Source organism: Apium graveolens, chromosome 1, assembly GCF_009905375.1.
Source record: "Apium graveolens cultivar Ventura chromosome 1, ASM990537v1, whole genome shotgun sequence".
Taxonomy (NCBI): domain Eukaryota; kingdom Viridiplantae; phylum Streptophyta; class Magnoliopsida; order Apiales; family Apiaceae; genus Apium; species Apium graveolens.
In genome coordinates, this window is record NC_133647.1 from 167,697,311 (window position 1) to 167,841,489 (window position 144,179).

The 144,179-nt window shown below is 36.4% G+C and overlaps 1 protein-coding gene across 1 annotated transcript; it reads right to left on the reverse strand.

The window, feature by feature from the left end:
* Window positions 1-31,949: 31,949 nt before the first annotated feature.
* LOC141711091 (uncharacterized) lies at window positions 31,950-98,592 on the reverse strand. The gene is made up of 7 exons (XM_074513532.1): window positions 98,246-98,592; window positions 97,745-98,129; window positions 87,429-87,593; window positions 87,174-87,380; window positions 86,255-86,261; window positions 84,820-86,014; window positions 31,950-32,286 (listed from the first exon to the last, which is right to left on the reverse strand). The coding sequence occupies exons 1-7, from the start codon at window positions 98,590-98,592 to the stop codon at window positions 31,950-31,952; spliced, it is 2,643 nt and encodes an 880-aa protein (XP_074369633.1).
* Between the last annotated feature and the right edge of the window lie 45,587 nt (window positions 98,593-144,179).

Genomic DNA, 144,179 nt, shown 5'->3' on the forward strand with positions numbered 1-144,179 from the left:
CCAAGCTTTTAAAGTGCCTTCTTGATCCTTACAAGGATTGAAACCCTTTCATTGTTAAACATTTATTGTTGTTAATGATTTCAGTTATTGTTTATTATTGCATATTCTGTTATTATGTTAGAATTGGATTGTTTTTATAAAATTGTGGACCAGATTCGTGGTCAGACCATATAATGGTGAAGTTAGGTCAATGTGTGCCTTTGATCCAGTAGTTAGAGCAATGTTGTGTGCCTTGCTCGGGGTTAGTGCGTGACTGATCAGCAGCCTAACCTTGGTTTTTAAATTAAAAGTATAATATCTAATTCTAAATCATAATCCAATGTTCACTTGATATCATAATCATATTCACCTGATGATCATTATTCTCAGTTTTGTCATTGTGACTTGCTGAGCTAGTTAGCTCATTTGTGCGATGTTGTTTATATTCTTTCCAGTTAAAAAGGAACCAGTTGGTAGCGAGGATCCCCAGTCCAGCGCGAGATCTAGGGGTTCAGGTTGAGAAAGCTGAGCTAGTAGGCTTCTTTTGGGATAATTTAAGTTTGTAAAAGTTTGTAATAATGTTTAATACTCAGTTTGAGTTTGAAACAGTTGGGATTTGAACGGTTTGTAATCTATTAGTGTGTTTGGCTTGTGTGCATACTTTAACCTGTTGCAGTCCGTGGTGGTTGGTAAGTAGGGTCACTACACATATTATTATTATCTTTATTATTGTTATAAGCAGGTTATAATTAAGGTGTGTGTGTGGACCCCAAACTTCTGACCCGGGTTTGGAGGGCGCCACACGAACCCCGCCAACAAAAAATATTTATATTATTATCTATACGTCATCTAAGTTTAATGTTCGAATCTCATCAATAACAAATATTATTATTTATTGATTTATTAATATACTAATAAGGTTAATGGTTTAAAGCGTATCAGTTATATTTTATATTAGCTAAAAGAAATTTATTATAATTATAAATAATATAAAAATATTAATAAAGATCTATGCCATGCAGAAGTATAGTAAAATATAATATTTGATCGAGGGAGTATAATCTTAATGCATGCTTGGCCAACCGTTTCACACAACTTATTCACCCCGAAAGACCATTTGAATGTGTACCTGCTATTTGGGTAATAAAATAAAACGATCATATCATCACATTTATGATCATAAATAGAAAGTAGATAGAATAGTATCCTTTCACTCGCTTATTTCTTCACTCCCCCGGAAGCAGCTGCCTAGTTTATTATTTTATATAGAGTTATATTCATTTTGCATTCCTTCGGTTTCAGCTTAATGCAAATTTGGTTAAAAACTTTAATTATATGTAATATGCATTCCTTAGGTTTTTATACTCTTACAATAACCACCCCTTAACCAATTTTCTGTCATTTTGACTGTTAATTTTTAGTTGACTAGAGGTAAAACGGAGATAACACATATAAAATATTTAAATAAAACATTAATAAATTTAAAATATTGGAAAAAAAGAGTAAAATATATAATGATTTAAAAAAATTGAATCAGGTGTTAAATCGATTTAAGCCTTTTTTAAAATTAATAATAATATTTTTTTTAGTTTTTCTATTTAATTATTTCATTTTTAAAATATTCAAGTTAAATAATATTTTTTGATATATTTAATATTTTTTGATATATTTATAATTATTACGCACATTATAAAATTTTTATATAGATACTCGCACTATAAAAAAATAACTATATTTTTTACATATTATTTTGTAGTTTTTTCGAATTTTTAACATATTTTTAAAATATTTTATACTTAATATCTCCATTTTACTCCTAGTCAAATGTTATTTAACGGTCAAAATTAATAAAAATCGGCCGAAGGGTTGTCATTATAAGGGTATTAAAATTTAAGGGATGCATATTGTATATAATTAAAGTTCTTGACCAAATCCGCCAAAGGATGGAAAGTGAAATTATCTCTTTTATATAATTTGGAAACATAATTGCTACATGTTATATGAATTTTGATAGATGGGATATATATAGGATATATATATATATAATATTGATAAATGATATGTATATATATAATTTTATCCCGAGTTTATTATTCTTATTTTTAAATTTTCTCTTTTTTATTTTATATTCACGTATTATTAATCATGTAATTTATAATTAATATTTTTAATTTTATTTCAAGAAGAATTATAAATTATCAGTTATAATTTATCAAATATATTATCGACTTATAAGTAACTTATACATAAAGTTATCAAAACACATAAATAACTTATAAGTTATGATATTCATATCTGATACTCCCTCTGTCCCAATTTATATGTCTTATTTGACTTTTGATGGTTAAATTGACTTAACTTTGACCGAAAATTTCACATACTATAATATCGAAAATAGTTATAAAATTTATATCATTAGAAAGTATGTTTAATCTACTTTTATATGTATATTTTAATTTTTGAAAATAAAGAAAAAATGAGTTTTTATTTAGGATCAAAGTTGAGTCAATTTGACTATCAAAAATCAAATAAGACAGATAAATTGGGATGAAAGGAGTATCATTTATATAACATTTTCTAAATTTAAGTAATAAGTTATAAATTATATTATTTAAGAAACCTCAAACGGTCCCTTAAACGCGTCACTAAATGTGCCAAAATATGCAATTGAGCGGCAATTGAGCTTGTTGAATCTGGTTAGCTGATGGCCCAACTCATAATAAAATACTTGTATTTAATTGAGATTTTAAACGATTTTTTTGGATTCTGAAAATTTCATTATATTTAATTTGAATTCTAAAAAATATTTCAAAATATGATAATATTCAATAGGGATTGAAAAATGTCCTTTAAATTGTGGGGATATATAATTTAGATTTTAAAAAGTACATTAAAATCTGGTAGTATTCAATTTGGATTCTAAAATATCCATTAAAATCTGGTGGTATTCAAAAATTCATGTTTTTTTTTGTATTTTATAAAATTATAGATTTTGATGGATTTACTAGTATATTTTATGTTTTTAGAGATCTTAGCAAAATTCAAGAGATTTTGATGAATTTGTAGAAATCACTGCTGGAATCAACAAAACTCCACGAAATTTATTCAACAACTCCGCTAAAATCCGCCTATAATTAAAATCAGTCAAAGTAAGTAACAATCATTCAAAACCATTGATTGTTATAAATCCTCTTAAGGCTCCATTGATTTTGAATGGTTGTTGTTGATTTTGCCTGATGTTAATTGTACGCGAATTTTAACGTAGTTGTTGAATAAATTTTCAAGACTCTTGCTGACTTAAGTAGTGATTTCTACAAATTCATCAATATCTCTTAGATTTTGTTAAAATTTCTCAAAACATAAAATATACTAATAAAATATAGCAAATCCATCAAAATCTACATTTTTATAAAATACAAAAAAAATCCATAGACTTTTGAATAACACCCGATTTTATAGGATTTCTTAAAATCCAAATTGAATACCACCGGCTTTTAATAAACTTTATAAAATCTAAATTGAATATCCTCAGATTTTAAAAGACTTTTCTCGATCCCTATTAAATATCATCCCGATTTTAAATAAATTTTTAAAATCCAAATTAAATATCTTGAAATTTTTAAAATCCAAAAAAATCTTTTAAAATCTGAGGCGAATATACCCTTCTAAAATCGAAATTCAATCCAAATTGAATACAGAGTGTTTTTGGGACAGAAATAAAAGACTTGTCAGACTGCTTACACATTTCAGAGCGAAGAACAAGATGTCAAACGTCGGTGTTTTACCAGAAGAGTGTATGACAGAAGCACTGGTTAGACTTCCCGTAAAAACATTACTGTTATGTAAGTCCGTTTCTAAACCATGGCTTTCACTTATTACAAACCCTAATTTCATAAATTCTCACCTCAACTATGTCATCAAAAACAACAGTAATAATCCCACACTACTCGACATTCTAGATCCTTCAAGTTCAACTGTTAATACAATTGATCTCACAAAAAAATGTTGCTGAATTAAAGCCGCCATTAATGCCGCCATTTAGCGAGGATGTAGCGGTATTCCCCAGTTGGTTGCACAATGCACAGTCTTTGTTTTATTCGTATCAACGAAAATTGTATGCAATCGATGCCTTTGTAAGCGGGACTAGGCATGCTTTGTCTAGCTCACCTGTTCGTGTTTCGATGCCAAGCGGTTTTGGAAATTCTCGAGTTGTTGGTACTAGTTGTTGTAATGGGATTATTTGTTTGAGGGATGCTAATAAGAATGTTGTTTATTAATGGAATCCGTCTATCAAGAAATACAAAGAAGTTCTGGTTCCTGAATTGGATGTGAATGTGAATAGAATGAATCGTGCAAAGATAGGGTTTGGTTATGATTCTACGTGTTGTGACTACAAGGTTTTTATGAATTTATGTGATGTGAATTTAGGTAGTGTGCCGTTAAAATTGAAGGTGTATTCCGTGAGTACTGATAGTTGGAGAGAATTTCAGGGTCCGGTTTGGAGTAATAAATTGGAAGAGGGGAAATTCCAGCGAAATGAGTATATTGTTGTTAACGGGATTCTTTATTTTACAAACGGGGATGAACACCAAGTGATCTCATTTGATTTGCGGAAGGAAGTTTTTAGAGTAGTTCCATTCCCTGGATTTGTTCAAAGAAGGTGGTCGGATGTTTTGGAATTCGAGGGTTCAGTTGCTATGGCTTTTCGATCCGCGTCAGGGGTTGATCTTTGGAGGTTGGATGATGATGTTTCTGGACAAGTGTCTTCTTGGACGAAAATGTTCAGTATTGAGACTGATCGCTAGTTAATTATGTGGCTATCTTGTTATTCGGGTGCGGGGCAGTTTTATGGAAAGAAGTTGATGAATGGAAATATGTTTGTGTACAATGTACTGTATGACTGGGAGAAGAAAGAGACCAAGTATCATGCACTTAGAGAAGACAACATTCTTGCAACTCTTAAATATAAGGAGACACTTGTTTCACTCGACGGGTTTCATCAAGTGGAGGAAAGTGCCAACTAAATTATCACTCAAGAAAAAAAATTCTAGAGGTAAATTCACAACACATTCATATCTTTCAATTTACAAGTAATTGGTTATGCAGTGGTTCCTAAAATTATGGTTTTATTGAACATTATGTGTTCCATTGTTCTTTATTGGTACATTTACCAGTCTTATACACACGCAGCTCTCACTTGATATATGTAAGGCAGGCGGACTATACGTTCATATTGTGTTGTGTATGCCAAATTTAAAGGTGTTTTAATATGTTAGACAAGTTTATTAGGTACTTGACTCAAATTAGTTCTCCAGTCACACAACTGTAGCTTCGGTTTTAGAATCTTTTGCCTGATATGAATGTACTTTTTGCAGGATATCTTGCATTGACCAGCATGGCAAGTGAAGTTTTATTACTGAAGGTGTTGTTGGCTTGCTGCAATCTTATTAAATTTTGCTTCTGCATCTTTAAAAGGAAGAAACTAGAGTCCGACATTTACTACTAGTGCCTACAGGGCTATACATTTTCTAAATGGGAAGTTAACTAAACTTGTATGTTTGCAGGACAAGTATGTTGCTTATTAAGATTTCTTAAATGTGTTGGCTTGTATGATGAGTATAAGCTCCATTAAGTGTTTACCGATTTTAATTATGAACCGGAGATTTAGTAACATGTTTATGTTTGATGCCATTGCTATTTTGTAACCAAGTACAAAATAGTATAACATTTGCATAGAAGTCTAAATGCAAAGACTGAAAGAAACACATATGCTGCCTGTTTTCATAAATGTTCCTAAATACTCATTTAGAAGTTTTGGTTTTTCCTATTCCATAAAAATACCTGCTGCAGTTGCCTTTTAAAACATTTGCATATTGATGCTGGGTGTGCAAAACAAGCAAGAGTGTTATATTCAAATTATGCTTTCTAACACACAAAGTTTGGGATTACAGTAATGATTTTGTATGGATTGCATCTGGTTTATTGATCTCTCCAGGAACTAACATATTTTATCTTGTTGCCCAATGCCCATTGCTGTTGCAGGATAGGAATTAAAGGAACAACTTCATTTTATTTGGTGTAATAATTCCTGAGAGAATGTTTCCAAAGTTTAGGAAATTGTCTCAACTTTACTCTCTTATGTTACATCAAGATATCTGAATTTATCCACTAGTATATTTATTTTTATAAAAAAAAACCTATCCACTAGTATTTTTTTTCTCTGTAGCTGAGTCTCAAGTCTGAAGTTTAAAATAAATAATTTATTGACAAAATTTTATAAATTATCGGTTTTTTCTATCATGTGCCCAAGAACATACATTGCGAAAATTTATAAATTTAACTCATTTTAATTGATTTTTTTTATTATGCACAAAAACTACGCCAATCAAAATAGTCCAAATTTATAAAAATTAAGCGATTATTACGTTCTCGTGCTCATGATGGGAAATAACAAAAAAGTTATTATTATATAGATTTTCTCTATGTACGTTTATACTTCGATTTTGATTCGGAAAGTAATTTGATCAGTAATGCTTTTGGGTCCAATTATCCTTTAATCGGAGAAGGATAATTAGGATTATGCAAGAGCTGCCGTATGCGTCACCTATATAAACGTAATGAAGCTAAACAGGGTCTCGTTATCTCATCTTCACATGTTACCGACATTACAGTTTCTACAATTGCACAAAGAGTTTACTACATAGTATCGAGATATCAGAGACACCATCCTATACTGACAGGGAAACATGTTTGGTGAACATCACCGTTTCTCAGGTAAAAGAACAACTTCCTTCGTATTCGTTTCCAATTTCGTTTTCTTTTAATGAGCTTCATCACTTTCCGCAGAGATGTAAAGATCAGTTTGAAGAACAACTCCTGAGATTGCAGCCTGTTATGGATCCTTCTACAAGAGAGTTTTTGGTAGAGGCAATAGTTAAACACGCTGTGCATCTGGCTTATCAACGATGCCAAGTGATTGTTAATATCGGTTACGTGGTTAACGCTAGATTACAAATAATGCGTCTCTGTTTGGCAGATGTAGAGAAAGGGATGTACAAGGGAGGAGACAGAGAACACCTGATTACGTGTCCTGTGTGTTTGGAGGATCTGGCACCAGGGATCGAGTTCTGTAAGTTGCCGTGTTCACATGTGTTCCATACCAGTTGTATTGATCGTTGGTGTGAAACAAGTAAAATTTGCCCTTATTGCAGATATGAACTAGAGTACGAAAACGAGGAGCTATTGGCAGATTTGTTGAGTTAAATGATACTGTTGGAAGAATACCGAGTTTACTTGACTAAGCACCGGATTGATATGTGTAGTAGTGACATCTAATATTGTAATTTTGAAGGATTGCAAAAGTTGTAAAAAAATCAAATTTATTTTGTTAAGTGGTGAGCATGTACAATTATTATGAAAGTGGAAATTATTCTAATATCAATTGTTAGCTGATTTGTCAATCTGTGCTATCCAAATTATTAAGGTATTTCCTTAACAGTTGCCTAGTATGGGCCTTCTCAGCTATTTAGAATGATCATGTATATCTTATAGTAGATTTTAGATATTGACCTATATTTTGATAGTTAGGTATTTCAGTTGAATCATATCAAGGTTTCTATTTCCCTATCCCCAGACTCCAGAAATGTGGCTATTCTAGAAATCTGCAGCAATGTTTATCCAGAGCTGAGAGCCTTTTATTAAATATTTACTAAAGTATATATACTACTACTCCTATTAGGCTAGTACTCACAAATGTCTCTGTAAACATAACCTTTAATAGCATTAGATTTGACTCTTCTACCGCAACTTCACCCGTTAAATGTTTTTGACTCTTGAATTTTTAATATCGAACATATATTTTCCCTCTAATTTTTATATTTGAGGAGCATACATTTCAAAGCATTTTGATCACTTAAAATAATAATTTTAATTCGTTTTTGTAAGTAAAAAATATGTAACTTATTCTATAATTTATAAAAAAGAAATTTTTTAACATAATTATTATCACTCCACTACAAAACTGCTCCCCCTCATTCTTAACTTTCCATAACGTAAATTCAGTGCACAATCTCAACTTCTAATTTTATTTTTTTAACTTGTTTAAAAAAATTGGTGGTAAATAAATATTTTTGAAAAAAATAAAGCAAAGCAATGATGTGTCAATCAACAAAGTATTAGGTCCTAATTAGTTCTCTTGATGAATTTTGTCATATAGAACATCATATATATTTCAAAAATAATAATAATTATAAAGATGTGTTTAACCAACCTGAATCTTCATTGCAGCTATCACTCGTATTAGTGCACTACACACACTCGCCCATATCCTGCCTTTTAAAATTTTAAGCATATATATGGAAGGATACTGGGGAAGTAAGGATTAGAGAAATAGAATCCAAGACTTCATCATGTTTTTTGGTGAGGGGGATAACATTTGTCAAGAGGTGTTCCTACATCCTTACAAATGTTTTCAGTAACAGACCAAAAAAACATTTGGACACAGTGATACTTCCACACATAATAACATTGTCATTTCCTACACAACCTGTTGTGCATAATGTAATCATATCATGCTTAGTTTACTGCACCCTCATCTAGGAATATCTTCTCTTTTGATTCAAAATGTAGGTTCATTCAATGTGTTTATTCAAATGGTTGTTCAACTAATGCTACAAAAAATTTCAAATTCAGAATATGTCACATACGATAATTTGGTATGTTGGCATCTCCAGGTAGCATTGAGACACATCGACAGAAAGCACAAGTAGAATCCGTTTCTTCCTTGCTAAGGAGGTTGGATTCAACTTTATGTTATGTACATGGTTGTAAGTTTAAGGGTCAAAAAGCAGCTCAGTAATCTTGCGTATGGTTTGTTGCTCAGTAGTCTATGCAACAGAGGTCGGGTTATAAGGCACTAGAATATTTTACCCCGTTAATAATGTTCGTCTAAGAGTAGATCAAATGATCCATACTATCAACATTCACGGTCTATGCAAGCAAGGTCAAGTTTGAAGGAGTATTAAACTGTACCAGGATATGTGCATGAAGGAATTTCTCTAAAAACCTTCTCAGAGAGAGCTACTCTCTCCGTCCTATGTGACAAAGGGACTATAAGAGATGCAAGGTTGGTTTTGGACCAGACTAGTAACTGTGACTTTGTATTTGATATTATTCTACATGATATGATGATTTGTAGGTATGCAAAAATGGGTAATATCTAAATTGTAAATTCCATAACTAAGACTTCACTACTACTGCTCCACTGTTTATAATTTACATAGGCTATCTAAATTCCTTCATCACAAACCTAAAACGTCGTCCATGTCAGGTAACTTGCCCAAAAAAATCATAATTTATTAGGGGAAAAACACAGTCTTTATATATATAAAGATTTGGAAGGCACTTTAAAAAAACTTAAGAAATTTCATCTTCTTTGCACTTTGTTCTTAATGATTTACTCGCTTTTCATTTTTTTAAGTAGTATATGATTTAGAGCTTGTCCATAAAGAAAAATTTAAAAACTTGTTTGATTGAAGTAAGAATATTCAATTAATCAGTAGGTAATGCACATAGAAAATAAAAGAAAACTAAGCATAGTATATTAGCTTTTTGTACGACACATTAATTTTAGCATCTCTACGCATAAAGAAAGTACAACATACTGCGGGTATTGGCCTAGCATCATCTCCCCCTTGTGGTTGTTATTTCAATTAAAGAAAATAGATATCTTACATCTGGAGTTAAAAAGTTCCATACACTCTCTCAGCAAGTGCTACTAAATGTGACATCATTTAAACAACTGCATATAACTATATAAGAGACCATGATCAATATTGGCAAGTTTACCAAGGGTAGCGAAGGTACTATGTCTAGCATCTACTATAAATAGACAAAGACCTCGTCTGACAACTCTGTCTTGCCTTTTACAATTACTCAGTAACCACAGTTCACATTAAAAGATAGGCACAGAGCGAGGAGGGAGACATCAACTGTTAGCAGAAAAGACAGCAAATAATGTTGTACAATAATACCGAAATATAGACAAAACATGATTATATCCCTTGCTTGATAAAGATGATTGATCATAATAAGAAGATATCGATATATAATACTTACCAGCAGAAGACACACAACCGCTCACTTTTCATCTTTCAACAGTGACTTTCCTCCCTCGTACATGATTAAACTCTCTGGAAATGAAGTGTCAAGAGTTAAAGGACCAGGAATAGATCCTGAAACCTCCCGACCCCTAGCCTTTCCAAATCCATGATCTTTATAAACCATGCTCTTGACATTAAAGGACACTATGCTTGTTACATCAAGGTAGTTTGAGCGAAATGCCTCTATTAACAGTGTTCCATTCTTAGTTATGTCCAGAGGAAACCCACAATCTTTAAGTACAGCCCTAAAAAGCAGAGGCCAAGTGACTACACCATCGTCTTATCTCATCAACCATACACTATATGGAAAACTGGTGTCCCCATTATTATGAATCGGTTCATCTAAGACACAAAGAGCAAGTGAATCCTCAAACTGCATAAGGTTATATATGATTTGGTTTGCCAAAATATGGGGAACATCATCCGGCAGTTTAATTTCCCCAAACAACTCATTATGAAAATCAAAAGACATTATCCTCAATTTATTACAATAATAAGTATGGTCTTCTTCATTTCTGAGTTGTTTTCTTTCCCGCCACTAAAAACAACCATTCACATAAGTCCCATCTTCAAAAACTAACATCGGAACTTGAGGATTTTTAATCTTCCTCCACGTATTCTTCCTCAAACTAAAAATTTCAACCTTAGGAGCTACCTCACCAAGCAGTTTCCTCTTATCATCCTTAACTTAAACAATCCTAACAATTTTGTAATCATATGTAAGACTGTCAAAACCCATCCCGACAAAATAAAAAGTCCCATCCCGGTTATCCAAATGCTTCTTAAAACAAGTCGAAACGAGCACTCTATGCCTCCTAACATAAGGATTCCAAAGAAAAAATTCTCTAGAAGAATAATCTACATGCAAATCAGTTAACAATAGCATCCCATGTATCTGAGCAATTAGTTGCAAACTACCAGTCTTGGTATTGAAAGGAATGCCAAATTTTTCGATAATCGAGGAGGTATCATTAAAGAGCAGTAATTTTGGTGGGAGGTATTAGGAGGGACTAAAAGTACAGCATTATCATGACAAGATGAAATAGCATTACGAATTTGATCAGAAATGAAAGAGGGGTTGTTGATAAGAGAGTACCATGTTTTGTTAGATGTTGATCTGATCAGATCTTTTACAGACAACCTTAAGAAAATATCAGTGGTTGTCTCGTCAGGAAGATCATTAAACGATGTCGTTGAAATAACTATGTTCTTCGACGGCGGCGGCTCTGACATGTTTTGCTGAATACAGAAACTAGGGTTTAGGATTGGGGGGTTTTAAGAAACAAAGGAAATAAAAACAACAGGGTTTGTTTTGTGTGCGTTTGTAACTTGAACTTTCTAATATGGATTATTTGTCTAATCAAATAACTGAAACATATTCAGCCGAAAAGAGCTATAGATAAATGCCACAATCAAATTATGTATACACCAAATAAATAAAGTGCATTGTAACCAAGCTCTGCATAGAGAATAGTCCCTTCCTTTTCTCCACCGTCCTAATTTGGAACAGAGGCCTGCTGTATTATCTCCATATCTCTGTCATGTTATACATTTTCTGAATTTTCAATCGACTCTCCTATTTTATCCTCAAGATTACTCCATTAAAATATCTTCATGTTGCTCTATTATATTTGTCATGTTTTCAACATTTAAGATGTTGATCTGTTGATTATTATCTTGTGACTTATTTCTAGTATATTCTGTTATAATGTTGCTTACTGTTATATTATAACCTATTTGATACTGTAAGCTATAAAATAGAAACTTTTTGTGTTTACAGTAAAATCATTGCTACTTTTTTCATTATGGGTGTGCTTTAGACTTTAGTAGATATACCTGACAAAAAAGAAGAAGAAGATATAATCAGTTAACTAATTGCATTATTAGAAACGTAAGATGATTACAGTGCAATCAATGACAAGCTAGCAACAAACCGTGGCATCAATCCCTTCCCAAAAAAAAGAACTACGTGTTTATACAAAATACAGATGGTAACTACGTGTTTATGTAGTTAATTGTACAAAATTATTTTGGTCATTTAAGTGGATGTATTATTTTCCACGAATAATGACTAGGGCTGAGTATTCGGTTATTCGGTAACTGAACCGAAATATAATTCGGTTACCGAATATCGAATAAGGGTAAAAATTAGAACTGAATAGTGAACCGAAATAATTTCGGTTATTTACCGAACCGAAATAATTATTTCGGTTAAAACCGAAAACCGAATTAGTAATTTTTTTTCAAATTTTAATAATAAAATATTTAATAAATTATAACAAAGATTAATGACCGTACAACAGTTAACTTAACTTATACTATTAGCTCCACTTTCATGTAGGGCTGAGTATTCGGTTATTTGGTAACCGAACCGAAATATAATTCGGTTACCGAATACCGAATAAGGGTAAAAATTAGAACTGAATAGTGAATCGAAATAATTTCAGTTATTTACCGAACCGAAATAATTATTTCGGTTAAAACCAAAAACCGAATTAGTAATTTTTTTAAAAAAATTAAAATAATAAAATATTTAATAAATTATAACAAAGATTAATGATGGTACAACAGTTAACTTAACTTATACTATTAGCTCCACTTTCATGCACCACCTGAATATTATGGTTTGGTGTACTGATTACAATAAAAGTACTTCTAATTAGTTAGTTTATTTTTTTATTTTAGCAACTAAATTGAAGATCATGAAAACTAAATACATTAAAATCTAAATTAGGCAAATAGCAATTAAATATAACAAATAAAAAGAGAGGAAAAGTGAAGTTGGAAATGGAGAATTGATAATTTAAGTGAAAAAAAGAAAGGAGCTAAGTAAAAATAAGTAATATATAAATAAATATATTTATATATATATTAATATATATATATATATATATATTATTATATTTCGGTAATTTCGGTAATTCGGGTATTTCGGTAAAAAAAACCGAAAAAACCGAAATACCGAATAACATAAATAATCAGAACCGAATTAAAAACCGAATTATTTCGGTTCGGTAACCAAACCGAATTATTTCGGTTATTTCGGTTCGATATTCGGTTAACCGAACCGAATGCTCGCCCCTAATAATGACGACTTATTAAGAACCTTCATCCCTAAGAATATATATTTTTTCTTAAATAGAACTAAAAATATAGAAATAAATTTTGTTATAACTAAGCGGAAAAGAGTATATTATGACAAACAAATATAAGACTATGCCAATATAGAAGTAGGAAAAGAGATTAGAGCTGAGAGCATTTCCTAAACTTAGAAATGCCCGTGTTCAGAATTATTACACAACAAAACACATTCAAGAGTTGTTTCTCAAAATTTCTACTGTTGTACTAAAAGCTAGCACACAACTTCATCTATTTTGCACGGACTAAAGTTATTAGGACTTCCAAGCAACAGCATCAATAATCAATCTGCAATTGCAAATGGGTAACAAGACGTACATGTTAGTTCTCAGGAAATTAAGAAACCAGGTGCAGTTCATCCACATACAATCATGCATGCTTATAAGAGTAAAACCTGCAAAATTAAATTTTAGTTGGCAGTTAAGGAACAACTAGCCTAAAAAACTATTCAGCAATTCAATTCATTAGCAAGAGAATTCGGACAATTAAAAATACACATAATTTAAAAGTTATACTAATGATGCGGGCAATATGGTCACAGTCTGCTAATTTAAGTAGCGCCAAAAGGTTAAAAGACAGTTATGATAATGTCATGTCAATCTCATGATACAAAGAATCTAAAAAAGAAGCAAATCATATGTCAATTAACAAAGTATGAAGTTCTGAGTTCTGTTAATGGATTTTGTCATATATAATTTAACCTCGTGTATATATTTCAAATGTTTCTATAAATGATGTGTTTAACCAACTTGAATCCTCATCGTAGCTTTCATACTTGTTGAACTCACATATTAGCGCACTAGTAGCATTGCAGGTAGCATTCATACACATAAACGAGAGGAAGCACTAGTAGAATCGGTATCTTGCTAAGGAGGTTGGATTCAACTTTATGTAATGTACACGGTTGTATGCTGATAAAGGTCAAAAGCAGCTCAGTAATGTTTCATACAGTTTGTCGGTCAGTAGTCTATGTAAAAGGGGTAAGGTTACAAGCGGCATTGGGATATTTTACCGGGTAAATATTGTTATAATCAAAAAAGATCATATGATCACTATGAACATTCACGGTCTATGCAAGCAAGGTGAAGCTAGGAGTATTCAACTGTACCAGGAAATGTGCATGAAACAAATTTCTCTAGATAGCTTCGCAGAGAGATCTATTCTCTTGGTCCTATGTGACAAAGGGGCTACATGAGATGCAAGGTTATTTTTGGATTGAACTAGTAACTGTGACTTTTGCCGATGATATAATTCTATATGATATGATAATTTGTATGCAAAAATGGGCAATATTTAAATTACATACCCAACTGACCAACTCCCAAGACTTCACTACGACTGCTTACTAATTCACATAGGATATCTAAATTCCCCCATCACAAAACTAAAATGTCTAATCCATGTCACAACTCTACATATTAGTAATGTGAGCATATTTTCCTAGACCACAAAAACCTTATCAGGCAACTTGCCCAAAAAGTTCATTATTGATTGGGAGAAAATCCAGTACTTACATTTAAATTTTGGAAGGGACTTTTTAAAAAGATTAACTCAAGAAAATACATCTCTTTTGCGCTTGTCCTTAATAATTTACTCCCTTCATTTTTTCAGTACATGATTTAAAGCTTGTCCAGAAAAATATAAAATATTGTTCGACTAAAGTAAGAATATTCGATTGGTTCTAGAAAATGCAAACAGAATATAAAAGAAAACTAAGCATAGTTAGCTTTTGGTACGTTTCATTAAATTTTAGCATCTCTACTCATAAAGAAAGTACAACATAGTGTGGAGTTCAACTAAAAGCAATATCTCCACCTCGAGGTTGTTAGTTCAACTAGAAGAAATAAAGGTGCTGCACATGGAGTTCAAAAATTCTATATATTGTCTCAGCATGTGCTACTAAGTGTGACATCATTTAAATAACTACATGCAAGAGACCAAGATGTTTAAACCAATATTAGGAAGTTTACCAACGCAAGTGAAGGCATTATATCTAGTATCTACTACAAACTTATTGTTGACGGAGGAATCTGGTAACAACAAAGATTTAGGTTTCTCGCCGGAACTAAGGTCTGTGACGGTGGTTTTTTGCCGGAAACTTAAGCGGTGTGTGGTTGATTGTGGTTGTTTTAGGCTGAGATTGATCAGAGTAAGTGGTGGCTCTCTTATCAGCTCTCAACTTCTTACCCTCTCAATGTGCCTACGTACCCTTTTTATAGGGATCAAGCCTGACGTAGTTCTCGTAGAACAAGAAGTCTAATGAGTTTAGACTTCTTACTCCTAAACCCAGTAGAAGCCCATCCGATATCCATCTTCCGCTAGCTTTAGGAATGTCCAACTATGAGGCCCAACCGCGAAGGCCCAAGACTCGTCCGTAATCGTAGGACTTCACGGCTAGTGCATCTCCCTGCGCAAGGATAACACTACGCTACAACTATCTCCCTTGATTTACGAACGCAGGTATAGCCACGGTTCACCCCAAGTGCCAGACGCGTCCCTGTCCCCCGAATGAGGATAACCCACCAGATAGCAGGACAGGTGATCCCAAGCTCTTGGGTGCAAAGTGCAGGATGACTCCAAAGTTCTCCAATGAGGACACCCGTTGAATACAAGAACAGAGCTCCCAAAGCACACACCAAAGTAAACCCCACATCCCCAACGAGGACACCCGCTGAATACAGGAGGAGGCCTTCAATCATCAGGCATACCCCTGGAGGCCTTCAAGCTTTTCACGGACATCCCCCTCCTTGACCGTCTCAAGGAGGGACTTCAAAGAGTACCTGCAACAAATACATTAATAAAAATAACCTCCATTGCTCCTCTCCATGCAAGCTTTGTCCTGAATTCAACATCAAAAGGATATAGATCAAACACAGGACGCGTCCTAACCCATTGGGCGCGTCCTCATCCTCAAAAATCCAAACCTGCTTCCTCATCAATCGTTCCCTATAGCATCCAAAATCACAGGACACGTCCTAGAACTTAGGGCGCGTCCTTAACCTTATTAGACTTGCACCATCTCCTCTAAACCATCATGCACAGCGTTTCACCTCCTACGACACGTCCTTGCTAAATTAAGCGCGTCCTAGAGCGTCCATCACCATAAGATTTCATCTGGCAAGCACTTTCGTTTGTATGTATATATGTATGTATAGGTAAATATAACACGTTTAGCTTCCCTGATCACCCAACTACATGTTTCTAGGATTTATCATATTTTCCCCAAATTGCTAACAGTCAATTAGTATTCCTCCGCATCATAACCATGTAGGACGCGTCTTCCCGTCAAGGCGCGTCTTAGCCGTTTTAATTAAAGGTCATATAAGACAACACCTTACTAGGACGCGTGTTGACAGTGAATTTCATACGATAGATTTTTAGGACGTGCCCTCTAGTATTTCTAGCATCTTTCTTATGGTTCATTCATTCACCATCTTCTTTTTTCTTCTTTTAACATATGGACGCGTCCTCAAATATTTATTCATTCTTTTGCAGCTGGAGGACGCGTCCTCCTTCTCACCATTTCATCCATTCAAAGCCCTCAATAAACGCCTCGAAATCTACTCCCCACATCTGATAGCTTTTAAACCCGACTTTTCCAACATCCACAGGACAAATTCCTTCCTTAGAGCAGAAAGACGCGTCTTCCGTTCCCTTAAATCAAAAAACTCAATAATGTCTGATTCCAGCTCTGACTCCATGGACCATGTTCCCATAATTTCAAGGATGGAAAAGAAGGGAGTCAAAAGGCAAAGAACTCCAATTCTCCATACAAGGGCCGCCATCGAAGATTGGACGGATGACGAAATTATCCCCACTATAAACCAAAAACCTCAAGGAATGGCTATTTCTAATATGGACGCGTCAAATACGCAGGACGCGTCATCTTCTCAGGGCGCGGCCCCTTCTGAGGACGCGTCCCCACACAGTGTAAGTGAGTTCGAAAGAAGGATTCCTGACCCCGAGATATATCCTGTATCTCCTCAAAAATCAGACTCTCCTCTGGAACATTGGGATCCTTCAGATGTTGAAGTGGATTGTGACTGGACCAGGCTTGGCGCTCTAACTGAGGCAGAGAAAAATGCCAGAAGAAAGAAAGAAGGTAAGCTAGCATGTGTTACCCTTGACTCGACCGCAACCGACTGGGAAATCCAATGGCACATGAAATACTATGACATGGAGGGCATTTGGGCGCGCCCTCTTCGAACCATGAGGCCGCACATTTTCAACGTTGGGAACCAAAGGATCCCAAGAATGGTGCTTACTCCAAAATTAATTTCCTTGGGTGTGGGCGCGCCTTTGCACCCATACATTAAGAAAATTTTAAAATGGTACGACGTGGCTCAAGTCCAACTATCACCAAATTCATACAAACTTGCCTGGGCTTTGTTCATCATGTACCATAACTTGAAGCTGGGCGCACCCTCGATGAAAGAATTCAGCTTCTTTTACAACATCAGGAAATCAATTTCCGGGTACCATTTTCTGGTAGTCAACAAATGGTTGAACAACAAGGGATTTAATGAAGGAAAAATTAGCCACGAAAGAGACTGAAAGGAGCCATTTTTCTACATTTACGACGTCAAAAGGACACGCGTTCGCTTCAACCTAGAACCAAGTGAGTTCAACATTTAGGACGCGTCCTCTCTATCAGGGTGCGCCCTTTCTCTTATAACCGTTTCTTTATCTTCCTTGTGGTAACCTATTCTCCCTTCTTTTAGACAAAAGGACCCAGAAAGAGCTAGCAGGAAAGAAGAAGAAAAGAGCAGAGAAAGTTTTATAGTATGCTGAAAAATATTTCAACCTCAAGGACATGATCACCGAGGAAAATTTGAAGAAAATAGGAGCTTTGTCCCCACGGGTGGGTTCTCTCTGCAAATTTCGATATTTCCATAATGGGAAACCCATCCTCACCGCTTCCGAAAAATCCAAAGGGCTCCAAGCCATAGAAGTTATTCAGCCAGACGTCAACAAGAAGGTGGATTTAGAGCAAGGTAAGAAATCATTATACGTAAGATGCGTCACGGCTTTAGGACGCGTCATATTTATACTCACCTTTTCCCTTTAACCTTAGCCTGATTAATAAACGCTACTTTATATATGCACAATCACCTTGGGCGCGCCCTACCCCCCGGGCGTGTCTCTTTTATTACAAAAAATGTCCTAGGTAAGACGCGTTACTCTTTTAAGATGCGTCATTTTCACACTCATTTATACATCTTTGCATTTTTCTATATCTGTCATGCACGTAGACCTTTATATCATGATATGGGCGCGTCCTTCTTTTAGGACGCGTCTTCTTGTACATAACTAATCCCCCTTTTTACGTTTATATCGCAGATATGGCCTCACTCCCCAAAGGATTCGCAATTGGGGCTTCCAAAAAACTAAGGGCAAGGAAATAGGCTCCTACAAAGGTTGATTCAAAGGCAAAAACCCCACCTCCTGTTGCAACTCCTTCTCATCCACCAAAGATAATCGACACTACCGTGTTCGACATTCCCGAGAAGGTGGAGGACGCGCCCTTGAAGCGTCAAAAGGTAGTTCCTGATGACCAGTCTTTCGTTCTCAGATACCTGGGCGCGTCCTCTGTTGGGGATTTCACAGAGGATGAAGTCAGAGGCTGGACTTTTAGAACAGAGCAGCAAACAGAGGAGGCCATGGTGAGGGCTGCAGCTGAGCTTCACCTGCATGCCAGGCAGAGTGCTAACATGGCCGCCAGGCTCAGGGCGCGTCTTGCTGTTACAGATACTGCGAAGAGCCAGGCCGAAGACAAAGTTAAATCTCTGGAAAAATACATTGCCCTGCTTGCCCAAGAAAAAGATGCTGAAATCAGACGCCTGGAGGGGGAGAGGACGCGTCTAGAAACAGAAAAAACTGTTTTGGAAGGCAATGTCTCCGCAATGGAAAAGCAAATGGACAGCGTCATCGCCCTGAATTCCACCATGCAGCTGGAGCTCGACACCCTGAATGATGATAGGCTGCATGGATGGACAGAGGAGAAAAAGCTAGTTTATCAGCACGGCTTCCAGGCTGGGTTTGAAGAATGGTGCTCTGGGTTCATTGCCAACGACCCAGAGTATACATTCTCAAAGTTTGATGCAGATACCCAGATATGGGTAAATGATTTCAGGGTCAGGGCCGCGGACTCCATCAAGAACAAGAGGATTTTTCTAGGCTTAGAGGAAGAAGACGCGTCCCCTGCTCCTACTCCGCTTCAGACTCAACCTCCCCCTACGAATGATCAAGACAAACCTCAGGACGCGCCTCCTGCCTAGGACGCGTCCTCTGTTTTTTATGTACTTGAACTACTTTAAGGGTGCGTGCCCCTTGAAGCCTTGCAAATTGTAATGACTATTTTTGGACTTTATTCGCTTGCACTTTTTATGAAGCTTCTCTGCCTTAACCATGCAGATTTTTACTTAAATATTATATTCTGTCATTTATATGGGCGCGTCTTATGTTGAGGACACATGACATTTAAAATATTGTTGTTACCTTTTCTGCTATCACAGATCAAGCAAATGTCCATTGTGGGCGCGTCCTGTCTTGTTGAACGCATCTTTATTTGTTTTGGAAAGTACATGAGCATGGTACTATGCTTTACCTGTGTATTTAGTCAAGGCACAAAGTACGATGGGGCGCGTCCTAATATTTTGACGCGCCTAAACTTTATCTCAAAGAAATACTTCGTCCCTCAGGCAGGACGCGTTCTCAGTAAGGACCTGTCCTAATAGTTATGTTTTGTCAAAATTAAAGAAACATTCAACTGAAAGAGCATCAACCAAGATAACTTGGGCACGTCCTTGAAAATAGTACATTTTACTCGAGTTCCATTCATATAAAACTCTAGCTTAGGGCGCGCCCTTCAATTAGGACGCGTCATGAGATCATGTAACTGAGCAAATATCCTTTTGGAAAGTTTCAAAATTTTATTTATAATGTGCTCTGATGTCAAAAGTGCACCAGTCCCACGGCTACTATGCTCTGTGGGGAAATTATTTCTAAAAAATGACCCTTCAACTAGTCCTAAGGTAAGTAGTACATGCACTACCCCCTAGGCTAGGAGGAATTTATTTAATTCTAGCCTATAACCTGGGCATAACCCAAAATAATAAAAGAAATATGCAAGGGGCCAAAGCCACGCCTTACTGGTAATACTTTCGGAGATGTTCCGCATTCCAAGCTCGCGGAACTAGCTTCCCGTCCATATCTTCAAGGTGATAAGTCCCCTTCCACATGATGGACTTTATTCTGTACGGTCCTTCCCAATTAGCTCCAAACACTCCATGTTGGGGGTTCTTTGTATTGGGCATCACTTTCCTAAGTACCAAATCCCCCACCTTCAGCAATTGTCCTTTTACCTTCTTGTTATAATACCTTGCGGCGCGCTGCTGATATGCCGCTAGCCTTAGCTGAGAATTTTCCCTCGTCTCCTCTAAGAGATCTAAATGAAGCCTTTGATTAACCTCATCATCTTCTTTCCCGTAACAATCTCTGCGAAGTGATCCCGATCCAACTTCCACGGGGACCATAGCTTCGTAGCCGTAAGTCAGCATAAACGGTGTTTCTCCCGTAGTAGATCGCGGCGTAGTGTTGTATGACCACATCACCTTCGGGAGTTCTTCAGGCCAATTCCCTTTACGTTCCTCCAGCTTGGTTTTGAGGGTATGCTTTATTATTTTGTTAACAGCTTCTGTTTGCCCATTACTTTGAGGATGATAGACCGCCGCAAACTCCTTCTTGATTTTCAACTCCTCACATAGCTGTCGCAACTCATTGCTATCAAACTGCTTTCCATTGTTGGAGACAAGCTTGTAAGGGATTCCAAACCTACATACAATTGAGCTGAAAACAAAATCTCTGATTTTCTTTGCGGTGATAGTAGCCAGTGGCATAGCTTCCGCCCATTTAGTAAAGTAATCGACCGCAACCACTGCATATTTGACGTCTCCTTTGGCTTTCGACAATTCCCCGATAAGATCAATTCCCCACATGGCGAACGGCCACGGGCTTGCCATAGGCGTCAAGAGTGTCGCCGGCATAGACGAGTAGTTTGCAAAGCGCTGGTAGCGATCACATGCCCTGAAGAAATTTGTAGCATCTTCTCTCATTGTGGGCCAATAATACCCTTGGCACAAAACTTTTATTGCCAACGAACTACTCCCCGAGTGATTGCCACAAATTCCTTCATGCACCTCTCTTAGGATGTAATTTCCTTCTTCTTCTTCAACACACCTAAGCAGAGGTTGGTTGAACCCTCTCTTGTACAAGACTTCGTCGTATATCACGTATCTTGCAGCCTGATAGCGGAGTTGGCGAGCCATAAACTTATCCTCGGGGAGTGTTCCCTTGCGAATGTAAGCTAAAATGGGTATCCATGTCTCCTTGGGAGCCTCATCCACTCGCATAGTTTCTACCTCTGGGATACTAGAAATCTCCTGGATTTCAAGGGGGATGGATCCTAACAACACAGCCTCTTGTTGCGACCCCATTTTTGCCAGAGCATCCGCATTACTGTTCTTCTCCCGCGGAACACATTCCAATCTAACTTCTTTGAACATTCCAATCAGGCGCTGCGTACATCTCAAGTATAATTCTGTTCGTGGGCCTCGCGCTTGAAATCCCCCCTTCACCTGATTTACTACCAACTCGGAGTCACTTCTTGCAATTAAGTTCCACACCCCCATTTCCAAAGCGATTTTCAGGCCATTAATCAGCGCCTCATATTCCGCATCATTATTGGTTGCATAAAACTTGAAATGAATGGCGCTCATCAGATGGTGACCCTCCGGAGACACAAGTACTATACCCGCACCTGCTCCTCCATTGTTAACCGCCCCATCCACATGCAAGATCCACCAAGGATGCGGAAATTCTTCCAAAGACTCCTTAGAATGAGGCGGATGTAGCATTACCAAAGCTTTATCATAAATTTCAGAATCAAATTCCAACAAGAAATCGGCTAAGGCTTGCCCTTTTATCGCTGTTCGAGGTACATATTCCAAATCAAACTATCCCAACTCCACAGCCCATTTCAGCATTCTGCCTGATGACTCAGGTTTGTGCAGGACCTGTCGCAGCGGGTATGCTGTGCGAACTTCAACTCTATGGGCTTGAAAATACGGTCGCAATTTTCTTGACGTAAGAATCAGGGCGTAAACCAATTTCTCCATGCTTGTGTAGCGAGTTTCAGCGTCGTGTAACCACTTGCTCACGTAGTACACTGGTGATTGCTGCCCATCTTCTTCTCTAACCAGAACTGCACTGATCGAATATTCAGACACTGCGAGGTACAGTATTAGAGACTCCCTGTCTAATGGCTTTGATAACATGGGAGGGTTTCCCAGTTGCTCCTTGATTCTTTTGAAAGCCTCTTCATATTCTGACGTCCATACAAAGTCTTTCCCAGCTAATTTGATCGCCTTGAAAAATTCCTTGCATCTATCGGATGATTTGGAAATAAATCGATTTAACGCGGTGATTCTCCCAGTCAAACTCTGCACTTGTTTCACATTGGTGGGTGACTTCATATCCATCAATGCCTTGATCTTTGCGGGGTTGGCCTCAATTCCCCTGTGGTTGACAATGAACCCGAGAAACTTGCCCGACTCCACGCCGAACACACATTTTTGCGGGTTTAATTTCATACGGAACCTCCTCAGAATGTCAAACATTTCCATCAAGTGCTTGATGTGGTCACCCGCTACCTTGGACTTTACCAGCATATCATCCACATAGACCTCCATAGTTCTTCCGATTTGATCTTTGAACATCATGTTTACCAACCGCTGGTAGGTCGCGCCAGCATTAATCAACCCAAACGGCATTCCTATGTAACAGTATAACCCCCTGTCAGTAATGAAGGATGTATGTTCTTGATCGAGGCCATACATCGGAATTTGATTATAACCGGAGTATGCATCCATAAAGCTCAGCAACGCATGCCCCGCTGTTGCGTCAACCAACTGATCGATTCTTGGCAATGGGAAGCTGTCCTTTGGACAGGCCTTATTGAGATCTGTGAAATCCACACATGTTCTCCACTTCCCGTTTGGTTTCTTCACCAATACTGGATTTGCAAGATACTCGGGATAGAAAGACTCTTTGATCAGCCCCACCTCCAACAATCGGTCCACTTCTTCTTTTAACGCTATTGCCCTTTCTCCACTTACCGGGCGGCGTTTCTGACGTATGCCTTTACAATTCGGGAGGATATTCAAACGGTGACACATTACCTCCGGGTTGATTCCTATCATATCTGAATGACTCCAAGCGAAGACATCAAGATTTGCAATTAGAAAGCGGGCAAGGCTTCCTCTCATCTCATCACCCAACTGGGATCCCACTTTCAAAACCCTGCTCGGATCATTTTTATCAACCGGAATAGATATTGTGTCTTCGGCCGGTCCCGTCTTTTTGGCGGGCATAAGGATCCTGGGATCTAAATCGAAATCAAAGTCTCGGGGGTCTTCGACTTCCACTTTTTCATCTGAGGGCGCGTCCTCGTTTGGAGGAGCATCAACCTTAATTTCGTTCAAGGGCGCGTCCTTATTTTGAGGAGCATCCACCTTGAGGTTATTCCCGAGACCTTGCAAAATCTCACTTCTTCCTTCCAACTTTCCCCCGTTAACCTCTTTCTGTATGATCGCCTCGATATGGTTCACCACCACTTCCTCCACGCTACGGATTCTCGAAATACGTCCCCGCGTCAAAAAAGAATTACCAGAGACATTGGTTTCTTCCTTTCCGGGGCTTTCAACGAAATACTGGGCATGAACCTCTCCACTTGGTTTGGTATGAATATCTTCTGTATCCTCAAATGGGAGACCTTTCCCTTCATACCTTCTTCTACGAAATTCCTTGACAGCCTTATGATAGCAGTCGCGTGACTCATACTGTGATCCTCTCAGACTGCCAACCCCGTTTGGCGTTGGGAACTTTATCATCAAGTGGTGTATCGAGGTTATCACCCTGAATGCTCGTAACCAAGGTCTGCCGACCAGCACATTGTGCGCGGAATCCTGATCTAGCACCTTGAAATCTATCATTTGGGTAACCGACAAGGCCCCTTCCCCGAGTGTGACGGGAAGCCTGACAGAACCCATAACTCTCACTGCTTCCCCAGTAAAGCCATAAACGTGCGCATCTTCGAAATACATGTCACTATATGGAAAACCCAGCTTTTTGTAGGTACTGTAGTACAAGATGTTTGTAGAACTCCCATTATCCAAGAAGACTCGATGTACGTTCATTGCCCCAATGAGCATGGTAATCATCAGCGCATCATTGTGAGGATGATGCACCCACCTAGATTCTTTTTCCTTGAACGTAATATCAGCAGACTCCCCCTTAAAGACCTTCGGGGGTCTCTTTTCCAAGCTGTGGATGTTGGTGAGCGGTGGATGTCGCGCTTCTCTCGCGTTTTTCTCCAGTGCTCGATTACTATCACCAACAAAAGGGTGTCCTCCAAAAATTGCCCTGATACTGCCAGCCCTCTGAAACTTGACCTCTGCTATTTTTTCAACATCCTCCGCCCGCGGGGGCTGTTTTTCATCCTTACCCTTGTCATCAAGTCCCCTGCGTCGCTTCACCTTGTCAATCCATTCTCCTAGGTATCCTGCCTTGAACAATTCCTCAATCTCATCCCGCAAGTGATGACACTCATGGGTGTCGTGGCCAGTAGACTCATGGTAGTCACAATATTTCTTCTTGTCCCTACTCTGCCAGGAAGTTAAACGGTCGGGCTTCTTGAAGATTCCTCTATCCTTATTTACCTCGAAGATATGATCAATGGACGCTGCCACTGGTGTATAATTGCTGACTCTTCTCTCGTAGTTCGATGGCGGGCTCCATTCTCTCCGCGAGCTCACAGCATTTACCCTGTTAGGGCTTCTGGCGTTTCACCGATAATCTGGGCTCACGGATCTGTCCCTTCTCTTGGATCGCCCCTTGGAGTTATAGGCATTGTCATTCTTTTTTGTTTCTGCAAGTGACTGCTCGATTGCTTTGAACGACTCCGCCTGCGCGAGCACATCAGCCAACGACACTGGGTCCTTCCCGTATAGGTGCTTCCAGAAATCCGTCCCCACACGCAACCCAGCTATAAGCAATATTTTCAATGTTTCATCAGTTGCACCCCTCACCAAAGTAGATTCTGCGTTGAACCTCTTGAAATACGAAGTCAAACTTTCTCCTTCCTTTTGTTTCACATTAGTCAGCGTGGTAACAGGTGGTGTGTATTTCACCGCGGCTTGGAATTGTATCAAAAACAAAGTTTTCATCTGTTCCCAGGATGTAATTACACCTGGACCAAGTTTTTGGAACCACTGCTGAGCGCCTTCTCTGAAAGTGGCTGCCAAGAGACGGCATCGAGCCAAATCAGGTACTTGATATACATCCATTTCAATGTTAAAACACCCCAAGAACTCCACAGGATCAGAGTTCACGTGGAAACGCAAGTCATTGGTTGTGTTCCTGTATCCCGCGGGCAATTGCGCCTCCCTCACAACAGCAGCAAAAGGAGAAGGAGCTTGCGCAGTCGCCGTCACTCTTCCTCCCTCAAGATGGTTGAGCAACCTCTTGAGGTCGTTCACATTAAACGTCCCTACCCCAGGAATGGTTTGAACATTAGGCTGCTGGGGTTGCTCTGCGACTTGCTGAAATTCCCCTTGATTACCCCCCGGGTGTGGCGGAGGATCTCGTCGTCCCTCGCCCCGAGGCTGCGGCGGTGGCACGTTACCATTTTGGTCCTGGATATTTTCCCGTACGCGAGGTTCATTTTGACCGCATCGCGGAATTTCATCATTATTCTGCATTCTTACTTGAATTCGCCCGCCATCCTGGTCATGAGGACGCGCCCCAGACCCATTACCAGTAACGCTGTGGGAAGCTACGGGAATAATGGCGGGGGCTTCTACAGCGGAGTGCGCTTCACCTCTCCTACCATTGTAAGGGGCTCTTCCGTATTGATATCCCATTCTTCCTCGGCCATTCCTCTGATATCCCCGGTAGTAATTCCCGGGCCTTCCTCACGGAGGGGCACGCTCGTGCTCGCGGTGCCGCACCCCGTCACGCGTCGTATCACGGGGCCTCGCTTCTCCGACGTTTCCTTCCTTTTGTCATTCTACCAGCAACATCCTCAAATCGTCGTCCTCTAACCTTATGCCAAACCTCCTTTTCAAGGCTGAAAGATCCCTTCCTCCCTCGTCTTGGTTTTGAGTGTTCTCCGCACGACGACGCTCGTCCATCGTACGCCCAGACCTATGCGGGTGTGGCACTACCTGGTTGCCCAGGCGAGGCCTTTCTCTGCCTTCAGTGTCCTCATCTGCAAGCTCCACAATAGGTTCTACATCATTCGAATACTCCAAACGCCGTGGAGTGATTCGCGGGTTTTCCCCGCTCCCCTGGGTATCTCCTTCAACTACAGGGGCTTTCCCCAAGGCATGACCATGACGGGGGAAACGACGACCTCTCCTCGTCTTTCGACGCTCCACCGTGTTCAGTCTTGAGTTAAAACTGTTAAGAGTATCCCCCATGCGATATAATTGCTCCAATATATCAGCGTTGCTGATGAGAACTGGAGGTGTCCCCCTACATCCGGAGCCCTTGGTGGATCCGCCATGTTTCTGGGAACGTAAGGTTCATGGCGAGTATAACGCCCCCCGCCTTCTCCTTCTGACCTACTGTCACTTCCATCATAAGAACTTCCATCACGATTGTAAGACATCTTTTCCTCCCAAGATTGCGACCTTAATTAGCACCCCTCCTTCTAGCGCCAATTTGTTGACGGAGGAATCTGGTAACAACAAAGATTGAGGTTTCTCGCCGGAACTAAGGTCTGTGACAGTGGTTCTTTGCCGGAAACTTAAGCGGTGTGTGGTTGATTGTGGTTATTTTAGGCTGAGATTGATCAGAGTAAGTGGTGGCTCTCTTATCAGCTCTCAACTTCTTACCCTCTCAATGTGCCTACGTACCATTTTTATAGGGATCAAGCCTGACGTAGTTCTCGTAGAACAAGAAGTCTAATGAGTTTAGACTTCTTACTCCTAAACCCAGTAGAAGCCCATCCGATATCCATCTTCCGCTAGCTTTAGGAATGTCCAACTATGAGGCCCAACCGCGAAGGCCCAAGGCTCGTCCATAATCGTAGGACTTCACGGATAGTGCATCTCCCTGCGCAAGGATAACACTCCGCTACAACTATCTCCCTTGATTTACGAACGCAGGTATAGCCACGGTTCACCCCAAGTGTCAGACGCGTCCCTGTCCCCCGAATGAGGATAACCCACCAGATAGCAGGACAGGTGATCTCAAGCTCTTGGGTGCAAAGTGCAGGATGACTCCAAAGTTCTCCAACGAGGACACCCGTTGAATACAAGAACAGAGATCCCAAAGCACACACCAAAGTAAACCCCACATCCCCAACGAGGACACCCGCTGAATACAGGAGGAGGCCTTCAATCATCAGGCATACCCCTGGAGGCCTTCAAGCTTTTCACGGACATCCCCCTCCTTGACCGTCTCAAGGAGGGAATTCTTCAAAGAGTACCTGCAACAAATACATTAATAAAAATAACCTCCATTGCTCCTCTCCATGCAAGCTTTGTCCTGAATTCAACATCAAAAGTATATAGATCAAACACAGGACGCGTCCTAACCCATTGGGCGCGTCCTCATCCTCAAAAATCCAAACCTGCTTCCTCATCAATCGTTCCCTATAGCATCCAAAATCACAGGACACGTCCTAGAACTTAGGGCGCGTCCTTAACCTTATTAGACTTGCACCATCTCCTCTAAACCATCATGCACAGCGTTTCACCTCCTACGACACGTCCTTGTTAAATTAAGCGCGTCCTAGAGCGTCCATCACCATAAGATTTCATCTGGCAAGCACTTTCATAAACATTGACGCGTCCATGAAGCCTGGGCGCGTCCTTCCCTGACCACGCACTCTTCTCACCTCTTAACATATCCCTTCTCAAGTAGACGCGTCCTGAAAGCTTAGACGCGTCTTCAATTTCACAACACAGTACCGAGTTGGACCATAATTAGCCCGCATTTGACCCGAGTTAACCCAATGCCAAATTTTTGGTATAACACTTATAATAACAAAGACATAGTTTGACAACTGTCTTTCTTTTCACATTTACTCAATAACCACAGTTCATACAGGTGATGTAACATTGAAAGACTGAAACAAAAAAGGGAGGAAGATATCAACTGTTAGCAGAAAGGTCAGCAAAAACTGTTGTTCAATGATGCCAAAATATAGACAATGCATGACTAGTTTCCTTGCCTGATATGGATAAATAATTATAATACAAAATATATTGAATTTTAACACTTACAAGCAGAAGACTCGCAATTGCTCACTTTGCATTTTTCAATAACAATTTTGTGCAATAACAATTTTCCTCCCTCGTACATGATTAAACTCTGTGGGAATGAAGTGTCAATAGTTGAAGGACTGATAACAAAATGTGAAACGTCTGGACCCCCATGCTTACCAAATCCATGATCTTTATACACCATACTCTTAAGATTACAGGAGACTATGCTAGTTACTTTAAGTTATATATTTTTATTTTTAAAAAAAATTAAAAATTATTATTTTAATTAACCGGTCAAAACACTTCGAAATGAGTAAAAAAAATCAAACAACTATTAAAAAAAAGCAGAGGGAGTAGCATCCTTTAATACATCTAAGAAAAAAGTTAACAAGTTTGAAAATTGAAGAAAATCTGATATTTAAATTTTTGACAACGGGAAACTGGAAGCTGCAAGATGAAGCAACAAACTTTGTTCACTCAATCTAAACTATCAAATACTTCAATCAACTACTCCAACTCTTCCTAGTTCCTACAACCCTTGAGTCAAGTTAAGATTAAGAAGTACTATTAAACATTGAAAACCTGGACATCCATCATCATATGGATTTTAATAACAATTTCCATCACAAAAAATGATGTTCTGGCTCATACCAAAACACTTACTAGCACTATTCACAAAAAATCCAAATCCGAGCTTTAGCTAAATTCAAACGCGGTCTGCATATCTCTACTCCAACATGGAGTAATAAGCCTAGAAACACCAACAACAACGTCGTGTTTGTAGTCTTAACAGCGAAGATATAAACAAAAATTAGGATGTTAATTTTGTGTTTGACTGTCTGTGCAAATTTTAATCAAGACTAGTGCAACGGCTAAAAACAGCTTTTACTGACATGCTTTAGTTCACATTCACAGTACTAAATTAAGATAATTAAAGCAAGTCTTCATTGATGTTTGATTAAGGGTGTATTTGGTATTGCTGTTGCAGACAGTAACAGCAGCTTTTCGCTGAAAAGTAGTTAAAAAACTGTTTGGTAAAATTTAAAAGTTGTTTCTTGGAAAAGTGTTTTTGGCCCTGTTAGAAAAAGTAAGTCCCCAGTGCTTTTATAAAAAGCTGTTTTTCAGCTGTTGCGGGGAGTAGATGCTGATTTAACCACCAAACCTTATCAAAAGCATCATTATTTTTAATTTTTTGCATCAAAACATATACGTATCAAAAAAATTAGCAAACAGTCATCTGATTTTTACAACACTTTTTTCAGCAGCACTTTTTCTAGCACCACAACAATTTTTAACAACAATCTCAAATAAAGCCTAAAATAGTTAGTCCGTTAGTCGGTCAGCTTCTTTAATTCACATTTAATTCCAGAGTCTTCAGAACTAACTTTCTAATATGGATCATTTGTCTAATCAAAGAACTGGAACACATTCAGCCGAAAAGAGCTACAAATAAATGCCACAATCAAATTATGTATACACCAAATACGAAGCATTGTCACCAAGACCTGCATAGAGAATAGTCCCTTCCTTTTCTCCACTGTCCTAATTTGGTACAGAGGCCTTGCTGAATTATTTCCATATATCTTGCATGTTATAAATTTTCTGTATTTTGAAATGAGTTACAAGTCGACTCTCCTATTTTATCATATGAAGATTTCTCCGTTAAATTCTTCTTGTCGCTCTATAATATCTGTCATGTTTTCGCATCAATCTTCACAGACCTCATCCAAGAAGGTTGAACTCACCCTGCATATCTGGTTTTAGTCATTGTTAGTGCCATAATAATAACACTTGCATACTAATTTCTTTCTATCGAATTTAAAATGTAACTTCATAAAGTTCTAGTTGTCCTCAGAATAAACTGACAATTGGGAACCAGAGACTATCCTAAAAACATTAAGACAAACTCTCTTGCAACATTTGAGGAAAAAATGCAACCTTAATTTTACAAGGGTGGTTCTAGAAACTATCACTAACATGCATTTGCCGACTTCATTATAAGTCTAAAACCTGGAATTATATAATTTTGAAACAATGTTTCACCTCAACTTCGGTTAAAGAATGTGCTGTATAATCTAAGAAACTATTTATTTACCACAAGTGATTAGTAAAACTTGGGTTTAGCCTATTTTTATAAAGAAACACTCCAGACAGTATTTATAAAAAAAACACTTCCAACAGTTGTCTAGACTGCTCAAACCTTCTTCAAACTATAACAAGAAATTTACACAATAAGTAGTAAATGATCACATACAAAAACAATCTTACCTCCAATTAAAGTCTGCAGCTGTTGCTAGATTTTGAGAAAAATAGGGACTAAACTTGCATATCTATCTGTTTTCCTGAATTCCAGTTTTGGCACACGTCCGTTAAATCCATGTTAACAAAAAGCTAATTCGTAAAAGAGGGAGAGAAAGATATGAAGGGTAAAAAAGAAATATCGCAAAGTTTTAGGATTAAATCCATAAATAGAACTAAAATCTAGTGGCCCTAGACAGCAATCTGAAATAATTAAAACTCTGAAGCAAGAATTCATGAGGAATTATTCAAATGCTAAAAGCAGAAACTAAAATATCAACAATTTAATAGTAGTATGCCATTTTCATCATCCATCATCCATCATCCATGTGGATTTTAATTACAATTTTATCACTAAGAATTATGTTCTGGCTCCTACCAAAAGACTTATTAGCAAATTCACACAAAATCAATTATCTGAGCTATGTTAGCTAAATTTAGTTGCTGTCTGCATATCACTACTCCGACATGGGGTAATGAGCCTAGAAACGCTACCAACAAAACAAAATTGTGTGTTTATAGACTTAACACCGAAGATAAAAACAAGAATTAGGATGTTAATTTGTAATTGACAATTAAATCGAAGCAAATATTATTCACGAATAGTGCACAGCCAAAACAGGTTATACTGATCCGCTTTAATTCACATTCACAATACTGAATTAAAGGACATTCTGTATTGATGTTCGATTATACTCCCTCTATTTTTTAATATATGATATTTGACTTTTTGGCACGAGGGTTGACCTCATAGTTAGAATTATGATTTTTTAAAAAATAAAATTTTGAATAAAAATATGAGATGAAAATTTTTAGTCAAAAAAATAATTTTTCGAAAAAAAATATTTTAACTATATGGTCAAACCTCCCTGAGAATAGTAAGTCAACCAGTTTTTTTAATTTACTTTTAATTCCAGATTCTTCCGAACTAAGATTTTCATATGAATCATTTGTCCGATCAAAGAACTGGATGACATTCGGCTAAAAAGAGCTATAAATATATGACACAATTAAATTATATATAGATACATAATTTTCTCGTTCACTTGTTCTCGAATGAAGTGATATTGGATATTGATGTGCTTCGACTGTGTGATACCGGATTTTTCGCTAGAGAAATAGCGGATTTATTATCCACGTAAATAGTAATCGGATCTTCTTTGGAAAGATTTAACTCGCCCAAAATATAGCTCAACCAAATAGCTTGATATGTGCACGCTGCTACTGCGATGTATTCCGCCTCACATATTGAGGGAGCAACTGTTTGTTGCTTCTTCCATGACACCGAAAACATTGCAGAACTGATGTGAAAAGCATAACCCGAAGTGTTTTTCCCGTCATCCAAGTCACCACCATAATCACTGTTGTGCAAGACATGCCTGTATTATAACAAGACTAAGTCAAATTGACAGCTCTAAGTAAGTTGTATGATAATCTAAGTTTGTATTTTGTATTGTATCACTTAAGTCTGTAAAAGTGTAAATAGATTAGACTGGAGTTTTTTTCTGTAAACAGTCTCAAGCCTAAAAATAAACTATGGAAGAAGATCATGCCTCAGAGATAATGTGAAGAAGTTTGGAGTTGAATAAATCTGTTTTGGGAAAAAAAAACATTCTAAGTCAAGAAATCATCAAGCCACAGATTAAGTCTTATAGAGAAGTCATTCGAGAACTTCAGAATGACTTATCGACAAGTCAAAATCAGCTTATAGAGAAGTCTCAAAAATATCGACAAGTGAAATAAAGATATGAATATTGGAGATATCGACAAGTCATTTATGCAATAGAGAACTTAGAGAAATCGACAAGTCAAATTGAAGATATGAAGATTGGAGATATCGACATGTCAAAATTCTCACTAGAGATATATGAGATATCCATAAATCAATATGCCTATAGAGATTTCAGAGATATCGACAAGTCTCTTCTAAATGCAGAAATTCAGAGATCTCGACAAGCCAAATTATCTTATAGAGAACTCAGAGACTTCGATAAGTTAGAACAACTATAGAGTAATAAGAGATCTCGATAAGTCATTATACTTATCGAGATGTCGAGTTCTCTATATAACAAATTGGAGATCTCGATGTAAAACTCAAGTACAGAATGCAGACCAGTTAAATATCCAAGATTATCAATTAACAAACAAATCAATCACTGATTTGAAAAATCTACAAAAGCATTTTGAAGAGTACAAGATTAAATTCCAAGATTAACTGACAAAGTAAAGTCACAGACATGCACGATTTGTAAAGATATATTAATCCATAATTAGAAAGTTTTAGTTAACTTAAAGTAGGGTTTAGTACATGTTATTGCATGTTGTGTAAAACATGTGTTTACTGTTCTATAAAGTAAACACTGGATGCTTTGTTTTAGTTGTAACAAATAGATCTAAAATTCTTGTAACTCTCAAGAGAGAAGTTGAGTTCTTTATCAACAAAGAACCCATAAATTTGTAGCAAGACATACTTGATTTTAATATAAAGTTAAGTGAGTTTTAAAAGATAGTGTGTTCATGTGCATGTTTTATTATTCCTGTTAAAATATATTATCTCTACAGTTAGATTACTTTGTTCACCATCCATAACAGTTCAGAAAGCTTAAAAATAATCCAAAATATATTCACCCCCCTCTGTTGTATTCATTACCTAACAAGTGGTATCAGAGCAAAATATGAAAGCAAACAGATTAAAGATCCTGGAAGAATGAATACACAGAAGCTTAGCAATATCAAAATTCCTACCATTGACAGATCTAACTACACACTATGGGGAAAAAATGACGCTGTTCATCAGGATGACTAATCCACTATACATTTAGTTCCTCAAGAATGGGCCTTTCACCCCATGGTAAAAGTTGAGGAATCTACAGATGGAGACATGGTCATTCCAGCACATTATGCTCCTAAAGATCCTTCAGAATATACATAACCTGAAAAAGAAAAAGTCTCTCGGGATAGTGGCTTGCAGCTGATCTTGATAGAGTCACTTGACAATGTAATGTATAATAACATTGTCAACTGTGACACAACCAAACAGGTCTGGGAGAAAATAGAGATCTTATGTGAAGGAACAGAGGAAGTTAGGTCAAACCAAAGGAGGATTCTGGTTTCTCAATATAAGGGGTTTATGGCTAAACCAAAAGAAGGAATTACTGAAGTCTTTGAAAGGTTCAATAAATTGATGAATGACTTGCAGCTACATGATAAATATTATGAGGCTGAGGAGGTTAACCTAAAGTTTCTGCTAGCTCTTCCTGACCATCTTGAATAAAAAATATCAGCTATTAGAGAAGGAAGAGATTTAAGTAGAATGACTTTAGAAGTTTTATATGGAATCTTGAAAACTTATGAACTTGATGTTAGGTCACACACATTGTAAAAGGGGTTGAATACAGTGTATAGCACAATCAAATCGAATTCAAAGAACACAAGTAATAGAAAACAAACTTTATTAAACTCTGTTACAATATGGAACTGTCCTCTCTCAGTGATGAACAATTATCACGAGAGCTGCTAGGGTTACAATGAATAATATTCTCGATAATAATAACACATATAGTGTAAACCTTACATCTATATTTATATATCACACAGTTACAAGATAATCGCTAATTGATAAGAAATATAATTCTGCTTCCTAAAATATATCAATCAGTTATCTTTTCTTCCAAGTATTCTATTCTTCACAGAATTCCTTCTTCGTGCATATCTCTTCTTACGTTTGTCTTGATCTTCTTTCCTTTCAATCAGCCGCCTTCCTTATCTGAAAGTTTCCTTTAAGTCCTGATATTATCTCCTGATAAATATCTCCTGAATCTTAAGTACCGATAACTTATGTTCTGACTTCAGTATAAGTGCTGATATCAGTTAAGTACTGATTTGTCCTGTTTAAGTAAGATCTGAAAACTAAACATAAATCATATTAGACATGACATTATCAAATATATCTAACAATCTCCCCCAACTTGTAAATTAACATAATATACAAGTTTAATAGATATTTGATGATGTCAAAAACATTAAGTACAAATGCATGAGAATTTGACTAGATAACTACAACTTACAGTCCTTAAAGCTTTACCAACTTTAACTTCTGATAACAACTTCAGTCTGTATACATATCAGAATTTGAGCAGTTGTAGATCTTGACTTGGCTTCACTTTCTGATCTCTTCGATGTCAGGAGTTGTTCTGAGATAGTTCTTTAACAAACATCTCTCAGCATATCTGAGTTCATCAATCATCCTCCTTTTAGCATCTTTGAGTTCTGCAGTATCTTCACCAGTTTGAAAGATAGCATATCTGAGATCATTAATTTTTGCCTTTCTCAACTCCTGATCTAGTCTTATGACATAGGCTTTGTCAGACTCTAGATTGAATTCAAGTCCTTTAATACCAAGATATGTTCTGATCTTTGCAGTATTAGGCTTCATATCAACAATGTCACCCTTGTGATCTCTGTACTTGGGACAATATGTGCTGTCAGATTTTACAGAATAAAACCTTTTCTGTCTCTGAATTTTGAGTCTTCAAATAATTTGCAACACTTTCTGTTATTCTGTCATTCACTTGAAGTAAGAATTAAACATGTTCTAGTAACTCAAAATACTTCAGTGGTATAGCATTTTCCCTTATATGGTAAACCCTTCCATCTGTCATGAAATATAACAAGATGTGTTCTTTTAAGAAGGTATGGTAGACCATCTGTATAGATTCTAGTTGATTCAATCTTTCAGGAGTTGCTCCAATACCTGGTTCACTTAAGGAAGTTGGATCATTGGTTGTGTTCTGCACTCTTCTTTCATCAGCACTACCCAATCTAGATTTATCTCTTGCTTCCTTTCCAGTAACCACTCTTGCTTCAAAACCACTTACCGCAGTCTTCAAAGGTTGAGTCTGTTTGGCTTTAGTGAATCCTGGTAGGAGTAACTTTGAGGATTTAACATGAGCAATGTCAGAGGTTTCCTTTGACTTATCTTCTGATATCAAGTCAACTTGAGCTATGTTAGAGGTTGCTTGCTTCATTGTTATATCAGAACTAACTATATCTTGACTCTGAACAACTTGAGCCATGTCAGAGGTTGTCTTAGAAATCTTCCTTGAAGTCAGAGTAAGATCAGCATCTTCAACACAAATTTCTTCATCCATAGGAGGCATATAAACCTTTACAGGTTCACCAACTTTTTCTTTGCCCTTGGACCTTGGATCTATCTGCAATTGTGATTTGGCCTTGGTTACCATAGGATTTGTCCTTTCTTTTATCACAATGCCTTTAGCCGTAGGAAGTTTCTTTTTAACAACAGAAGCTTCAGATTTGGAGTTGACCTTTTATAACTTAAGTCTAGCTTCTTCTTCCATTAGACTCTCAAAGTCCATTCCTGGATTTTCCTTCAGAAATAACTGTTTTGAAATTTCTTCATCAAGTTCTAAAAATTCATCAGAACTTATCCTTTTACCAGTATCAGAAGTTATTCTTCTCCCAGTATCAGAACTTATCCTATGACTTGTAGTTCCAGCTTTACTTGATGAATGATATTTACCTTGACCATGACCTCCACCCATTCCAGAGTTTCCCGGGTCATTACCATAATCCTTTTTCTTCAGTGTCTTAACTGGTGGTTTGCATTTGGACTTAATAACTTTCTCCCCCTTTTTGGCATCAGCAGGTAAAAAAAGAGAGACAAGCAATTCCACTGAGGATTGGATCTCATTGCGTTGATTTTGATGAGAAGCTTGATTCTTCAAAATTTCATCAATCTGAGACTGTTGCTTCTCTTGGGTTTTCTCAATGTAGGCAATTCTGTCAAAGGTAGGTTGGAAAAACCTTTTCTTTTCAAGTTTCAGATTCATATCTTGCTGGATCAAGTTTTTTTGAATTTTATTCACCTTGTCATGAGTTATTGAGTGTTGACCTTGAAGGTGCCTTGTACTCAATGCAGTAACTCTCAGCTGTGTCTTGAAATCATCATTGATCAGCATTTCATCAGCTTTTACAAGATGCTCAGCAAGAATCTTTTCAGAAGGAACAAAGGTAACTGTGTTCCACTCCTTAGTCCACTCCTGTCCTTTAGGAGTTTTACTCCAAGATACTGGTGCTTCCCTTGTAACAAACTTCTTGACTATCTCAGCTTTATGAACAGTTTGTTGAGGTGCATGTCCTGATGGACCAGCTGCATCAGCATCTACATTTGTAGCAGCAGCTTCACCAGTAACTTCAGCATTAGCAGCATCAGAACTTACAGAGTCAACAGCTTCAGCATCTTCTGATACAAGAACAGTATGAGAAGCTATGAATGCTTCAACAGGGTCTTGTGAGATCAGAGATTCCTGATCCCCTTCCTTAGCTGCTGCTTCCATTCCTTTACCAGAATCTTCAGGCCTTTTTGCCAATGTTTTGAATCTTTTAACTTTTAAGGTGACTTTAGGAGCTGTATCATCAGAATTATGCTTTCTAAACCTTTTTAGAGGCCTAGAACTCCCAATATCATCATCCTTCTGAGAAGAGACCTTCTCAGCTTCTTTAACAACAGTATCTGTTACAGGAACCTGTACCTCAGCATCTGATTCATCTCGCAGAATGAATCTCATTCTCTTCTGATATGTCTGAGGTACTTTCTTAGTCCTCTTAGGTTTGGAAGATGAAGGCTGCACTGTAGGTTCTGATTGTTGAGGTTGAGAAGTTTGTAGTGGTTGAGTAGAGGTGGTAGGTGCTGATGGATGAGGTTCAGATGGTTGAACATCAGGATATAATGCAGTGTACTTAACATGATCATAGGTTATTAAGACTTGTTTGACAGATAAAGGAATTAAGAGGGGTCTTAACACAGCCTTCTTATTATCAGTAGATAATAAGTCAGTAAAAGCTCTTTTAGCTATTCTGAATGATGAAATTAATTCACCATAACCTTGGGGCTTATTATCACAACAGAAACTATAGATAAGCTGACAGAATCTAGCAAAATAAACAGTAGATCTATCTTCATTCATTATGTCCCCAATAAAACCTAAGACAGCACTTGCATAGTCAAAATCAGTTTGATTATGAGAGCATACCCGATTTGTTGGCTGAATATGGGAATTGCATCAAAATTGGAACATTTGTTTGTAAAAGCTTTAGTTATGTAATCAAAGAAGAAACTCCATTCCCTCCTAATGAAAGATCTCTTTAACTGGCCCAGCTTTGCCAATGTTCTTTCATATCCCAGACTGGCCATCATGTTTTGAAGAACTGGCTCATCAACAGTAGAGTAAACACAGTTCTCAGGTAGCTGCAGTGCTTGTCGAACCGTAGACAAAGTCACAACAAACTCATCATACCCAGATGAAAAAATAATACTTGGGGAGCCTTGAGCACCACCATCATCATACACACCGCTTCTCCAGAACTCCAGTACTTGAGTACCAGAAACTGCTTCGGGTTGAGTCAGAGCATACCCAATATCAGAACTAGCAAGAAAGTCCTGAATGAAATGAAGTTCAGAGGGTGCTTCTGACTTGCTAAGAATAGTAGAGAAGTTATTGAGAACAAACGTTGCTCCATCGAAGATTATGTCCTTGGGTACCATGAGAATTTGTGAGAAAGAAAGTTGCCTGTAAGGTGTTTGAGAAAATGTCTGTATGAAAAATCGTCAGTAGATGAGAGAGAATAGATGTAAAGAGAGAGATAAAATGTGAAATTAAATAAAAGATTTTACAATCTTTTCTCTCTTTTACTTATACACGGTAGAAAAAGTAATGTAATAACCCCAATTTTTTGAATTTTTGAAACTCTTATGAATAGTGCTTTTGCTGAGTATGCTGAATAAGAAAACTTTTCATACCACACTATGTAGGGGTTCTTTTATTGATCTTCTGAGATATTATTAGTACTCTATGTGGTATATAAGTGTATGTAAAGATCGACAGAATCCAAATCCGAACACATTGATTTTTCCCGAAAATCCACCAGATACCGAAAGAATTAAGTATAAGGGAACAGGATAAAAAGGATTTAAATTCAAGAATTATAAGAGAGGATCATAAAAGGAATATAATATATTGAGAAAGGTTTAGGGGAACCCAAGTAATAAGATCACGGGTATGATCACTTTAACGATAAACGAAAACGAAAGTTAAGCGAACCGCATAACAGATCAGCGGTCATTAGCCAAGTAATTAGAAGCTAATCAAAGAGGTTAGTGAGGATGATGTCATCAAACCAATAAGAGGAGGACAAGTGGGGGAGGATGACATAACAAGGTGACATAAGCATGACAAAGAAAGGTGTGTTGTTGGTTGATTAAGAACCACACAAAAGTTACCATGGTAAAAAGTAATAAATTAAAACAAAAACCAAAAAAACAACAACCAACCATTCATTTCACCAAAAACACAAAGTTGACTCATTTCTTCAAAGGAAGCTCTCGGCCTTCTCTTTATTTCAAGAAGGAAAAATTCAAAATCCTAGATCCAAGCTTTGTTAATTAGCAAGGTAATTATCTAAGGTTCCTTGTGTATAGATATAGATATCCTATAAGTTTAAGCTTCAATTTCCTTCACAATCTCTTCCTAAAAATCATGGAAGAAGAGGGTGAATAGTGTTTTTCAAGAACTTAAATTTTTGTTCTTGAATTTTTGTTTAGATTAAGCTTGGATAAGGACTTTCAAGGGTGATTCCAAGCTAATTAGTTACTCCCACTCACAAGGAAGGTATAATCTCTTAACCTAGCTTTGTTATTGAATGTTAAGAGCATAATATGAGTATTATAGTTCATGAGAGGCTTGATTGTTGTGTATGTAGAAATTAGTTGGTTTTGTGGTGTTTTTGGAGTTGTAAATCTTGATAATTAGTTAAAGAACTTAAGTAAGCATTTAGTTCATGATTGGGAAGTAGTATAAGTTGATAATATTGAGTTGTTGGGGCTGTTATGGTGAAGTATGGATGGAGTTTGGCTGTGATGTTGATTGTGGGTTGATTGTGGGTTGATTTGGAGTGGTATAAATTTGGGTAATCGCGTAAACATAGCCGTCGTAATGCCCGATTTACCGTAGACTATTTTTGTTCTTAACATCAGAACCCTTGAATTCACTGTTAGGTTTTTACCATTGCCATGTTTAGGTAGTTCATGTTACGAGCTTCATTTTGATATGTGGTTCGTTTGAATCCGATGTACGGTTTAGGAGAAATGACCGTTTTAAGTAACGGCGTTTCGCGAACGAACCATTACCCCTCGCCTTACTTTGAAACATAGGTTAAAGACCTTAAAGAACTAATTGGAGTAAGAAACATTTATGTGAAGTGTATTATGCAGTTGGTAAGGCACTCGCAAAAGAATCGCCTTAAAACCCTTAATGGTTAATTTATTAAAAATGGTGGAGCCGAGGGTACTCGAGCGACTTAAGTAAATCGTTAAGCGCAAAAGCGAACGTTAAGGTCTAATTGGTTAAAGTATAGATTCATAAGCGACTTTTGTTTAATTCCAACTTATATGTTGTTTATAGGTTACCAGACTCGTCCCAAGCCATTTATCACCCCCAGTCGCTCAGGCAAGTTTCTATCTGTTATACTGTTGTTGTGATGTATCCATACATGCATTATCTTGTGATAGATGCATAATGGTTATTTAGTAAATTCTTACAAAATATTGTAGCATGTGATATGGTATATATGCATGCCTGTTTCGTATTCTTGATACATATATCTGTTGATTCAGTTGATAATACATATGCTAGAGATAAGCGGTAATTTGCATATACCCTTAGTATAGGGGACCCAAATGTGAACATTTTTCTAAAACCGGGAGTAGATGTTCCCGAATATATGATATATATATATTTATATATATATATTGATATAGTTTTCAAAACTATTAATCGCATAAGGTTTATTCGATAAGTTTATATTATTTAATAAATATTACTTGAATATTCATTCGAGGACTTATGACTCAGTTTATATTATTTAATGAATATTATTTGAATATTCATTTGAGGACCTATGACTACGATTATTTACTGAATAATATTCTTTATTTTATTAAAGAATAATGTGTCGATAATCAAACTTACTTTTGATTATTCAAATAAAGATATTACTTTCGTATAAGTATATCTTTGGTTATTTACTATTCATTTCAAGTATAAGTTTTACAACTTCTACTTCAATTATTTTTATAAAGATTATTCTTTATGGAAATATTATTTAAATAATAATATTCAGATATTTTCTAATATATTGGGACTGATTTACTTTATTAAATCAACATTACTCCAAACACTCTTTAAAGTGTTTTCGAGTCTTTAAAATGATTTTTAAAAGTTAGAGCGAATCCCAAAACTCATTTTTTTATATATTTAAGATCTTCCTTTTAAAGGGGATTTAAATACTCGCTCAAAACCGGAGGAATCCGGCTCTGTGGTGTATTTTATATTCGCAACAAGGTTGCTATTTTGGTAAATGAATTGATTACTTACCCAATGTTCGGGAAGTAAGTCCATCTATCGAGTCGGCATAAGCAATATGGGCTCAGTGGGCGTCCATGAAAGTGTAAGTGGCTCAGTGGGAGTCCATCAAATGCGTAAGTGGCTGAGTGGCAGTCCAACATAAGGTCCTATTGCGACCAGGGTGATGACCAGTGGAGAATTCGTCCATCTACTAGTAGAAAAGGTTACTTATTGGTATCTTTGCCTGATCAGCAAGATACCGGGTTTATGCCACAATTCTTTTCCTTTCCAAAAATTCATTGGATGTTACAAACTCTGTTCATACTTTACATGACAGAGGTTTTCAGGAAATGTATAAAGAGATATATATGTGGATATATATATCGGGACTTAATGAAGTATATCATAACTTCATTTCATTCAATAATACTTCAAAGATTTAATCTATTCAAATCTTGTCTTGTAGTCTCATCTATGTGATGAACTTTTGAAACTGATTATACCTTGAACGGTGGTAGTTCAAGTAGTATTCGGAAAAAAATATAAGTATATTGGAGTATCTTGTAACTTCATCTTTTAAACTTATATCTAGTAAATGATTATCTTGTGCATGTCAAAGATTTTCAGAAAAACGTTGAGACAAGGTTAGATATATGAGATCACCTTGCAACGATATTTTTATACAGTTATAAACTGGAACTCTGTGGATGTTATACATGTCAGAGGATTTCAAATATTGTGAAAAGTATATATATATGTATATATATATACTGAATATTTTGCGACTTGGTCGCGTTAAGATATCATCTTGGTTCATTTCTTCTTGACCAAGACTTTCATGAGTACTATGAGAATGCTCATATATTATTAATCATTATACATATTATTTTGGTGGGCTTGTTGCTCACCCTTTCTTTCTTCTTTCATCACACAACAACAGATAGAAAAGATGAACAGGACCAAGCTTCCAATTCGCAAGCGGTTAGGAAACGTTCCGCAGTTTTCTGGAAGCGTTGATGTCGCCGTAACTAAGGTAGGAGCTACCAATAGGCTAGGTTTTCAACTATTGATGAACCAGAATTATGTATAATATGAATTGTAATAATGGCAAGGAATATGTAAATTATTCAGAAACCCTTTTAAGGTGGAACGGTTTATAATTGTGGAATAAAATGACTTGTGTTATTTTTGGCATTCATCTCTGAGACTATAACTTGTGGTGTGTGTGTGTGTATATTGTGGGGTCACAGTATTCAGTAGTCGGTTGACTGTTAAGATTAAGTATTGATAAGGGAAATGGAACTCGTGACAACCCGAATCCCCGACCCCGGATTTGGGGGTGTTACAAGTAACCGTTGAGACACCTGTCAGACATGCAGCAGTAAAAGATAATTAATGGGCACGTGTATTCAGTAATCATTACTTATCACATGCAGTTTTTCAAAGAAAAACCGTTCCACTTACCAAGTAATCCCATTAATCAAGGTAGTTCAGTTTTATTTTTAAAATTTAAAACTGTTCCCACTTAATAAATTTTTATCACTGCGTGACCAATATTCTGTAAAAATATGACAAATGAGAGAATAACCAAAAATAAATCAAGTAAATAAATCCTGCCACGTCAAAATCAGAACTTGATTTGTATCAGAGCTAGAAAGGTCATCAGAATATGGTTAGTATCAGGATTTAACATGTTATCAGAATATCAAACGACTCAGAGACAAAATCTTGCATAAATATAAAATTTCATTAATATATTTAGCAAATACATTTCATGAAATTCAAATTACATGCTGAAAAGTACAAGATTGTCCTAAGCTACAAATCCTAACATCAGTAGTCGGTTAACTGTTAAGATTAAGTATTGATAAGGGAAATGGAACTCGTGACAACCCGAATCCCCGACCCCGAATTTGGGGGTGTTACAGAAATGGTATCAGAGCTAAGCGTTATAAACCTTAGAGATGAAGTGATGTTAAAATAATAAGTTCACTAAGATAAATAAGAACTCTTGCCAAGTTCATAGTCGGACTACCTAACATAGTACTGACAGTTAAAACCCTTATGGGAACCCTTAAAAATATCGTGTTAGTAACATAGTTCATTCTCGTATAGGGCAGCGGGGCACCGAACCCTGAGGTTCAGGAGCATCAACATGAGGATGTTTTATTACATGTAGGAGATCAAATTGTGAATCCGATAGAGTACCCGAACGAGGGACCGGATGAGATTCATATTGAGAATGTTGCGGTTGAGGATGTTATCCCAGAAGGGATTGTTGCTGAGGAGGATCTCGTGGAGGATCCTGACGGGAATGAAGAGAGGACCGCTGAGGAATTGATGACCGTAATCAGGGCGACTACCAGAGCAAGAATGGCCGCGAGGGTGGCACTAGTGGATGAAGAGTTATCAAGGGCACAAAGGTTAATGAGGGAAGAAGGAGTGGGGCCTTCCATGACACCAATTATACCAGTATCAGACCCTCTTCCAGAAGTTCCTGAAGACATCCATGAGGTTCCACCAATTCCTGTTCCCTCCCCTGTACAGAGCCCAGCACCTACTGAGGAAATGCCACCTTTATCTCCTGCACCATTGTCACCTGATACCGTGCTTGGTTATCCATTTGGATCTCCTGGGTCTGCACCACTTGCACCCTATGGACTGCTAGATGCTACCACTCAGGCTTCTCTTATCGCCAATTATCATATGACTTGGGGTGGCCTGTCTGAGGCCCGTAATGTTAGAAGTGATCTGTTGGACCGACTTACTACACCAAGAATTGAGGGCGGGGTACTTCCGGCAGGATTAGCTTATAGCATGGAAAGGATTGAGGCTACCACCCGAATTATAGCTAGAGGCCATCTTGAGGGTCAGAATGATCCAGCTCTACTTGCGACTATCTTAGACCTCATCACCGCCTTAATGGAGCAGGTTAGGGATGTCGTGCGTGCCCGCATTTCTTGATCCATAATAGTGTGCAGGGTCTGGGCAATCAGACAAGGGTTTCATGTAACACCGTTTTTGGAGGATTAGCCTAAGTTATGAATGATTAGTTTTAATGACTAGATGATTATCTATGGTAGTACTTTTGGGATAGAAGCGATCAGATCAAACGATGAAATTCTCTTTAATGTGTTCAATTGTTGTACCCTCGAACAAATGGTTATGTATATATTCGTTAATTTCAGTTCAGATCAGTTTGTTTGTGATAAGTTCATATTGTTAATTACACTATTAACACTTAAGAGAGTGTCATGAAGTTTATAAAACTTGAGAATTCATAATTTGCAATCATGCAAGGACTGAACGAGGGAAAGACTTAAGCAAAGTAAGTAAGACAAATATCCAGAGATTCTCAATTTTTTTTTCCAAGCATCATGCTCCCACGAGGAATAAGATTAGGGGCAAACCTTGAATGTGATAATCAGGGAGGTCGTAATTAAGTTATAAGGAACCCATAATAAAATGAAGTGGAAAATGAGGATTTTAAATTAAAAGATGACCCCAATTATGGGGAGTAGGAAGAAATATTTAGACTGAGAAAACAGAAGTCGAGCAAGATAGGAAGAACCAGGATGGTACTCCTATTGGGCAATCCATGGACCTGCCTAAAACAAAACTTATACTTTTACCCCTAACCACCACCTTGAGAAAACAATGTGGTGTGAAATTCTTTCAGGACCTTTAAGTCGCTAAGCTCTCAGAGTTCTAAGGAAATAGCTGACTCAGCCGAGGCAAGAGCCTGGCTAAAGGAAATACAGGAATCATTTGAGATTCTAAATGATTGACGAATCACAAAAGACTATTTTGTCACTTACCCTCCTAAGAGAGAGACCACCCACAGGTGAAAGACCAAGAAAGGCACGGAGCAAGAGGTTATGATAAACTGATTAAAGTTCAGTCAAAATTTTTTTCGAGAAAGTAAATCCCAAGGTTATGGAGATAGTGTGAAAGCTTTAAGAGCCAGAACAAAGGCGGACGAATATGATAAATTATGAATCTAAGATTGTAAAAGTTGTCAAGATTCGTCTGGAGGACAAGAATCCCAGAACGACGTGATATTTGAAGTCAATGATTAGTGGGTACGTGAAATGATTGTAATAGAAAGGAAAATAAAAAGAAACTGAAGTGGAAAGGAGCATAAAGGCAATAGAGTTTGAGGAATGATAAGGGAGTCGGGTATGAGGAAATCCTAAAGACTCGTAGCAATAGAAATAGAAAAGTATGTAATCGCCAGGATGAGGGTGATTCACCATGAGTTAAAATTGATGGTTGAAGGCATAAGAAGATACATATATTTTATCCCCTGTAAGTTGGGAGGATTCGGGGAAACCTTGAGATAGTTCGAAGGATAAATAATGAGACGCGGATAGACTAAGGAGACAAGAAAGTAAGAAATTAGGAAAATTGAATGAAGGAAGTGACCTTCAAGAATGTGGAGTGTAAGACCGGTGGCATGATACCCGGAAAGGGAGACGCCAGGTATGAAACATATCCCAACATTGAGATGACTGTTGAGATAAACAACAAAAGAAAATGAGGATTTATTAAGAAGATGTTCACGTTGAACACGACCAATATCTTCCAGAACATCCATGTTATCATTACCAAATCAGGAAAGAAAAGCGGATAAGCATTGTTATCTTTTGGAGGCCATATGGATTGACCTCAATTTGAATAAGGATGCTATTATGAAATTAGGTATAGACTATCGAGGTGGGAATGATTGAATAAGACACCCTTATCAGGGATATATGACTTGATTTATCCATGTAAGGATGCATGTACCTTTTTAAAGGTGGAATTAAGGATAGAACATCGGTAACATAAAATGAATCCTAGGGGATGCTTAAAGGTTGGCATTTCACCCTTAATAGGGATAGTATGAGTTTTGACAGTATGAATTGGAAAGGATTAAGGTAATAACAACCTTTAGGAATCAGTGGAAAAAGTTTTCAGAACTATATAGACAATGATTCTGGTATTAGTAAATGGTATCTTGATATGCCCTGTACCTAGGGTGTACCTGATGAAGGATTTAAGGATAACCTTAGAGGTTTTACAAGGAGAATGGTAATATTCAAAGTTCTCTAGAATAGAAATTTTGATAAAAAAATTGTGACGTAATTATAATAATGCCAAGTGGGGCACATGTTAAGCCATGAGAAAGTATAGATTGAACCAACGGAGGTCAGAACTGTCATAGTAAGAAAGACCCAAGATAAAAGACGTCCTAAGTATGACCGAGAGTCAGTCATGGCAATGTTCACATCTAAAGACTAAGGCAATGACTTATGGAAAAATGGTGATTTTTTTTCTCACCAGGACTTAAGAGAAGCATTATCACATAAGCAGTGATTGAAGTGAGGTAGAAAATTTAGTTGGAGGTGGTTAAAATGACATTGACTGTAAGGAAATTTTACTATCAGAAAAGGCCAAAAAGGTGGCCGACACCTTAAAGGTAAGAGAATAATTATAGGCGCTTGTGCCAAAGGAATACAGTGATGATGGTTAAAGCTGTGAAGGTTGTATTATGGTTTGGAAGATTGACATTCCTTCTGATGACTGTGCAATACCCAACCGTAATAGTAGTTGGTAAAGGTTTAATTCGTGTAATCGCCATGAGCGGGCTATCTATCTTAGAAGGTACTATCTTGAGATAAGCCAGGACCATGTTTCAAAAAGGACTAGACGAACCTTTGAGTTAAGTCTTCTATTTAAGGCATATGATTAAGAATGGTATTAACCTGCTATCGTTGCTTTGATTGAAACTCTTCTGTAATTTTATCTGCTTCCTGTCATGAAAGTACGTCAGAATTTGGAGTGTTCTTCATGAATTATGAATGGTGATTATGTTAACTCCTTAGAAGAATTCTATACGACATGTATGGACTCCGTATGGTTAGATATTAAGATTTCATGGAAAGTGAATGACGATAGTAGGTCAGTGGTGGACCATAGTAATGCAGTAATGATTCTGCGAGTAATGAGCTGATCACAACCGTGAGAGTTGTATTGGATTGGATGTTGAGATTGAGTACCACTAATCGGGTCGTGTTGACGTATAAGTTATCTTTGATAGAAAAACTAGGTCGATTATTTACCTATTAAATATTTATTCCTTCTATCAATAGAGAGTCGTATTACTATACAAGGAAGGTTGCAGTGCAAGCATAAAATTCTAGTAACGATGATGTCTAGAATGAGGTCCCAGATTCGAGTTTCGATATCGAGGGAGTTTCAAAGGTGGTTGTGTATAAGCTCGAGGAAGAGCATGGGTCCATAGAATGATGGACGGAATAGCGAATACCTGATGTTGATATATATACGTATATGTTTTGTTCTCCTATGACAAACCTCTATAGTTCAGAGGTAGATTCCAAGCCAGATATTTTGTGGCAGCATATTTTATATATATATAATTCTCTTCAATTCATTCTTTTCTCTCATTTTTATTTTGTATAAGCTGAGAAGAACAACCCTTCCAGAAGGGGAGGTATTGCCGAATGACTATCTATCTGTGTGATAGAAGCCTAGTAGGATACCACATGTTGTTTAATTGCTTGTCAAGTACTAATGGCTGGCCACCTTCTGTACTAACTATGCAATAGAACAAGTGTTCATGATCATAGTGATCTCTCAATAAATTCTTTTACTTCTATATGAAGGACCAAGCTTTCGAAGATGGAGGCAGCTAGAGAGGAAGTGGTACCAAGTATGGTGGTATTCCGATTCTAACGCGTTCGTGATACTAAGGTTGACGCGATTATTAAAAGGTTATAGAACGCTAACGAGCAAAAGTGTAATCAGTATAAAATTTGGTACGGAAGATAGTAACGATTACGAACTGGAAAAGAGTGGGTATTGAGAAGCAAAAGATGTAGATCTAGATGAGATAATGAGAGTCTGTACAATAGACTTGAAAGAAATTTGGAGTGATCACTTAACGCTGATTACGTTTTCTTAAGATAATCGATCGTATGTCAGTATCGAGGTATCGCCTTACGAGATCCTTGCGGGAAGACAATGTCGATCTCCCTTATGATAAGATGATGTTGCAGAGCGCAAGATGCTTAGACCAGCAGTGGTCCAAAGGACCAAGGATATAATAGATTTAATCAGAGGACGACTGGTAGTAGCCCAAGATGAGCACACGAAGTATGTTGATTTGACATGAAAGGACAACGAATAGGAAATAGGGGACCTAGTAATGTTAAAGGTATCCCATGGAAAGGATTGATGAGAGTCAAAAAGAAAGGAAATCTAAGCCTACGAATTATTGGACCCTTTGAGGTATTAAGACGTATTAGGAAGTAAGCATATGAGCTAGCCCTACCCCCGAACATGTAGCAAGTCATAATGTGTTCCACGTATCAATGTTAAGGAAGTGTAATTTGGATGCCAGATAAATAGGGGCATATGAGCGTATAGACATGAAACCAGACGTAACCTATATGGAGCAACCAGGAAGGGTTATAGATTGAAAAAGGAACAAGTGCTTAGGAGAAGGGTTATCAAACTATTCAGAGTTTGATGGAAGAACCACAATGTGGGAAAATTTACTTGAGAGTTAGAAAGTGCAATGCTAAGAAAGTATCCCTATTCATTTTCTATCTGATTCCGGGACGGAATCCTTTTAAGGAGGGGAGACTGAAATAACCCCAATTTTTGGAATTTTTGAAACCCTTATGAATAGTGCTTTTGCTGAGTATGCTGAATAAGAAAACTTTTCATACCACACTATGTAGGGGTTCTTTTATTGATCTTCTGAGATATTATTAGTACTCTATGTGGTACATAAGTGTATGTAAAGATCGTCAGAATCGAAATCTGAACACTTTGATTTTTCCCGAAAATCCACCAGATACCGAAAGAATTAAGTATAAGGGAACAGGATAAAAAGGATTTAAATTCAAGAATTATAAGAGAGGATCATAAAAGGAATATAATATATTGAGAAAGGTTTAGGGGAACCCAAGTAATAAGATCCCGGGTATGATCCCTCAAACGATAAACGAAAACGGAAGTTAAGCGAACCGCATAACAGATCAGCGGTCATTAGCCAAGTAATTAGAAGCTAATCAAAGAGGTTAGTGAGGATGATGTCATCAAACCAATAAGAGGAGGACAAGTGGGGGAGGATGACATAACAAGGTGACATAAGCATGACAAAGAAAGGTGTGTTGTTGGTTGATTAAGAACCACACAAAAGTTACCATGGTAAAAAGTAATAAATCAAAATAAAAACCAAAAAAACAACCAACCAACAATTCATTTCACCAAAAACACAAAGTTGACTCATTTCTTCAAAGGAAGCTCTCGGCCTTCTCTTTATTTCAAGAAGGAAAAATTCAAAATCCTAGATCCAAGCTTTGTTAATTAGCAAGGTAATTATCTAAGGTTACTTGTGTATAGATATAGATATCCTATAAGTTTAAGCTTCAATTTCCTTCACAATCTCTTCCTAAAAATCATGGAAGAAGAGGGTGAATAGTGTTTTTCAAGAACTTAAATTTTTGTTCTTGAATTTTTGTTTAGATTAAGCTTGGATAAGGACTTTCAAGGGTGATTCCAAGCTAATTAGTTACTCCCACTCACAAGGAAGGTATAATCTCTTAACCTAGCTTTTTTATTGAATGTTAAAAGCATAATATGAGTATTATAGTTCATGAGAGGCTTGATTGTTATGTATGTAGAGATTAGTTGGTTTTGTGGTGTTTTTGGAGTTGTAAATCTTGAAAATTAGTTAAAGAACTTAAGTAAGCTTTTAGTTCATGATTGGGAAGTAGTATAAGTTGATAATATTGAGCTGTTGGGGCTGTTATGGTGAAGTATGGATGGAGTTTAGTTGTGATGTTGATTATGGGTTGATTGTGGATTGATTTGGAGTGGTATAAATTTGGGTAATCGCGTAAACATAGCCGTCGTAATGCCCGATTTACCGTAGACTATTTTTGTTCTTAACATCAGAACCCTTGAACTCACTGTTAGGTTTTGACCATTGCGATGTTTAGGTAGTTCATGTTACGAGCTTCGTTTTGATATGTGGTTCGTTTGAATCCGATGTACGGTTTAGGAGAAACGACCGTTTTAAGTAACGGCGTTTCGCGAACGAACCATTACCCCTCGCCTTACTTTGAAACATAGGTTAAAGACCTTAAAGGACTAATTGGAGTAAGAAACATTTATGTGAAGTGTATTATGCAGTTGGTAAGGCACTCGCGAAAGAATCGCCTTAAAACCCTTAATTGTTAGTTTATTAAAAATGGTGGAGCCGAGGGTACTCGAGCGACTTAAGTGAATCGTTAAGCGCAAAAGCGAACGTTATGGTCTAATTGATTAAAGTATAGATTCATAAGCGACTTTGGTTTAATTCCAACTTATATGTTGTTTATAGGTTACCAGACTCGTCCCAAGCCATTTATCACCCCCAGTCGCTCAGGAAAGTTTCTATCCGTTATACTGTTGTTATGATGTATACATTTGTACATGCATTATCTTGTGATAGATGCATAATGGTTATTTAGCAAATTCTTACGAAATATTGTAGAATGTGATATGGTATATATGCATGCCTGTTTCGTATTCTTGATACATATATCTGTTGATTCAGTTGATAATACCTACGCTAGAGATAAGCGGTAATTTGCATATACCCTTAGTATAAGGGACCCAAAGGTGAACATTTTTCTAAAACCGGGAGTAGATGTTCCCGAATATATGATATATATATATATATATTTATATATATATATATATTGATATAGTTTTCAAAACTATTAATCGAATAAGGTTTATTCGATAAGTTTATATTATTTAATGAATATTACTTGAATATTCATTCGAGGACTTATGACTCAGTTTATATTATTTAATGAATATTATTTGAATATTCATTTGAGGACCTATGACTCCGATTATTTACTGAATAATATTCTTTATTTTTTTAAGAATAATGTGTCGATAATTAAACTTACTTTTGATTATTCAAATAAAAATATTACTTTCGTATAAGTATATCTTTGGTTATTTACTATTCATTTCAAGTATAAGTTTTACAACTTCTACTTCAATTATTTTTATAAAGATTATTCTTTATGGGAATATTATTTAAATAATAATATTCAGATATTTTCTAATATATTGGGACTAATTTACTTTATTAAATCAGCATTACTCCAAACACTTATTAAAGTGTTTTCGAGTCTTTAAAATGATTTTTAAAAGTTAGAGCGGATCCCAAAACTCGTTTTTTATATATTTAAGATCTTCCCTTTATAGGGGATTTAAATACTCGCTCAAAACCGGAGGAATCTGGCTCTGTGGTGTATTTTATATTCGCAACAAGGTTGCTGTTTTGGTAAATGAATTGATTACTTACCCAATGTTCGGGAAGTAAGTCCATCTATCGAGTCGGCATAAGCAATATGGGCTCAGTGGGCGTCCATGAAAGTGTAAGTGGCTCAGTGGGAGTCCATCAAATGCGTAAGTGGCTGAGTGGTAGTCCAGCATAAGGTCCTATTGCGACCAGGGTGATGACCAGTGGGGAATTCGTCCATCTACTAGTAGAAAAGGTTACTTATTGGTATCTTTGCCTGATGAGCAAGATACCGGGTTTATGCCACAATTCTTTTCCTTTCCAAAAATTCATTGGATGTTACAAACTCTGTTCATACTTTACATGACAGAGGTTTTCAGGAAATGTATAAAGAGATATATATGTGGATATATATATATCGGGACTTAATGAAGTATATCATAACTTCATTTCATTCAATAATACTTCAAAGATTTAATCTATTCAAATCTTGTCTTGTAGTCTCATCTATGTGATGAACTTTTGAAACTGATTATACCTTGAACAGTGGTAGTTCAAGTAGTATTCGGAAAAGATATAAGTATATTGGAGTATCTTGTAACTTCATCTTTTAAAATTATATCTAGTAAATGATTATCTTGTGCATGTCAAAGATTTTCAGAAAAACGTTGAAACAAGATTAGATATATGAGATCACCTTGCAACGATATTTTTATACAATTATAAACTGGAACTCTGTGGATGTTATACATGTCAGAGGATTTCAAATATTGTGAAAATTATATATATATATATGTATATATATACTGAATATTTTGCGACTTGGTCGCGTTAAGATATCAGCTTGGTTCATTTCTTCTTGACCAAGACTTTCATGAGTACTATGAGAATGCTCATATATTATTAATCATTATACATATTATTTTGGTGGGCTTGTTATTCACCCTTGCTTTCTTCTTTCATCACACAACAATAGATAGAAAAGATGAACAAGACCAAGCTTCCAATTCGCAAGCGGTTAGGAAACGTTCCGCAGTTTTCTGGAAGCGTTGATGCCGCCGTAGCTGAGGTAGGAGCTACCAATAAGCTAGGTTTTCAACTATTGATGAACCAGACTTATGTATAATATGAATTGTAATAATGGCAAGGAATATGTAAATTATTCAGAAACCCTTTTAAGGTGGAACGGTTTATAATTGTGGAATAAAATGACTTATGTTATTTTTGGCATTCATCTCTGAGACTATAACTTGTGGTGTGTGTGTGTGTATATTGTGGGGTCACAGTACTCAGTAGTCGGTTGACTGTTAAGATTAAGTATTGATAAGGGAAATGGAACTCTTGACAACCCGAATCCCCGACCCCGGATTTGGGGGTGTTACAAGTAACCGTTGAGACACCTGTCAGACATGCCGCAGTAAAAGATAATTAATGGGCACGTGTATTCAGTAATCATTACTTATCACATGCAGTTTTTCAAGGAAAAACTGTTCCACTTACCAAGTAATCCCATTAATCAAGGTAATTTAGTTTTATTTTTAAAATTTAAAATTGTTCCCACTTAATAAATTTTTATCATTGCGTGACCAATATTCTGTAAAAATATGACAAATGAGAGAATAATCAAAAATAAATCAAGTAAATAAATCCTGCCACGTCAGAATCAGAACTTGATTTATATTAGAGCTAGAAAGGTCATCAGAATATGGTTAGTATCAGGATTTAACATGTTATCAGAATATCAAACGACTCAGAGACAAAATCTTGCATAAATATAAATTTTCATTAATATATTTAACAAATACATTTCATGAAATTCAAATTACATGCTGAAAAGTACAAGATTGTCCTAAGCTACAAATCCTAACATCAACAAATTTTGTCCTAAGCTAAGAAACAAGACAAAGCTGACGGTGAAGAGAAACAGGTAGGAAAAATTATTTTTTCTTCCTACTCTCAACAAAAAGAACAGCAAGACGAATAATATGCTCCTGCTGTTGGAGAGCTTCCAGCCGTTCCTCTTCCAGTCGCTCAAGATGGCGATGGTAGTCCATGTAGAAGAACAAGAGGTCTGTGAGGACCACTTGGGGAATCGAGTCCCAAATTTCATCAGGAATGGCAGTAACATGCCATTCCTGCTACCATTTTGTACACCTCATATTGACAGTGAAGGTGTCATAGTTCAGAACTAAGTTGTAATGAACCATGGTTGTGATGAATGAAAAAGAAATGAGTTGGAGAGTTTGAGAGAAAATGAGAGATGTGTTGGATAGAATGAGGTGTTAGTTTATATAGCCAATAGAATGCCAAGAGACGCAAGGAAAATTGAAAGGGTATAGGTAGAAATAATTCTACCTCGTCTCCCTAGACTGATGAGAATAAAAACAGCCATTGGATTTTTAAAATAGGACTTAATGCACACATGAAACAAGTAAAAATTATTGTGCATAGACGTGTACCACTAACCCAAATTATATTGACTGTTAATATCTCACCTAAACATATTCTGATTTTAAATAAGACTGTTTCAGATTTTAACCACAAATAAGTCAAGTAAAGAATCAGAGTTTAATATCAGAACTTAGACTTATATCAGAACTTAACAGTCATCAGAACATGATTTCTTAACTCGAAAAATGAATGCCTATTTCTGTAATTCTTCACACAAATTCTGATTTCGTTTATTCATAACTTAATCATCAGAACTTCCATCATAACTTGTCCTCAAAATTTATGTAACTGACACTTAAACGTTCATCTAAAACACCATTTATCACCACAGTAATTTTCATCATTCATATGGAGTGTATGTGTGTGCAGTAAGCTAAATATCAGATAAAGATTAAAGTCTGATTCACTTCAGTACATCTTAGAAATAAGGCATAACTAAGAACTTTGCTCAAAATCTGTCATGATTCTGAAGTCTACTTTAGAGTGAGTTCATGCATGAGTCCACCTGAACTGTTTTGTGCTTATTTTATACATCTTTTGAAATTCCATTTTACAGTGGCTTCTCAGTGTAAGTGAGTCACGACTGCTTATCAGAATTTATGCTATTATCAGAGTATTTTTCCAGTAATCATAGAATGTGAAAAGTCACCAAGAAAAATATTTATTTTTGCTTTTCTGATGCATATTACTTAATACCAGCAATGCACTTGGGTCTTCCCTTCCACAGTTTTTACTCTACATCTCAAAGGAGTACCTGATTTTTATTTCTTTTTCTTTTCCTTTTCTTTTGATAAGTGAGGCTTATCAACACTTAGTACATTCACAAGATTTACTAACATCATAACTTAACAGATGAGAAGCATTATTCTAGTTTTTGACTTAGTAATAAGATAGACAAAGTAAACTTAACTAAGCTCAATATCAGAATTTGCTTGTGTCAACAGATTTCCACATAAACAATTACTTCAAATATGGGATTTGTTAGTATATTAAAGACTACTAGGTCAGCATCGAGCATATTTATCCTCATTGGATTGAATAATCACAGAAATATTCATATCACTATTAGAGTTTAGAAATTCACATCAGACAACAATCAGTACTTAAGCAATTTTTAATTAAGCACAGAATACACAAAGATAGTAATATCTGTAAATACTGATCATAAAGTGTGATGCATCAAAACTAAAACTAAGCAGATTTAGAGAAAGAACCTGAAACCATTCCAAGTTCATGTACCAAACTTGTAAAAGTAGCTTCACACAGTGGTTTTATGAAGATATCTGCTAGTTGTTGATTTGTTGGAACAAAGTGCAATTCCACTGTACCTTCATCCACATGTTCCCTTATGAAGTGGTACCTTATGCTGATGTGCTTCGTCATTGAGTGTTGAACTGGATTACCTGTCATACCAATAGCACTTTGATTATCACAGTAAATAGGGATTTTAAAATATGTTAACCCATAATCCAGTAACTGATTCTTCATCCAAAGAAACTGTGCACAACAGCTTCCTGCAGCAATGTACTCTATTTTTGCAGTTGATGTGGAAATTGCCTTTTGTTTCTTGCTAAACCAAGAAACCAATCTGCCTCCAAGAAATTGGCAGCTTCCACTTGTGCTTTTCCTGTCAATTTTGCAACCTGCAAAATCTGCATCCGAGTAACCTATTAGCTTAAAGTCTGATTCTCTAGGATACCACAATCCCAGATCAGCTGTTCTCTTAAGATACTTGAAAATTCTTTTCACAGCTGTTAAGTGAGGTTCTCTTGGATCTGCTTGAAATCTTGCACAAAGACAAGTAGCGTACATGATATCAGGTCTACTAGCAGTTAGATAGAGTAGAGAGCCAATCATACCTCTGTAATCAGTAATATCTATTGATTTACCAGTATCCTTATCCAATTTTGTTGCAGTGGCCATGAGAGTGGATGCACTTGAACAATCTTGCATTCCAAATTTCTTCAGCAAATTTCTGGTGTACTTGGTTTGACAAATAAAAGTGCCTTCTTCATTTTGTTTGACTTGAAGGCCCAGAAAATAGCTAAGCTCCCCCATCATACTCATTTGATATCTTGACTGCATTAGTTTGGCAAATTTCTTGCAAAGTCTGTCATTTGTAGAACCAAAGATGATATTATCAACATATATCTGAACCAAAAGTAAGTCATTTCCATGGTTGAGGTAGAACAGAGTTTTGTCAATAGTTCCTCTGTTAAATCCACTTTTCAGAAGAAACTGAGCTAAAGTCTCTTACCATGCTCTTGGAGCTTGCTTAAGGCCATAAAGTGCTTTATCAAGCCTGTAGACATGATTTGGAAATTTGGAATCTATAAAGCCTGGAGGTTATTCAACATATACTTCCTCTTTCAACTCTCCATTGAGAAAAGCACTTTTCACATCCATTTGAAAGACAATAAACTTTTTGTGAGCAGCATAAGCCAAAATATCCTTATGGCTTCCAACTAGCAACTGGTGTAAATGTTTCATTATAATCAATTCCCTCATGTTGAGAATATCCTTTTACAACCAGCCTTGCTTTATTCCTTGTAATTATGCCATCACTATCAGTTTTATTTCTGAACACCCACTTTGTACCAACAACAGATCTGTTCTTTGGTCTTGGCACTAGGGTCCACACTTTGTTTCTTTCAAATTCATTTAACTCTTCCTGCATTGCTTGCACCCAATCAGCATCTTGAAGAGCTTCTTCCATTTTCTTTGGTTCAGTCTGAGAAAGAAAAGAATTATAGAGACATTCACTTGAAGTAGCTGTTCTAGTTCTGACACCTGCATCAGGATTTCCAATAATTAAGTCAGGTGTATGTGATTTAGTCCACTTCCTTGCAGATGGAAGGTTTTTTCTAGAACTGGATGCTCCCCCATGATCCATGCTATCTTCATCAACATTTTCTGATGCTCCCCCTGAAACTATGCTCTCTGAGTTGGATCCTTCAGAAATTGAGTCTTCAGAATTATCAGAACTTGGCTTATTAGAACTTGATGAATGAGAACTTGAAGAGTCAGTTGTTTGTTCTGATGCTTCTTGAGACGTGGTTGTATCTTCAGTATGCCCCCCCTGCACAGGTGCATCTTCCTTTGGCGTAGTCACCACAGTTTCAATAACATCAGAGTTTAATCCATCAGAGTTTGCAGTATCAGGATTTAGACTGTCAGGATTTTCAGTATCAGAATTTAAGTCTTCATTTTCAAATCTCAGCTGATCATGATCATTGAAATCTTCAAGTCCAGTAATCTTCTTATCATCAAAGAAGACATTGATAGATTCCATGACAACCCTTGTTCTTAAATTGTAGACTCTGAAGGCTTTTGTGGAAAGTGGATACGCAACAAAAATTCCTTCATCAGCTTTTAAATCAAATTTGGATAGTTGTTCAGGGTGAGTCTTAAGAACAAAACACTTGCATCCAAATACATGAAAATACTTCAGTTTTGGCTTCTTTTTCTTCACCATCTCATATGGTGTCTTTCCATGCTTGTTAATGAGTGTTGCATTATGAGTAAAATAAGCAGTCTGCACAGCTTCAGCCCAAAAATAGGTTAGTAGCTTTATTTCATCAAGCATAGTTCATGCAGCTTCAATAAGAGTTCTATTCTTTCTTTCAACAACTCCATTTTGCTGTGGAGTTCCAGGAGCAGAAAATTCCTGCTTGATTCCATGGTCTTTGCAGAACTCTTCCATTGTCAAATTCTTGAACTTAGTGCCATTATCACTTCTTATGATCTTCACAGAATCTTTGACCAATTTATTGAAAGGAATATGTCCTAAGTCCAATCAGGTATTAGGATTTAGGAATAACTCTTTATGTAATCTGTTTTGATTTCATTGATATTAATAAAGACTTGTTTTGTTTTTTATTACGGGCTCTATCTATTTAAGTGTTTAAATAAGATATACCATAGTTTAGAGTAAAGCTTTTTATGGATTATGATGAGATCATAATAGTGAGACCTAAAAAGATGATAACTCTAAACTTAAATAGTTCCTGGTCATAGGATTACTAACTGGTAATTAATAATCCGCAAAGATCGGTACATACTATGCTTGCTTCATTATGAAGGATGTCTGTTCTCATAGACATCTGTGTGGTGACACTATAGCTAGTATGTAGGTGCTTATTATAGAATAAGTTCACTGAACATGACTCGCCAAGCTGAACAACTGATGGAGTTCACTCACGTGTCAGCAGTTGTTCGCTTAGTGATAGTTGTACAAGTATCCTTAGACTTGAGGTCATCATAGTCATCTTGTGTACACTGAACTATGCTTTGGTTTAGTTCTTAGTCTCCAGGGACAATTATTAGGGCTCTTCTGGGTATAGGAATTTGTACACGAAGATAGTGTATGATCAATAAAGGATCTACCCCTTCCAGTGAAGGAAGCGAATGTTCAAGGCTGATCCACTTATGCTAGTTCAGGAATCTCTGGCCAGAGTGAATGAAATTAGAAAGGAGTTTCTAATTTGCATAGAACTACGCATAGTAAATGGTAAGCAAGTGATTGAATTAGATAGGCTTGACACGAGATCCATGCCTTGTATTTAATCGAGGCATTGTAGGGTAGAAGGAGTTTATTGTACGGTAACTATTCACTGACAGGTTCTTGGTATTCTAAGCAGTGAATTCATATTATCCGGATAGTCGCGATATGTTGAGAAGCATCACTCACGATGTAGAATAAATGTGATTAATTAATTAATCATATTTAATAAATTAGAGAATTTATATAAATAATGATAAAATAGTTTTATTATTATTTATTTCTACTACCGGCTTAATATTGAACCTACAGGGTCACACCATAAAAAGAGAATGATTTTATGGTGGAGGAATTAATTAATAATGGCTAATAATTATTTATTTGTGAAATAAATAATTAATTGGAAAATTTAATAATTTATTAAATGAGATTTAATTGATTATAAATTAATTAAAAAAAGTTCTTAATATTATTAATTAAGGATTTAATTTTTGGAAATTAAATCAAGAGAGAGAATTATTTCTAAAGTGTTTAGAAAAAGGATTAATAATTAAAAGGTGTTTTAATTATTAATGAGAATAATAAATGGGATAATAATAATAATATTTATGGGAAAATTTCAGTTGAAATTTTTGCCTATAAATACACTATTATAGACCCTATTTTATTTGAACCCTAGAAACCCAAAAGTTTCAGAAAACCAAATTCTATCCACCTCATCCTCCTCCTAAAAGTCGTTTTCTTGGTGGATATCGGTGGAGTGCTTCACACTTGAGGAGCAACTGCTAAGGATCTCTGATCGTTGTCTCCGAATTATTTTAAAGGTTAGATTCGATCCCTCGAATTTTTATTCACGATTTATATGCTTTTATTTGGATTTTGTATGTGTAAAAGTGTTTTTCCACGCCCCGCTGCGTTTAAAAATCCAACAATGGCATCAGAGCAAAGGTTGTATGCATATAGATCTGTGGTAAAAATTTCAGAATTTTATGTGCTTGTATGAATTAATTATGATTTTTACAAGTTATATCATGGTTTAATTTTTTCTGATGAGAAATCGTTTCTCAGAATAATTTTGAATGTTGATCTGGGTTCTACAAGTGTTGTAGATCGTCTGGGTATTTTTTTCATAATTTTATGATGTATAGATTTTTTATTATGAATTTTTGAAGTTCTTACAATTAAATTCGTAATTAAATAAGTATAAATATATGTATATATAATATATATATGTTTGTATTATATCTGCTGCTTTTGTCTGCTGTCTGTGATTGTTACAGAGAGAAAGAAGAAAGACAAAGAAACTGGTTCTGTCAGGCAGCACGCAAACCGAGGGAGACAGGCAAGGCGGCGCCAGGAACAGGCGCGTGTGGCGCACGCGCGCGGGGATGGCTATTGCGCATTTGTAGAATGCGTTACACACTTTATTGGATGAAAAGGAGTGTAACGCATCACGGGAATGCGTTACAGGTCCTGTAACGCATTCCTGTAATGCGTTACAACCCGTCTGTTGATTTTAAAATTGATTTTCTGGGAGTTTCGTAACTCCGTTTTGGGCGTGCAATATACCGTTGGATTCGTTTTTCCGAGACGGATCTAATGGAGTGATCAATTTTAGTTTATATAAAAGTTTTTAACTGTTTATATTTCCATGAAGTGTTTTAAAGCTGTTTTTGACTGTTTTTAATTGCTTTTAAATGCTTCATGTGATACATAGAGATGTATAATGCTTAGACTAATGTGCTAGATGATATAACATGCCTACCTTAATGTTTATTCATGTTGATATATGTGATATATGCTTAGTTTATCATGCGATGATAGATTTAGGTGAACTTAAATGAACATAAGGCGTTTGTTAGACAACCTAGTATGGTGAAATTGTTTCATAACCTTAAGAATAATATTATGAATACAATCATGAGATTCTTGTGTTTGTGAAACACGTAATTGAATATGAATTTTCGATATGAGAGAAAGGATGATTCTGTCAACAACAGATTTCTATCTGTAAGAAAGGGTTATTAAGTGACGCCTCTTGACAATGCTCCACCCGATCTGGGAATAGTCTGATTATTGATTATTGATTTGAAATATTTAATTTAAAAGGAAGAATCTCTTTATAATATGATTATGATTGTAACATAATATAATCCCTCTAAAATTAAATAATATCAAGTAGTAATTGGCCAATGACACAACGGGCTTGTGTCGGTCATAGCCTTCCAACATGATAGAAAAGTAGTTCTTATTTTTGAATCATTGTCGGTTCGTGCTACAGCCGAGGGCTTTGATTTCGAAATAAGAAATACTTGTCTATTACATAGAGATGTGTACATTGAATAAGAATCTAAAGGTCGGTACGTGCTACAGCCATGGGCCTTTGGGGACTGATTCAACTGTACGGAATGTTGGGTTAGACTTGACTTAGAATATTGAGTTTGTCGTGCTACATCCGAGACTCAATTATTCGAGAGGCTAAAGTTTGATTAGGGAATAACATGAGATGTAATTGACAAGAGTTGTCTGCCTATTGAATATTACATGGAGGTTCGTGCTACAGCCGGGGTCTTGTAATGGAATGTAGGATCCCTATTCCCACTAGCATTATGAATGCTTAATTTTTCACGTAGGGGGTTGAATAAATTAGGTAAACTAGTGGGAGCCACTCATGAATAAAGACCCGATTCATATAGTGTTTTGAAATGAAATCAAATATTTGCTAAGTGTTGTTATGTGTTTATCATTTACAGATTTACTTTGTACGTTATGTCTTCTGCACTATCACTCACGAGCATATTGGATGCTCACAAATTGACTGGTCCTAATTATGCTGACTGGCTTCGAAACTTGAGAATTGTTCTCAGGATTGAGAAACTGGAATACGTGATTGACTCACCTAAGCCTACTGAACCTGCTAGTGATGCACATAATGATGAACATGTTATGTATCGTAAGTGGATAGATGATGCAAATGATGTACAATGCATCATGCTAGCTTCCATGAACATTGAGCTACAGAAGCAATATGAGCATATGGATGCTCACACTATCCTCATGCATCTACAAGAGTTGTATGATGTGGCAGGGAGGACAGCTCGATATGAGATATCGAAGGAGCTGTTCGGTTGTAGGATGTCTGAGGGATCATCTGTGAATGACCATGTACTTAAGATGATCAATTTGATTGAACGTCTTGGACAACTTGGTTTTGCCATGGATGGGGAGCTGAGCCAAGACTTGGTCTTGCAATCGCTTCCGAGTTCGTTCTCGCAGTTTGTTGTGAACTTTCACATGAATAAGTTGGATGTCAGCCTGCCTGAACTCCACAACATGTTGAAGACTGCGGAATCGAATTTTCCTCCTAAGAAGAGTTCTGTTCTTCTAATTGGTGAAGGTTCCAATCCTAAGTAAAGGAAGAGGAACTCTTCCAAGAAGAAGAACGTGGGTGAGAAAACGCCAGTTCCACCAAAAGCTGAAGACCCCAAGAGCAAAGTTGTTTGCTTTTACTGTAACAAGGTGGGGCACTGGAAGAGGAACTGTAAGGTTTACCTTGCAGAATTGAAGAAGAAGGGTAGTGAGACTACCGCTTCTGATTCAGGTATGTTCATGATAGAAGTGAATATGTCATTTCTACTTGGGTATTAAATACCGCCTGTGGTTCTCATATCTGCAATTTGTTGCAGGGACCAAGGAGAAGTAGGACTCTTGAGGAAGAGGAGGTGATTCTACTGATGGGAAATGGAGCAAGAGTTGCTGTTGAAGATGTAGAATCATTTCATTTACATATGCCTACGGGCAAGACTATTGTTTGAAATAATTGTTATTTTGTTCCCTCGATTGTGAGGAATATTATTCCCATGTTAGACTTGGATGGATTTTCATTTATTATTGAGAATAATGAATGTTCTATTCTTAGAGATAATATTCTTTATGGACGTGGTACTTTAAATAATGGTCTGTATGTATGTGACATAATTTATTTCAGATTGAACAAACTAATAAAAGAAAAGGGATGATGAAAATCTCACTTCATAGTGGCACTGCAGTCTCCATTTAGTGGACATGGAGAGAGGGCTGCAGATTTGCTAGCAATGGTACACACAGATGTATGTGGACCAATGTCTAAGCAAGCCATGGGTGGATTTTCATACTTCATTACTTTCATAGATGATAGATCTGGATTCGGATATGTGTTTGATGAAACACAAGTCTGAGGCCTTTGAAAATTTCAAAGAATATAAGTATGAAGTGGAGAAACAACCAAACATAGTATTATAACTCTTCGATCAGATCGAGGTGGAAAATACTTTAATGGAGTGTTTCTAGATTATCTCTAAATAAATGGTATAGTCTCCCAGTGGACTCCTCCAGATTAGTATCTGAAAGGAGAAATCGAACTTTGTTAGACATAGTTCGGTCCATGATGAGCTATACAAATCTTCCAGTATTCCTATGGGGTTATGCATTGGAAACCTCGGCATATTTACTGAATATGGTGCTTTCCAAAATCTGTTCCTCAAACTTCGTATGAGATATGGAAAGAAAGGAAACCGAGTCTTAAACACGTTAAGATTTGGGGATGTCTAGCTTATGTCAAGAAAGTTGACCCAGATAAGCTGGAATATCGATCCGAAAATGTAGTATTGTGGGATATCCTAAAGAGACTTTAGGGTATTACTTTTGCACCGATCATCGGGTGTTTGTCTCCAGACATGCTACCTTCTTGGAAAAGGAGTTTATCCTTGAAGGAAACAGTGGGAGCAAAATTGAACTTGATGAAGTTCAAGAAGCACAAACTACTACGGATCAAGTGGAAACACCTATTCTGACTGAACAACCTTTTGTGGAACAGCCCATTCATAGATCAGGGAGAGTGTCTCGCCAATCTGAGAGGGAATATGGCTTTGTCATTGAGAATGACAATGAGTTGTCGATCATTGTTGATGACGAACCTGTGACCTATAATGAGGCTATGAGTATTGTTGACTCAGAGAAATGGCATAGTGCCATAAAATCCAGAATGGAATCTACGTATACGGTATACAAAAGATTGATTATAGCAGATGGCCAGGTGGAGACCTATAAGGCCAGGCTTGTGGGAAAAGGATTCAAACAAAGGCAATGGATTGACTTTGATGAAACTTTTTACATGTAGCCCTGTTAAAATCAGTTCGGATTTTGCTTGCGATTAATGTGGTTTAAAGCAAGCTTCTCGTAGATGGAACATCCGTTTTGATGAGACAATCAAAGAGTTTGATTTTATCAAAAACGTGGATGAACCATGCGTCTACAAAAGGGTTAGTGGGAGCGCGATAACATTTCTTATATTATATTGAATTAGAGTTGACACACATAACAACATAGCAGACCCACTCACAAAGCTACTTTATGAAAGTCACTTTGATCGTCAAGATGGGTATTAGATACCAGAGTGATTGGCTTTAGTACAAGTGGGAGATTGAAAGGAATATGTCCTAAGTCCAATCAGGTATTAGGATTTAGGAATAACTCTTTATGTAATCTGTTTTGATTTCATTGATATTAATAAAGACTTGTTTTGTTTTTTATTACGGGCTCTATCTATTTAAGTGTTTAAATAAGATATACCATAGTTTAGAGTAAAGCTTTTTATGGATTATGATGAGATCATAATAGTGAGACCTAAAAAGATGATAACTCTAAACTTAAATAGTTCCTGGTCATAGGATTACTAACTGGTAATTAATAATCCGCAAAGATCGGTACATACTATGCTTACTTCATTATGAAGGATGTCTGTTCTCATAGACATTTGTGTGGTGACACTATAGCTAGTATGTAGGTGCTTATTATAGAATAAGTTCACTGAACATGACTCGCCAAGCTGAACAACTGATGGAGTTCACTCACGTGTCAGCAGTTGTTCGCTTAGTGATAGTTGTACAAGTATCCTTAGACTTGAGGTCATCATAGTCATCTTGTGTACACTGAACTATGCTTTGGTTTAGTTCTTAGTCTCCAGGGACAATTATTAGGGCTCTTCTGGGTATAGGAATTTGTACACAAAGATAGTGTATGATCAATAAAGGATCTACCCCTTCCAGTGAAGGAAGCGAATGTTCAAGGCTGATCCACTTATGCTAGTTCAGGAATCTCTGGCCAGAGTGAATGAAATTAGAAAGGAGTTTCTAATTTGCATAGAACTACGCATAGTAAATGGTAAGCAAGTGATTGAATTAGATAGGCTTGACACGAGATCCATGCCTTGTATTTAATCGGGACATTGTAGGGTAGAAGGAGTTTATTATACGGTAACTATTCACTGACAGGTTCTTGGTATTCTAAGCAGTGAATTCATATTATCCGGATAGTCGCGATATGTTGAGAAGCATCACTCACGATGTAGAATAAATGTGATTAATTAATTAATCATATTTAATAAATTAGAGAATTTATATAAATAATGATAAAATAGTTTTATTATTATTTATTTCTACTACCGACTTAATATTGAACCTACAGGGTCACACCATAAAAAGAGAATGATTTTATGGTGGAGGAATTAATTAATAATGGCTAATAATTATTTATTTGTGAAATAAATAATTAATTGGCAAATTTAATAATTGATTAAATGAGATTTAATTGATTATAAATTAATTAAGAAAAGTTCTTAATATTATTAATTAAGGATTTAATTTTTGGAAATTAAATCAAGAGAGAGAATTATTTCTAAAGTGTTTAGAAAAAGGATTAATAATTAAAAGGTGTTTTAATTATTAATGAGAATAATAAATGGGATAATAATAATAATATTTATAGGAAAATTTCAGCTGAAAATTTTGCCTATAAATACACTATTATAGACCCTATTTTATTTGAACCCTAGAAACCCAAAAGTTTCAGAAAACCAAATTCTCTCCACCTCATCCTCCTCCTAAAAGTCGTTTTCTTGGTGGATACCGGTGGAGTGCTTCACACTTGAGGAGCAACTGCTAAGGATCTCTGATCGTTGTCTCCGAATTATTTTAAAGGTTAGATTCGATCCCTCGAATTTTTATTCACGATTTATATGCTTTTATTTGGATTTTGTATGTGTAAAACTATTTTTCCACGCCCCGCTGCGTTTAAAAATCCAACATTTATCCAGTTGCTTGACATTATAAATCAAGATAGATGCAGTTTCACTTTTTGTGAGCAAGAAATACACTTATGTCTATCTGGCGAACTCATCCACTATGACCATAACATATTTTTTCTTTGTAATAGACATGACATTCACTGGACCAAATAGATCTACATGAAGTAGGTGATAAGGCTCAAGAATTGATGATTCAGTCTTGCTCTTAAATGAAGATTTTCTTTGTTTAGCCTTCTGACATGAATCACAAAGGCCATCAGGAGCAAATACTGATTTTGGCAGTCGTCTCACAAGATCTTTCTTGACTAGTTCATTTATATTGTTGAAATTTAAATGAGAGAGTTTCTTGTGCCAATTCCAGCTTTCTTCAATTGATGCTCTACTCATCAGACAGATTGCAGAACCATCGGTACTTGTTGAAAGCTTGGCTTCATAAATGTTACCATGCCTATATCCTTTCAGAACAACTTTGCCTGTAGATTTGCTTAGAACTTCACAGTGTTCTTCAAAGAAATCCACATGATAACCTCTATCACATATTTGACTAACACTCAGCAGATTGTGTTCAAGTCCTGAGACCAGAGCTACTTCTTTAATGATGATATTCCCAAGATTGATATTGTCATATCCCAATGTTTTTCAAATGTTGTCATCTCCATAAGAAACACTTGGGCTAGCCTTCTCCACAAATTCTGATAGCAGGGTTTTATTTCCAGTCATATATCATGAGCATCCACTGTCCAGAACTAGGATGTTTTTCCTGTTGCCCTTCAATCACAAAGACCACTAATGATTAGTTTTAAGGACCCAGACTTGCTTGGATCCTTTGGCCTTATTAAGTTTGTTAACATTTGCAGAGGATTTAGCATCAGAGTTTATGTTAACATTTTTCTTATCAGCAATTACACTATCAGACTTTGTATCAGAAGAAGGTTTTATTTGATAATAATCATAGTACAAACTATGATATTCCTTACAAGTATAAATGGAATGCCATAAACTACCACAATGAAAACAAGGATTTTGTGGCCTATATCTAACAGACTGACTCTTAACTCCTGACTTTGAAGGTAAGGAGTTTATGTTCTTATTCTTCCTGCAAAAAGAAGCCCGATGGTTAGAACTTCCACAGTTATGACATATTTTTTAGGAGCATTAGGAACAGCCTTATAATCATTGCTTTTATTTAAACCTTCCTTTCCATTCCTATTTTTCCTAGGTGACTTTACCTTGTTTACATTCTTAACTTCTTTCAGCTTATGCTTAAGCTGCTTCTTTGTCATTAAGCCTACATTTACTTCAGTTGTTTTTTCCTGTTTTAGTTTGTCAGAAGTTAATTCCTCTTTAAATTCTGATTTTTCAGTATTAAACTTTACAGCTACAAACTTAACAAGTTTTAGCTTTATCTTTTGTTTAACAACTATAGGCTTAATTTCTACAGTTCCTTTATCATTCTTATCATCTCCATAACCTAAGCCCTCTTTCCAGTTTCCACTATTTAACAAATTCTGAGTTGTTCTGCCAGAGTTAGTCCAAGTCCTGATAATCTCTCTTTCCTTTTCTAACTCAGTTTTTAGAGATTCATTCATTTTAAGTACTTCATCCCTAACATAGAAAGCATCATCTCTATCTTTCTGAGTTTGATGGAACATGACTAACTCTTTTTCTAAATAATCATTCCTCTTTTTACAAGCAAGATTTTCAGAAGTTAATCTTTCACATGTTAAAGTTTGATCTCTATAACTAATGAACATGGTTTTAAGATATCTTCTCAGCTCATTAATATCATCAGTATGAAAGGCATAAGTAGTTTGAGGTACCTTTAACTCAGCAGCTTCAGAACTGCTATCAGCATTTGCCATATCAGCATTTTCCATCAAGGCATAGTTCTCTCACTTTTAGAATCTGAAGTGTATGTCCAGCTTTTCTTCTTTGTGACAAGAGCCTTGCCTTTGTCACTCTTCACTTTCTTGCAATCAGGAGATATGTGGCCTTTCTCACCACAGTTGTAGCATTTGACATTTGTGTAATCTCCTCTGTCAGACTTCCCTCCTTTGCCTTCATATTTTCTTAAACTCTTCTTATCAGAACTTGCACCTTTCCTGGAAAACCTCTTTCCCTTTCTGAATTTCCTGTATGCAATCCTTGTGATTCCTTTCACCATAAGAGCACACAGCTTCATCATCTCTTTATCAGCATTCATCACAGGCAAACTTTCAGTTTCTGAGTCATCATCACTATCAGAACTTGATGACTCAGTATCAGACTTTGTGATGAGCGTTTTTCCCTTGCCTTTCCTTGAGGTAGCTGCCTTGGGGGATTCTTCTTCAGCCTTAAGAGCAACTGTCCTTGACTTTCCTCCTTTCCTCTTGCTTCTTTGTTCCATCTCAAGTTCATGAGTCTTGAGCATCCCATAAATTTCATCAAGAGTTGTTTCATCAAGATTATAGTTGTCTCTTATAATTGTTGCTTTCAAATCCCAACTTTCAGGAAGAGCTAACATGAATTTAAGGTTTGAATCTTCAAGATCATACTCCTTATCAACTAGTGACAAATCATTCAAGAGTTTGACAAATCTGTCATATAAATCAGTCAATGATTCATTAGGCTTTGAGTCAAAGTGTTCATACTCTTGAGTGAGTATTGTCTTCCTGTTCTTCTTAATCGAATCAGTTCCCTGGCACCTTGTCTCCAAGGCATCCCATATCTCCTTTGCAGTCTTGCAGTTAATTACCCTGTTTGATATTACATTATCAATGGCACTATGCAGCAAGTGTCGTACCTTAGCATCCTTAGCAATTGATGCGATATCTTCAGCAGTATAATCACTCTTCTCCTTTGGTACAGACTTTGTTGCTTCACCTTCAACTACAACAGCGAGTTTTGTTGGCTTGTGAGGTCCTTCATTGATTCTGTCAAGATATTCTGGATCTGTAGCTTCCAGAAATATAGTCATCCTCACCTTTCATATGGGATATTCAGATGGTTTTACTATGGGAACTCTAATAGCCTCATATCGACTATGGATTTGAGTCTTTGGGGGTTCTTCAGTTTTGGTGGGCTTGGTTGGAGTTTCTGCTTCAGACATGATTGTTTTTGGATCTTAAACTGTTTGTGTGTTAACAGATAGGCTCTGATACTACTTGTTAGGTCACACACACTGTAGAAGGGGGTTGAATATAGTGTATAGCACAATCAAATCGAATTCAAAGAACACAAGTAACAGAAAACAGACTATATTAAAATCTGTTACAATATGGAACTGTCATCTCTCAGTGATGAACAAATATCACGAGAGCTGCTAGGGTTACAATGAATAATATTCTTGATAATGATAACACATATAGTGTAAACCCTACATCTGTGTTTATATATCACACAGTTACAAGATAATCGCTAATTGATATGGAATATAATTTTGCGTCCTAAAATATATCAATCAGTTATCTTTTCTTCCAAGTATTCCATTCTTCATAGAATTCCTTCTTCATGCATATCTCTTCTTACGTTTGTCTTGATCTTCTTTCCTTTCAATCAGCCGCCTTCCTTATCTGAAAGTTTTCTTTAAGTCCTGATATTATCCCCTGATAAATATCTCCTGAATCTTAAGTACTGATAACTTAAGTTCTGACTTCAGTAAAAGTGCTGATTTCAGTTAAGTACTGATTTGTCCTGTTTAAGTAAGATCTGAAAACTAAACATAAATCATATTAGACATGACATTATCAAATATATCTAACACTTGAAATGCTGCAAAGAAACTCATTGAAAGCACACCATGGACATGTTGTTGATGGTTCAAGTGCTTAGATTGTGAATGACAGAGAATAAAGTGAAGATGAGCAATACAATCAAGTTCCAGTTGTTCAAGCTATGATAAAAAAGAACAAAGGACCTCAGAAACAAGTAGTATTGGAGCTGGAGGAAGATTAATATTACATCCTGGATGAGCTAGATGAAATGGATCAATCCATAGCTTACTTGGCTAGGAAATTTTCTAACATAAGAGTCAAGAAGCCAATATTTTTCAAAGGCAAGGGACAATCTTCCAACAGCAACAGTTGGAAACCAAAAGCTCAGTACAATTCATCTATCAAAGGTGGATATAAAATAGGATATGTGGACAGATCAAAGATAAGGTGTTTCAACTATGATGAGTTGGGTCACTTTGCTACTGAATGCAGGAAGCCTAAAAAGGTGAAGAAGGATAAAGCTTACATGGAACTAGAAGCAAAGTATGTAGCTCTCTTGAAGAAGCAGTCTGGAAAAGCTTATATTACAGAAGGAAAGAGTTGGGATGATACTGATGTTGATGATGAGGATGAAGAGATTGGAAACTATGAACTTATGGCTTTTGAGCATGGAGAATCATCCACTTCAAAATCAAAGGTACCAACTTTAATCACTATTGATTTGAATGCTATTGAGTATAAGGAGACTATGGAAAAGATGAGTGTTGAGATGTTCAATATACACACTAGCATAGTAGCAGCTACTGAGGAAGTTAGTAGGCTAACAAAAGCTAATGAGAAGCTTGAGAGTGAGAAGTAAAATATGGATCTACTGATTGTGGAGCTTGAGTCGGTCAAGAAAGAAAATGAATATTTGAAAAACAAGCTGAAGTGTGCCAATGAGATTGAAGCTGTGTTAAGAAAGAAGACTGAAAAGAATGAGGTAAAACTGAAATCATTCAGGATTGCATCTGAGTTGGTTGGTCATTACCATGAGAAGAACAAGCGATGTGCTAACATTGATATTGGTCTTGATTATGATGCTTTGAATAGCAACAAGAAAGATTGTTACATATTGAATTCTCAATGATCAGAAGAAGCTCAGGATCTGGCTGCTCGGATGTCATCAGGATCTGATGCACCGTCAGGATTTGGCATGTCATCAGTATTTGAATGTCATCAGTATTTGAAGACAGTTAGCATTAGAAGATTTGTTCTGTTCCTTATAATATGAAGCAGATATCTGTTGCGTCTGAGTTACAGGACTTTATCAATTTAGTTTAAGATATGTATCAGTTTCAGTTAGTCTTTGATAATGCATATCTTAGATTAATTTATTGTAGTTGTGTAGTATATAAACACAGTTTAGGTCATCACTTAGTGCAACACACTCGAGGATCATTCGACCTAGAAGCTCTCAAGAACATCAGTATTTCTTGAGAGGATTTTGTAACAGTTTTTATCAGAAATATAAAAGGCTGTTATAATTTATTACTTGTTCGAAACATTTATACAATTGTATCCAACCCCCCTTAAACAATTATATCTTTACTGGGTAACAATTGGTATTATAGCTCACAGATAAATTTACAATCAGAAATGATCTAAACATGTCTCTGAACAAGTATGAAAGCATTAAAATTCCCATTCTGAAAAAGACTGAATATCGAACATGGAAGGTGAAGATGCTCATGCACCTAAAAGCTACAGATCCAGATTATCTAGACATATCAATGATGGACCCTTCATGCCAACAAAACTGGTGCCTGCAACTCCTACGGTTGCTGAACATTATTAACTGAAGGAGAAGACGGAATGGACACCAGAAGAGAAAGTAGCTTTGCTGAAAGATGCAAAGGTAAGAAACATTTTGCACAACAGTCTTTATTCTGTGATGTCAAACAGGGTTATAGCCTACAAGACTGCCAAAGAAATCTATGATGATCTTGAAACTCAATATCAAGGAACCATGACCATCAAGAAGAACAGAAGGGCTGTTCTGATTCAAGAATATGAACACTTTGAGGCCAAGCCTAATGAAAGTCTCACTGACATATATGACAGATTTTTGACCCTGCTAAATAATCTGTCTTTGATGGGAAAGGTATATGATCGAGAGGATTCAAACACCAAGTTTCTGAGAGTCTTGAGTGAAGAATGGGAGACTCAGACTTCAATCATACGACATCAGTATGATCTGGAAGTAATTACTCTGGATGAAGTCTATGGCATGCTGAAAACTCATGATTTGGAAGTTCAGCAAAGGAGAGAGATGAAAAACAAAGGGAAATCTGTTGCTTTAAAAGTGAATGATAAAGCTTCAAGAGAAAAGTCTACTAGAGCTGCAAGAAAGAAGAACAATTTGCCAGAATCTGATACTCATGATTCATCATCAAATCCTGATGATGATACTGATTCTGAAACTGATGAGAACATGACAGATTCTGATGTCATGCAAATGGCCGCATTGTTAGTTAAGGGCTTCAGGAGGATGCAATTCAGGAAGTCTAAGAATAACAGAAGCTTCAGAAAGAAGTTTACTGGAAGTGAAAGGAAGTCAACTGGGAGAAAAGATGGAAAGGACTCTAGAGCTGGGAAGGTAAACAGGACAAAGGTCAATTGTGATGAACCTGGTCACTTTGCCACAGAGTGCAAGAATATAAAGCATGCCAAAGGGAAGAGCAAAGCCTGATCACATCAAGCAAGAATTGGGTGGACTCCTCTGATTCTGAAGATGAAGAAACATGTTATGCACTGATGGTCAGTCTTGATAATCCTGCTACTTCTGAGCCTAAGGTACAAACTCCTTTCTTCTCTTTTGATACTGAAAACATATCTGAATTGAAATCTATTTTTAAATCTTTACATGGTAGTTTTAAGAATAAGACTCTAGAAAATGATAGACTTATAACTTAAATCGAGATCAAGAAGTCTAGGAATGAACAGTTAGAGTCTGACTTAAGGAATAAGATAGAGTTGAAGAAAGAATGTGAGAGAGCTAAACATTCTGTTAAGATTCTTGAGGCTAGATACAGTATGTTAGAAAAGGATCTAGAAAATGAGAGAAAAACTATTAAAGCCTGGACTATTTCAGGCAAAAAGGTTTATGAGATAATCTCAAAGAAAAACTGGAAAGAATGCTTAGGCTATAAAGATGGAGTTAAGGATGTTGACACTGAGAATAAAATCACTCTTAAAACTCTTGTTAAGTTTATCTCTTCAGAAGCTGATGAACCCAAATCCACTTTTGAAAAGGGTTCAACATCGGTATCACAAGAAAAACTGGTAAGTGATAAAACTCTAAGAAAGGAAAGCAAGGAAACCATTATGTCTGTTAAGAAAGAAAAGAACATAGGACTTTTGTCAGCAAGACAATTGAAAAAGAAAATATTTGAGGCTACTGATAAACCTCAAGCAAAAAGTCCTAAAAGAAACAGGAATGGTAAGCAAGCTATTTCTAAGGATTCAATTTACAATGTTGTTCCCAATGCTCCTAGGAAAACTTGTTTTAACTGTGAAAATACTAATCATCTTGCTATTGATTGCAGGAGGAATAAGAAAAAGAAAACTGCTATTCCTGAGTCTGATGTTAGGGGTAGATCAGTATTTTATAAACCACAAAATCCTTGTTTTCATTATGGTAGTAGTTGGCATTCAATTTATACTTGTAGTTCATATCACAATTTGTATCACAATTACTATGAACCTTTGCCTAAGTTTAATAAAGTTGCTTGTGTGCTTAATTCTGTTGGTTTTACTAAATCTGCTTCTGACAAGACAAATCCTGATAAAGGAAAAACTGTAAAAAGTACTCCTGACACACAAAGGCTTAAGTTGTCCAAAAAGAAGGCCCAACAAGTGTGGGTCCTTAAAAATCCTTCTAATTAATTATTCTTCTGATTGCAGGGTAACAAGAAAAATACACTTGTCTTGGATAGTGGATGTTCAGGACACATGACTGGAAATAAATCCATGCTGTCAGAATTTGAGAAGAAGGCTGGCCCAGATGTATCTTATGGAGATGCAAATGTAGGACATACTCTGGGATATGGAAACTTGATAATTGGAAAGGTAGCAATAGAGGATGTAGCTCTGGTGGATGGACTGAAGCATAATCTTCTGAGCATTAGTTAAATCACTGACAGAGGTTATCATGTGATATTCTATGACTCACACTGTGAAGTTGTTCATAACAAGTCAAAAAAAATTGTCTTAATAGGATACAGACATGGTAACATTTATGAAGCAAGGCTACATGAAAGTCTTGAAAAGGAAGCTACTTGCCTTATCTCTAAGGCATCAGTAGATGAGAGCTGGAACTAGCATAAGAAGCTCTCACATCTCAACTTTAATTCAATCAATGAACTTTTCAAGAAGGAGCTTGTAAGATGATTGCCAAACATGCTATACTCAAGTGATGGTCTTTGTGATGCTTTCCAAAAGTCTAAACAAAGAAGAGTATCTTTCAAAAGCAAAACAGAATTCTCTATCTCTGAGCCATATCACATGCTGCACCTGGACCTTTTTGAACCAGTGAACATAATGTCCATCAACAAGAAAAGGTATACACTTGTAATTGTTAATGATTTCACTAGATATACATGGGTCTATTTTCTATACAGGAAGGATGAAACTCCAGAAATTCTTCTGGACCATATAAGGCAAATTAAAAATTGATCTACTCACAAAGTGAAAATCCTGAGAAGTGATAATGACACTAAATTCAAGAACTCAAAGATGGAGGAATTATGCAAGTACAAAGGCATAGAGCAACAATTCTCAGCTCCTGGTACACCTCAGCAAAATGGTGATGTTGAGAGGAAGAACAAAACCTTGATTGAAGCTGCAGAACTATACTAGAGGAAGTAAAACTACCCACTTACTTTTGGGCTGAAGCAGTAAACACAGCATGTTATACTCAGAATATCACTCTGATAAACAGACATGGTGTTACTCCTTATCAAATGCTAAAAGAAAAGAAGCCCAATCTCAAACATCTTCATGTGTTTGTATGTAAGTGCTTTGTTTTGAGAAATCATACTGATCAGCTTGGAAAGTTTGACTCAAAGGCTGATGAAGGAATCTTTGTTGGATACTCACCATCAAAAGCATACAGAGTGTTCAATCTGAAAACATACACTGTAGTAGTCTCCATAAATGTATCTTTCATTGATAAGAAGATTCATGGTTCTGAAGAAGACACTCATGAAGGCTTAATCTTTATAAATGAAAATGCATTATTGGAATCTGGATCAAACTTTAATGAACTGTCAAATCCTGATGATCCAAATCCTGACACTCCTTCAGATTCCGAAGATAATCTCTGTACTAATGATCCTGCACATGTTGAGGGGGAGCAACAGCAAGGGTCAGCTGATGGTACTAACACTGAAGAATCATCTCAAGATTCTTCCCAATCAAATCTCTCAGAATCCAATACTGATTTAACATCAGATGAATATGAGTCAAGTCCCAATATCTCATCAGGAGATAACACAACAGATTCAGGGGGAGCCTCAAATGCATTTGAAGAGGCATGCAATTCAGGGGGAGCATCTAGCTCCAGAAGAACACTTCCCAGTTCCAGAAAATGGACTAAAGATTATGCTCCTGATCTGATCATTGGAAATCCTGATGATGGGGTAAAGACAAGAAGTACAACTCATAATGAATGTTTATATCACAATATACTTTCAAAAGAAGAGCCAAAGAAAGTAGAAGATGCACTCAAGGATGCAGATTGGGTCATGGCTATGCAAGAAGAATTGAATGAGTTTGAAAGAAATGAAGTGTGGAAGCTGATGCCTAGACCTAAGAACATGTCAATTGTGGGCACAAAGTGGGTTCTTTAGAAATAAGACTGATTCTGATGGAACAATCATCAGAAACAATGCAAGGTGGTGGATAAAGGATATTCCCAACCGGAAGGTATTGAATATGATGAGACATTTGCTCCTGTTTCTAGGTTGGAAGCAATCAGAATCTTCTTGGCATATGTTGCTCACAAGAAGTTCAAGGTCTTCCAGATGGATGTCAAGAGTGCATTTCTCAATGGAGAACTTGAAGAAGAAGTCTATGTTGAACAACCACCAGGATTTATGGTTCCTAAACATCCGTACTATGTTTACAGACTTGATAAAGCACTCTATGGACTGAAGCAAGCACCTAGAGCATGGTATGAAACCCTTGCTCAGTTTCTACTTGAAAGTGGATTCAAAAGAGGTACAATAGATAAAACTCTATTTTATCTGAATAAAGGTAAAGATTTGCTTGTAGTCCAAATTTATGTGGATGATATCATTTTTGGATCAACTAATCAAACACTGTGTGATAAGTTTTCAAAGTTGATGCAATCAAGATATCAAATGAGTATGATGGGAGAGATGAGCTACTTCCTAGGCTTGGAGATTAAACAGAATGATAATGGCATCTATATTAATCAGTCCAAGTACACAAGAAATCTACTGAAGAGGTTTAATATGCAAGAAAGTGCAACTGCAAGCACTCCTATGGCAACTGCTACTAAACTTAATCCAAATGAAGGTACAACAGTTGATGTCACATCTTACAGAGGTATGATTGGTTCTCTGTTATTCCTAACTGCTAGCAGGCCAGACATTATATTTGCCACTTATTTGTATGCAAGATTTCAGGCAAAACCAAGGAAGCCACATCTAATTGCAGTAAAGAGAATTTTCAGATACCTCAAGGGTACTGTTTCACTTGGACTTTGGTATGCAAGGGAAGCTGATTTTGCATTATTTGGTTATTCAGATGCTGATTTTGTTGGATGCAAAATAGACAGGAAGAGTACATCAGGAAGCTGTCAGTTCTTGGGAGGCAGATTAGTCTCATGGTTCAGTAAGAAACATAAATTTACTTCAACTGCTAAGGCTGAATATATTGCAGCTGGGAGTTGATGTGCTCAGTTGTTATGGATGAGAAATCAGCTCATGGACTATGGATTATCAATTAAAAAAATTCCTAACTATTGTGATAATCAAGGTGCTATTGCTATGACAGGAAATCCGATATAACACTCTCTTACAAAGCACATCAGTGTCAGATATCACTTCATAAGAGAGCATGTCATGGAAGGAACCATAGAGCTTCATTTTGTTCCTACTGATCAGCAGCTGGCTGATATCTTCACAAAGCCATTACCTGAAACAACATTTACAAAGCTTGTAAATGAACTTGTTATGGTGAATTGGGACAAGTAAATTTTTATTTCAATTTATATTTGATCAAATCCTGATGTATGTTGATCAAATCCTGATATATCCTAAATGATGTGTATTTAGATATTAAGCCAGAAATATTTGATGTATTCTATTTTATATGCATGATAAATTAAGTGAATTTATTTGCTAATTGTGCATGTCCGAATAAATATATCACCCTCATCATTACACATCAGTCTAGGGAGACGCGCCTTTTAAAAAGAAATCTTTTGGTTAAATCATTAAGTTAACTCTACACTTAATCATTAATCAGTCCACTAGTCCCTTGATATTCTTTTGGCTATTTAACCGTCATTTCATCTCAGTCATATCATCTCCTATTCTCACACAAAACGATTCTCTCTCTTATTTCTCACTCATTTCTTCTATCACAAAAATGGTTCTTGTAAACATGTTCATGAACTATGAGAATTTCCACGTTGAGTTAAGTTGTGATGACTGGGAACAGGAATGGTACATCACTGCCATTCCCGGTGAGATATGGAACTTGGTTCCATGAGAGATTCAGAAAAATCTCTTGTTCTTTGAGATGGACTATCAACTTCATCTTGATCGCTTGGAAGAAGAACTGAGAGAGGCTCTTCTTCAGCAAGAATATATCATCTGTCTTGCAGTGCTAGTTGTCAACAGCAGGAGGAACTAATCGACAGCCTTACTTCTTAGACCAAGGCTGTTGATGTTCAACTTCTTAGACTAGGATTATCTTGTAATCTTTTGCATGTAATCTACAAATTTCATGAAATGTACTCTTTTGATATATTAATGAAATTTCCTTTTGCAAGATTTAGTCTATGTTTATCTCGAATAATATACATGTGAATGTTCTTTTTGAAGCCTGTTAATCTTTACTTCATTTACTTGAATTATATTTATTGATGAATATTTTAATTAAAATTGTAGTTGCTAATAATTTGTGATGCTTTGACAAACAAATGTTGAATTTGAATCGATATATTCTGAGTTAGTCAAATCCTGACAGAAGAAAGGTCTCAAATCCCGACGACAGGTTAGCACGTTCTAATTCAGATTATTAGTGTTAATCAATCTCTGAGTAAGTTTTGTTGTTGTAATTAAGTGTTTCACTTAATTAATGATGAATGGTGTATTATCAGATAAACAAATTTCTAGGGCTGTGTCTTGATATAATTGTATGTACTTTGTATTTACTTCCGCAATTTACTCCACCGTCAAACTTTATTACTCAGTAATTGTTTCTTGTTCGAAGTCAAATTTTGCTAAGTTACCTCCTTCATACGAGTGTGTTATACCTAATTATGAATAGTGAAGCTATAAAACCAGAAGAAATTCTATGACACAATTCATCATACACATAGTTTCACTATGCACATCTCACACTTACTCTCTCTCACAAGCTATTCACATCATGACAACATCTGAAGTTTCACCACTCTTCAGTCAAACCACAATCATTCATGGAAATATATTTGGCACTAACAATTAATTAGCTCTGCTTACACATCAGTAGTTACCATCATCTTTTCATGATATTCAGGATTTTCTTCTTCAATATCCAATTGGGTATGCTCTCACAAATCCTGTTAAGGTGTCATACAGGGCTGTCATGCAGGTCTGGAACACAGTTGTGGTAAATTCAACATATATTGGCTTTTCCTTTAAGTATAAGGACCAAAGATATGAAGTTGATGCTGACATTCTCCTTCAAGCCTTGAGATTGCCTGCTCTTGATGGTGCTCCTAATACTCATACCAATGAGCAGATGTTTGATATGCTAAGGACTTTAGGCTATCAAGGAGAAATCACAACCATTGGAAAACTGGTCAGAACTAAATTGAAAAGAGAGTGAAACTTTTTCTTTGACTACATCAGTAGGTGTTTCTTGAATAAGACAACAACTTTGATGCTCTTCCATCCACTTCTCTGAGAATCGGGTACTCTCTTCTTAACTCTGGTAATTTTGATTATGGTAATACTATATTACAGTTCATAATTGCTAGGAGAGCAGATACTTCGGGAGTAATAGGGTATACTAGGTTTTTGCAACTAATTATCAATTTTCTATGCCCTCATGCTATATTTGATGATGTTGAATTACTCCCTATTTTTCAAATTTCTGAAAAAGCAATCACTGATCATATTAAAAGGGATGAAAAGAACAAATTTTCAGGACCACCCTTTCTTTCTAGAGAGGTCAGACAATTTCTGTTAAGAAATAGACCTACTCCTATACAAGTGCCTGCAAATCCTGATGCTGGCACCTCTGTCACAGTTCCTGATGCTAAGCCTCAAGAAATCACCCATCTTGTTTCTAACCCAAGCATTTCTTCTTCCAAACAGCAAACACATCAAGCTCATAAATTAGCCTCCTCTGTTGTCTCTCAAAAGAAATCAGTTGTAACAAAGAAAAGGCTATTAAGAAATCTGTCACTTCTGGCCAGAGAGCTAAACAAGCCTCACTGAGTGAGAGTGAGAAGAAAGAAGACTGCTTTCCAATCAGGAAAAGAAGACTGATCATACAAGAAGATTCTGAATCCGATGATCAGATGCCAATAGGGTCCCTGTCAAAAATCAAGAAGTCCATTGATCAATATCCTGATGACTTGATTGACACTACTGGAACTAAGGAGCCAACTAATGATGCTAGTGCTCTGCTTGACAAGCTTCCAGTAATTGAAGCAACTGCTGAACACAAGAAAACTACAAAAATCCAGTTGAAAATAAAAAGTGAAGAAGTAGTTGGATACATCAGAAAGAAGAAGAAGATTCAGCCTCTTGATAAGGATGTTAGTACACAAGAACCTAGGTCTCAAAGGGATTTAGCAACTGAAACAAATCCAGTCACACAAGAACCATCTTCTCAAAGGGAAGGTGCAGACACTGAGGCTGCACAAATCATTGTTAATATTGCTAAGAGTGATCTTCTTGCTGACTCTGTTCAATTATTACAGGAAAAGCAAACTCATCAGGAGATACTGTCAAAGGTGTATGCAATCATAAATGATTCTATTTTTGAGAAGAGCACACAAGAACCTTCACCAAGTGTGACGCCCTCCAAACCCGGGTCAGAAGTTTGGGGTCCACACACACACCTTAATTATAACCTGCTTATAACAATAATAAAGATAATAATAATATATGCAGTGACCCTACTTTTCAACCACCACGGACCACGACAGGTTAAAGTATGCACACAAGCCAACACACTAATATATTACAAACCGTTCAAATCCCAACTATTTCAAACTCACACTGAGTATCAAACATTATTACAACTTTTACAAACTTAAATTATCCCAAAAGAAGTCTACTAGTTCAGCTTCCTCAACCTGAACCCCTAGCTCTCGCGCTGGACTGGGGATCCTCGCTACCAACTGGTTCCTTTTTAACTGGAAAGAATATAAACAACATCGCACAAATGAGCTAACTAGCTCAGCAAGTCACAATAACTAAACTGAGAATAATGATCATCAGGCGACTATGATTATGATATCAAGTGAACATTGGATTATGATTTAGAATTGGATAATATACGTTTAATTTAAAAATTAAGGTTAGGCTGCTGATCAGTCATGCACTAACCCCGAGCAAGGCACACAGCATTGCTCTAACTACTGGATCCAAGGCACACATTGGCCTAACTTGACCATTATATGGTCTGACCACGAATCTGGTCCACAATTTTATAAAAACAATCCAATTCTAACATAATAACAAAATATGCAATAATAAACAATAACCAGAATCATTAACCACAATGAGTGTTTAACAATGAAAGGGTTTCAATCTTTGTAAGGATCAATAAAGTAGTTTAAAAGCTTAAATGCTGGGTAATGAAAGAATTGGATAACAAAAGAATCAATATTTCAGGGTTTCAAAGATTTGGGCTCTCAAAGCATAGGATACAATGGTTGAATGTACAAGTAATTCAGTTCAGTGTTTGGGATTTTGTTTGCATGTATTTATGGAATAGTATCGTATACTTGAGGTTCGAGTTTGGTTTTACAATGATCAATGGTTTAAAAAGAATATGGTTCATGGCTTAAGAACAATAACTGAAATCAGGGTTTCGGTTTCCGTGCTTCAAAGCACTTGCAATGTCAACAAGACTATCAAGAATTACAATATCTCGAGAAAGTTCAGAACACTTGCCTGGTATTAACTCACTACTCTGTACTCGCTTCCAATCACAATCGTCTTATTCCTCAACTATCTGTTTCCCTTTTCTACGCCTTGCCTCTTCTGCTCACATATCATAAGCATCTATCAATCATCAACTCACAAGATTCTATTTAACGCACACTTTTATCTACCCTTCGTTTTACCCAAATCCGATTAACGGATTGAAATCTACGCAATAACGAAGTAAACACCGCATATATAGACCGATAGTCAAACCACATGTCACGTATAACACATAATACATCACGTAATCAATGACATATCATTTATAAAGAAGTCTTAGGTCATAAATGTGCTTTCGGGTATTTAAAATAATTTTTAAAACATTTTTCGGAATTAAAACGGGTCGTTGGATCAATTTCAAGTTAATAAACAGGGTTCGGCTGGCCAATTCTGGCTCCGAAACAATTTTAGAATAATTATCGAGCCTTGAAAATAATTTAGAATAATATTTTAAAGCTCTAAACTATTTTTCAGAATTTTTAAATCATTTTTAATAATTAAATCTAATTAAATAATTAATTAAAAATCAATTAATAATTAATTAAATCAATTAATCAATTAATTTTCGAATTAATTGACTAATTAATCAATTAAAAATTAACTGAAATTAATTAAATAATTAATTCAGATTTATTTGTGAATTAAAAATAATTTTCGGAATTAAAATAATAATTTTTAGAATTTTCAGAAATTAAAAACGAATTTTTATAATAAAAATAAATGGGAAATATGATTTTTAAACATTTTTAAAACAGGAATCCTATTTTTGCAAAGTCTGGAAACTACAGGGACCAAACTGCATCGTCCCCAAAACTTCAGGGACCAAACTGCAATTTTTACAGTCCAGTCGCCGGAAAACACAGGGGTGGCCGGAGAACACGATTCCGGCCTCCTCACCTTGCCACAAGCTCCAGATCACTTCTACACAACACCAGGAACACAACCATGCAATCAAAACAACCTAACAATCCCTTAGTTGGCCGGAATTTGGCCGTGAAATTTTCCAGTTTCCGGCGAACATCGGAAAACTTCAAAACACAACTCCCTTCTCTACAGACTTCGTTGGTTCATGAAACTTATACGACTGGATTGCTAATTTCACAGAGAACACAATCCACTATATCACAACATCAATCTATCACAGAATAAGAAACCCCCAAATTTCAATTAAGAACATTCATACGGGTTATAAACCCTAATTTTAAAATTCGAAAATCAAACTCAAATTTGAACATGTTATTGAACTCCAAATCAGACGTATGACATATGAAAATCATCAGGAAAATAAGCTCTACAACATGAAATCATCAAATCATACAAACAATCATCCGAACAAAAATTCATATTTTTAATAAAATAAATTCGAAAATAATTAAATTTTTAGAAATTCAACCTTTGATTCTGCAGTGAAACCAAGCTTAGAATCTGATAGTACTCCTTGAGACCTTCAAATCGGTTACTCCAACTTTTCAAACGGATTTCACTAACGCCTTGAATTTGTGGTTTGATTCTCAGAAAGGTTTATGAATATATGATTTTTCTCTGTAAAATTATATATTTATCTGTCTGCAAACGATTTTGATACGAAATAAAATACGGTAAAAGGCTATTTATAATTACGGAAAATTAGTATCCCGTTGGATCATTCCGGATATAAAATGGTACGTTTATTTATAAAAACTGATCCAAACGGTATCGGTTTTCGGGATAATTATCCAAATCAGTACAACTTGTACTGCGGTCTTGGTCTCAGCACCCAGTTACACGTACTACGAAGTGATAATTGGGATAGTTTAATAAAAAGCTCCCGTTTATCGAAAATACGGGTTTTATTAATTTACCGAAATGAATATTGTATCGAAAATATTATGCCGGGACCCGCGCAGGACAAACCGTACGCCGGATCGAAAAAGTCGAAACATGGAAAATGCTCGGAATATTACAATTAGGTTAGGAAGGAGTTCTCGGTAGAGTTTCGGGTTTCAAAAATGTAACAACGGTTGACGTTGGTTGGTTCCCGTTTTTATAAAATTGATTTTAATTACCCGGAAAAAGATTTTAAAAATTTCATATGATTCTTATAAATCTATAAATCAACATAAAAATAATTAGGAAGATATAACAATTATCTATATTTTATTTTGGACATATAAAAATTAAAATACTCAATTAATATTATTTTTGAATATTCAAGTACATATATCACTTAACAATTAACTCACAGAATAGATACTGAACACACATATTAATTATTTAATAGTAGAAATAATTACACGTTATATCCCGGATATTACATCCTTCCCCCCTTAAAAGGATTCTGTCCTCAGAATCTCCTAAGAAAACAAATGAGGGTACTTTTCTCTCATATCACTTTCTAACTCCCAGGTTGACTCTTCAACCTTTGGGTTTCTCCACAATACTCTTACTAACTTTATCACTTTATTTCTCAATATTTTCTCTCTTTCCTCTAAAATCTCTATTGGATTCTCTACATATGATAAATCTGCCTGAAGCTCTATTGGCTCATATTCTATTACATGCCTGGAGTCTGGATTATATTTCTTGAGCATCGATACATGAAAAACATTGTGAATGTGCTCCATGTGCGGAGGTAACGCCAATTCGTAAGTGACTTTGCCAACGCTCTTTAGGATCTCAAAAGGTCCGACATATCTTGGGCTTAGCTTCCCTTTCTTCCCAAACCTCGTTAGTCCTTTCCACGGTGATACTTTCAATAATACCAAGCTCCCTTCTTCAAATTCCATGTCTTTCCTTGACTGGTCTGCATACCTCCTCTGACAATTTTGTGCGGCTATTAATCTTTTCTGGATAAGTTCAACAACTTCCTTTGTCTGCTGTACCAATTCAGGTCCGAGTATTTTGCATTCTCCTACTTCGTCCCAATATAATGGAGATCTACATTTGCGTCCATAAAGGGCTTCATAAGGTGGCATCCCAATGCTGGCGTGATAACTGTTGTTATAAGCAAATTCTACCAGGGGTAAATGCTCGTCCTAACTTTCTTTGAAATCAATAGCACAAACACGTAGCATATCCTCGATTGTCTGGATTGTTCTTTCACTTTGGCCATCCGTCTGCGGGTGATAGGCCGTACTCATATTCAATTTTGTTCCCAAACATTCTTGAAAACTCTTCCAAAATCTTGAATTAAACCTTGGATCTCGATCAGATACGATAGACACTGGAACTCCATGACGAACTACAATTTCTTTTAGGTACATATGGACTAACTTGTCGAGCGAAAATCTTTCATTTATAGGCAGAAAATGAGCTGACTTGGTAAGTCTATCCACTATAACCCAAATGGCATCATGATTAGCCCTTGTCCTTGGTAATCCAACTATGAAATCCATGGTAATATGTTCCCACTTCCATTCTGGAATTTCCAATGGCTGTAGCAATCCGCTTGGTCTCTGATGCTCCACTTTAACTCTCTGACAGGTATAACATTTACTAACCCATCCGCAATTTCCCTCTTCATATTTGGCCACCAATAATTCTTCTTTAAATCTCTGTACATTTTGGTACTCCCTGGATGGATGGAATATCTTGAATTATGTGCCTCTTGTAAAATTTCATTCTTTAACTCCGTCACTGGTGGAATCCAAACTCTTGAAGAAAACCTAAGAATACCTTGATCATCTTGTTGCGTGCATAATTCCTCACCTACCAAACTATTTATATCTTGATTCATTACCTCTTTCTGGCATTTCTTTATTTTCTCCAATAACTCCGGTTGGAAAACCATACTGTATACTTTTGCTTCCTCAGGTTTGCAAATTCTAACCTCCAATTCTAATTTCTGAAATTCTTTATATATTTCTTCAGGTACAGATAACACATTTAACCTTTCCTTCCGACTTAACGCATCTGCTACAACGTTCGCCTTACCGGGATGATAATTAATCGAGCAATCATAATCCTTGATCAATTCTAACCATCTTCTTTGCCTCATATTAAGTTCCTTCTGGGTAAATATATATTTCAAACTTTTGTGATCCGTGAAAATCTCACACTTTTCTCCATACAAATAATGTCTCCAAATTTTCAAAGCAAAAACTATAGCTGCTAGCTCCAAGTCATGAGTAGGGTATTTCTGTTCGTGTGGTTTCAATTGTCTTGACGCATAAGCAATCACCTTGTCGTGCTGCATAAGAACACATCCTAGTCCCTTATGAGAAGCATCGCTATAAATTACGAAATTCCCTTGATCGTCTGGAAGTGACAAAACAGGTGCCGTGATTAATCTCTGCTTCAATTCTTGAAAACTTTCTTCGTACTTGTCGTTCCATATAAACTTTTCATTCTTTCGTATAAGCTTTGTTAATGATGTGGCAATCCTTGAGAAATTCTGAACAAATCGACGATAATATCCCGCCAATCCTAGGAAACTTCTTACCTCAGTGGGTGTTCTCGGTCTCTCCCAATTCGTAATTGCTTCGATCTTTGCCGGGTCCACTTTGATCCCTTCATTACTGACTATGTGTCCTAAGAACTGAACTTCATGTAGCCAAAACTCACACTTCGACAATTTAGCATATAACGTCTTCTTCCTTAAAATCTCCAAAGCCGTTCTCACATGTTCCGCATGATCCTCTTTTGTCTTGGAATAGATTAAAATATCGTCTATAAACACAATAACAAATTTATCCAAATACTCTTTGAAAATTCTATTCATCAGGTCCATAAACGCTGCTGGGGCGTTGGTCAATCCAAAAGACATCACTAGAAATTCATAATGTCCATACCTTGTTCTGAAAGCTGTCTTTGGTATATCTTCTGGCTTGATCTTTAATTGATGATATCCCGATCTTAAATCAATTTTGGAGAAATACTTGGCTCCCTTCAATTGGTCAAACAAATCATCGATTCTGGGTAACGGATACTTGTTCTTGATTGTCAGCTTATTGAGTTCCCTATAATCAATGCACAGTCTCATGCTTCCATCTTTCTTCTTGACAAATAATACCGGGGCTCCCCACGGGGATACGCTGGGTCTAATTACTCCTTTCTCTAACAATTCTTGCAATTGCCTTGCTAGCTCTTTCATCTCAACAGGCGCCATTCTGTACGGGGCTTTGGACACCGGTTCTGTTCCAGGTTCTAAGTCGATCGCAAATTCAATTTCTCTATCTGGAGGAAGTCCTGGTAATTCGTCGGGAAATACGTCTGGAAATTCATTCACTACTGGAATATCTTCAAGTTTTGCTGGCTCCTGACTCCTGTCGATTACATATGCTACGAAATGCTCACATCCTTGCCGTAATAACTTCTTGGCTTGAATCATTATTAAGAACTTCTTTACTTGTTTCTGACCTTTGAACGTTACTATTCTTTCGTCTGGCGTTTTCACCATTACTTTCTTATTTCGACAATCTATCTGAGCATCATGCTTAGATAACCAATCCATCCCTAATATTACATCAAATTCTCCTAACTTAAATGGTATCAAATCTACACAAAACTTACTACCAGAAATCTCAACCTCACAATTTCCACAAACTTGGTTCACAGTTACACGTTCTTGATTTGCTAATTCCACAGTCATTATTTCATTTAAGCATTCAACTGGACAATTTAATTTACTAACAAAGTCTTGTGAAACAAATGATCGAGTTGCTCCCGAATCTATTAACACTTTGGCACATAAAGAATTCACATTAAGCGTACCTGCCACGACATCCGTATCTTGGATCGCATCCTTCACCGACATGTCAAAAACTCTAGCCCTTGGAGTCTCATTCACTGTTGGGGTAGATCCCATAATCCTCAATGCATTACTGACTGGGGCTGATGTTTTGCAATCCCTGGCCATATGTCCTGGCTTCCCACATTTAAAACATGTAAATCCAATGGCTGGAACCTTCACTGCTGGATTCCGGATAGGCTGATCCTTATTTGCTGGCTGATTTCGGCACTCCCTTGAATAGTGCCCTTTCTGGTTGCATTTGAAACATACCACATTCAACTTGTTACAAACTCCTCCATGCTTCTTTCCACAAACTTGACAATCTGGAAAAGTTAATCTCAACTGATTCGGCTGATTTACATTAGCTGGACGATTGCCCTGTCCTCCGTCTCCTGCATTTTGTCTTCTGAAATTAAAATTTCTCCCTGGCTGGAACTTGCCCTTCTTGAAGTTTGGAAACTTCCCTGTTTGTGACTGACCCTCACTTCCCTCAACTTTCCTTTTCTTGCTTTCCTTATCTTTCTGGAACATCTCACTCTCTGTCTCTGCGATCATAGCCTTCTGTACTACTCCTGCATAAGTCTCCAATTCAAAAATAGCTACCTTCCCTCTGATCCATGGCTTCAAACCTTGCTGGAATCTCTTAGCTTTCTTTCTATCAGTATCAATATACGACGGTACATACCTTGACAATTCCTCAAACTTCCCCTCATAATCTGTTACCGACATATTCCCTTGCTTTAGCTCTAAAAACTTCAGCTCCATTTGATCCTGAACAAACTGAGGAAAATACTTTTCTAGAAACAATTCCTTGAACCTTTCCCAAGTAATAACATCCGTACCTTCCAATGTCTTCACCATCTCCCACCAATAGGTGGCTTCATTCTTCAGATAATAACTTGCAAACTCAACCTTCTGTTCCTCCTTCACTTTCACTAAGGCAAATGCCTTCTCTATTTCCTTTAACCAAACATTTGCTTCAATTGGCTCTAAGGAACCCTTGAATTCTGGTGGGTTTATTGCCTGAAAAGTTTTGAAGGTTACCTGGGGATTAGTCTGTCTTTGTTGTTGTTGTGCTAGGTGAACTGTTTGTTGAGCCAAGATTTGAAGAATCTGGGCTACTGCTGGGTCCATAGGTCCTGGGTTCACATTCGGGTTTGTATCATCTTGATGGTTGTTGTTGTTGGTTTCTTCATTTCTGGTGTTGGTGCGGGTATTTCTTTTAGGAGGCATTTTCTGTAAAGAATCAATCAATTTATTTAGCTTTTGAATCAAATATTTGCATAAAAGAAAAGTTTTGTAAAACAGAAATATCTCTTTTTGAAAACAGTTGTAACTAAGTAAATTGCATGCTTCTTTACAGAATATAAACAGTTATGGAAAACAGGGTACATGGTATCACAGGGTATGACTGGTGCAATAAAATAAATGACAGTGCTGGAAAGGAAAAAGGTACTGATATATATATAGATCAAAAGTTTTAGGGTAGTACAAGCGTAAAGACGCTTCGAAAATAAAAGCAAAAAGGGTACAACAACTTACTCACTAGTCATCATAGCTGGTCTATAAATACAACTCAAAAGTCTACTGATACACATTACACACTACTGTACATACTCCATAACCATAACAACCCTTCTCAGCATCTCCATCTCTTAATCTCTGACTCAGCTCCAAGGAAACTCTGGTCCTGCCAGCCTCTCAAAGTCCTCCATCACCTCAGTCGCCCAGCCCATCAGTGCATCAGGGCCTCTGCCAGGTAGTGTAGCTCCATGTAGCCTAGCCTCAAGAACCCTCCGCGTCACATGAATCTCCTCTCGAAGCTCCCTCACACCACGATCAACATCTGTAGTCCTGATGATATACTGTAACTCTCTGATCTGGGCCAACAAGGAATCACGCTCCAACAGAAGAGCCTCATATCGGTAATAAGGAACTGGGGGCAATGTGGACTGGAATGGGGCACTCGCTACTGAATGCCCAGTGGAATCTGAATCAGCTGGTGGGGGTCCTCTAACAGGTGGCCTCATGCCTGGAGGTGGAATAGCCTGCAGTGGTACGGGCTGCAACACCGGTGGACGTAGAATAGCCAATGCTAGTGGAACAACAGGACGTGGATCCGAAAACGGCACTCCCACTGAAGGCTCTGAATGATCAGCTGATACAGGAATAAAAGAGTCGGCCATCTCTGCTATCTGAAATCATATCGTAATATAAGAATCTCGTTCCATAACGTAAACTATACTAATACCTGATATATCGAAGCACTCACTCTCTCAACGTTCTCTCATCCTATGCCTTACTTCTAATCTTAACCCTCTACCCATTCCCGTTAACCTAGGCTTGTGTCAGTGACTTATAACCTGTAGCTCTGATACCAACCTGTGACGCCCTCCAAACCCGGGTCAGAAGTTTGGGGTCCACACACACACCTTAATTATAACCTGCTTATAACAATAATAAAGATAATAATAATATATGCAGTGACCCTACTTTTCAACCACCACGGACCGCGACAGGTTAAAGTATGCACACAAGCCAACATACTAATATATTACAAACCATTCAAATCCCAACTATTTCAAACTCACACTGAGTATCAAACATTATTACAACTTTTACAAACTTAAATTATCCCAAAAGAAGTCTACTAGTTCAGCTTCCTCAACCTAAACCCCTAGCTCTCGTGCTGGACTGGGGATCCTCGCTACCAACTGGTTCCTTTTTAACTGGAAAGAATATAAACTACATCGCACAAATGAGCTAACTAGCTCAGCAAGTCACAATAACTAAACTGAGAATAATGATAATCAGGCGACTATGATTATGATATCAAGTGAACATTGGATTATGATTTAGAATTGGATAATATACTTTTAATTTAAAAATCAAGGTTAGGCTGCTGATCAGTCACGCACTAACCCCGAGCAAGGCACACAACATTGCTCTAACTACTGGATCCAAGGCACACATTGGCCTAACTTGACCATTATATGGTCTGACCACGAATCTGGTCCACAATTTTATAAAAACAATCCAATTCTAACATAATAACAAAATATGCAATAATAAACAATAACCAGAATCATTAACCACAATGAGTGTTTAACAATGAAAGGGTTTCAATCTTTGTAAGGATCAATAAAGTAGTTTAAAAGCTTAAATGCTGGGTAATGAAAGAATTGGATAACAAAAGAATCAATATTTCAGGGTTTCAAAGATTTGGGCTCTCAAAGCATAGGATACAATGGTTGAATGTACAAGTAATTCAGTTCAGTGTTTGGGATTTTGTTTGCATGTATTTATGGAATAGTAACGTATACTTGAGGTTCGAGTTTGGTTTTACAATGATCAATGGTTTAAAAAGAATATGGTTCATGGCTTAAGAACAATAACTGAAATCAGGGTTTCGGTTTCCGTGCTTCAAAGCACTTGCAATGTCAACAAGACTATCAAGAATTACAATATCTCGAGAAAGTTCAGAACACTTGCCTGGTATTAACTCACTACTCTGTACTCGCTTCCAATCACAATCGTCTTATTCCTCAACTATCTGTTTCCCTTTTCTACGCCTTGCCTCTTCTGCTCACATATCATAAGCATCTATCAATCATCAACTCACAAGATTCTATTTAACGCACACTTTTATCTACCCTTCGTTTTACCCAAATCCGATTAACGGATTGAAATCTACGCAATAACGAAGTAAACACCGCATATATAGACCGATAGTCAAATCACATGTCACGTATAACACATAATACATCACGTAATCAATGACATATCATTTATAAAGAAGTCTTAGGTCATAAATGTGCTTTCGGGTATTTAAAATAATTTTTAAAACATTTTTCGGAATTAAAACGGGTCGTTGGATCAATTTCAAGTTAATAAACAGGGTTCGGTTGGCCAATTCTGGCTCCGAAACAATTTTAGAATAATTATCGAGCCTTGAAAATAATTTAGAATAATATTTTAAAGCTCTAAACTATTTTTCAGAATTTTTAAATCATTTTTAATAATTAAATCTAATTAAATAATTAATTAAAAATCAATTAATAATTAATTAAATCAATTAATCAATTAATTTTCGAATTAATTGACTAATTAATCAATTAAAAATTAACTGAAATTAATTAAATAATTAATTCAGATTTATTTGTGAATTAAAAATAATTTTCGGAATTAAAATAATAATTTTTAGAATTTTCAGAAATTAAAAACGAATTTTTATAATAAAAATAAATGGGAAATATGATTTTTAAACATTTTTAAAACAGGAATCCTATTTTTGCAAAGTCTGGAAACTACAGGGACCAAACTGCATCGTCCCCAAAACTTCAGGGACCAAACTGCAATTTTTACAGTCCAGTCGCCGGAAAACACAGGGGTGGCCGGAGAACACGATTCCGGCCTCCTCACCTTGCCACAAGCTCCAGATCACTTCTACACAACACCAGGAACACAACCATGCAATCAAAACAACCTAACAATCCCTTAGTTGGCCGGAATTTGGCCGTGAAATTTTCCAGTTTCCGGCGAACATCGGAAAACTTCAAAACACAACTCCCTTCTCTACAGACTTCGTTGGTTCATGAAACTTATACGACTGGATTGCTAATTTCACAGAGAACACAATCCACTATATCACAACATCAATCTATCACAGAATAAGAAACCCCCAAATTTCAATTAAGAACATTCATACGGGTTATAAACCCTAATTTTAAAATTCGAAAATCAAACTCAAATTTGAACATGTTATTGAACTCCAAATCAGACGTATGACATATGAAAATCATCAGGAAAATAAGCTCTACAACATGCAATCATCAAATCATACAAACAATCATCCGAACAAAAATTCATATTTTTAATAAAATAAATTCGAAAATAATTAAATTTTTAGAAATTCAACCTTTGATTCTGCAGTGAAACCAAGCTTAGAATCTGATAGTACTCCTTGAGACCTTCAAATCGGTTACTCCAACTTTTCAAACGGATTTCACTAACGCCTTGAATTTGTGGTTTGATTCTCAGAAAGGTTTATGAATATATGATTTTTCTCTGTAAAATTATATATTTATCTGTCTGCAAACGATTTTGATACGAAATAAAATACGGTAAAAGGCTATTTATAATTACGGAAAATTAGTATCCCGTTGGATCATTCCGGATATAAAATGGTACGTTTATTTATAAAAACTGATCCAAACGGTATCGGTTTTCGGGATAATTATCCAAATCAGTACAACTTGTACTGCGGTCTTGGTCTCAGCACCCAGTTACACGTACTACGAAGTGATAATTGGGATAGTTTAATAAAAAGCTCCCGTTTATCGAAAATACGGGTTTTATTAATTTACCGAAACGAATATTGTATCGAAAATATTGTGCCGGGACCCGCGCAGGACAAACCGTACGCCGGATCGAAAAAGTCGAAACATGGAAAATGCTCGGAATATTACAATTAGGTTAGGAAGGAGTTCTCGGTAGAGTTTCGGGTTCCAAAAACGTAACAACGGTTGACGTTGGTTGGTTCCCGTTTTTATAAAATTGATTTTAATTACCCGGAAAAAGATTTTAAAAATTTCATATGATTCTTATAAATCTATAAATCAACATAAAAATAATTAGGAAGATATAACAATTATCTATATTTTATTTTGGACATATAAAAATTAAAATACTCAATTAATATTATTTTTGAATATTCAAGTACATATATCACTTAACAATTAACTCACAGAATAGATACTGAACACACATATTAATTATTTAATAGTAGAAATAATTACACGTTATATCCCGGATATTACACCAAGCATTGCTGAAGGAGCTCAGGTACTGATGCTGGTCTTTCACCTTCTCCTGATAGATCAAATCATGATGATACAACAGCTCCTACTGAGAATCATCCTTCAACAGCACTAGCTACAATTGATGATCCATTACTAGTTGCTAGTTTGAAAAAGCATCCTGATTTGCTGTTTGTTCCTCCACTTTCATCACTTCCACTTGAGGAATCACCTTCAGGTATTGCTAACTTCTCATATATTCTCATATTTGTATGATTATAAATAGTCTCTTATTTGAGGTTACCTCTATTTATATGATAAGCATACAACTCTTCTCAGCCATCTCTTATTTCTTTGCTATGTGTGTTATTGAGCCTTTCTGTGAGACTGTGTGAAAATATCAGATTTAACAAAAAAAACAAGAGAGAAAAATATTTTGAGTGGCAGTCTCCTGTACTGGAAAAAGGAGATGTAGTTTTGAGACAAAAATCTTATAAGTTTTTCTTTACTTATACAGTTTCTTCTGTGAGAATAATATTACTCTTAAAAGTAATATATTGTGTGAGAAGTGATGAGATCACTTAAAAAGAACAGAGAGATTTAGGTGTTATCATGTTTCTGTTTCAGGATCCCATCAGCCACAGGCATCTCTCACAAAGAACCTGGATAAAGGCAAGGCAATTATGCCTGACTCTGTAAAATCTTCTGATGGCTTGTCCGATTCAGATAATGAAAGTGATGCAGATGATTCTGATATAGCTCAGCTAAAAATGTGATTGATGCATCTAAGAAGTCCAATATTGGTTCTTCTTCGCACTTTACTGAAAATCCTTCTTATTACAATCCTGATGCTAAATATTTTAGACATACATAATGGGATTATAAATGGAGACTTGAAAATACTTATATCTCATCTGATGTTGGCTTGCAACATATTCATCTTGCCTATGATGAAATTCAAACCCCTGATCTGAAGTTGCATCTTAAGGCCTCAACTATTTCTGTTAAAGGAATTCATTCTGAACTTGATGAAATGAAGAAGTCTCATGTTGGTGTCAAAGAGAAAATTGATGGATTTTTGCTTCACACAACTAACTCAGCTGAAATCAAAAGTGTGAAAAATACCATCAAAGATGTTGTTAAATCTCAAGACAGCATGACCTCTAGAATTTCCTCCTTAGAAGACAAGGTTTCTTCTATAGGTGACAAACTGGATGCTCTGTTTTCTCTTCTTTCAAATACTGATGCCAAAAAGGGGGAGAAGATAGTTGCTACAAAATGTACACCAGATTTTATTCAGACAAAGGATAAATATATTGATGATGATGGTGATAAGAATAATCCAGTTACAGATGTTCAAATTGCTTCTACTGCTCAACAACTTCAACATTCCAAGAAGAATGATCCTTCAGGACAAAGAAAGTCTACTGGTGGTTATAAAACCAAGCACAAGACTACTGCTGGTACTCCTGAGGATGATGATATTACAATCTCAAATTTAGCAGATGCTAAAGGGATGTTCTTTCCTTACAGGCATAAGGAAACAGGTGAAGAGATTGTCTTATACTACAAAGACAAGAAGTTTTAGCAAAAGAATGCTAGGAGTGCTCTTGGGTATATAACTGAAGAATTTCCTGATCTAACACCTGAAGAAGCAGTTATGCAATAAAAGGAGCTTTTGGCTCAAATTGAAGCTGAAGCTAACACTTCTAAAGGAAGAGGAAAAAGAGGTGGTAGATCTGCAAGAGCAAGAGGAAGAGGATGAGGTGGAAGAACTTCTGAATCAATTCAAGTGACTGCATTTAACTCTACTTTTCTGAATTTTCTATCCAGAGAAGGTTATGTTCATGTACAAGGAAATGAAGAAGGTAAAGAAGTTCAGAAGCCAGAAGAGTTGATTTTACCAAGGAAGAAAAGATCAGCCACTGACATTGATCAAACTGATACAGTAAATCAGAATATAACTCCTGATGCACACACAAATCATGAGATAAAAGCAGATCCTGATGCTGTGAACCTGATAACTGATTTTAACTTTGATGAAAAAGTGATCAAAGCATTAAATGAGTCAGCTCCTTCTTTAGTAATCACTCCACATATTTCAGAGGCTGATGAAAGAGAAAAGATTGATAGAAGGAAAGCTGATCAAGCATGTAAAGAATATTTGCAGAGATTTTTAAAATCAAAGGGGGAGCTATAGCATAAAACAAAAGGGAAGACTGATGGTTTGTCTTCAAACTATGCTCCTCTCGGCAAGAAGAATAGAAAATGGAAAGACATCCATGTATTCAATTATTCTAAAGGGTTCAAGCATGTTGAATTTGTGTCAGCTGGGTTAAGAGATTCTATCTCAGAACAGGAAGATGTTGATAAGTCCATTAAGAAGCCTTCTTGGGTGGTATACAATAAAAAATGAAACTTATCAAATCTCGAACCAGAGGAGGCATTGGTCATTCCAATATAGAGATTTTAGAATCTGACCTGCTGGATACAAATACTCTAACAGAAAATCTTGGTGAAAGAATTTCTCCTTCACATCTTGAGAAAGTTGAAGCTGTGAAGATTGTTCATAGAAAGATAAATGATAATGATGTCAGAGAAGAGATTCTATACTTTTTCAGGGATGGTAAAGTAAAAAGCTTTACATTGCAGCAACTCTTAATGAAGACTGTGACAGAATTAAAATACATTCACTATCTTCTTAGAGTTGAGAACAAAGTCACCAGAATCTGGTCTTCTATGATACTTGAAGTGTTCAGAAGAAGAGTCATGACAAAAGATGATAAATACAATGGTGATTATGTTCTTGAGTACAGAACTTATACTGGTCAAGAAATGCAGATGAAAAGGGGAGCTGCAGTGCTATAAGTTTTTCTCAACAGTGCTCAGTTATCCTTCAGTCCTGATCATGAAGATGTCAGTTTAAGCTACATGTTGATTGGTGATCTTGAGATAAGCAAAAGCTCAATTTCTAAGTTAAGAAAAGCTATCTATCAGGTTGGAGAAGACACTGAAGAGAAGAGAGAGTTGAAGAAAAAGCTTGTTAAAGTCCTATGAGACAAGGAGGAAGAAAGATTGAAGAACTTTCTTGGAACAATTGTCAGTTATCTGAAGATACTGAAGTAAGCTTTACTTCTTGTACATTTTGTAGATTGGTTTTGGCATCATTGAGAATATAATTTATGCTTCATTGCATTAAGTATAAATTGGGGGAGATTGTTACATATTGAATTCTCAATAATCAGAAGAAGCTCAGGATCTGGCTGCTCGGATGTCATCAGGATCTGATGTACCGTCAGGATTTGGCATGTCATCGGTATTTGAATGTCATCAGTATTTGAAGACAGTCAGCATTAGAGGATTTTTTATGTTCCTTAAAATGTGGAGCGGATATTTGTTACGTCTGAGTTATAGGACTTTATCTGTTTATTTTAAGATATGTATCAGTTTCAGTTAGTTTTTAATAATGCATATCTTAGATTAATTTGTTGTAGCTGTGTAGTATATAAACACAGTTTAGGTCATCACTTTGTGCAACACACTCGAGGATCATTCGACCTAGCAGCTCTCAAGAACATCAGTATTTCTTGAGAGGATTTTGTAACAGTTTTTATCAGAAATATAAAAAGCTGTTATATTTTGTTAGTCCCAAAGTATCGTAGAAGGGGGGGTTGAATACGATACCTACAATCTTTTTTATTTATTTCAAGTTCTTCGTTAATAGTACGGAATCAAAATAACACAAAACAATTTGAGGAATATATTGTTTTATTAATATAAACCTTGAAGTTGCTATAATCTAATCAAAGTATTGATTAGCTACAATAAATTCAGCAGCATAACTGTATATTTACAAGAGTAATAAATGTGAAACTTTGATGGAGCTCTCGTAAGCTTTCTGTGTTTGCTGAAGAAGATAACTAACTGAATGAGAATTCATTCAATTTGTTTTGTAGTCTTTCAAAATTTAATGGACAGGTGGCCAATTCTTGTCCACTCATTTCATTAAATTTGCTGCGCTTCAAATCAGTGAATAACACATCTATGGTGACAGCTCTGTGGCGATAGCATTCCCTGTGCCTTCTCTGTGGCGACAGAGTTTCCTTGAGCATTTCTCTGTGGTGACAGCTCTGTTGTGACAAGCTCTATCGCGATAGTTGTCTTGAGCATTTCTCTGTGGTGACAGCTCTGTGGCGACAAGCTCTATGATGAAAGTTGCCTTGAGGATTTCTCTGTGGTGACAGCTCTGTGGCGACAAGCTCTATGGCGACAGTTGTCTTGAACATTGCTCTGATAACACCTCTGTGGCGACAAGTACTCCTGTGGTGACTAGTATAGAGAGAGCTGTCATGACTTAGAGTATTTAGCTCTTTATCAAACCATTCTTCAATGTATCAATCATTTTTCTTCTATAATTGAATCAAAATACTTTCTTGAATACTGATATTTGGTGCACTGGTCTGGTTCACAAACAGCTAGCATTGTAAGGATCCTAATTCAATTTGTCTTGTGTTTTTTTTTTGAGTTGATAAAGACTAATGTTTATCCATTGCTTCTTTCACTGAACCCTTGATATGTAACACTTGAAATCAATACATGGAACTGATGCTTAAAGTCCCTTGATGTCTTGTTCTTCATGGCTGCTTGAACATGACAATGAACTTCTTCCCATGATCTGTTGGAGGACTTAATGAATTAATCACATCATTTGGTTCATTGTGTTTATCCTGTTTTCATCTGTAGGGTTCCCGTGCTTCATAGTTTAATATTGTTTATCTGTTTTTGTTTTCATGTTGAGTTATAAATCCTCGATTACATGTTACATTATATTATGCTTTACAATCTCCCCCTATTTGATTGTTAGAGTTCGAAAAGCAAATCCCTAAGGATAAACTCAACTGATAATAAGAAAAGATACGAACTATAAAATAGATAAAGATATTAAATACATTCTGGATTATATATTCATTTCCAGATTTCTTAAGATACAAATTACAAAGAAGTGTTCCTCTAGCCTGAACATATACTTTATGTCTTCTTTGTCTTTGTCCTCTTCTGCTTCCTGCTTTCTTCTCCTTCTTGAGGCTGATCGGATTTTCTCTTAGAGGCTTTCTTCTTAAGAACTGAAGGTTTTGGAGGAGACTCTTTCAGCTCATTCAATCTAGCTTGCACACAATCACGAGCTTCTATCTCAAGTGCATTGACTGGAGGTGGATTATTCAGTTCATGAAGCATTATCTCAATATATTTGACTTTGGTGCATTTAGGAACAAGATCAAACTATATAGATGATTTTCTGGACATTACGAAGACTGTTATCCTTTTAGGATGTCCTCATACTGTCTTCGTGTCATTGATTGACTCTTCTTCCAATACCTCATCAAGTATCCTTATGATTGGGATCAATGCAATTTTATCCTCCTTACATGTGGAGAGCTTGACGTCCATTAAGGCTTGATAAATTGCTTCTGATGAGCTTGCTCTGAAATCATTGATCTTGATCTTTGCTTGATTAATCTGAAAGACTAGTTCCCCTTCACTGTTAGTGCTGATGATAGGTTTACTATCTTGTAGAAGATTCATTTCTGGTTCTCCACTGATTAGAAATATCTCATGATAATCTCTTCCAACTTTCCTCATGTCCTTCTCTGTATCTCTGATCATTTTGTCATTAAGTCTGTAAGCATATAGAACTTCAGCAGCTTTAAGGTCTGCTTCTGATCTTTTGACTCCTGGTGCCTCCAGTTTTGCTCTTTTACTCCTGAGTTGACTTTCAAGAAAAGTGAGTTATAGATATCGAATGGATCTCAAATTTTGGTCAAATATAGTGATGTTTTGCAACTGCCATCTACAACTACTTTGATCACGAATGGATACAAAAAGACCTGAGGAGATACATTCATCATCATTCTCCAGAGTTTGTCTCTGAAATATTCGTTCTCATTCGATTTCAACCATAGGATGTTTGAGGCTAGGACAAACAGTTCAATAATGTTCAACTTCTTTAGCACACTGGTAGACACTTTCATCTGTAGACCATCTATGTGATTGATAGTGATCTTCCATCCATTTTTCAGAATGTTCACAGTAGTTCCACTGATTGTTTTGATGAACTGGTCATAGAACTCATGGATATTCTCATACTCCTTTCTGTAATGTTCCACAGTTCTCAGCAGATTACAGTTAACAGGGTCTGAATAGTGATATATTTCTGGTTTATCCATCTTCTTCTTTATATCTTCCCATTTACTTCCTTTCCTGTAAGCTCAAAGATATGCTTCTCTCCCTTCTATGTTCCTCCTTCTTTAAATAGCTCTTTGAATTCTTGCTTTTGATCTTTCCATTTATTCTTGAATCTCTATATAAGAGCGATTTATTTTTTATGGAAGTCCATAGAACAAACATTCATCTGAGAAAGAATCTTCATCTTCAAATCCTTCATCCTCAGATATGATCTTTCTTTCTTCCAAAGCCACTTCCTCGAAACTTGGCTCACACCCCATCGGAACATCACTTTCATCCATTTCACCTTCTTTTAGTTCATCTTCAGAGAATAAGGGTTTTGGAGCATATATCTGAGACATCAGATTTCTCTGAGTTGTGATGGTTTGGCTCAGATGTCCTAACTGCTCCCCCTGAGATGTTGCACTCTCTTTAGAAAATCTTTCCTTGAGGAGCACCCTTTCATCAATTCTCTCTTCTAGTTCTTCCTCCATCTCATCTCCAAATTCATCATAAGTACCGGCAGTATGAAAGGCATCTTGAAGTAGGTTAACAACAACATCTACTTTTTTTTGTTCTACTACCTTTTTTCCCCCTCAGTTGGGTTATCCTTCAGAGCTGGTGTTGATTGAGCATGTAAGGTTGAAACAGGGATCTAAAGAGAAACAGGCATTTGCTTACTGACTGAGGTCATTGGCCCAGTACAGGCAAGAGCTGCTTCAGATGAGACATGGAGCGACGCTTGCTTGCTAACTGAGATCTTTGGCTCAGTGTTGGAAATTGCATTTCCTTTTCCTGTATGAGAGAGAGATCGCTCAACGAATTCCCATAAACTAGCGAATGCTGCTTGTTGATGTTCAAGTTGATCGGAAAGATTGGCGATCTGATGATCCCTGAGAGATAGTTTTGTCTGAAAAAGTTGATCTTTAAGGGCCAGCTATTCTTTGAGATAGCTGTCTTTGAATGCAAGCTGCTCTTCAAGATAGGATTTAGTGACATAGTTTGAAAGATCTATAGGTGTAGTTTGGATGGTAGGTGTCTCACAGGCTTCTCGCAGTGTATCGCTCAGCATTCTATCACTCGGTTTAGGGTCATGTATGTCACTCGTTCTCACGTGTTCACTCCACTCAGAGCTCCAAGTTCCAAGTGTACCTGCAGAAGACACTGGAGCCATCCTTAAGGAGGTCAGCAATGGTGCAATGGGAGTTTGCAATTCCCGATCCTTGTCTGAGACAAGTTGCCTGTCATCAAGAGATGACTCATCCAGAGTTAGAATCTCTGGGAGGAGCACTGGGGCCGTCATATTTGGCATCTGATCCCCAGCTTCCCCTTGTATCTGTGAAAATACATTCCCCTTAGGCTCACTAGTTAAATCTAGTTCATCGCCAATGGTTGCCAATCTGCGCCTATGTCGGATCCATTATCCGCAGATGCATCCAAGTTTATTATTCCTGGGGAGGTAAGTGTTGTGCTAGGTTTGACAGCGGTTACAGCACTCTCTCCAAACACCTGTGAAGGCAGTTGATCCATTGAAGGACCCTTAATAGGATATTCCAACCGTAAAATGGTTGTATGCCCTGTTTCCGTCAATACTTCCTCACCAAATAGAACTCTTCTAATCAACTTATTTAATGCTTCAAGAGCTTGGATATTGGATAGTGTGTTTGACTCATTACAGATGTCGTGGCCGACGGGCGAATTTCAATAGATCTACCTTTTTGAGAAGATAGATCTAGTAATTGTTTAGTTGCCTTTTTAACCAGAGAATCCTTTTGAGAAGATACCTTGAGGTTTACAGTTGTCTCAGGAAATTCACTTCTTTGCTTCAAAGGAGACAAAGTTGTGGGTTCTCTCAAAGTACCTTCCTTATTTGCTGCATCTAGTGCAGTTTCTCCCTCTATATGCATGGGGTCCTTATACTCCAGGATTTGAGCTAGGAGAGTTGAAGGTGTTTGATTGGGCTCTAGAGGGTGGTTATGAACTTGTGGTATGCCAAATTCACTCCCTCTCCTATCTACTTCTTCAATAAGTAGCTGTGTGTGATGTGGGTCAAGATGTAATTGATCTATACTAATGAAATCAGAGCATGCTTCAAAAGTATTACTCATAGTAGAAGTACCCATACCTGAGAAAGCTAGTCTGTAGACAGATGTATTAGAGTGAGTGGACTCAGCAGCTTGAGGAGGTGGACTAGTAGCTTCAGGTTGAGGTTGTGGAGAATCTTCAGGTTCAGCTTCTTGTCCTTGTTCAACTTCAGCCTCTGCTTGATCACCATGCTCAGGATTAGGTTGATCTGCTTCTGCATTCATATTTTCTTCAGGTTCATGATCAATATTTTCCTGTGGTTCATCTTCAGCTTCTTCTTCTTCTTCATATTGAGCATTAATAGTGGCAAAGACATTTATCATGTGGTCTGTTAGGAAAGCAATATTTGTATTTGAATAGTTCCCTTTCTTGTGCAATTTAGTCACTAACAGTTGAGACAAAATAGGAGGATCTTCCAAGTTATCATTGTGAGTTGATGCCTTTTATGCTTCTGACAGTTTTCCATTGAGCACAATTTGAAGAAACCTTGCGTATAAGATAAACTTTTGACGTTGAGATTGGTTCTCCAAAATGTGCTTCATGAATAGCCGCCCAAAGTTGATACGAAGATTATTTGCGATAGCAACCCCAACAACTTGATTGAAAAAGCAATATATTGAAGAACATATTACATTCCTTTGGAAGATGACTTTTGTTGAAGTGCCTTGGAATGTCATCATTTGCTGTCAATGTGCTCCCTATTGCTTTGAAGAAATTGAGTAATTCCCAGTCTTCTGGAGTGTCATCAAAATTATTGCGAGGTAGCTGAAGATGTTCATTTAAATCGTCCTCTATGATTCTGATTGAATCATCACCAATTACAAAGGAAAAGGCCAATTGTTCATCATCAGAAGAATTTGTAGTTGTTGTATGCACATGCCTGAGAAGCTCAACATTCAATTTCACATTAGTAGATAATGCGAAGCGCACAATGGAATGTTCATTTAGAAAACGGATCCATGTCTCGAAATGTGCCATTTTACCTGGATCACATTCAATAATGGAAACAAAATTTGTTTTTGGAATCTGAATATTATTCGCCATTTAAATGAAATTAGAATAAAATTTGGATTTAAAACAAATAAATGTGCCCTTCGTATTATGAGATAAAATAAATTGACCACTCTTAAGACACACCTTTTAAAAGATTAACCAAACAAGGCCTTAAATAGAAATTAAGTTAATAATCAAATCAATTAGTTAACTAGCCAAACAAAACCTTAAACACACAAAATCAAGTGCAAATCGATTTCAACAAATAACCAGTGGAATTTTTTGAAACCGGTCTTAAAATGATCCTTATGTAATGGTCTTTCAGAATCTATAAAAAAATAAAATTTTGGTAGAGTTTTGTTACTAATTTGATCAAAGCAAAATCCCTATTCTCCTGCGATTTGTGTTGCTGTGTGTATATGAATGAAAAAAGAGTGAAGTGTATCTATATGTGCAACACAAATAACAAAAATGCACCAAGTGCTGTGTGGCGACAACTCTCTGTGGCGACAACGAAGCACAGTGGTGTCTCTGTGGCAACCATAGAGAAGTGTTTGTTGCTGGAATTACTTATGTGGCAACACAGAGGGAGTACACAGACAAAATCTAAGTACTCTGTGGCGACACAAGAGATTATACTAAGAAATATTCTAAGTATAAACTCTCTATGGTGACACAGTCTGTGGCGACACAGGAGATTATACTTAGAAATATTCTAAGTATAAACTCTCTGTGGCGACAGTCTGTGGCGACACAGAGGAATTTTACTTAGAAAGTTTTCTAAGTTTTTCTCTCTTGCGACCCAGCCTGAAATCTATTTTAAATATTCTTTCCTTTCCCATTTTTTAAAAAAAACATATATATAATGAAAAGAATGTTTAAAACAAATAACAAATCATAATTATATTTCACTATTTTTACAAATATTATCATTTTATTGATAACACTATAATTTTTTGTGAAAAATAATTATGCTGCAATATTTTTAATATTAATTTCAATAAACTATTAATTATTTAAAGTCCACTGAAATTAAATTAAATAGCTTTATCATTATGAATGTGCTCAAACATATATATATATATATATATAAATTGTATGCAAGCACATAAATGATTGAATTACGAGAAATAATTAATGGCATACAAATAAATTTTTTAAGATATTGAAATTAACCAACAGGTTAATTTAACCAGGATAAATTGCAGTTATTGACTTCTAAAATTAATTAGAAATATTTAACATCCCAAGTTCACTAACCAACTTAGAGAAAGTGTTTTCATCAAGTGGTTTGGTGAAGATGTCTGCAATTTGATCCTATGTGGGTACAAAGTGTAACTCCACAGTGCCATTTGTGACATTCTCTATGATAAAGTGTGTTAGGTCACACACACTATAAAAGGGGGTTGAATACAGTGTATAGCACAATCAAATCGAATTCAAAGAACACAAGTAACAGAAAACAAACTTTATTAAACTCTATTACAATGTAGAACTGTCCTCTCTCAGTGATGAACAAATATCACGAGAGCTGCTAGGGTTTTTCAATGAATAATATTCTCGATAATGATAACACTTATAGTGTAAACCCTATGTCTGTGTTTATATATTATACAGTTACAAGATAATCGCTAATTGATATGGAATATAATTATGCTTCCTAAAATATATCAATTAGTTATCTTTTCTTTCAGGTATTCTATTCTTCACAGAATTCCTTCTTCATGCATATCTCTTCTTACGTTTGTCTTGATCTTCTTTCCTTTCAATCAGCCGTCTTCCTTATCTGAAAGTTTCCTTTAAGTCCTGATATTATCTCCTGATAAATATCTCCTGAACCTTAAGTACTGATAACTTAAGTTTTGTCTTCAGTATAAGTGCCGATATCCAGTTAAGTACTGATTTGTCCTGTTTAAGTAAGATCTGAAAACTAAACACAAATCATATTAGACATGACATTATCAAATATATCTAACAATCTCCCCCAACTTGTAAATTAGCATAATATACAAGTTTAACAGATATTTGATGATGTCAAAAACATTAAGTACAAATGCATGAGAATTTAACTAGATAACTACAACTTACAGTCCTTAATGCTTTACCAACTTTAACTTTTGATAACAACTTCAGACTGTATACATATCAGAATTTGAGCAGTTGTAGATCTTGACTTGGCTTCACTTTCTGATCTCTTCGATGTCAGGAGTTGTTCTGAGATAGTTCTTTAACAAACATCTCTCAACATATCTGAGTTCATCAATCATCCTCCTTTTAGCATCTTTAAGCTATGCAGTATCTTCACCGGTTTGGAAGATAGCATATCTGAGATCATTAATTTTTGCCTTTCTCAACTCCTGATCTAGTCTTATGACATAGGCTTTGTCAGACTCTAGATTGAATTCAAGTCCTTTAATACCAAGATATGTTCTGATCTTTGCAGTATTAGGCTTCATATCAACAATGTCACCCTTGTGATCTCTGTACTTGGGACAATATGTGCTGTCAGATTTTACAGAATAAAACCTTTTCTGTCTCTGAATTTTGAGTCTTCAAATAATTTGCAACACTTTCTGTTATTCTGTCATTCACTTGAAGTAAGAATTAAACATGTTCTAGTAACTTAAAATACTTCAGTGGTATAGCATTTTCCCTTATATGGTAAACCCTTCCATCTGTCATGAAATATAACAAGATGTGTTCTTTCAAGAAGGCATGGTAGACCATCTGTATAGATTCTAGTTGATTCAATCTTTCAGGAGTTGCCCCAACACCTGGTTCACTTAAGGAAGTTGGATCATTGGTTGTGTTCTGCACTCTTCTTTCATCAGCACTACCCAATCCAGATTTATCTCTTGCTTCCTTTCCAGTAACCACTCTTGCTTCAAAACCACTTGCTGCAATCTTCAAAGGTTGAGTCTGTTTGGCTTTAGTGAATCCTGGTAGGAGTAACTTTGAGGATTTAATATGAGCAATGTCAGAGGTTTACTTTGACTTATCTTCTGATATCAAGCCAACTTGAGCTATGTCAGAGGTTGCTTGCTTCATTGTTATATCAGAACTAACTATATCTTGACTTTGAACAACTTGAGTCATGTCAGAGGTTGTCTTAGAAATCTTCCTTGAAGTCAAATTAAGATTAGAATCTTTATCAGAAATTTTTTTATCCATAGGAGGCACATAAACCTTTACAGGTTCACCAACTTTTTCTTTGCCCTTGGACCTTGGATCTATCTGCAATTGTGATTTGGCCTTGATTACCATAGGATTTGTCCTTTCTTTTATCACAATGCCTTTAGCCGTAGGAAGTTTCTTTTTAACAACAGAAGCTTCAGATTTGGAGTTGACCTTTTCTAACTTAAGTCTAACTTCTTCTTCCATTAGACTCTCAAAGTCCATTCCTGGATTTTATTTCAGAAATAACTGTCTTGAAATTTCTTCATCAAGTTCCAAAAATTCATCAGAACTTATCCTTTTACCAGTATCAGAAGTTATTCTTCTCCCAGTATCAGAACTTGTTCTATGCCTTGTAGTTCCAGCTCTACTTGATGAGAGACCTCCACCTTGACCAAGACCTCCACCCATTCCAGAGTTTCCCGGGTCATTACCATCATCCTTTTTTCTTCAGTGTCTTATCAGATTTGCATTTGGACTTAATTACTTTCTCCCCCTTTTTGGCATCAGCAGGTAAAAGAAGAGAGAGAAGCAATTCCACTGAGGATTGGATCTCATTGAGTTGAGATTGCTGAGAAGCTTGATTTTTCAAAATTTCATCAATCTGAGACTGTTGCTTCTCTTGGGTTTTCGCAATGTTGGTAATTTTGTCAAAGGAAGGTTTGAAAAACCTTTTCTTGTCCAACTTGACAACTGTATCTTGCTGATTTAAGGTTTCTTGAATCTTGTCCACCTTGGCTTGAGTTACAGACTGTTGACCCTGAAGGTGCCTTGTACTAAGTGCAGTAACTCTGAGCTGAGTTTTGAAATCGTCATTAACTAGCATCTCATCAGCTTTTGCCAAGTGATCAGCAAGAATCTTTTCAGAAGGAACAAAGGTAACCGTGTTCCACTCCTTAGTCCACTCATGTCCTCTAGGAGTTTCTCTCCAAGGTACTGGTGCTTCCCCTGTAACAAACTTTTTGACTATCTCAGCTTTTGAAGGAGCTTGTAGAGGTGCATGTAAAGAAGGACCAGCTGCATCAGCATCTAAATTTGTAGCAGCATTACCAGTATCATCAACATTTGCAGCATCAGAACTTACAGAGTCAACAACTTCAGCATCTTCTGATAAAAGAACAGTATGAGAAGCTATGGAGGCTTCAACATCATCCTCTAAGTACTGAACTCCAACTAAGTTCTGATCAACATCCATATTCTGATGCTCACCTAAAATCTGATCTTCAGTATCTAGATGCAGAGAAGGTGTTGTAGGCAATTCTGGATTAAAATCAGCATCAGGAATTGGAGTTGTTGGTGGAGTGACTTGAGTTGGTGGAGCTTCTAGATACAAAACCTGAGGCACTTCTAAGTTATGAATGTCAATTTCATCACTTGGCCCCTGGGTATCAGCATGTACTGGAGATACTGGAGGTGTAGGAATGTGAGTAGTTTATGGCTAATGGAGTGGAGAGTGATGAGTGGCATGAGGGTCTGGATCAGCACTAGGAGAATTATGAGCTTCAACAGGGTCTTGTGAGATCAGAGATTCCTAATCCCCTTCCTTAGCTGCTGTTTCCATTCCTTTACCAGAATCTTCAGGCCTTTTTGCCAATGTTTTGAATCTTTTAGCTTTTAAGGAGACTTTAGGAGCTGTATCATCAGAATTACGCTTTCTAAGCCTTTTTAGGGGCCTAGAACTCCCAATATCAACATCCTCCTGAGAAGAGACCTTCTCAACTTCTCTAACAACAGGTTCTGATACAGGAACCTGTTCCTCAGCATCTGATTCATCTCGCAGAGTGAATCTCCGTCTCTTCTGTTGTGTTTGAGGTACTTTCTTAGTCCTCTTAGGTTTGGAGGATGAAGGTTGCACTATAAAATCTGAAGGTTGAGGTTGAGAAGTTTGTGGTGGTTGAGTAGAGGTGGTAGGTGCTGATGGATGAGGTTCAGATGGTTGAACATCAGGATATAGTGTAGTGTACTTAACAGGATCATAGGTTATTAAGGCTTGTTTGAGAGATAAAGGAATTACGAGGGGTCTTAACATAGCCTTCTTATTATCAGTAGATAATAAGTCAGTAAAAGGTCTTTTAGCTATTCTGAATGATGAAATTAATTTACCATAATTTTGAGGCTTATTTTCATAACATAAACTATAAATAAGTTGACAGAATCTAGCAACATAAACAGTAGATCTATCTTCATGCATTTTGTCCCCAATAAAACCTAAAACAACACTTGCATAGTCAAAAGCAGTTCGATTTATGAGAGCATACCCGATTTGTTGGCTGAATATGGGAATTGTATCAAAATTGGAACATTTGTTTGCAAAAGCTTTAGTTATGCAATCAAAGAAGAAAATCCATTCCCTCCTTATGAAAGATCTCTTCAACTGGCCCAGCTTTTCCAATGTCCTTTCATATCCCAGACTGGCCATCATGTTTTGAAGAACTGGCTCGTCAACAGTAGAATAAACACAGTTCTCAGGGAGCTGCAGTGCTTGGCGAACCGTAGACAATGTCACAACATACTCATCCTCCCCTGATGAAAAAATAATACTTGGGGACCCTTGAGCACCACCATCATCATACACACCGCTTCTCCAGAACTCCAGTACTTGAGTACCAGAGACTGCTTCGGGTTCAGTCAGAGCATACCCAACATCAGAACTAGCAAGAAAGTCCTGAATGAAGTGAAGTTCAGAGAGTGCTTCTGACTTGCTAAGAATAGCAGAGAAGTTATTAGGAACAAACGTAGCTCCATCGAAAAATATGTCCTTGGGTACCATGAGAATTTGTGAGAAAGAAAATTGCCTGTAAGGTATTCGAGAAAATTTCTGTATGAAAAATCGTCAGTAGATGGAAGAGAATAAAAGTAAAAAGAGAGAGAGATAAAATATGAAAGTAAATAAAAGATATTACAATCTTTTCTCTCTTTTACTTGTACACGGTAGAAAAAGTAACCGTTGAGACACCTGTCAGACATGTAGCAGTAAAAGATAATTAATGGGCACGGGTATTCAGTAATCATTACTTATCACATGCAGTTTTTCGAGGAAAAAAAAACCCGTTCCACTTACCAAGTAATCCCATTTATCAAGGTCGTTCAGTTTAATTTTAAATTTTAAAACTGTTCCCACTTAATAAATTATTATTACTGCTTTACCAATATTTTGTAAAAATATGACCAATGATAGAATGACCATTAATAAACCACGTAAATAGATACTGCCACGTCAGAATCAGAACTTGATTTGTATCAGAGCTAAAAAGGTCATCAGAATATGGTTAGTATCAGGATTTAAAATGTTATCAAAATATCAAATGACTCAGAGATAAAATCTTGCATAAATATAAAATTTCATTAATATATTGCGCAAATACATTTCATGAAATTTAAATTACATGCTGAAAAGTACAAGATTGTCCTAAGCTACAAATCCTAACATCAACAGCTTTAGTCCTAAGCTAAGAAGCCAGACAAAGCTGACGGTGAAGAGAAATAGATAGATAACAATTATTTCTTCTTCCTACTCTCAACAAAAAGAACAGCGAGACGAATGATTCGCTCCTGCTGTCGGAGAGCTTCTCTCCGTTCCTCTTCTAAACGCTCAAGATTGCGATGGTAGTCCATGTAGAAGAACAAGAGGTCTGTGAGGACCTCTTGGGGAACTGAGTCCCAGATATCATCAGGAATGGCAGTGACATGCCATTCCTGCTGCCATTCAGGACACCTCAAATTGATATTGAAAGTGTCATAGTTCAGAACTAAGTTAAAGTGAACCATGTTTGTGATGAGTGAAAGAGAAATGAGTTTGAGAGAAAAGGAGAGATGTGTTGCCTGGAATGAGGTGTTGGTTTATATAGCCATTAGAATACCAAGAGACACAAGGAAAATTGAATGGTTATAGGTAGAAATAATTCTACCTCGTCTCCTTAGACTGATGAGAATAATAAAAGCCATTGGAAGTGTAAAACAGGATTTAATGCGCACACGAAACAAGTAAAAATTACTGTGCATAGACGTGTACCACTGACCCAAATTATGTTGACTGTTAATATCTCACCCAAACATATTCTGATTTTAAATAAGGCTGTTTCAGATTTTAATCACAAATAAGTCAAGTAAAGAATCAGAGTTTAATATCAGAACTTAGACTTATATCAGAACTTAACAGTCATCAGAACATGATTTCTTAACTCAAAAAGTGAATGCCCATATCTGTAATTCTTCACACAAATTCTGATTTCGTTTCTTCAGAACTTAATCATCAGAACTTCCATCATTACTTTTCCTCAGATTTTATGCAACTGACACTTAAACGTTCATCTAAAATAACATTTATCACCACAGTAATTTTCATCATTTATATGGAGTGTATGTGTGTGCAGTAAGCTAAATATCAGATAAAGATTAAAGTCTGATTCACTTCAGTATATCTTAGAAATAAGGCATAACTAAGAACTTTACTCAAAATCTGTCATGATTCTGAAGTCTACTTTAGAATGAGTTCATGCATGAGGCCACCTCAACAGTTTTGTGCTCATTTTATGCATCTTTTGAAATTCCATTTTACAGTGGCTTCTCAGTGTAAGTGAGTCACGACTGCTTATCAGAATTTATGCTATTATCAGAGTATTTCTTCAGTAATCATAGAGTGTGAAAAGTCACCAAGAAAAATATTTATTTTGCTTTTCTGATGCATATTACTTAATACCAGCAATTCACTTGGGTCTTCCATTCCACATTTTTACTCTAGATCTCAAAGGAGTACCTGATTTTTATTTCCTTTTCTTTTTCTTTTGATAAGTGAGGTTTATCAGCACTTAGTACATCCACAAGATTTACTAACATCAGAACTTAATAGATGAGAAGCATTATTCTAGTTTTTGACTTAGTAATAAGATAGACAAAGTAAACTTAACTAAGCTCACTATCAGAATTTGCTTGTGTCAACAGATTTCCACATAAACAATTACTTCAAATATGGGATTTGTTGGTATATTAAAGACTACTAGGTCAGCATCGAGCATATTTATCCTCATTGGATTGAATAATCACAGAAATATTCATATCACTATTAGAGTTTAGAAATTCACATCTGACAAAAATCAGTACTTAAGCAATTTTCAATTAAGCACAGAATACACAAAGATAGTAAAATCTGTAAATACTGATCATAAAGTCTGATGCATCAGAACAAAAACTAAGCAGATTTAGAGAAAGAACCTGAAACTATTCCAAGTTCATGTACCAATCTTGTAAAAGTAGCTTCACACAGTGGTTTTGTGAAGATATCTGCTAGTTGTTGATTTGTTGGAACAAAGTGCAATTCCACTGTACCTTCATCCACATGTTCCCTTATGAAGTGGTACCTTATGCTGATGTGCTTTGTCATTGAGTGTTGAACTGGATTACCTGTCATAGCAATAGCACTTTGATTATCACACTAAATAGGGATTTTAAAATATGTTAAACCATAATCCAGTAATTGATTCTTCATCCAAAGAATCTGTGCACAACAGCTTCCTGCAGTAATGTACTCTGCTTCTGCAGTTGATGTGGAAATTGACTTTTGTTTCTTGCTAAACCAAGAAATCAATCTGCCTCCAAGAAATTGGCAGCTTCCACTTGTGCTTTTCCTGTCAATTTTTCATCCTGCAAAATCTGCATCTGAGTAACCTATTAGTTTAAAGTCTGATTCTCTAGGATACCATAATCCCAGATCAGCTGTTCCCTTAAGATACTTGAAAATTCTTTTCACAGCTGTTAAGTGAGGTTCTCTTGGATCTGCTTGAAATCTTGCACAAAGACAGGTAGCATACATGATATCAGGTCTACTAGCAGTTAGATAGAGTAGTGAGCCAATCATACCTCTGTAATCAGTAATATCTACTGATATACCAGTATCCTCATCCAATTTTGTTGCAGTGGCCATGGGAGTGGATGCACTTGAACAATCTTGCATACCAAATTTCTTCAGCAAATTTCTGGTGTACTTGGTTTGACAAATAAAAGTGCCTTCTTCATTCTGCTTGACTTGAAGGCCCAGAAAATAACTAAGTTCCCCCATCATACTCATTTGATATCTTGATTGCATCAGTTTGGCAAACTTCTTGCAAAGTCTGTCATTTGTAGAACCAAAAATGATATCATTAACATATATCTGCACCAAAATTAAGTCATTTCCATGGCTGAGGTTGAACAGTGTTTTGTCAATAGTTCCTCTGTTAAATCCACTTTCCAGAAAAAACTGAGCTAAAGTCTCATACCATGCTCTTGGAGCTTGCTTAAGGCCATAAAGTGCTTTATCAAGCCTGTAGACATGATTTGGAAATTTGGAATTTACAAAGTCTGAAGGTTGTTCAACATGTACTTCCTCTTCCACTTCTCCATTGAGAAAAGCACTTTTCACATCCATTTGAAAGACAGTAAACTTTTTGTGAGCAATATAAGCCAAAAATATTTTTATGGCTTCCAATCTAGCAACTGCTGCAAATATTTCATCATAATCAATTCCCTCATGTTGAGAGTATCCTTTTGCAACCAGCCTTTCTTTATTCCTTATAATTATGCCATCACTATCAGTTTTGATCCTGAACACCCACTTTGTACCAACAACAGATCTGTTCTTTGGTCTTGGCACTAGGGTCCAGACTTTGTTTCTTTCAAATTCATTTAACTCTTCCTGCATTGCTTGCACCCAATCAGCATCTTGAAGAGCTTCTTCCAATTTCTTTGGTTCAGTCTGAGAGAGAAAAGAATTATAGAGATATTCAATTGAAGTAGATGTTCTAGTTCTGACACTTGCATCAAGATTTCCAATAATTAAGTCGGGTATATGTGATTTGGTCCACTTCCTTGCAGATGGAAGATTTTCTCTAGAAGTGGATGCTCCCCCATGATCCATACTGTCTTCATCAACATTTTCTGATGCTCCCCCTGAAATTATGCTCTCTGAATTGGATCCTTCAGAATTTAAGTTATCAGAACTATCAGAACTTGGCTTATCAGAACTTGATGAATCAGAACTTGAAGAGCCAGTTGTATGTTCTGATGCTTCTTGAGACATGGTTGTATCTTCAGTATGCTCCCCCTGCACATGTGCATCTTCCTTTGGCGTAGTCACCACAGTTTCAATAACATCAGAGTTTAATCCATCAGAGTTTGCAGTATCAGGATTTAGACTGTCAGGATTTTCAGTATCAGAAGTTAAGTCTTCATTTTCAAATCTCAGCTGATCATGATCATTGAAATCTTCAAGTCGAGTAATCTTCTTATAATCAAAGGAGACATTGATAGATTCTATGACAACCCTTGTTCTTAAATTGTAGACTCTGAAGGCTTTTGTGGATAGTGGATATCCAACAAAAATTCCTTCATCAGCTTTTAAATCAAATTTGGATAGCTGTTCAGGGTGAATCTTAAGAACAAAACACTTGCATCCAAATACATGAAAATACTTCAGATTTGGCTTCTTTTTCTTCACCATCTCATATGGTGTCTTTCCATTCTTGTTAATGAGTGTTGCATTCTGAGTAAAACAAGCAGTCTGCACAGTTTCAGCCCAAAAATAGGTTGGTAGCTTTGCTTTATCAAGCATAGTTCGTGAAGCTTCAATAAGAGTTCTATTCTTTCTTTCAACAACTCCAATTTGTTGTGGAGTTCCAGGAGCAGAAAATTCCTGCTTTATTCCATGGTCTTTGCAGAACTCTTCCATGATCAAATTTTTTAACTCAGTGCCATTATCACTTCTTATGATCTTCACAGAATCTTTGACCAATTTATCCAGTTGCTTGATATGATCAATCAAGATAGATGCAGTTTCACTTTTTGTGTGCAAGAAATACATCCATGTGTATCTGGTGAACTCATCCATTATGACCATATCATATTTCTTCTTTGCAATAGACATGACATTCACTGGACCAAATAGATCTACATGTAGTAGGTGACAAGGCTCAAGAATTGATGATTCAGTCTTGCTCTTGAATGAAGATTTTCTTTGTTTAGCCTTCTTACATGAATCACAAAGGCCATCAGGAGAAAATACTGATTTTGGCACTCCTCTCACAAGATCTTTCTTGACTAGTTCATTTATATTGTTGAAATTTTAATGAGAGAGTTTCTTGTGCCAATTCCAGCTTTCTTCAATTGATGCTCTACTCAACAGACAGATTGCAGAACCATCAGTACTTGTTGAAAGCTTGGCTTCATAAATGTTACCATGCATGTATCCTTTCAGAACAACTTTGCCTGTAGATTTGCTTACAACTTCACAGTGTTCTTCAAAGAAATCCACATGATAACCTCTGTCACAGATTTGACTAACACTCAACAGATTGTGTTTCAGTCCTGAGACTAGAGCTACTTCTTTAATGATGACATTCCCAAGATTGATATTGTCATATCCCAGTATTTTTCCAATGTTGTCATCTCCATAAGAAACACTTGGGCCAGCTTTCTCCACAAAGTCTGATAGCAGGGCTTTATTTCTAGTCATATATCCTGAGCATCCACTGTCCAGAACTAGGATGTTTTTCCTGTTGCCCTGCAATCACAAAGACCACTAATGATTAGTTTTAAGGACTCAGACTTGCTTGGATCCTTCCGCCTTATTAAGTTTGTTAACACTTGCAGCGGATTTAGCATCAGATTTTATGTTAACATTTTTCTTATCAGCATTTACACTATAAGACTTTGTATCAGAACTTACACTAGAAGGAACAATGCTAACTTTCTTTAAAGAAGGTTTTATTTGATAATAATAATAGTACAAACTATGATATTCCTTACAAGTATAAATGGAATGCCATAAACTACCACAATGAAAACAAGGATTTGTGGTCTATATCTAACGGACTGACTCTTAACTCCTGACTTTGAAGGTAAGGAGTTTATTTTCTTATTCTTCCTGCAAAAAGAAGCCAGATGGTTAGAACTTCCACAGTTATGACATATTTTTCTAGGAGCATTAGGAACAGGCTTATAATCATTTTTTTATTCACACCTTCATTTCCATTCCTATTTTTCCTAGGTGACTTTACCTTGTTTACATTCGTAACATCTTTCAGCTTATGCTTAAGCTGCTTCTTTGTCATCAAGCCTACGTTAACTTCAGTTTTCTTTTCCTGTTTTAGTTTGTCAGAAGTTAATTCCTTTTTAACTTCTGATTTCTCAGTATCAGACTTTACAGCTACAAACTTAACAGGTTTTAACTTTGGCTTTTGTTTAACAACTATAGGCTTAATTTCTACAGTTCCTTTATCATTCTTATCATCTCCATAACCGAAGCCCTCTTTCCAGTTTCCACTACTTAACAAATTCTGAGTTGTTCTGCCAGAGTTAGTCCAAGTCCTGATAATCTCTCTTTCCTTTTCTAACTCAGTTTTTAGAGATTCATTCATTTTAAGTACTTCATCCCTAACATAGAAAGCATCATCTCTATCTTTCTGAGTTTGATGGAACATGACTAACTCTTTTTCTAAATAATCATTCCTCTTTTTACATGCAAGATTTTCAGAAGTTAATCTTTCACATGTTAAAGTTTGATCTCTATAACTAATGAACATGGTTTTAAGATATCTTCTCAACTCATTAATGTCATCAGTATGAAAGGCATAAGTAGTTTGAGGTACCTTTAACTCAGCAGCTTCAGAACTGCTATCAACATTTGCCATCAAGGCATAGTTCACCTCACTTTCAGAATCTGAAGTGTCTGTCCAGATTTCTTCTTTGTGACAGGAGCCTTGCCTTTGTCACTCTTCACTTTCTTGCAATCAGGAGATATGTGGCCTTTCTCACTACAGTTGTAGCATTTGACATTTGTGTAATCTCCTCTGTCAGACTTCCCTCCTTTGCCTTCAGATTTTCTGAAACTCTTCTTATCAGAACTTGCACCTTTCCTGGAAAACTTCTTTCCCTTCCTGAACTTTCTGTATGCAATCCTTGTGATTCCTTTCACCATAAGAGCACACAGCTTCATCATCTCTTCATCAGCATCCATCTCAGGCAAGCTTTCAGTTTCTGAGTCATCATCACTATCAGAACTTGATGACTCAGTATCAGACTTTGTGATGAGCACTTTTCCCTTGCCTTTCCATGAGGTAGCTGCTTTGAGGGATTCTTCCTCAGCCTTAAGAGCAACTGTCCTTGACTTTCCTCCTTTCCTCTTGCTTCTTTGTTCCATATAGATCAGTCAATGACTCATTAGGCTTTGAGTCAAAGTGTTCATACTCTTGAGTGAGTATTGTCTTCTTATTTTTTTTAATCGAATCAGTTCCCTGGCATCTTGTCTCCAAGGCATCCCATATCTCCTTTGTTGTCTTGCAGTTAATTACCCTGTTTGACATTACATTATCAATGGCACTATGCAGCAAGTGTTGTACCTTAGCATCCTTAGCAATTGATGCGATATCTTCAGCAGTGTAATCAATATTCTCCTTTGGTACAGAATTTGCTGCTTCACCTGCAACTACAACAACGAGTTTTGTTGGCTTGTGAGGTCCTTCATTGATTCTATCAAGATATTTTGGATCTGTAGCTTCCAGAAACATAGTCATCATCACCTTTCATATGGGATATTGAGATGGTTTCAGTATGGGAACTCTAATAGCCTCATATCGACTATGGATTTGAGTCTTTGGAGGTTCTTCAGTTTTGGTGGGCTTGGTTGGAGTTTCTAGATTCAGACATGATTGTTTTTGGATCTTAAACTGTTTGTGTGTTAACAGATAGGCTCTGATACCACTTGTTAGGTCATACACACTGTAGAAGGGGGTTGAATACAGTGTATAGCACAATCAAATCGAATTCAAAGAACACAAGTAACAGAAAACAAACTTTATTAAACTCTGTTATAATGTAGAATTGTCCTCTCTCAGTGATGAACAAATATCACGAGAGCTGCTAGGGTTTTTCAATGAATAATATTCTCGATAATGATAACACTTATAGTGTAAACCCTGTGTCTGTGTTTATATATTACACAGTTACAAGATAATCGCTAATTGATATGGAATATAATTCTGCTTCCTAAAATATATCAATTAGTTATCTTTTCTTCCAAGTATTCCATTCTTCACAGAATCCCTTCTTCATGCATATCTCTTCTTACGTTTGTCTTGATCTTCTTTCCTTTCAATCAGCCGCCTTCCTTATCTGAAAGTTTCCTTTAAGTCCTGATATTATCTCTTGATAAATATCTCCTGAACCTTAAGTACTGATAACTTAAGTTCTGTCTTCAGTATAAGTGCTGATATCCAGTTAAGTACTGATTTGTCCTGTTTAAGTAAGATCTGAAAACTAAACACAAATCATATTAGACATGACATTATCAAATATATCTAACAAAGTGATACCTGATATCGATGTGCTTTGTTCTCGAGTGTTGAACTGGATTGTTTGAGATTGCTATTGCACTTGTATTGTCACAGAATATTGGGATCTTAGATATCAACAGACCATAATCCTGGAGTTGGTTCCTCATCCACAAGATTTGAGCACAACAGCTCCCAGCAGCTATGTATTCAGGTTCTGCAGTTGATGTGGATACTGAGTGCTGCTTCTTGCTATGCCAGGATACCAATCTTCTTCCAAGAAACTGACAGCTTCCTGATGTACTTTTCCGGTCAATCTTACAACCTGCAAAATCTGAATCTGTATAGCCAACTAGGTCAAAACCTGTACCTTTACCAAATTCCAAGATTTGGAGTGCCCTTAAGGTACCTAAATATTCTTTTAACAGCTATAAGATGAGATTCTTTTGGTTCAGCTTGAAATCTAGCACATAAGCATGTTGCAAACATAATATCTGGTCTACTTGCTGTGAGATAAAGTAATGAGCCTATCATACCTCTGTAGCTTGTGATGTCAACTTTCTTACCAGTTTTGTCCTGATCAAGCTCGGAGGCTGTTGGCATAGGAGTCTTTGCTGGAGTTGAATCTTCCAGATTACACTTCTTGAGAAATTCTCTGATATACTTGGATTGACAAATGAATATTCCATCTTTCCTTTGACTCACTTGTAATCCAAGAAAGTAGTTCAACTCTCCCATCATACTCATATCGTACTTACTCCGCATTAGCTTAGAGAATCTTTTGCAAAGATCATCATTAGTAGAACCAAATATAATATCGTCAACATATACTTGAACTAACATCATATCAGATTTATGCATTTTATAAAATAGAGTTTTATCTATGACACCTCTAGTAAAAGTATTTTTAAGTAAAAACTCAGAGAGAGTGTCATACCATGTCCTTGGAGCTTGCTTAAGACCATAGAGAGCTTTGAATAGAAAGTAAACAAAATCAGCCAGATTTGGATCTTCAAAACCTAGTGGTTGTTCCACATACACCTCTTCTTCTAGCTCCCCATTCAGGAATGCACTCTTCACGTCCATTTGATAAACTTTGAATTCTGAATGTGCTGCGAATGTCAGAAACATCCTGATTGCCTCAAGTCTAGCCACTGGTGCATAGGTTTCATCATAATGTATACCCTCTTCTTGAGAGTAACCTTTAGCTACCAGTCTGGCTTTGTTTCTCGTTACAATGCCATCTTCATCTAGCTTATTCCTGAATACCCATTTAGTGCCTATCAATGACTTGTTCTTTGGTCGGGGTACCAGCTTCTATACCTTCTGCCTCTCAAACTAATTAAGTTCTTCTTGTATAGGGAAACCCAATCTGGATCTTCCAGTACCTCATCCACTTTTTTAGTTTCTATTTCTGAAAAAAACCCTGAAAAGTGACATTCATTCTTAGTGGCATGTCTAGTTCTTACTCCTGTGTCAGGATCACCAATGATTAATTTAAAGGGATGGTCTCTGTTCCAAACTCTTTGACGAGGCAAATATGATCTTGATGTTTCCCCTTGTTCAGTCTGATGTTAAGTGTGAACTGTAGATCCTCTTCCTACTCCCCCTGAGTTGCTATTACCATGACTGGATTATTCTGATATGTTTGTAGTGGTTCTTGATGGGGTTCCTGAATGATTATCATGATCATTGTTTCTACCATTATCACCACTTGATCCTGAATCAACATTGCCATGTAGTACAGGCACAATTCTAGCAATCTCAAGTTCTATTATATCCAAAGGATCATCTGATAGATTTTCAAATTCCATAGATTCAGAGTCCTTTTCTCTCTGCAGGCTTGCCAATTTGGTGTCGTCGAATGTTACATTAAGGCTTTCAATCACCTTCTGATCAGCAATCATATACTTTAGATTCCAGAGAATAGCCAAGAAATATGCCTTCTTCTGCTTTAGCATAAAACTTTCCTAGATGTTCATTTCCTTCCTTCAGCACAAAGAATTTAGCACCAAACACATGAAAGTATTTCAGTGTTGGTTTCTTGTCAGCCATTATCTCACAAGGAGTCTTGTCATGATCTTTATTAATCAGGGTACGATTTTGAGTGTAACATGCTGTGTTGACAGCTTCAGCCCAGAAGTAGGTAGGAAGTCTTGATTCACTTAGCATAGTCCTTGCTGCTTCAACCAAGGTACGATTTTTCCTTTCTACTATCCCATTTTGTTGTAAAGTCCTTGGAGCTGAATACTGTCTCGAAATACCTTTCTCTATACAAAATTCATTTAGAAATGCATTCTTGAATTCTGTCCCATTATCTGATTTGATCTTTCTAACATGTAATTTTGCTTCCAACTCAATCTTCTTTATATGATCCACTATCAGCTTAGGTGCTTAATCCTTGGATTATAAAACAACACCCATGTGTACTTGAAGAAGTCATCGACCATCACTAAAGCATATCTTTTCCTTGATAGAGATGATACATTCACTGGACCAAATAAATCTATGTGAATCAACTGAAGAGGTTCAGTTATACTTGTCATTTCCTTGCTTCTGTGTGATGTTTTCTTTGATTTCCCTTTTTCACATGTTTCACAGAGTCCTTCTTGATAGAATTCCATCTGTGATAATCCTCTCACTAGTTCTCTCTTGATCAGAGAGTTCATTGTCTTGAAGTTCAAGTGCGGGAGCTTCTTGTGCTATAACCAACTTAGTTTGATGAAGCTTTTCTGTAGAAACATCTGCTAACTCCATCACAGGTAGACTTTAAGTCAGCTATGTACATTTTACCTTTCCTTACTCCTTGTAAAGCAAGCTTCTCATTTTTCCTGTGAGTGATCAAACATCTTTTTTTTCTGAAATCAACATTGTATCCTCTGTCACAAAATTGACTTATGCTTAGAAGATTATGCTTTAACCCTCATACAAGAGAGATGTTTTCAATGATGACATTGCCAATTTTCAAATTGCCATATCCCTTAGTAAATCCTTTGTTGTCATCTCCAAAGGTAACTATAGGGCCAGCTTTCTCAACCACATCTGTGAGCAGGGACTTTTCTCATGTCATGTGCCTAGAACATCCACTGTCCAGAATCCACATGATCTTTTCCTTTCTCACCTTACCCTGTAAACACAGATTGATTAAGAAGACTTTGGTACCCAAGCTATCTTGGGTCCTGAAGGTTTAGGGGTAGAAATAATATCAATAAATGAAACCTTAACAGGCTTAGTTTTCACTTTAACTGACTCCTTCTCAGTGCTAGTCTTATCAGAGATGTTAGACTTAGAGACAGGAGGTACTACAGTCTTAGCCTGTGTGTGCTCATTACCCATGCTTGTCTTAGTGTCAGTGTAAGTGCTAGCAGTTGCATGATAAGCTTTAAAATATTCAGACATGGTAAAAAATGCACATGGCATACATCCAACTATACTACAGGGTTCATGAAAACTAGGCATGTTAGGCATGGCAGGCATACTGAAAGTTATAATAGATTCTACTTTATCTTTAGTGCATGCATGTGTAAGGTGTGCAGCAGAATTGCAATTATTACAAAGCTTCCTAGATGCAGATGAGGAATATGCCAAATCAAATTTCTTATTAACACCTACCTTGCCATTCCTGTTCTTCTTAGTCTTAACCTTAGCACTCTCACCAGTCTTAGAGTTGACTATTGGTTCTGGTTTCTTAAGTGAATCTGGTTCCTTTCTATCCACCTTAGCACCTAGGTCAGTTATGGATTTGGATTTACTAACTGGAGACTTAGGAGTCTTAAGGGATTCCTCTACCTTCTCTCTATCTTCAGCAATCAATTCCTCATTGATTAGCAAACTTACTACATCCAAAGGTTCTGAAACAGACTCAGTGAATAACGGAGATATAGCATCCTTAATAATAAATGGAACCTTTTCTGAGACAGACATGTTTATCTCAGATGTACCACTATGTTTCTTACTGTTCAGCTTAGAATAGTCAAGTCCTATTGAAGTCTTAGATTTAAATCTTTGACTATCTAATATCTCCTTCTGAGTCAAAGTTGCATTCTTAAACGCCTGTAACTTCTGCTCTAGGTCAGCAATTTGGGTTCTAAGAATGGCTTCTATGTCTGCATTGCACTTAACCTTATTCTCTAGATATTCATTCTTTTGCTTAAGGTCTTCTAGTCCAACTACCAGCAATTCTAGTTCTTTATTTCTAGAGGTTACACTATTAGATTTAAGAACTAACTTATCATTTTCCATTTTATATGCAAGCATGCTAGTATGAACATTATACAGTTCTAAAGTAAGTTCATGTACAGTAGATTTGTATTCAGATACAGACATATCTATAGTGCTAAGTTCAGGAACATGAGATGATTGTGGTGATTCCTCTGTAGAGTCTACCATAAGATCCAGATTTACATACACTTCTTCTTCATCCTATTCAGTATCATCCCAGCTTTTTCCTTCAGCAATGTACACTCTTCCCTTTTCCTTTACCACATAAGCACTCAGCTTCTATTTCATCTTCTCATTCTTCCTTTTCAGATCTTTATAAGTTTCCTTCTTTTCATAAGAATCATTTGACTTTGTTGCCTTGGGTTTTCTGCAATCAGATGCAAAGTGCCCTAGCTCATTGCAGTTGTAGCATCTTGTTTTGCTCCTGTCTATCCAGCTTGACTTGCAGCCTCCTCTGGAGCCTGACCCTGATAAGTAGCTTCCTTTCTGAAATCTCCCTGATGAACCCCTTGGTTTATAGTTAAGCTTTCGTCTGAATCTAACATGACTAAATTTTGCAGCCATGTAGGCCATAGATTTGTCCTCCAACTATATAAGTTCTTCTTGAGTATAAAACTCACTTTCATCCTCTGGCTCACCATGAGGAATTTCATCTACGATAATTTCTTTGATTGTTGAGGATGGTGCAACTTTATTTTCTTGAGCTTCAGGTTCACTAACTACAAGTGCAGTGGTTTTTGCAAGTGTCGTACTCTTACTATCAAGAGAACCAGGTATATAGATAATAGCTCTCTGCACTTGTTCCAGCTCATGTGTTCTCAGCTTTCCATAGATCACATCTAGAGACATAGTGATAAAATCAGCTCTTTCTCTAATTGATGTGTTCTTTTGTTCCAGGTGAACTGGGAGTGTTAGCATAAACTTTCTGTTGGACTCACGTATAGGATAAATTTTCCCTTGTAGCTTTAATTCTCTAAACATTCTTGTATATCTCTCAAAGAATGAAGACAATGCTTCTCCGGGTAAAAGTTTGAATGCCTCATACTGAGTCGTCAGAATGTCCATCCTGTTTTCTTTGACTTCTTCTGTACTTTCCATTAAAAGCTCAATGGTTTCCCACATATCTTTCGCATTGTTACTTCCTAGAAGTTGGTGACTCATATCTTTATCGGTCGATTCCACAATTATGAGTTGAAGGCTTGTGTCCATATTTATCAACTCATTGTCAGTTTCCATATATTTAGACGGATCCCTGGGAGTGGATGAGGAAGGAATTCTTACACCAGTTGTGGTTGTGGATTCAGCAACTACTTCTATCGGAACATAATGTCCATTCAGTAATATCCCAATGTAAAGTGGATTCGAAGTTTTCATAAACAACATCATCTTTTTCTTCCATAGGTTATAATTATCTCTATCGAATGGGGGAACCTTTATACTTCTAATTCTTTGGTTGTTCATCATCTTAGCGGAATTAAATTATTTTAAGTTCAAAAATTTCAAGAAATGAGAATTTTTGAAAATTAAAAAATTCAAGAAATTTTTCAAGAACTTATTTCTTTCTACGGATCTTGATTTGTAAGTCCAGCGACAAGCTCTGATACCAATTGTTAGTCCCAAAGTATCGTAGCAGGGGGGGTTGAATACGATACCTAAATCTTTTTAGATTCGTTTCAAGTTCTTCGTTAAAAGTACGGAATCAAAATAACATAAAATAATTCGAGGAATATATTGTTTTATTAATATAAACCTTGAGGTTGTTACAATCTAATCAAAGTATTGATTAGCTACAATAAATTCAGCAGCATAACAGTATGTTTACAAGAGTAATAAATGTGAAGCTTTAATGGAGCTCTCGTAAGCTTTCTTTATTTGCTGAAGAAGATAACTGACTGAATGAGAAATCATTCAATTTGTTTTGTAGTCTTTCAAAATTCAATGGACATGTGGTCAATTCTTGTCCACTCATTTCATTAAATTTGTTGCACTTCAAATCAGTGAATAACACATCTATGGCGATAGCTCTGTGGTGACAGCATTCCCCTATGCCTTCTATGTGGCGACAGCTTCCATGTGCCTTTTATGTGGCGACATCTCTGTGGAGACAGAGTTGCCTTGAGCATTTCTCTGTGGTAACAGCTCTGTGGCGACAAGCTCTATGGCGACAAATGCCTTGAGCATTTCTCTGTGGTGACAGCTCTGTGGCCACAAGATCTATGGCGACAGTTGCCTTGAGCATTTCTCTGTGGTGATAGCTCTGTGGCGACAACCTCTATGGTGACAGTTGCCTTGAGCATTTCTCTGATAACACTTCTATGGCGACAAGTACTCCTGTGGCGACTAGTATGGAGAGAGCTGTCATGACTTAGAGTATTTTAGCTCTTTGTCAAACCATTCTTCACGTATCAATCATTTTTCTTCTGTAATTCAAAATACTTTCTTGAATACTGATGTTTGGTGGACTGGTTTGGTTCACAAACAGCTAGCATTGTGAGGATCCTAATTCAATTTGTCTTGTCTTTCTGAGTTGATACAGACTGATGTTTATCCATTGCATTTTTCACTAAACCTTTGATCTGTAACACTTGAAATCAATACATGCAACTGATGCTTAAAGTCCCTTGATGTCTTATTCTTCATGGCTGCTTGAACATGACAATGAACTTCTTTCCATGATCTGTTGGAGGACTTAATAAATCAATCACATCATTTGGTTCATTGTGTTTATCCTGTCTTCATATGTAGGGTTCATGTGCTTCGCTGTTTAATATTGTTTATCTATTTCTGTTTTCATGTTGAGTTATAAATCCTCGATTACCTGTTACATTACATTATGCTTTACATATTTTATTACTTGTTCGAAACATTTATACAATTGTATCCAACCTCCCTTAAACAAATGTATCTTTACTGGGCAACAAAGATGTAGGTGGTAAAGGAAAAGCAATAGAAAATGAAGATGTCCCAACTATGCTGAGAAAGGTTGGTTCACCTATGTTCAAAGCATGTGAAGGTTATTTTAGTGAAGAAGAGTTGATCATAAAGCAAGAAACTGCTGATAAAGACAATGAGAAGAAAAATATAGAAACAACTCCAACTTCCAAAGCTGAAAAGAAGCCCATGGTCAACCAAGATTCCAAGACACCTGTCAAGGAAGTAAAAAATGAAGATGCAAGAAAGAAAAAGAATAGTAGAAATGAGATTATTGGGATAAACAAGATAAACAATTTTGCTTATGTTGCAGATGCTCCAAGAAAACCATGTCAAAAATGTGGCTCTGTGAATCATCTAACTCACCTTTGCAAAAAAGTTGTTAGTAAGCCAGGAGCGGGAGCATGCAAGTACAATGAAGCAAAAAATGAAGATCCCTACTCATTTTGTGACAAGTTTGATTGCATACCTTGCAACATGAAAGTAATGACAAGTTGCCACAAGCTGAGAGTTTATCTTAAGGAAATAAATATTGAGTCTTCATCTAAAAAGGACAATGCACATCATTCAATGAATTATATTCTTTCTGAACCATCATACTCTACCTTTATCAAATCTGTTAACAAGTGAATAGTACCCAACACTCTATGGGTTGCTAAACATACCTAAACTTATTGTCTGCAGGGCAAAGGAAAGAAAGTCATATGGATCATAGACAGTGGATGCTCAAGCCATATGATAGGTGATATGGCGTTGTTATCACATTTTGACGAGAAGGCTGGCCCATTAGTAACTTTTGGAGACAACAACAAATGTTTCACAATGGGATATGGCAAATTAATTTCTGGAAACGTTGTCATTGAAGATGTAGCACTGGTAGCTGATCTTGAAGTGAATCTCCCTAGAGTTAGTCAATTTGTAGACAAAGGATTCAAGGTCTCATTTGACAAAGGAGAATGCATTTTTATCAGCAAAAAGACTGGTGAAGTTTCCCTGAAAGGAGCAAGGAAGCTGTAAAGCATAATGTAATGTAACATGTAATCGAGGAATTATAACTCAATATGAAAACAGAAACAAATAAACAATATTAAATTGTGAAGCACAGGAACCCTGAAGATGAAGACATGATACATACAAAGAACCAAAAGATGCAAATGACTCACTAAGTCCACACTCAGGTCATGGGAAGAAGTTCATTAACATGTTCAAGCCTCCATGAAGAATAAGACATCAAAGGACTTCCAGTATCAGTTACATAGTTTGATTTGAGGTATTAAAGATCAGGGGTTCAGTGGTTGAAGCAATGAATAATCTACCAAGATGTATTAGTTCATAACTTTCAAGGGAATTGGATTAAACTAGTTCATGCTAGTTGTTTGTGAACCAGGCCAGTGCACCAAGCATCAGCATATCAGGAAGGGTTTGATTTGATTACACAGAAGGGACATTAAATATTAAAAAAGTTATTGGAAACTAGATTTTCACTAAGGTAAGAAAACCTACTAAATCTACAGGGTCGCAAGTAACACTCCTTGGAAATTTGTCTAAGTCATAATTCCCCTACTGTGACAACTGGTCGCAAGTAAAAGTGTGGAAAAATGTCTAGGGCACTTCCTGTTCGCAAGTAAAATGTGGAAAAATATCTAAGGCACTCTCAGGTCACAAGTATCCCCACTAAGGGAATTATCTAGCCGCAATTAACTTGCACAAGAACTTCACTAAGGCAAGGTCGCAAGTAACTAGCACAAAGAAAGTACTAAGGGCGCAAGTAACCTCTTTACAGAGTCGCAAGTATCTTGCACAATAAGAGCGCAAATAACTTCTATACTGGGTCGCAAGTATCTGTGCACATAGGGTCGCAAGTAACTGTACTTGGTTGTATTTCATTGATATAATATAGCAATTCCAAGGAATGTGTGGTACTAAAAATGCCACTTGTCCAAAGTTAAATGAAGACTACAAAGCAGCATTTGAATTCATTCAGTGTGTTATCTTCTTCAGTTTCAACAGAGTGTTTACGGGAGCTCCATTAAAGAACATCATTTATTATTCTTGTAAACATAAAGTTTTGCTACTGAATTTATTGTAGCTAATCAATTTATTGATTAGATTGTAGCAACCTCAAGGTTTATATTAATAAAAAAATATATTCCTCAAATTGCTTTTTGTGTCTATTTTTATTTTATACTTATAACGAAGAACTTATAAACGAATTGAAAAAGATTGTAGGTATCGTATTCAATCCCCCCTTCTACGATACTTTGGGACTAACAAAAGCTTATTTGTTGCAGACTTGGACTCAGCAAATGAGGATGGAATTTGTTGCTTCTATACCTAGGCAACTATAGAGCAAAGCAAGCTATGGCATAAGAAGCTATCTCACTTGAATTTCAAGGCAATCAATACTCTAGTCAAAAAGAATTTAGTGAGAGACATGCCTAATCTAGAACTTGCTCAAGATGAAGTCTGCGATGCTTGTCAAGAAGGAAAAATGAAAAGATCAAGTCACAAGAGTAAAACTGTGAATTCTATAAGTGCACATTTCTAACTTATTCACATGGATTTATTTGGAACAGTTAATGTCTAGTCAATTTCAAGAAAAATATTTGCACTTATGATGGTGGATGACTACTCAAGATATACATGGGTAGAATTTATGCACTCTAAATATGAAACTCCACACATCAAGAAGGTTGAAAAGTAGGCTGAGATCGGAACTGTGTGAAAAGATTGAGGAGTGATAATGGAACAGAATTCAGGACTGCAACCTTAACTGAATTCTGTAAATACAAGGGCATTGTTCAAGAATTCTCAGCTGCTAGAACACCTCAGCAAAGTGGGGTAGTTGAGAGAAAGAACAGAACATTGGTATAGGCTGGTAGAATAATGCTGCAAGATGCAAAACTACCAACTAGTTTTTGGGAAGAAGCTGTGAACACTGCATGCTATACTTGAAATAGATATCTCATTAACAATAATCTTGGCAAATCACCCTACTCAACTTGTCTAAAAGGAAGTCTACTGCGAAGCATCTTCATGTGTTTGGAAGCAAGTGCTATATTTTGAAGGACAACTCTGAATATGTGGGAAAATTTAACTCTAAGGTTTTTGAGACAATTTTTCTGGGATATTCATTGGAGAGAACTGCATATAAAGTCCATGTGATTGAACAGAAGAAAATTATGGAAAGCACATATGTTACTTTTGATGATGACAAGTGCCCATGATTGGAATGACTTGGTAAAAATGAAGCTAAAGCCTTAAAGTTTGAAAATCTCAACATTGATAGTGATTCTGATGAAGAAGCTGAAGTCAACTCAAACCACAAAATTGATGAAGAGTCTACTGATCAAGTGAAACATGAGAATGGAAGCTCATCTCAAACACCTGGATTTGATAGCACAAACTCAGGGGGGAAAGAGAAGAAAACTCTGAAAGTTATACGAATAATGAAGAAGAAGCAGAAAACTCAAGTCAACAAACTCACACCAGAAAGTGGGATAGAAGTCACACTAGAGAAGCAATTATTGGTGATCCAACTGTTAGAGTGAGGACTAGAAGTGCAACTGCAAATGAATTTCTACATGCATATTTTCTTTCAAAAATTTAGCCAAAGAAAACTGAAGAAGCTCTACTTGATCCTGATTGGATATCTTCTATGCAAGAGGAGCTAAATCAGTTTGAAAGAAACAAAGTTTGGGAGTTGGTTCCTGCACCAAAGAACAGAAGTATAATTGGAACAAAGTGGGTGTACGGGAACAAGATGGATGAAAATGGAATTGTCACCGGAAACAAAGCAAGGTTGGTTGCAAAAGGCTACTCACGGGAGGAAGGAATTGACTATGATGAAACTTTTGCTCCAGCTGCAAGACTTGAAGCAATAAGGATTTTTCTTGCATTTCCTACACATTCAAATTTTAAAGTATATCAAATGGATGTCAAGAGTGTTTTTCTTAATAGTGAGTTGGAAGAAGAAGTTTATGTGCAACAGCCACCTGACTTTGAAGATCCATAATTTCCAAACTTTATATACAAGTTGCTCAAGGCTCTCTATGGACTAAAACAAGCACCTAGAGCCTGGTATGACACATTGTCAGATTTTCTACTTAAACGTTAATTCATTAGAGGAACAATAGACAATACACTCTTCTACAAGCTGCATGGTGGTGATATGATCCTAGTTCAGATTTATTTGGATGATATCATTTTTTGTTCTACAAATGAAAAGCTGTGTCAAAGATTCTCCAAGCTTATGCAGACTGAATACGAAATGAGTATAATTGGGAAATTGAGTTACTTTCTTAGACTTCAAGTCAGTCAAAAAAGTGATGGACTCTTCATCAGCCAAACTAAGTATGTCAAATATTTATTAAAAAAGTTTGGTATGGTTAATTGTTCACCTGCATCTACACCTATGTCTACAACTACAAAGTTGGATGAGGATAAAAAGGGCAAAAGTGTAGATATTTCAAGTTATAGAGGAATGATTGGATCTTTGTTATACTTAACTGCAAGTAGACCAGGCATCATGTTTGTAACATGTCTGTGTGCAAATTTCAAGCCAATTCAAAAGAATCACATCTGATGGTTGTGAAGAGGAATTTTAGATACTTGAAGGGGACTCCAAACTTGGGATTATGGTATCCTAAGGGAACTGGTTTTGAAGCTGTTGGATACTTAGATGCAAATTTTGTTGGATGCAGGGTTGACAGAAAGAGCACTAGTGGAAGCTGTCAGTTTTTTGCACAAAGACTTGTATCCTAGTCTAGCAAGAAACAACAATATGTATCAACTTCCACAACTGAGGCTGAATACATAGCTGCTGGAAGTTGTTGTGCTCAAGTGCTTTGGATTATAAATCAGCTAATGGACTATGGCCTAGTGTTACATAAAATTCTAATTATGTGTGACAATACTAGTGCTATATCTATTATGGCTAATCCAGTTAATCATTCTAGAATAAAGCACATTGATGTAAGGTACCATTTTATTAGAGAACATGCTGCAAATGGTACTATTGAGCTCATTTGTGTTCCAACAGAAAAACAATTAGCTGATATTTTTACTAAACATTTGGATGAAGCAACTTTCACTAGACTTGCAGGTGAAATTGGAATGTTAAATTCTTCATCCTAAGGCAAGAACTCGGCTAATATTTTTGCAGCAATTTAATTTCTAGTAAATTAAAATTAATTTGATTTAATTGGAAATTAACTGGAATATGAATTTTAAATATTTCAGAAATCTCTGCATATTTATCTTTCAAAATTTAAAATTTAGCTTGGAATTTTTCAAATTCTAAGAAAACTGTCTAAATGTTGATTTGCATTTTCAATATGTAGAATTAGCACAAGGCAGAATTAAAGTAATCAAAAGTATAGAGAACTGAGTTCTCGATAAGTCTAATTAACTTATCAACATGTAACACCCCCAGATCCGGGGTCGGGGATCCGGGTTGTCACAAGTTCCATTTTCCTTAATAACACTTAATCTTAATAAACAACCAACGATTACCCACTGTGACCCCACAATATACACACACTCCACAAGTTATAGTCTCATAGATGAATACCAAAAATAACACAAGTCATTTTATTCCACAATTATAAACCATTACACCTTAAATGGGTTTCTGAATAAATTTACATATTCTTTGCCATTAGTACAATTCTTAAATATACATAAGTCTGGCACAACAAAAGTTGAACGCCTAGCCTACTGGTAGTTCCTACATCAGCTACAACGGCATCAGCGCCTACAGGAAACTGCGGAACGTTTCCTAACCGCTCACGAATTGGGAGCTTGGTCATGTTCATCTTGTCTATCTGTTATTGTGTGATGAAAGAAGAAGCAAGGGTGAGCAACAAGCCCACCGAAATAATATGTATAATAATTAACAATATATGAGCATTCTCATAGTACTCATGAAAGTCTTGGTCAAGTAAAAAAATGAACAAAGTTTGATATCTTAACGCGACCAAGTCGCAAAATATTCAGTATATATGTATATGTACTTTTCAAAATTGTGGAAGTCCTCTTCCATGCATAATATACACAGAGTTCCAGTTTATAACTGTATAAAAATATTGTTGCAAGGTGATCTCATGTATCTATCCTTGTCTCAACATTTTTGTGAAAATCTTTGTCATGCATAAGATAATCATTAACCAGATATAAGTTGAAAAGATGAAGTTACAAGATAATCCAATATACTTATATCTTTTCCGAATACTACTTGAACTACCACCGTTCAAGGTATCATCAGTTTCAAAAGTTCATCACATAGATGAGACTACAAGAAAAGACTTGAATAGATTCAATCTTTGAAATATCATTATAAATAATGAAGTTACGAGATACTTCATTAAGTCCCGATATATAATACACCTATATATATACATTTCATACACTCCTTGAAAACCTCTGTTATGAAAATTATAAAAAGAGTTACAATATCCAATGAATCTGCAAAGGAGAAAACTTTGACATAAACCTGATATCTTGCTGATAAGGCAAAGATACCAATAAGTAACCTTTTCTACTAGTAGATGGACGAATTCCCCACTGGTCATCACCCTGGCCGCATTAGGACCTATATTGGACTGCCACTCAGCCACTTACGCATTGATGGACTCCCACTAAGCCACTTACACTTTCATGGACGCCCACTGAGCCCATGTTGCTTATACCGACTCAAATAGATGGACTTAATTCCCGAATGTTGGGCAAGTAATCAAGATGTTTTCTCAAAACAGCAACCACGTTGCGAATATAAAATACACCACAGAGCCAGATCCCTTAGATTTTTAAGCGAGTATTCAAGTTCCCTTCGAAAGGAAGATCTTAAATTTGAAAAAGAGTTTTTGGGATCCGCTCTAACTTTTTAAAATCATTTTGAAGACTCGAAAACATTTTTGAGAATGTTTGGAGTAATGCTGATTTAATAAAATAAATCAGTCCCGATATGTTGGAGGATATCTGAATATTATTATTTAAATAATATTCCCATAAGGATAATATTTATAAAAATAATTGAAGTAGAAATTTTAAAACTCATACTTGAAATGAATAATAAATAACCAAAGATATACTTATACAAAAGTACGATCTTTTTTTGAATAATCGAAAATAAGTTTGATTATCGAAACATTATTCTTTAATAAAATAAAGAATATTATTTAATAAAATAAGCGGAGTCATAAGTCCTCGAATGAATATTCAAAATAATATTCACTAAATAAAATAAGCGGAGTCATAAGTCCTCGAATGAATATTCAAAATAATATTCATTAAATAAAATAAAGTTATCGAATAAACCTTATTCGATTAATAGTTTTGAAAACTATATCTATATATATATATATATATATAAATATATATATATATAATACTCGGGAACATCGACTCCCGGTTTAGAAAATGTTCACCTTTGGGTCCCCTATACTAAGGGTATACGCAACTACTGCTTATCTCTAGCATAGGTATTATGCAACTTATAAGCATTTGAATCAATAATTAGATATCAAGATTACGAAACAGGCATGCATATAAATATCATATCGCATGCTCCAATATATCACAAGACTTTGCTAATAATAATCATGCACTTATCACAAGATAATGCATATACATATATACATCACAACAACAGTATAACGGGTAGAAAACTTGCCTGAGTGTTCCCGGATAGACTTAAGCTTAGATGGGTCCGATAACCTATGAACAACAACATAAGTCGGAATTAAACCCCGGTTGCTTAAGAAACTAGACTTTAACCAATTGAACCCTAATGTTCGCTTATGGTCACTTCTACGCTTAACGAATCACATAAGTCGTTCGAGTACCCTCGGCTCCCCCATTTTTAATAAATTAAACAATAAGAATTTTAAGGCGATTCTTTCGCGAGTACCCTTCCAACTGACTTATTAACCTTACACAATTGTTTCATACTCCAATTAGTCATTTAAGGATCTTAACCAAGGTTTCAAAGTAAGGCGAAGGGAAATGGTTCGTTCTTGAAACGCCGTTACTTAAAACGGTCGTTTCTCCTAAACCGTTCATCGGAATCAAGCGAACCACATATCACAACGAAGCTCGTAACATGAACTATCTAACCATGGCAATGGTCAAAATCTAACAGTGAGTTTACGGGTCCTGAAGTTAAGAACAAAAACAGTCTAAGGTAAATCGGGCATTACGACGGCTATGTTTACGCGATTACCAAATTTTAAACTACTCCAATCAATCCACAAATCAACCCACAATCATCATTACAACCAAACTCCATCCATACTTTACTACAACAGCCCCAATATCTCAAGATTTCCAATTTATACTACCCTTAAACATGAACTAAAAGCTATACTTAAGTTCATTAACTAATAATCCAAGATTTACAACTTCAAACTCATTACAAATCCAACCACACTCTAAGTATACAAGAATCATGCTTCTCATGATCCTCTCTTATAATCCTTGAATTTAAATCATTTTCATCATGTTACCTTATACTCTATTCTTTCTGTATCTGGTGGGTTTTCGGGAAAAATCGAAGTGTTCGAATTTGGATTCTGACGATCTTTACATACACTTATATACCATATATAGTACTAATAAGATCTCAGAATATCAATAAAAGAACCCCTACATAGTGTGGCATGAAAAGTTTTCTTATTCAGCATAATCAGCAAAATCACTATTCATAAGGATTACAAAAAGTCCAAAATTTTTGGGGTTATTACAGTCTCCCCTCCTTAAAAGGATTCCGACCCGGAATCAGATAAAAATGAATAGGGATACTTTCTTAGCATTGCACTTTCTAACTCTCAAGTCAATTTTCCTACATTGTGGTTCTACCATCAAACTCTGACTAGTTTGATAACCTTTCTCCTAAGCACTTGTTCCTTTTCAATCTATTAACTTTCCCGGTTGCTCCATATAAGTTACGTCTGGTTGCATGTCTATGCGCTCATATGCCCCTATTTGTCTGGCATCCGGATTACACTTCCTTAACATTGATACGTGGAACACGTTATGAACTTGCTACAGGTTCGGGGGTAGGGCTAGCTCATATGCTAACTTCCCAATACGTCTTAATATCTCCAAGGGTCCAACAATTCGTGGGCTTAGCTTTCCTTTCTTTCTGAACCTCATCCATCCTTTCCAAGGGAATACCTATAACATCACTAGGTCCCCTACTTCCTCTTCTTTATCCTTTCGTGTCAAATTAACATACTTCTTATGTCCATCTTGGGCTACTACCAGCTGTCCTCTGATTAGATCTATTATATCCTTGGTCCTTTGGACCACTGCTGGTCCGAGCATCTTGCGCTCTGCAACATCATCCTAACATAAGGGAGATCGACATTGCATTCCCTCAAGGATCTCAAAAGGCGATATCTCGATACTGACATACGATCTATTATCGTAAGAAAACTCAATCCGCGTTAAGTGATCATTCCAAATTCTTTCAAGTATATTGCACAGACTCTCATCATAGCTTCTAGCATCATAGCTTTTGCTTCTCAATACCCACTATTTTCCAGTTCGTAATTGCTACTATCTTCCGTTCCTAATATTTATACTGGTTATAATTTTGCTCGTTAGCATTCTATAACCTTTTAATAAATGTGTCAACCTTAGTATCACGAATGTGTTTCCATTCCGAATACAACCATACTCATACTACTCATTTTCTAACTACTTCTATCTTCGAAAGCTTGACCCATCGTATATAAGTAAAAGATTTTATTGAGAGATCACTATGATCATGAACACTTGTTACATCGCATAGTTAGTACAGAAGGTGGTCAGCCTTTAGTACTTGACAAGCAATTAAATAATAGATGGTATCCTACTAGGCTTCTATCACACATATAGATAGTCATTCGGCAATACCTCCCCTTCTGGAAGGGTTGTTCTTCTCAGCTTATACAAAATGAAAAGGAGAGAAAAGAACGAATTGAAGAGAATTGTATATGAAAAAGTACTGCCATAAATATCTGGCTTGGAATCTACCTCTGAACTAGTGAGGTTTGTCATAGGAGAATAAAACATATGTGTATATATATCAACATCAAGTATTATAGCATCGTATTTCGCATGCCTAAATATTTTGCTATTTCGTCCATCAATCTACGGACCCATGCTCTTGCTTGAGCTCATAAACAATCACCTTTGAAACTCCCTCGACATCGAAAATCGAATCTGGGATTTCATTCTAGACATCATCGTTACTAGAATTCTATGCTTGCACCGTAACCTTCCTCGTATAGTAATACGACTCTCTATTGATAAGAAGAAATAAATATTCAATAGGTAGATAATCGACTTAATTAGTCTATCAATGATGACTTATGTATCACCACGACCCGATTAGCGGTACTCAATCTCAACATCCATTCCAATACAACTCTCACGCTTGTAATCGGCTCATTACTCGCAGAATCATTGTTGCATTACTATGGTCCACTGCTGACCTACTGTAGTCATTTGTTTTCCTCGAAATCTTAATTGCTAACCATACAGAGTCGTATCAAATTCTTCTAAGGAGGTAACATAATCACCATTCATGATTCATGAAGAACACTCCTGATCCTGACGTACATACATGACATGAAGCAGATAAAACTGCAGAAGAGTATCAATGAAAGCAACGATAGCAGGCTAATACCATTATTAACCATATGTCTTTATTAGGAGACATGAAGCTCAAAGGTTCATTTAGTCATTTCGTAACATGACCTGGCTTATCTCAAGATAGGACCTTCTAAGATAGGAAGCCCGCTCACAGCGCTACATGAATTAAATCTTTACCAAACTACTATTACGGTTGAGTATCGCACAATCATCAGAAGGAATGTCAATCTTTCACACCATAATACAACCTTCATGGCTTTAACCATCATCACTATATTCCTCTGACATGAGCGCCTATAATTGCTCTCTTACACTTAGAGTGTCGGCCACCTCATTGGCCTTTCCTAATAGTAATAGTTCCTTATAATCAATGTCTTTTGAACGATCTCCAACTAAATTTTCTACCTCATTTCCAATCACTGCTTGTGCGAAAACGCTCTTCCTTACGCTTTGGTGAGAAAGAAAAAAATATCACCATTTTTTCCAAAAGTTATTTCCTCGGTCTTTAGAGGTTAACATTGTCACGACTGATTCTCGGTCATACTTAGGACAGCTTTTATCTTAGGTCCTTCTTGTTTTTACCAATCTTCACCTTCATTGGTTCAATCTATACTTTCTCATGGTTTAACATGTGCCCCACTTGGCATTATTATTATTACGTCATATTTGCTTTATCAAAATTTCTATTCTTGAGAACTTTGAATATTACCTTTCTCCTTATAAAACCTCTAAGGTTATCCTTAAATCCTTCATCATGTACTCCCTAGGTACATGGCATATCAAGATACCATTTACTAATACTAGAACCATTGTCTATATAGTTCTGAAAACTTTCTCCACTGATCTTTAAAGATTGATGTTGCCTTAGTCCTTCATTCCGTACCACCCAAACTCATAATGTCCCCATTAAGGGTGAATTGCCAACCTTTATGCATTCCCCCCATGGTTCATCTCAAGTTATCGAGGTTCTATCCTTAATTCCACCTTTAAAAAGGTACTTGCATCCTTCCATGGATAAATCAAGTCATATATCCCTGATAAGGGTATCTTATTCAATCATCTCCACCTCGATAGTCTATACCTAATTTCACAATAACATTCTTATTCAAACTGAGGTCAGTCCATATGGCCTCCAAAAGATAACAACGGTTATCCGCTTTTCTTTCCTGATTTAGTAATGATAACAGGGATGTTCTGGAAGATATTGGGCGTGTTCAACGTGAACTTCTTATTAATAAATCCTCATTCACAACTATTATTTATCTCAACAGTTTTCTCAATATTGGGAGATCTCTTATACCTGGTGTTTCATAGGTGTTACATACACTTCACATTCTTGAAAGTCACTTCCTTCATCCAATTTCATAATTTCTTACCCTTTTTTTGTCTCCTCGGTCTATCCGCGTCTTATTATTTATCCTTCGAACTATCTCAAGGTTTCCTGGAATCCTCCCATCTTAAAGGGGATAACATATATGTATCACTTATGCCTTCAACTCGACATTACCTCATGGTCAATCACCATCACCCTGATTATTACCCACTTCTCTTATCTTTATTGATAGGGTTTCTTAGGATTTCCCATAACTAACTCCCTTATCACTTCTCAACTATATTTCCTTTATATCCCTTTATACTCCTTCCCCTTTCAGTCTTTTATTTTCGTTTCTATTACCACCATTACATGAACCAACACGATATAAGCATTGATTTCAAACATCCCGTCATTCTGGATTCGTGTCCTCAGAACGAATCTTGACAACTTTTACAACTTAGATTCATAATTCATCATACTCATCCGCCTTTGTTCTGGCTCTAAAGCTTTTACACTACCTCCATAACCTTGGGAAGTACTTTCCCGAAAACAATTGACTGAACTTTAATCAGTTTATTATAACCTCTGGCTCCGTGCCTTTCTTGGCCTTTCACCAGCGGGTGGCCTCTCTCTTAGGAGGGTAAGTGACAAAAACAGTCTTTTGCGCTTCGTCAATCATTTAGAATCTCAAATGATTCCTATATTTCCTTTAGTCAGACTTTTGCCTCGACTGGGTCAGCTTGTTCCTTGGAACTCTGAGAGCTTAGCAACTTAAAGGTCCTGAAAGAATTTCTCACCGCATTGTTTCCTCAGGGTGGTGGTTGGGGATAATAGTCTAAGTTCTGTCTAGAAAGGTCCGTGAATTATCGTATAGGAGTACCGTCTTGGGTCTCCTTTCCTTACTCGACTTCTGTTTCCTTCGTCTGAACGTTCCCTCCTCCTCCCCATAATCGGGGTCATCCTACATGTTTTAAATCCTCATTTTCCACTTCATTATGTAATGGGTTCCTTCTATCTTGATGGCGACCTCCCTGACTATCACGTCCAGGGTTTACTCTAAATCTTATTCCTCAAACTAGCTTTCATCTAAGATCTCATCTTTAAGCTCTTGAACATTTGGAACCCAAATTCTGTAGGAACACCTCATTATTCACTTATCATCTTTCTCGGTATTAATCTCTTCTCCAGTCATTGGTTCTCTGCATTCATTCATCAATTTTTCTTGGCGCAATATGATCTTTTTCAATAATTCGGGTTGTATTACAATTTCAAACAGCTTTTCGGTACCGGCTCCGGTTACCTTCACTTCTATTTCCATCTTCTCGAAATCTTTTATCTACTCTTCCGAGGACATTATCATCTTGAGTCTCTCCTTTCTACTAAGGGTATTGGCCACCATTTTGGCTTTCCCTGGATGATAAAGAATCTTATAATTGTAATCCTTGATTAGCTCTGACCACCTCCTCTGGCGCACGTTGAGCTCTTTCTGCGTTAAAATGTACTAGAGCACTTATGGCTTGTATAAATCTCGCACTTCTCTTCATACAAGTAGTGCCTCCAATCTTTAGGGCAAAACTATTGCCACGAGCTCAAGCTCATGGGTAGGATATCGGATTTTCATATTCCCTTAATTATCTTGACGCGTACGCGATTACCTTGTTGTGCTGTATAAGAAGCACCCTAATCCTTTGTGCGACGCGTCACTTCAAATCACAAAATCTCCTTTTTCCATCTGACAACGCCAACATAGGGGTCGTCACCAATCTTTGCTTCAGTTCTTGGAAGCTGTTCTCGCATTTCTCTGTCCATTCAAACTTCTCAGTCTTACGAGTAAGCCGCATTACACGGGATGCGATCTTTGCAAACTTGAACGAACCTCCGGTAGTAACCGGCCAACCCTACCTTTAGCAGTCGCCTTGACTACAGTCATCAATTCCTCAGCGGTCCTTTCTTCATTCTTGTCAGGATCTCCCACGGGATCCTCTTCAGCAACAATCCCTTCTGGGATAACATCCTTAACCGCTACATCCTTAATATAAATATCATTCGGTCCCTCATTAGAACGCTCTATCGGATACACAATCTGGTCTCCAATAAGTAATAAAACATCATCGCGCTGTTGATCCTCAACCTCAGAGTTCGGAGTCCCGCTACCATATACGATAACGAACTACGCCTCTATCACGATATTTATAAGGGTTCCCATAAGGGTTTTAACTGTCAGTACTACGTTAGGTAGTCCGACTATGAACTTGGCAAGAGTTCTTATTATCTTAGTGAACTTATTATCTTAACGTCACATCATCTCTGAGGTTTATAACGCTTAGCTCTGATACCATTTCTGTAATACCCCCAGATCCGGGGTCGGGGATCCGAATTGTCACGAGTTCCATTTTCCTTAATAACACTTAATCTTAATAAACAACCAACTATTACGCACTGTGACCCCATAATATACACACACTCCACAAGTTATAGTCTCAGAGATGAATACCAAAAATAACATAAGTCATTTTATTCCACAATTATAAACCATTACACCTTAAATGGGTTTCTGAATAAATTTACATATTCTTTGCCATTAGTACAATTCTTAAATATACATAAGTCTGGCACAACAAAAGTTGAAAGCCTAGCCTACTGGTAGTTCCTACCTCAGCTACAATGGCATCAGCGCCTACAGGAAACTGCGGAACGTTTCCTAACCGCTCACGAATTGGGAGCTTGGTCCTGTTCATCTTGTCTATCTGTTGTTGTGTGATGAAAGAAGAAGCAAGGGTGAGCAACAAGCCCACCGAAATAATATGTATAATAATTAACAATATATGAGCATTCTCATAGTACTCATGAAAGTCTTGGTCAAGTAAAAAAATGAACCAAGTTTGATATCTTAACGCGACCAAGTCACAAAATATTCAGTATATATGTATATTTACTTTTCAAAATCTTGGAAGTCTCTTCCATGCATAATATACACAAAGTTCCAGTTTATAACTGTATAAAAATATCGTTGCAAGGTGATCTCATATATCTAACCTTGTCTCAACATTTTTGTGAAAATCTTTGTCATGCATAAGATAATCATTAACCAGATATAAGTTGAAAAGATGAAGTTACAAGATACTCCAATATACTTATATCTTTTCCGAATACTACTTGAACTACCACCGTTCAAGGTATCATTAGTTTCAAAAGTTCATCACATAGATGAGACTACAAGAAAAGACTTGAATATATTCAATCTTTGAAATATCATTATAAATAATGAAGTTACGAGATACTTCATTAAGTCCTGATATATAATACACCTATATATATACATTTCATACACTCCATGAAAACCTCTGTTATGAAAATTATAAACAGAGTTGCAATATCCAATGAATTTGGAAAGGAGAAAACCTTGGAATAAATCTGATATCTTGTTGATCAGGTAAAGATACCAATAAGTAACCTTTTCTACTAGTAGATGGACGAATTCCTCACTGGCCATCACCCTGGCCGCATTAGGACCTATGCTGGACTGTCACTCAGCCACTTACGCATTGATGGACTCCCACTGAGCCACTTACACTTTCATGGACGCCCACTGAGCCCATGTTGCTTATGCCGACTCAAATAGATGGACTTACTTCCCGAATATTGGGCAAGTAATCAAGATGTTTTCTCAAAACAACAACCACGTTGCGAATATAAAATACACCACAAAGCCGGATCCCTTAGATTTTTGAGGGAGTATTCAAGTCCCCTTCGAAAGAAAGATCTTAAATTTGAAAACGAGTTTTTGGGATCCGCTCTAACTTTTTAAAATCATTTTGAAGACTCGAAAACATTTTTGAGAATGTTTGGAGTAATGCTGATTTAATAAAATAAATCATTCCCGATATGTTGTAGGATATCTGAATATTATTATTTAAATAATATTCCCATAAGGATAATCTTTATAAAAATATTTGAAGTAGAAGTTTTAAAACTCATACTTGAAATGAATAATAAATAACCAAAGATATACTTATACAAAAGTACGATCTTTTTTCGAATAATCGAAAATAAGTTTGATTATCGAAACATTATTCTTTAATAAAATAAAGAATATTATGTAATAAAATAAGCGGAGTCATAAGTCCTCGAATGAATATTCAAAATAATATTCATTAAATAAAATAAGCGGGGTCATAAGTCCTCGAAAGAATATTCAAAATAATATTCATTAAATAAAATAAAGTTATCGAATAAACCTTATTCGATTAATAGTTTTGAAAACTATATCTATATATATATATATAGATATATATATAATACTCGGGAACATCGACTCCTGGTTTAGAAAATGTTCACCTTTGGGTCCCCTATACTAAGGGTATACGCAACTACTGCTTATCTCTAGCATAGGTATTATGCAACTTATAAGCATTTGAATCAATAATTAGATATCAAGATTACGAAACAGGCATGCATATAAATATCATATCGCATGCTCCAATATATCGCAAGACTTTGCTAATAATAATCATGCACTTATCACAAAATAATGCATATACATATATACATCACAACAACAGTATAACGGGTAGAAAACTTGCCTGAGTGTTCCCGGATAGACTAAAGCTTAGAGTGGGTCCGATAACCTATGAACAACAACATAAGTCGGAATTAAATCCCGGTCACTTAAGAAACTAGACTTTAACCAATTAAACCCTAATTTTCGCTTATGGTCACTTCTACGCTTAACGAATCACATAAGTCGTTCGAGTACCCTCGGCTCCACCATTTTTAATAAATTAACCAATAAGAATTTTAAGGCGATTCTTTCGCGAGTACCCTTCAAACTCATAATCCAAGATTAACAACTTCAAACTCATTACAAATCCAACCACACTCTAAGTATACAAGAATCATGCTTCTCATGAACCATACCAAACATAAAAACTCTAAATATTCAAAAGTAGGGCTAGGGTATGAGATTATACCTTCCTTGGTGAGTAGAAGTAACTAAGGAGCTTGAAACCACCTTTGAAAATCCTTACAAAAGCTATATCTAAACAAAAACATAAGATCAAAATTTTCAAGATCTTGAAAACACTATTCACCCTCTACTTCCATGAATTATTGGAAGAGATTGTGAAGGAAATAGAAGCTTAGATTCATAGGATAGCTATATCTATGTATAATGAATCTTGGATAATTACCTCACAATTTAACAATACTTAGATCTTGGATTTTGATTTTCTTCTCCTTGAAGAAATGAAGAAGCCAAGAGCTTCTTTCTTCAAAATGAAAGTCAACTTGTGTTTTTATGTTATGATTTGTTTTGGCTTGGTTGATATCCTTTTGTTGTTAATTAACTTTTTACCATGGTAAGAAATGAATGGCTCACAATCAACCAACCAATCCCTCCATTTGTCATGCTTAAGTCACCATGCTTATGTCATTTTTCTCATGTCATCTTCTTACACTTGTCTTCTTCTTTTTTGTGTGATGAAATCATCATCCACTAACCTCTTTGATTAACTCCTAATTACTTGGCTAATCATCACTTATCTGTTATACGGTTCGCTTAACTTTCGTTCTCATTTATCGTTTGAGGGATCATACCCGGGATCTTATTACTTGGGTTCCCCTAAACCTTTCTCAATATTTTATATTCCTTTTATGATCCTCTCTTATAATCCTTGAATTTAAATCATTTTCATCATGTTACCTTATACTCAATTCTTTCTGTATCTGGTGGGTTTTCGGGAAAAATCGAAGTGTTCGAATTTGGATTCTGACGATCTTTACATACACTTATATACCATATGGAGTACTAATAAGATCTCGGAATATTAATAAAAGAACCCATACATAGTGTGGCATGAAAAGTTTTCTTATTCAGCATAATCAGCAAAATCACTATTCATAAGGGTTACAAAAAGTCCAAAATTTTTGGGGTTATTACACAACAAGTCATTTTAAGACTTCTCGAGTGAGTTCTCAATAAGTCAGTTTTCTGACTTCTCGATAAGATTCATTATGACTTATCGATAAGTCATTGTAGAGTTCTCTATAAGTGTTAACTTACAGATTTCTCTACAAATATAATTTTAGACTTATAAATAACTCAAAACTGAGATCATTTAATTTTTAATAAATTATTTTAGTAAACACTTTTGACAAAATCATTCTGATTTTATTTTGATTTGTTCAAATAAAAAATTAGAAACAATTCAGTCCATTTTAGACAAACTGAGTATTTATTTGACATCTTGATAAGTATTTTTCTAGTTCTCGATAAGACTCAGAAATATGACATATCGATATGTATTTATTTTCTTTAATATAACTTCTCGATAAATAAATTCCAAACGTTTATTTTTAGTTTTGGACATGTCATTTACCTTTTATATAAATACCCAGACTTCTCGACAAACACATCCTTACGCCTTTGAGAACTCTAAAAGACCTAATTTTCAAATATAAACCGTTTTTTCTCTCGTTTTAAACTCTTTCTCTCTCATTTTTCTTACCCGCTCTTTCTTACTCAACAACAATGGCACTCAACAATGTTAGAGCTGATATCCCCAAAAATGGAACTAACTACCTTGCTTTTACAGATGCTAATCAGGCCCCTGATTCTTTCAAGGGGTTTGTCAAGTTTTTGTCTGAATCGTATCTTGCAGGTGCTCTAACTGCTAACCCAATCCTGTATTTGATGTCTAGCATGAGTTCTGGACAACAACTGTAGTAAGGACATTTATGCATGACAACTATGTATCTATAGTGGTGACTTGCTTAATTAGAGGCCAACAAATTGATTTCAATGAGTTAGATGTGAATGCAGATTTGGGTCTTCCAACTGAAAATATGGTGGAGGTGCCAACACAAGATGACCTAGCAGAGTTCATGGATTTCATAAACTATGTTGGAAGAATCAACTTAGAAGTCTGAACAGAACAAACTTGAGGAAATAATGGTCCTTCTTTTTTGATTCAATAGTGAGGGCCTTCACTTGCAGGAAGACAGGATATGATAACATATCAAGTATGGTGCAGAAGCTGGTGTTCTCCATAGCCCACTACAGACACTTGAATGTTGGTCTATTGATCCGGAAAGAACTTGCCACCGGGCTCACAATTTCCCTAGCTGCAAGAGGTAAAGAAATTTTCTTTCCTAGATTTATTATGTCTACTTTAAATCATAAAGTACCAGATATACATTTGCTTAATGGTATAGACATCACAAAAATAGGCAGTTGTAAGCAAGTGTCCAAAATTTTATTTGGCTCACTTACTACAAAGAACAAGGTAATTGTAAGTCTAAAAATCACTCCATTCATGATGAAGAGGTTTAAGACTTACCCTTATCACATGCCTGATATGAGGTCAAATGTTGAATCTAGTACAGCTATGGCTCTTGTCTCTGTGAAAGTACAAACACGGGAAATAAAGGACAACCAACAGGGGCCTTCCCAAGCTGAGACCACTTTTTTTGTACCACTAGAATCTAGAAAGCCAACCACTTCATCCTCTCAAAAGGGTGAAGTGAGTAAAAAGAAGAGAAAGCAGGAAAACCTGACAATCATACATGAGAGTGGTGAGGAACAAACAGAAAATGAGTCACCCTTGGTCAAAAAGAAACCAAAGAAGGCTAAAAACTTAGAGTTGACCACTCAAGCCACCTGTGCATCCTCTCAAAAGGATGTAGTTGTAACACAAGGACAAAAACAGACTCTAGGGGCATCCTCTCAACAAGGTGCCTCTATTGAAAAGAGTATTCTCCCTAGTGCACCATGTAATAAGTCTGCACAACCACCACTTGAACAAATTCAAGTGTATGGAAAGAGAAATAAGGATAGCACATACAAGGATAGCACATCCTTTGAAGCTCCCTCATCTATTCAGGGGGAGCTGCCAACACTCAATACTGAAATTTAAAATCTTTTATCTAATATTTCTTCTTCCTACAATGAGACACTTGAACCTAATCCTCAAGTGTTTCCAACTTCAAGTGACTTTTGGTTCAAGAAACCTTGTTCACCACCCAGACACCAAATTAGATGGTGAGAGGCTACTAGCTTGGGTAGACCTTGATGACACCATCACAAACATGGAGGATTCATAAATTTTCACTGAAGACCTCGTGGTGGTTACGAATGCACCTTCATCTGCAAATCAGCCTTCACATGTTGTTAGGTTTGAGGGTAGTACTCCTGAGGGGGAGCTATCTAAATCCTCTCCAATTCCATTGGAGGTTCCTGTTACAGGAATAACTTCCCTCAAAATCCTAGATGAAATTGCACTAACAATTGAAGCTAGGAGTTCAATTGCCAATGACCCTGCCATGGGAGAGGCAAGAACATCACATTCATGTGACGGTGCTCTCCAAGAATCACAAGGGTTTGAGGTTGGTGCACATGAAAGTAACTCATCCAAATCCCCTCTAATTTAACTGGAGGTTCCCATTACAAGTGGAGAACAACACCCTGTCATAACCACAATGCAAACCGTGAGTCAAACTGTGACTCCTGTCATAGATGGTTCTGTTACCCTATCTCTTTCACACCCAACCAATCAACCTTCCACCTCTCAACCACAAGAACCTTACCTCATATCCCAATGGCTACAAGAAGCTGCATCTCAACCTTCAACAGTTGATGATCTAATGGTTAACCAACTTGGTGGCCTTGCACAAATATCACAGCAGCTTCTCACATATAACATGTCCAATTAAGAATATCAGGCCATCATGCTCTCCTACCAAACAGATGTTGAAGATCAACAGGCTAAAATTATTAATGATGTTGGTCAGGATGTAAACTGTGATACATGGATTGACAAGGAATTTTCAATTGAAATGGATGATGTATTAGCTCAGTTCAGGGAGGAATACCTAAATATCTTGGGGAGCAATGCCAAGTCCTTATCTCCTCAAGAAGTTTATGATTCAGTCAATG

Coding starts and splice junctions, on each gene's coding strand:
- LOC141711091 (XM_074513532.1), bottom strand. CDS start 98,592: ATGGATAAACCAGAAATATATCACTATTCAGACCCTGTTAACTGTAAT. Junction 98,130..98,245: donor GTATCTCCTCAGGTCTTTTT/GTATCCATTCGT, acceptor AAGTCAACTCAG/GAGTAAAAGAGCAAAACTGG. Junction 32,287..84,819: donor AATATGAGGCAAAGAAGATG/GTTAGAATTGAT, acceptor GTTATAATACAG/GCATGTCTTGCACAACAGTG.